The sequence below is a fragment of the Sceloporus undulatus genome, chromosome 2 (genome assembly GCF_019175285.1).
Source record: "Sceloporus undulatus isolate JIND9_A2432 ecotype Alabama chromosome 2, SceUnd_v1.1, whole genome shotgun sequence".
Classification (NCBI taxonomy): domain Eukaryota; kingdom Metazoa; phylum Chordata; class Lepidosauria; order Squamata; family Phrynosomatidae; genus Sceloporus; species Sceloporus undulatus.
In genome coordinates this window covers 190873842-190991615 of record NC_056523.1, presented here as the reverse complement: position 1 = coordinate 190991615, position 117774 = coordinate 190873842, and the positions used below count along the sequence as shown (strand labels likewise).

General features: G+C 43.7%; 3 protein-coding genes and 1 non-coding gene across 12 annotated transcripts in view; 2 read left to right on the top strand and 2 right to left on the bottom strand.

Annotated features, from left to right (window-relative positions):
• Nucleotides 1-27376: 27376 nt before the first annotated feature.
• Nucleotides 27377-33895, top strand: SSR4 (signal sequence receptor subunit 4). The gene is made up of 6 exons (XM_042451928.1): nt 27377-27532; nt 29424-29542; nt 30041-30115; nt 30995-31084; nt 32063-32128; nt 33763-33895. Exons 1-6 carry the CDS (start codon nt 27472-27474, stop codon nt 33865-33867), a joined length of 516 nt encoding a protein of 171 aa, XP_042307862.1. The 5' UTR covers nt 27377-27471; the 3' UTR covers nt 33868-33895.
• LOC121924564 lies at nt 29663-29799 on the top strand. Its single transcript, XR_006102668.1, has one exon. It is a non-coding gene; the product is annotated as a small nucleolar RNA SNORA42/SNORA80 family (small nucleolar RNA).
• A 3632-nt stretch (nt 33896-37527) lies between the features above and the next one.
• Nucleotides 37528-73837, bottom strand: PDZD4 (PDZ domain containing 4). Of its 2 annotated transcripts, none has more exons than XM_042451925.1 (8): nt 73466-73837; nt 54497-54768; nt 51575-51665; nt 49321-49419; nt 44867-44929; nt 44672-44773; nt 42155-42265; nt 37528-39235 (listed from the first exon to the last, which is right to left on the bottom strand). In XM_042451925.1, exons 1-8 carry the CDS (start codon nt 73523-73525, stop codon nt 37901-37903), a joined length of 2133 nt encoding a protein of 710 aa, XP_042307859.1. In that variant the 5' UTR covers nt 73526-73837; the 3' UTR covers nt 37528-37900. The 2 variants fall into 2 exon arrangements, with proteins under 2 accessions (XP_042307859.1, XP_042307860.1); XM_042451926.1 differs by having other exon boundaries at nt 49342-49419.
• Nucleotides 73838-107751: 33914 nt separating this feature from the next.
• Nucleotides 107752-117774, bottom strand: part of L1CAM (L1 cell adhesion molecule) — a 120464-nt gene continuing 110441 nt past the window's right edge. For 5 of the 8 annotated variants that reach the window (XM_042448853.1, XM_042448856.1, XM_042448857.1 and 2 more), the window contains 4 exons: nt 115323-115451; nt 113716-113788; nt 110792-110803; nt 107752-108929 (listed from right to left, as the gene is read on the bottom strand). In XM_042448853.1, the coding sequence (XP_042304787.1) occupies nt 108701-108929; nt 110792-110803; nt 113716-113788; nt 115323-115451 (443 nt within the window). In that variant the 3' untranslated portion in view covers nt 107752-108700. The remainder of the gene's footprint in view (nt 108930-110791; nt 110804-113715; nt 113789-115322; nt 115452-117774) is intronic. The other 3 variants (XM_042448854.1, XM_042448855.1, XM_042448858.1) reach the window with 3 other exon arrangements.

Below are 117774 nucleotides of genomic sequence, written 5' to 3'. Positions count from 1 at the left end.
ATGGCCTGTGGTGCTACTGGCTTCCAACTAAGGCCTTATTTGAACATTGGTAAACCTTACGTGGCATAGTGGTTTGAATATTGGGCTATGACTCTGGAGACCAGATTTCAGTTCTCAGTTCAGCTACGAAACCCAGTGGGTAACCTTGGGCAAGTCACACGCACTTCAGGAAAGGCAATGGCAAACCCCTGAACAAATCTTCCCCCTGCCCAAAAAACCCCACGTAATAGGGTTGCCATAAGTTAGAAAAGACTTGAAGGCACACAATAAACTTCATGAGCAAGGACTAGGCGCCACTCCTCAGTGACAGTTCTTCCACAGGGAAAGGCTGGTAAGCAGTCAACCCCAGAATCCTCCTGCCTTTATCAACCTTATGGGGGAACACCCACAAATAGTTTTGTCAAATAGGTATTTAATTACGTTCTAAGTTAACTGTTCCCCCACCCCTTTCTTTTTCCACCTTGGCCTGAATGTAGTTTGCTTGTGTCAACAGTGGCGTCTAGGTGAAACAACAGTTTCTCCTCTTATCTTTGTAACTTCAGTTCTTGTAGTTACAGCAACACATTGTATCCATTATGTGCAAGTAAGGATAACAGGAAGTGGAGAATAATGTATAAAGATTGCATACTCTGCCTTTGAGCAGAATATGGTAGAAATTATCAGAGGCCAATTGTAGTCCTGAGAAGGAAGTCTTGAATGTATAGTGGGCTGAACAATTAGCTATTAAAATGATATCCTGAAGAGAGAGAGTGAGCATAGTGTAGTGGTTTAAGTGTTGGACTATGACTGGAGACTAGGGTTTGAATCCCATCTCAGCCATGGAAACCCACTGGGTGACTTTGAGCAAGTCACACATTCAGCCTCAGAGGATGGCAACGGCAAACCCCATCTGAAGAAACTTGCCAAGGAAACCCCATGATAGGCTCACTTTAGGGTCGCCATAAGTCGGAAACAATTTGAAGGCACACAACAACACAAGATAAAAAGAGACCTGTCATGATGTTTAGCTACCAAGTTGAGCATGTGGGATGACCAGAACAGGCCCTCAGAAAAGCCTCTGGCATCCATCTAGGTGAGGTTTAAATACACCACTCAAAAGTTTCAATAGATTAAAACCAGGATGTGTGGCCAAGTGACACTGGAGTGTGGTCAAAATGGCAAAAGTGATTAATGAGGAAGGACAGACAAGCTAAGAGAGGATTAATTAGGACTTCCTGCCAAATTGAGAGACTTGGTAGGATGGGTTAAGCTATACTTTATTGGGGGATTCTGTTAGTTGTAATTAAAACATCTTTTCTGGAGAAACCTATGTACAGCTGAATAGGTTTCTTAAGAGCTAGTGAGTTGGGCCATGGTGTTTTACAGTCGCTTCCACAAACAATTGTGAGGCTTAGATTTTGCATGTTTGTGTAATTTATATGGTGCCTCTAATTTGATTCTTAGCACAGAGTTCAGTCCTATCAAAGTGGCAGTCTTCATTCATGTTATATACTCCAGCTGTTCAAGGGGAGTATTATTAAGTGTTACTATATTTTGTGTAAGAAGTAGCAAGAATGCATAACCCTGCTTTATTCATGCATATGTATACACACACACACATACACATATGTAGATGATGCACACAAGGGGATTCTGCAACATAAAACTAAATTTCCAAATGATGTCTCTAGGGAGGCTCCACCTTTGAAGGCCAAGGCTGTTCTCTAGCTCAAGGAACCTGCAAGGTTGCCAACTGACTCATTTGCACAGTTGGAGGGTGTCACTTTCTCAAGCCCTGATGGGTCTTGCAGTCCAAGGAAAGCAATTTCCAGCCCTCAAAAATCAACATTCACTGAATCTTAATAGATAGTGTAGTCCAAGACTGGGGAGAGATTGCCAGCTATTAAGGAACAGGAACATTCAGAGTCATCTGCCCACTAACAAGAGGTCCAAAGCTATCTGCCCACTGACAAAAGGCACAAAATGTAATGGATCTCAATGGCCATGTTGACTAGCTTTTTGCTGTTTCCGTTTAACAAACCCGGAACTACAGTAAGTAGAGGATATGCCTAATACAAAACCTCTGCTTCTGCTACTACAAAGAGGTGCAAGTGGGTTGAGTTCACACCACTGTGAGAACTTGGTTGCTGATTGTTTGCAAGTGGCTAGTGGTGGAGGTGTTGAGTTCCAGCTCCCTGTGGTCCCTTGTGACCAACAGCCCTACTCAGATAGAGCCTGGGGAAACCACCTCCTGCCTAAGTGTGAGCTGGCTGGTTTCTCCTCTTTGTACACTGAGTATTCTCATTTTGACAGCAAGCACGCAGGAAGCAATAAGCAAGACATAAGAAGACTCAGAATAGGAAGAGCAGTACTGAAAGAACTAGACAAGATCCTTAAGAGCAAAGACATGCAACAGAGCCCCAAAGTCAGAATTCTCCAAGCCATAATATTCTCCATCACCATGTATGGATGTGGGAGATAGTGAAAAAAGCCAAACAGGTGAAAAATCAACTCATTTGAGATGTGCTGGAGATGAGTGCTGAGGGTACCCTGGACAGCCAAAAACACACAAACAGGTCCTAGAACAGATCAAACTAGATCTCTCCCTGGAAGCCAAAATGATCAAACTGGTCATACTTTGGCCACATCATGAGAAGATATGACTCATTGGAAAAGGCATTGGAAAAGTGAAGGGATGTAGAAAGAGAGGAATACCATACACCAGATGGATAGACTAAGGGAGGCCACAAGTATGAATCTACAAGACTTAAGTAAAGCAGTGGAGGAGAAGGAGACTTGGAGCAGTCTCATCCATAGGCCAATTCAGGGGCAGTTAACAACAAACTCGGGAAGCAGCCCAGCAACAAATCCCTGGAACCGGCCTCCAGCTATTGGCTAGATTCTTTAAAAGGATGGAGGTTGGTTGGCACCAAATTTACATTAGTTACACCAGGGCTAGGGAACTGTATGACCTTCAAGATATTGTTGGACTGCAGCTCCTATCAACCCTAGCCAGCAAAACAAATGGTGAAGAGCTGGAAGAACTGCAGTCCAACATTTGAAATGCCAGATTTTCCTCAGCTCAGTTGTACAGGTTGACCTGCCACTTCAGAAACCAGTGACACATTCTTTCTGAATGTGTTTCCCTTGCATTTCAGGACAGCCAAAGCAGAAGGAAAATATGGAGCATAAAAGTGCCTTTTTCACCATGGATCTGATCTTCAGGTTAGATGCCCCATGACAGTTGTGTGGCGCCTTGTCACAACACCTCTCTCATACTAAAGCAGCATCTGACCTGTTTCATTCCAAGTGTGCTTGAAATCTAAGAAGAGTTGGCTAGCTTTTGCCAGAATGTAGCCATGGGACATGAGTGTCCTCACCCTTCCTTTTTCACAAAAACCATGGAGAAACAAGTAAACAAACATGATACGGTGGGGTTCTTGGCTCAGACATTTGTGGTTGGGTCTGCTGAGCTAGTCTGTTGTTGCACAAGAATACAAAATATCAGCACTATATTCCTATATATAGGAATGGGCATTTCTCTTGAGGTTTTCAGATATCTTTTGTGCCTGTAAGTTTTGTACAAAGATATTCAGAGTAACCATCTCATGCATGAGGGCTATCCAAACTGTGGCTACATCAGCACTGCAGAATTAATGCCACTTTAACTGCATTTCCTCAGTGCTATGGAATTCTGGGAATTGTAGTGGTACCAGAGCTCTCTTGACAGAGAAGGCTAAAATGTATCACAAAATTACAATTTCCAGAATTCCATAGCATTGCACCATGGCAGTTAAAGCAGTATCAACCTGGTTTATTTCTACAATGGATGTAGCCTGCGTGTTTCCGCAAAAAGCTAAAATCCATACATCGTATTCCAAGAGGCCCTGATTATTCTGACTAGGAGGAATGGGGTCTTTTCATAGAGTAGTCCCTGCCTTTAGCTCTCTAAGTATTTTGGACTTCATCCCCCAGAAGCCCCAGGCAGCATGACCAATTTACAGGGATGCCAGGAGTTGAAGTCCAAAACATTGGGAGAGCCAAAAAAAACCAGAACCACTGTTCTAATGTAAACCCTGGACGTGCATTTAGGTGTGGCAAAAAGGTCATCTGAGGCAAATTGGCTTAGATCAGGGTGGAAAGAAGGTAGATTGGATGATCTGCAATAAATCACCAAGGTATCCTGATTTGCAATTGTTTTGACAACTGTAACAACAAAGATTCTCCCACTGACTGTTGAGATGGAAGAAATTTAAAGGAGGAAACTGGATTTTTGCACGCTTGAATTTCAATTCTGGTCCTGAAAATTAATTTCTGGACTAAGCATGTGTTCAGAGGCACTCTTGTTCCCTAACCCTGAGAGTGTGCTAAGAAACTGTCCTCCGATTTTGAGAAAGAAGCAAAGGTGTAAATCAAGTTGACAATAATAATCTGTACTTAAATGAGCAGGAGTTGCCCATGAACATAACAGTACTGCATGTACACATCTCTTTTATGCAAGAGAATCTGCATGGTGCTCCAGTTTATCCATATGGAGATGTGAAACGCTCTTTTGGGAGAAAGGTGGGATATAAATCCAATAAATAAATGGCTTTAATTCCATTAAAAGCATGGCTTGGGCTGGCTTTGATGATGACGGTGATGGATGTCGAGACAGAAATTCCACTCAACTCAAAACTGCACAATACAGTATTCAGTTGAGCAATCTGAGTACTCCGGTATGCTCACACCCTTTCAGGGGAAAAAAACCCTTAGCTGGAGGCAATGAAAGCAAGAAGTTTACTCTGCCCTAAAATATGGGAAGGAGCACTAGTTTATGTTTCAGTTTCAGGGGCCTATCAGGCATAGAAGACTATGGGGTTCAAATACCTGCTAGGCCATGGAAACCCACTGGTTGACCTTGGGCAAGTCACACACTCTCAACTTCAGTGGAAGGCCATGGGAAACACTTTGAACACACTGTGCCAAAAAAACCCCACATTATAGCCTTACGGTTGCCATAAGACAAAAATGACTTGAAGGCGTAAGCTTTAAATCTTTTCTGTTGTTGCTGAGCCTGTGCGACACCATATTTTCATTTAGGAAACCATGGAGCTTCTTTCATTGGAAGACCAGAATATGCTAACTGCTGCCATTGTTTCCTCTCTCTTTTTCAAAGAGAAATGTTGGTAATTAGCTGTAGCCAGATGTCTGTGAAAACTTGCATTCCCTTTGTTCTGTGGCCTGGGCAAGCCTTAAAGACAGAGGCAAAGATAAAGATGCAGCAAGCCTAACTGAGCTTAAGGGCTTACTGTGTATTGCGCAGCTAGGACATGCACAGTTCAAACTGCTGCTCTGTTGCTTTTGTTTGATTATAAAACCAATCTGCTTGCACAATAAAGGGTTCCTCTTCACTCTTGAATCAATTGTTCTGCTGGGCTGTTCCTGTTTTTAGACTCATGGCAACTGTTTTGTTGTCAGTTTCAAGACATGCAGGGCCCTGTTGGGCAAGAGATTAAAGACACCAGGAAACATGTCAGAAAGTGTGCCCCTGTAGGACCATTTTTGTTGTTGTTCTGTGCCATCAAGTCATTTCTGATTTATGGCAACCCCTTATGGGATTTTCTTGGCAAGGTTTGTTCAGAGGAGGTTTGCCATTACCTCCTTCTGAGGCCGAGAGCATGTGACTTGCCCAAGGTCACCCACAGGGCTTTGTGGACAAGTTGGGGATCAAACCCTGGTCTCCAGAGTTGGTGTTCCAATGCTCAAACCACAACGCCACACTGTGCGCAACATCTATGCTCTTCCCTCAAGCAACAAAATTGGGCTGAGATGCTTGAGACAAGTTGGCCCCTTCCAGTTGGCACAGAGAACCAGCACGGCAAGGCTCCTGCCATCCCCGCCCATGCCCAGCGGAAGCCAAAAGCCACAACAGGACAGGAAGACTGGGAGGAGGTCTCAGCTCAAACCCTTTCCTGGCAGTACTGAGTGCCAAGGAAGCAAAAGAAGAAGAAAGATGGCTGGAGGGAGGTAGCTTTTCCCATGTTCAAAGCTGACCAAGGCTAGTGGATTTTAAAAAAAACACCTTGGCTGGGGACATGGAATCCTTGAGTCCAATATCTCTGGTTGGGGAAGGGATTGTTTTAACAGGGGAGGGGGAAGTCTGGCTCTGGGGACCACTTGCGGCTGTTTTTGCAGCCTTGGACCCTGTCACACTTCTTAGATCATCCTTTTTTCTGACCAAAGCACTACAGGCTGAGTCTGCCTTGAACTGTGAAATCCAAAATACTTCAAAATCCAACATTGGGTGGTTGAGATAGTGATATCTTTGCTTTCTGATGGTACAGTGTACCCAAACTTTGTTTCATGCACAAAATTATTTAAAATATTGTCTATAAAATTACCTTCAGGTTATGTGTATATGATATCTCCAAAACATAAATTAATTTCACATTTAAATTTGAGTTCCATCTACAAGAAATCTTATTATGTAAAGTTGTCCCTCTGTTTTTGTGGGGATCCATTCTGGAACCACCCATCCCTCGGGAAAATGGAGGCTTGCGCTTATTCAAGTCCCATAGGCTTGAATGGAGCAAACTCCCCACTCTGTGTGTGTGGGCCATTGCAAATAGCAGAGGTCGCCCCTCCATGTATTTTCAAGGGCGCAGATCTCATATCTGTAGGGGTGACTGTATATGCAAATATTCTAAAATCCCCCCCAAAAAATCCAAAATCCAAAAGAATTTTTTTTCTAAGCATTTCAGATGAGGGAGATTCAACCTGTATACAGTTATAGATAAGTAATTCCACTTTAATTACTGTGGCTGCATCCTATGGAATCCTGGAATTTGTAATTAACAGAGGAGTATTTAGCATTCCTGGTCAGAGACCTCCTCTGGTGGCTCAGACCAAACTAACAATCCCAGGATTTCATATGATATTTCCATGGCAGATAAGGTAGAATCATAGCAGTATAACTGTGTAATGTAAAAGGCTCTAAGCATCATTTAACCATTTACATAAAGGGGAGGGGGGGATGATCAGGGAGCTGTTTAACATAAAACCTAGCATGAGTTGAGCGTTGGACTATGGATGCATCTGCACTGCGGAATCAATGCACTTTTATACAGTTTCTCATGTTGTGGTGACCCCCAACCATAACATTATTTTCATTGCTACATGCAAATATGTGTTTTCCAATGGTCTTAAGTGACCCCTGTGAAAGGGTCATTCAACCCCCAAAGGGGTCCCGACCCACAGGTTGGGAACCACTGCTCTAAAGGATATTCCTTATGTCAGATGCTGCTTTAGTAAAATAGTGTAACAATGATAGAAGGAAACTCCCATCCTTTTGTGTAGGAAACTCCCCTCTAATTACAGCCTTTACAAACATGTTTTTAAACCACACCAGACTGTATTGTGTTCTTGGAATACTTCTAAGGGAGGCAGAGTCTGCATTTAATCTTTAAGAAGGAAGAATGCCAACAGATATGAAAGGTTCTGCTACCTACCTTGTAAATAAATCCACTTGCTTCTGCTTAAGTGACTTGAGGGGATGGGAACTGCTTAGTGGTGTGGGAAAGGCACTCTGTACATGCCTTTCCTGATCCGGGGAAGGAGATTTCCCAACCCATCATTGATGGGGTCACACTTCCCCTGAAGAATGAAGTTCGCAGTTTGGGAGTACTCCTGGACTCATCTCTACAGTTGACATCTCAAGTGGAGGCAATAGCCAGGAGTACTTAGTGTCAACTTCGGCTGATATGCCAACTGCGTCCCTACCTGGCTCTCGTTTAGATTTAGTCCACTGCTGGTACTGTACTTCATATTAATAAGTGATTCCATTTGTATTTTGCACCTCAGGCCCCAAGTAGTCTGAGAGCAGAGTATAATGATCCATTATTTCATTATAATGGGAAAAAGTGAGGGAGAAGGGGGTCTGGTGGAGTGTGGAAGAATAAAGATTTTGTTGACCTAGCAAGCAGGATAACTAAAAGCAAACAAAAGATTAGCATCGGAATTCCTCACCTAATCCAGATACAGTTTGAATGGGATTCAGGAACGAATCAGAGATTAAAAGCAAACATAACATTTTTACAAAGGTGGGCCAAACTTCAGACTGCCCAGATAGTGTTGAATCCATGACCACTTTTCTTTCTCTAGGGTGATCTCTAGTTATCAACAGAAAAGTTCTGCAAATGTGGTAGACAAAATGTATTGGGTTGCATCCCCACTACAAAAATAATCTGGTTTGACACCACTTTAACTGCCACCGCTCAGTGCTATGGAATTCTGGGAACACTGGTAGCTCTGCTCTGGTGCCACAACATACCACCATTTCCATAGTATTGAGTTGCGGCAGTAAAAGTGGTGTCAAACTGGCTGGCTAATATTCTTGATGAGATACAGTAAATCTCAGAAGGTTGATGCACTTTAAGAAAGTAAAGGGTGGATTGAGGAATATACCACATGTTTTTGTTTGAATGGGAGAGTCTGCTTGAAAGATGGAGTAAGCCTGTTGGAAGAATCAATGTTACATTCTCTCTGCCTCTGTTGAGTGTGTATGTTTTAATTAAATAATTCCAGCCATGTTCCAACTTCTGCACAACAGGTATGTGGCTTCAGAGGCATTAACTGGCCTGCCACAGGACTTATTATTGTTTGGCTTACTAAAGTTGCTGGCCTGTTGGAAACTTCCAGAGACTCAAAGCTTGGAAAGGTAAGTGTTTGAACTTGCTGATTATGCCCTAGCCATGTTATCAGTAGCCATTCTGCTAGGAGAATGCTAGACATTGTACAGTAGAGCCTTGGTATCCGCTGAGGTTCGGTTCCAGGACCCCTGTGGGTACCAAATTCCATAGATGCTCAAGTCCCATTCAGATACATTACCATAGTAAAATGGTACTCCTTATATAAAATAGAAAAATTGAGGTTTGGTTTTTGGAATTTACCATATGTATTTTGGAATATTTTCAAACTGTAGATGTTTGAATCCATGGATGCTTGAATCTGTGGATACAGAGGGCTGACTGTATGGGTGTGGAGATTTTTATATATATATTTATTTATTTCTGTGGATGGTTGAATCTGCGGATAAGGATTCTGTGGTTAGGAAGAGCTGACTGTATACCCTCCCCACCTCAAACAGATTGACCCACACACACTTCCCCACAATCTGCATCGGTTGGCCCTTTTCTGCAAGCCTTTCTTTTGGTACTTTCTGGGCTCTTTCTCTCAAAGGTAGGTCTGACTCAGGGGGCTGATGGCGCCAGTCCCAGATCTCTCATGCTCTGGATTTGGGCAGCCCGCTAATGAAGGCTGCTGAAGCTTAGAAAGGCTAAGGTGAGCTTAGGCCTTCGATCTCCTGGGACGCCTCAGCTGGCCTGGTACGTCTCCAAGTTGGCACGGAAAGGATGTTGGCACGCAGGGTGGCAGCTGAGGAACATCCCAGGGAGCAAAGCCTTCTCTTTGCTCAGACATTCCCATCTTTGGGCATGGCTCCCTCTGGCACGCTGAGGCCCTTGGCTGAGAAACCAGCACCTCTTGCTTGCCTTTCCGGCTGCATTTCACACTGGAAAGAGGCGCATGTTCCACTGCATTTGTGCCCCTCCATTTCTTGTACCCTTCTTCTTGTACCCTTATGCCCCCAGCTGGACAGGGCCTCTTCCCTACATATGTTCTCTGCCTTTTTCTCAAATAAACATATGCAGCTACTGGGTCTTTTCCAGCCTGAACAGCTGAAGCTGTGGCTCTTGGGGAAAGGAAGGAACAAGATATTTCCTCTCAATGGACCGGCAGCAGGAGGCAGCTGTTTGCAGTCTGTTCTCCCACCACCAAGGATATCCCACCTGATGTCACCAAATTAAGTACAAGATGAAGCTCTTTTGTCTTTAACAGCAGCATGGATGAAGGGCACTGAATCTCCTGCGCCTGCTGACATTTATTTAATCTGATATCATCATCATCATCATCATCATCATCTCATCATCACCACAATCATCTTTATTTATTTCCCACTCCCCTCCCCCCAATTGGGACTCAGGGCTTGCAGTTTCAAACAAATACAATATAGCTAAAACATACAAGAGTCAGCATACTGTATAAAATAGAATTTAACTATTCACAAAATTAAGTAATTTAAAACAAACACCTACAAATAATAAAATGCAGTTAACTAATTATTATCTTGCAGAAGTTTTAGTACCAGAGGTAGAAATAAAATGGAAAGAGTAAGGATAAGTTCCAACACCACAAAAAAAAAAAAAAAAAAGAGCCGTTCAATATGTTTTAGCGAACTTTTTATTCAGGACTAAATATATGCACCTGTGAAATGAAACAAGCAAGTCAGGTGGTAGCCCTTGCAGGAGTAAACAGAAACATGTTGTACCTTTAAGTGTCCAATGCATTTTCCAAAATGTATCCAGGGATGATTTTCCTCTCTTGCCACTCTCTACTTTTCTTTTGATTTACATTGTGGTGGCCAGACATATATATCTATCCTTTTTTAATGTGTTATCTGCTTTCCCCTATTTTTCTCTGATTTGTTGTTCACACATGTTCAGTGAGGGATACTGCAGGCAGCTGCTGTTTTACCTTGCCTGTTGTAAGCCAACACATACAGCTACACAGTGAGTCCTTGGTATCCGCTGGGGTATGGTTTCAGGACTCCCATGGATACAAGAACAAAAATCTCATGAAATACAGTGACATAGAAAACAAAAATTGCAACTAGACAAAGGACAAGGAAGAAGGGGCTGGAGAGATAAAAAAAATACTTTGTAAAAAGAAATCTTCTCTGAAGAGGCTAGCGACAGCTGCTGGCGAAACGTCAGGAATAAAATCTTCTAGAACATGGCCGCATAGCCTGAAAAACCCACAAAAAAGCAAGATAAAATAATTTTTTCTTCTCAAATTTGGACTGGATTGGCATGTTTTACCTCCACACCTAAAAAACTGTTTGTTGATGCAAAAACATAGAGACTTTTTGAGGAATCCATTGTCCTCTGCCTAGAAAGAGGCCTGTGGCCTCACAGGAATGGAGACATATTGGATTGCAAAAGAGAAGCCCTTGTTGATATGCAAATGGACTTTAAATTTCCTGGACTTTGAAAATCTCCCAGTGTCACTTGGCCAGAGGAGGAGGGGCCAGCCTGCTAAAGATGCCCTCCCCAAACCATCTTAACTAAGGACAGAAACAACAAGATGCCGGCATCTTACTAACATCTGCAATTTTTTTTCCTTTTTGGTATGTAATCTCTTGCTTGATTATGAAGCCAGTGGAGCTTCAAAAGTTTGCAACAAGTATACTGTGCATTTTGGTTGGCCAATAAAGATATCACTGTTTGGTAGATTTTTGTTTGACCTTCCGTCCCAGGGCGACTTTTATTTCTATGGGGGCAACAGCTGATGCAGTCAGGAAAACATGGATTCATGGGTGTCATGGGGGTTTCTCCCATGGGATGCATGAATCTGAGAGTTTCATGGGAGATCCTGGGATGCACAGATCCATGGGTGTTCGATCCAGTCAGAAACAAACACCACACCTTCCTCATCCCCACTTTCCTAGATCCAAACACAGTCAGATCTGAAATCAAACCAAGTGTGAACATGACTCATATAAACCGGTTTACGCCGATCTGCAAACTGATGTAAATCATAGTGTGAATGAGGCCCTAGTCATCTTCTGATTTCTTGACTGCAATCTCTGTTCTGAAATGGTGTTTGATCCAACACATTTTTGATCCAAGGCATTTTTAAAAATTGTGTGTCTGTGTTTTTAGTGGTGGTGGTGGGGACATAAGAGTTTATCACACAGGAGGAATTTATCTTAATTTCAAATGAAAAGAAAGTGGGGCCAGAACGCATTCACGTAAATTTGCTAGTTCAGTGAATTTACGTGAATTCGAATTGCATTCCAACTGACTTCCCATTGCACGAAAATAGCTTGCCATTGCCCAAAATTGCATGTGGTAGTCTATCACGCAATATCGTGAAACCCCATGATTGCGTTCAGACTGACTTCACTGCCTGAAATTGCATGTGATAGTCTATCATGCAATAACGTTAAACCCCATGATTGTGTTTGGATTGCCATTGCATTATACTTCCAATTTCCCTTGTTTGATAAACCCCATAGGTAGGGAAGAAATGGTTAACCTTCCTTTCTAAGCAATATTTGTGGGCAACCTTCTCTAGTCCCCTGGGATTTGAAGTTTGGTGAGGCTTGCCCCTTCCTTCCAAAACCGCACCTCTTCTCCTCTCTCTTACCCCTTCCTCTGTTCCTTTCCACCACCCACCCAGCCTCCTGAATGCTCCTCTCAACCCATGAACCATAAACCACTTTTATTTCCTTAGAATTTAATTTGCAAAGGAAATTATGATTGATGATTGGCATAATTAAATGAAGGGGAACTGATTAAATTGTGGAGTGGGATCTACGTAGGAAGTGGGAAATTAATCAGGAGCCGATCCCCTGATTTGCCCTTGGCTCGCTTTCTGATTAGTTCTCTATCACATTTTTACGAAACAATTTAGGTGCAAATGGTTTTGGCGTGTGGCTGAAACAAGCCTACAGGACATTCTCCTCCTTTTCTTCTCTGGCATCTTTTGACATCTGTGTAAAGCTGCTGAAAATTAATTTTAACCAAGAAAGAACTGTGTATTTGGGATGACCTGCGGATAGAGTGCAAATTAGGTGAATACTTTACCGTGTTATTTGGGATGATAAGGATGGGAAATTAATTTGTCTTGTGAGATAGTTAAATAAACCCTTGTAATTGTTTCCAAATGTGCACCTACAGACATAAATCAGTTTATGTAAATTTTATGTAGATTTGTCTCTCTGTGCCTGCACCCTGAATCTTTGAAGTATCTAGCGATCAGACTATTGGCCGGATTATCCAGTGTTGTCTGTACTGACTGGGAGCAGGACTAATCTTGTGCAATGGTGTTGCTTTAGCTACATAAGGATCAGTGCTTGGAGAATTAATTCATTATTAGGATATGACAGACCCGCCCAACCTAACACCTTCCAAATGTGTTAAGACCACAGTTTCCACCATTCTCAGCCAGTGTGTTGTAGTGCAATACATTTGGAGGGCAGCAGCAGCTGCAGTCTGAGGAAAAGTAAGGCTGAATCAAGATATTTTGCTGCTTGAGGCAAAGGACAGGATGGAGTTAAAGAATCATAGAATCGTCAAGATCCATCCATTCCAACCCCATTCTGCCATGCAGGAATACACAATCAAATCACCCCTGACAGATGGCTATCCATCCTCTGTTTAAAAATCTCCAAAGAAGGAGACTCCACAAAGGCAGTTTAATCCATTGTCAAACAGCTCTTACCATTAGGAAGTTCTTCCTAATGTTTAGGTGGAATCTCTTTTCCTGTACTTTGAATCCATTACTTGTGTCCGATTTTCTGCAACTGCAGAAAACAAGCTGGCTCCATCCCAATATGATACCCCTCAGAGTGAACCGAGAAACAGACAAGGACAAATGTAACACTGGTGATAAGGCTTCAAAGGGTCGGCTTAGCATAAAAATTCCAGCATTTGCAATACACAGGCCTCTTCCAACTCTATGATTCTATTCTATGGTCTGTGTGCCTTCAAGTCAGCTTAGGGCAACCCCATGAATTTAATAGTTTTCTTAGGCAGAGAATGCTCACAGTTCTTCTAACCTATTAATTGTCTCTGAAGTGTTAAATAACTGGTGTGGTCTCCAAGGCAGTTTTTGTGACCATTCACTAGTCCAGACCCTCTGGATTACCCCCCCTTCCCCCGGGCTAAAAAAATTCATGTGGACTGAGCTTCTAAATTTGTGCAGGAAAAGCAGTTCACTGTTTAGATAGGACTCAAGCCCCTTGACATCCCACTGTTTAAAATAAAAAATACCACTTTTTCAAACTCAGAAGTAGAGTGCTGGGCTCCTACCTGTGTGTCTGGTTAGAACTAATTCCACTGTGCAGCTTGGAAAAGTGTTTCCCACCCCAGTTGTAGAAAGAGATAGTACCTTTACATGAATGATCTCATTTTGCCCCACAAATCCAGAAGTTGGGTTGTTGTGATATCCATAACTACAAGAGGAAAGAAGTCATTACCCCTAAATAAGAATTCCACCCCTCCCATGAAAATTTCCACCAGTCTCCAAATTTCTAGCATTGCAGAGAGTGAGACACTGAAAATCATTCCTACCCGGAACTCTTTTATTTGCTGTGGTTGTGTTCCCTTGGGAACTGTGCCTGCCCCTTTTCTTTGGATGCCTAAACTGTATTTCTAAAACTGTACTTCCCAGCTGACGTTTTAAGTTTAATGCAATGCTAGAAAATTGGGGACTGAAGGAAAGTTTATTTGGGGGAGCAGAATTCTTATTGGGGGGCAATGCCCTCATTTTCCAACTCCCTGTAGCTACAACCCTGGTGATGCCCATGTTACAGAAGAACAGAAGCTTGAAAACAGTGTTTTGGGGTGGTCACTGAAGCACATTCAGTGGCTAAACTGGAAGCTGAGCTCTGGTATCTATTTTATTTACTGTATATACTCGTGTATAAGTCAAGCTCATGTATAAATCGAGGGCAAGTTTGGGGGCCCCTATTAAGGATTTTGATATGATCCATGGATAAGTGGTGGGTAAAACTTAGGGGCATGTAATGAAGGATCTAAAAGATGGAGCAAAGGAAAACGATGCCAAAGAACTTACAAACTTCCAGCAGGCATAATTGTTTGTGCTCACCCTAAAAGCTGAATGGATAAGGAGGCAACTATTATAAATCTTGGCTGTGTGATGTGTAGGGTGGAAGTGACCAAACACACGCAAGGCTGAGAAAACAGACATGTCAAAAAGGATGAAAAGGCAAAACAAAGAAAATGTCCATTACTGTTAGCAGTGATTATAGCCTTTAACTTTAATGTGATAACTTTGCCTGATTTTAATCCAGTAAAGCTGACTGTGTAGCATAGTGGTTTGAGTGTTGGACTATGGATTTTATCACACGGGAGGCTTCCCATGAGTAAATCGCCATGAAATTGTCAGAAATCATGAAAGAATAATGATTGGGTTTAACACACACACACTCGTGTACTTCTCCCATCAGTAATTTTTCATGGAGCCACCATTTGGCAATAACGGAAGATCCTGTTATTACCAAATGGCAGCTTTAAGGATGCTTTATTCATGGAAGAAGCGAGCACCAACACCTTCATGACGATTTACTGACGGGAGAAGCGTGTGGAGGGTGTCAAACCCGATCACACTTCTTTCACAATTTCAGACGATTTCATGGCAATTTACTCACAGGAAGCCTCCTGTGTGGTAAAGTCCTATGACTCTGGAGACCAGGGATTGATTCCCAGCTTGGTCATGAACCCCACTGAGTGCCCTCGGACAAGTCACACTCTCCGAGCCTCAGAGGATAGCAATGGCAACACCCCTCTAAAGAATCTTGCCAAGAAAACGTCATGATAGGTTTGCCTTAGGGTTGCCATAAGTACAAAATGACTCGAAGGCACACAACAACAACACAGCTGACAAATGTAACACAAATGTCTTATTCAAGTTCTTTTTCCACTCCTTTGTGGGGAAGCACCAAAGAGCTGCCATGTCACTGTTTTCCTGCCTAGGTATTCAAAAAGTGGCACAAAGCACTTAAGTAGAGGAGGTCAGTCCTTTTTTTAGCTTCTACTGGGATGGACTAAACTCTCGCTTTTCGCCACTGTACTCTTATTTTTATTTGATTATTTATTTATTTTGGATAAGAGCTAAAGTACAGTAGCTACATTGCCCCATGGATAAGTCGACCTACGTTTTGGTGGTCAATCTTTTAAACTAAAATTTGTAGGCATATACATGCACATGTATTTATTTAACTTATATCCCACCTTTATTCCAGTTTTCTCATTTTTCCTGTACCAGTTTTGTACAGGACACAGGCTCTGGACTCCAACACACATTGTGCTTCTGGATGATACTTTTATCATATGGTTCCTCTGCCTCATTGAGAAAACATTTTGTGTGCCAGGACAGGGGAATCCAGACATTATGGTTCTCCACGTTTTAGCATAACATCTTTAATCTATAAAGAGCGGAGAAACCAGGGTGACCAGATGTTTTCTTTTTCCAGGACATGTCCTCCATTTCAACCTTCTGTCCAGGAGGAATTCCAAAATGTCTCCCATTATGAGCATGACTAAGAAGCATGAATTTATGTTTATCTGAGTGTTTTCAGCTTTTATTTGGTAATACTCTACATTTTTCTTGAATGTCCTACATTTCATGGTGCCTTGTCCTCCTTTGTGGTTAGGAAATCTGGTCATCCTGGGGGGAAGCAGATCAATAGCTCGATGGCACCCAGTTGTTAGCACTGGGAGGCATCTGGAATGAGCAACATGCTCCTCTCCTACCTTGAAAGGATATAACAAAATAGCTGCCTTTCTTTCCTATCAAAGTAGGGAATATCTCCACAGACAAGTAGCACACACACAACTTGCACGCACATTGACATGCATGCACAGATAGCCATAAATAGGTGGTTGTAGTGCAAGTAACAAAGATTCCCATGCAAGTTAAAAATCAGTGGGTGTAGCAAAAAAAAGTAAGATGAACTTCCACAGCAACCTAAAAAAACAAATCCCTCTATCATGCCCTAAGCCCTGGTATAAACTGAAGCATTTTTCTTCAATCTGAGCAAGGATAGACAAAACATGCATGGAAGTTATTGAGTTTTCCCCCTTGCTTTCGGTAGTTTTAAATTCCTAAAAATGAAAAGCCCTCCCCTCGCTTGCCTCACAAGGCTTTTTAAGATAAAAGAGAAATGTGGATGATTGAGAAGAAAAAGAATGATTTTTAACCTACAAAGAAAGCCAGCCAAAACCGCTTCATGCTTCAAATTCTGAAGAAAAGAAAGCATAACCTCACTCCCCAACAGATCCACAGAAACCACATCCCTTCTTGTGCTTCTAACCTCGCCCCTCTTTGCCTTATGGAGGTTCAAAACTGGGGGTGATGGTTTCAAGCCATTGTTCCCCGACTGCAGAAAAGACCCTCCTCGGTGCCACCTTTCTCTTTTTCTCTCTCACCCTTGCAAGGCATGGGTTAATGGCAATCGCGCCTCTCCATCTAAGGGCAGCCGAAATCCGACCCTGTCAAAAGCCATAAAAGTCCATTTTCAAGAGAGAAAACCAGGCCTGTGATTTATTCTTCTCCTCATAAATAACAGTGTTGGATGAATTAAAGGATTAAGGGAAAGGAGAGCTATTTGGGGATGATGGTGACCAAAGGGAGAACAGGACTCGGGGCCTATATTTAAAACAGAGTAGTTGGCATTTAAAGAAAAAAAATTACTTTGGACCACTCTGTTTGTATGATGAAAAGGGTGTCACAATGTTAAATTACTCTCCTGCCCTCTCAACCCTTTAAAAAATTCATAGTTGGAAAGAGTTTTAATCTATATTAGCATCTCTGAGAGGAGAGAACCGGGAGTGGAAATGATTCCATATTAGTTAATGTTCAAGCCTGCATTTGCATCCCTGAAAAAAGGAGAAGATCCAAACAATTCCACCCATTCCCTGCCACACAACACACAAATTTATTTGAACTGCTGCTTCTAGCCAGCAGAAAATCACATTGGGGAGAGGGAAGTCTCCATGTTCTGGTTGCTCCTTCCCGCTTTCATGTTAGTAATTAAGCACTGCAAATAAGTACAAATTCACATACAGCTTGAGTATCCCTTATCCAAAATATCTGGGGCCAAAGGTGTTTTGGATGTCTGAGTTTTGCAGACCCTGGACTACCTGCATACACATAATGAGATACCTTGGATATGGTACCCAAATCTAAACACATAATTCATTTATGTTTCATATACTGTACAACATATAAGAGCCAGTGTCGTGTAGTAGTTTGAGCGGTAGACTATGGCTCTGGAGACCAGGGTTTGAATCCCCACCTGGTCATGGAAACCCACTGGGTGACTTTGGGCAAGTGACACTTTCTCAGCCTCTAAGGATGGCAGTGGCAAACTCCCTCTGAAGAAGCTTGGCAACAAACCTCATGAGATCTTCACCTTAGGATCACCATAAGTTGGAAATGAATTGAAGGCACACAACAACAATAAACACCTGATACACATAGTCTGAAGGTAATTTTACACTCTTATCTTTTTAATAATCTTGTACATGGTTGCTCCTCCGCCCCTATTCCTGAAGCTCAAAGCTACTGTGTGCACATTTACACAGCAGCCCTGTGCTTTGGGAGAAACACAGGGACAACAAGCAATTGCAGCGGCGAACCATCTCCTAAAGCCAGATACTGTGTATGTGCAGACAGACATAGCAGGCAGCTTCAGGAAGGTGTTGCCGGTGTGGTATTGCTGTGAGGAGGAGGAGCAGAATCTCACCCACTTCCACCACATGAATACCTGAGAAACAGAACTGTGGCAGAAGAGACCTATTGCACAAAGGCAGTCGTGGAATAGCAGTGAGACTGAGAGCCTATTGATGGGTTTTGTCTGTCAATAAAAATGTGCACTACAATAACAAATGGAATGCAAGGTAGGACAGACATGAAGGTGTGTGATAGGGACCAACTAAAGACAGTTTCATCCTCTTAAATTTCTGCTTTTCCAGCCTCATGTGATAAAGTCCCAAGTGAGGTGGCTTCTGCAGATGACAGTGTGTGAGTGGTGGGGGCCCACTGACTGTTCCTTTTGACACTTCCCAGCCATTTCTCTTCTGCTGGGGACTAATCTGTATATGCCACAATGCCCCTTCGCTGTCTCATAAGCAACTGGCCTTCTGCTCAAATGCAGCCACAGCAGTGCTGTTCAGAATATCTGATAAGAGGACTGGTGTTTTTTCCTTTAATGTGCAAATGACTGGTATCATTTTTGTGCCCACTGGCTACAACTGTGGTTTTTTTCTTTCCTGGAAATTCTCTGCTGACCAGACATCAATCGCTTACAGGTTGGCACTAGCTCAGGGACCACTACTCTGACTAGAAATGCTGTAAGGGATGCTACCCTGTCATTAGTGGTGCACTGCCACTCCTGTCAGCTTCAGTATGTGAACTGTGGGAGGGGTGTAATCTTGGCAGACCCCTTGGAGCATAGCTCCACAGCACAAACTATTGAAATGAAAAGGAGGTACACAAGTTTTTGCTATTAACTGTCCTCAGGTTAACCCCAATTCATGGTGACCCTGTGGATGAGACATCTCCAAGACCCCATCCTCCCTGCTCTGCTTATGTCCTGCAAATTCAAGACTGTGACCTCCCTGATTGAATCTATCCATGTGGCATTCAATCTTCCTCTTTCTGCTGCGCTCTACCTTTCCTAGCATTATTGTCTTTTCTAGTGATCCATGCCTTCTCATGATGTGGCCAAAGTACAACAGCCTCAGTTTAATCATCTTTGCTTCCAGGGAGATTTCCTGCTTGATCTGTTCTGGGACACATTTGTTGTCATCCACGATATCCTCCTTCTGCAACACCACATCTATAAGCACCACATTTGCAAATCCAACAAAAGTTTTCACACGGAGTCCCACCTCTGAGGTTTGCACATTTGTTTTTAAGTACTGAAATCACTACAGAACCCATCACCTGGCCAGCAGAACAGTAATTATTCCATTAACATCCTCACTGCAGTTTCTGATACTCTGTAATTTGTATATTTCAAAAGAGTTGGCGTATTATCTGCTTTTTTCACTGTCCAGCTCTCACATCTGTACATGATGATGGGGAATAGGATAGCTTGGATGATTCTAATTTTAGTGCTCAGTTGTATATCTTTACTCTTAAGGATCTTTTCTAGCTCTTTCATAGCTGCCCTTCCTAGTCCTAGTCTTCTTCTGATTTCCTCACTGCAGTTGCCATTCTGTTCAGTGTTTGATCCAAGTTATGGAACTCTTTAACTTCTTTGATTTTCTCATTGCCTAGGTTGAATTTATGTGGATCCACCATTGTCATTATTTTAGTTTTCTTTATGTTAAACAGGAAGCTTGCCTTTGCACTTAGGCATGCTCATTTTCCCTTTAATATCTTGGGGCTCAAGATGTCTGGCCCAGCCTATTCTATGGTTCTTTTCTGGTTTGAGAGAGACACTTTGTGGCAATCATTAGGAACTGCACAGGCTGTTTTTTCCTGGGTGCTTCTGGGCTCTTTATGTTGTTGCTGTGAAAGAAATGCAAGGAAAGGATGCATACCAAAAAAAGGCCATGAACAAGCATCATTAGCACATGGTCAGACATGGCAGGAAGTGCCATGTAGAAATCATGGGATGGGCCTATAAGAGGATTCACCCAAGAATATAGGAATGGTGAAGCAGGGAGCCGCATCTACAGTCCATCCTTTGGGTCCATTCTCAGAGGAGATGGACAACTGGCTTCATGAGCCACAGCAGAACAACAGGAGGAAGAGGACAGATTGTATGGATCAAGATTTAAGAGCCCAATTTTGGAAAGAAAGACAATTCTGTCTCCCAAAAGAAGGCATCTGCTGGAACATCTCTTCTCATACTCACCTTTTTCAAGGATAAGAATCATATGGTCCTTCAGCTGTTGTCCAACTGCAAGTGCCACAAGGCCCAGCTAGCTAGCACAGTTGTGGGGAGAACTGCTGGGAGCTGCAGTCCAGCATCATCTGGTGGGCCACAAAAGTCCCAGTCATTCATGGGAGGGAGGCTGACAGAAACCAATTCCTTATATGAGTGCAACAATAGTAGCCAAGGAAAATTCAGCAGAGTGCTGAATTTGAGCAGGTAGGAGTCGGTTGCTCACCTGGAACTGGTTTTAACAAGGATGCGTCACACCACCCACACTCTTCCCCTCCATTTGCACATCTACACTAATCTTACCAGCCAGTTCAGAACGGAAGGATGTATATGCTGAAGAGGCAGGAGTGGGGTTCCCACCAAATTCATTTAGCTCTAGAATTGCGATTCCAATTGTGGCTCTATGCAAACACAAGACCTATTTTGTGTGTGTCACAGAGAAAGAAGAACCAATGAAATACTACAACAGGAGTAACCTCTATGGTGGCTTCCACGTCAGTGGATCAGTAATTTCACGCTTGTTCTTAACATGAAGGGAACTATCCAAAGTATTGAATCCCTTCCCCCAAAATAATTTCAGTACCTTGGAAAATTTAAATTCAGACTAAAGCCCATGATGGATTTACTGGCACAGTGATATAGAAGTCACTAGCTGCCACTGGGTAACTTTCAGCCATTTTCAGGAAGGAAGGGAATTTGAGGAATAAAAGGTCTAACCACATTGCAGAATTAAAGCAGTTTGATACTACTTTAGCTGCTGTGACATATACTACAGAATCTTGAGATTTGTAGTTTGGTGAGGCATCGGAGCACTCTGACAAAACAGGCTGAATACCTCAACAAACTACAAATCACAGGATCCCCTAGGATGGAGCCATGACAGTTAAAGTGGTGTCAAACTGCTTTATTTCTGCAATGTGGAAGAGCCGAAAGCCTGTTAATTTCAGAAGGCATGGTATTGTGGATACCACCTCATTCTACATACCACCTAATAATATGTTTACAATGTGTTTCTGGCCCTTGTGTTATGGTATTATATTGCTCACTGGACATTCTGTAGGGCAGATGTCAATAAAAGGAGCTCTGCCACATTTTTCCTAGCAGAACTAATGTAGCTATAGCAGCTGCTGAATAGGCAGAAATTCAACAGGTGCTGCTCCTCACAGCATTGAAGACCAATAATTACGAAAGGATTTCCCTGTTGTATATTTGCTACTCTAGCAGCAATTGATGTATTTCCTTCCTATTATGGAAATGGAGTAAGGATGGTTCCTGTTTCAGTCTTGCCTCTGTTTAACTGGTTTTGGACTCATTCTCCTCCTGTCATAGTTTGTGGTATGTGTCTTCTGATTTGCATTTCGGTTTGTGGTTACTGACTCAATCAAAATCTAGGTCTGTTGTGGCAATCTTGGAGGCAATCTGTTCTTAACATTAGGGCAAGTGAACCTCAAACTCATTGCAGGGACAACTGGTGCAAACCCATCTGTGGGAATTCTGCATACTCCAACCTGAGAGTGCACATCTTTGCAGGAAACAGGCCAGCAAGGGAGCCTTCTATGCTCTATTTGGTGCATGTAATGAAGTGTGAGCTTTGGTCCAGGCAGGGAAACCTCTATTCATATCTTAGCTCAGATATAAAGCTCAAATGAGAAACATCATCATCATCTCTTAGCCAAACCTACACACAGGGTGGTCATGAATGACAGAATGAAGAAAAACAATCCCCCCCCCCACTTTTTATGCTTTTTCTTTTCTTTATTTTTTTTCTTTACATTTTTATTTCATTTTTCTTATTTCATCCCCCTGCCTTTGACTCCCAACTTTTAACCCCAACAACCCCTTGGCCCTTGGGTTTTTGGAACCCTTAGGCCCTTGCGGATCCTTGGGAACCTTGCGAGGCCTTGTGGGGGGCATTGGGTTTTGGGGGGGTGCTTCTGGGGCCCACCAGGACCTTGGGACCCGTTGGGGTGCTTGGGAGGTATCTGGGGTCTTTGGGAGCTATGAGGGTGGGTCTTGGGGCCCATTTTGGGGCCTTGTGGTCCCTTGGAGCCCTTGGTGGCCTTGGTGCCCCTAGGGGCCCTTGGGGGGGATTTGGAGCCCCTTGGAATCCCTTGTTTATTTTAGGGCCCTACAGGGCCCCTTGTGGCCCTCCTGGGACTTAAGGCCCCTTGCGGAGATTTGGAGCTCCTTGGAAAGTTTTTGGAGGCCCTTGGGACGCCTTTGGATCCTTGTGACCCTTATGGCCCTTCAGGGGTTGAGTTTCCTTTGAGGCTATTGGGGGGCTGTTGGGGGGGGGTCTTTGGAGGCCACTTGAGGGGCTCGAGGGGTTTTGTGGCTCCTCGTGGTACCTTAGGGTAACCTGAGACCCCTTTGGGATGCCTTGGGGCCCTTGGAGCTTTTAGGGCCCCTTGGGGGGTTGGGGCCCTTGAGGGGCTTTGAGGCCTATGGGTGCGGCCTATGGGGTCCTTGGGCTTTTTGCTCCCCTTGGGGGCCTATGGGTCTCTTTGGGGGTCTTGGGGTGTCCTTGGAGGTGTCATGGGGGTCTTAGGGCCCCTTTGGTCCCCCTTGGCTGCCTTGGGGCCCCTTTGGGGTCTTAGGAGGCTCCTTAGGGAAGCCTTGGAGCCTTTGGGGATCTTGGGGCACCCCCACACTCAGCAACCCTTGCACGTGACGAGGCTGCTGAAGCTGTGGCACACCTACCAGATGTGGCACATAATGGTGACGTTGCAGCTGCGCCGCTTCCAAATGGGGCAACGTAACTGCGATGTCACTGCGACGTCTCTGGCACTTTGCGGCATCGCAGCAGCACCACAACAAGGAGCCGCTTCTGGGTGCTCCTTTTTGGCTCCGCAGCAGCATCGCACAATTTGGTTGCTGCGGCACTCCTGCGGAGCAAAGAGAGGCGCCAGGGAGGCGCCTCTATCTGGCAGTGTCTACCCCACCTATACTTCTCCAATGTTTGTATCATTAATCAAGTGTCTTTCCGAATCTGAACCAATGTATCTGCTGTTAATAATATGTCATCCAGATAAGGATACATTTTAATGCCTTGTTTTCTAAGAAATGCTATCAACAGAATTAACACTTTTGTCAATACTCTTGGTGCTGATGCTAAGCCGAACGGTAGAGTTTTGAATCGGTAATGCTTGCTCTGATATGCAAATCTGAGATAGTTTTTGCTTTCTATTGACATTGGAATATGTAAGTAGGCTTCATTCTTGTCTGTTGAAATCGGTAGATCCCTTTCCCTCAAACTTTCCTTGATAGTTTGCAAAATTTCCATTTTGGACCTGAAGCATCTCACATAATTGTTGATACTTTATATTCAAAACTGGACTGTATGTCCCATTGCTTTTGGGCACAACAAAAAATAGTGAGTATATTCCTGTGTATTTCTGATCTTCTGGTACTACCTCTATTGCCTGTGTCTGTATCAAGTGTATTTCATTCTGAATTATTCTGTTGTCTTTTGGTACTCAACAAGAAAGGTATCTTGATCTTGTCTTTTTGTTGAAATTATATCCTGATGTTACTATCTGTAGCACCCGTGTTATTCTTGACCATAGGTGTCCAATACAGTACTGTATTCCTCAACCTTCCTCTTACAGCCAATGTTCTTATGTCAATACTGCATCCTTCCATGCTTCGCATTAGCCTCTTTGGCTCAGTCTGAATGTGAAACTCCCCCCCCCCCCATATTCTGTTACTGGTTGATACCACTTGTTTCTTTGTCCTCTGAACTTCATTGGTCTTGCCATTCCTCATCCACCTCCATGCATGGTATTTCTTGCATCCGTAATACAGCTGCTCTAGAGAACATTGATGCTGCTATTGATGTTCTAACAGTTGATGCTGAGCTTTCATGCACTTTCTGCAGTGCAGGATCTACTTGTCTCTCATCCAACTCCTTTAATGCAGTGTCTCCCTCATGTGGGGATATGGCTTCTGATATTAATGCCACAATTGCTTCATCAATCAATGGGACTTTCAACATTTCCTTATCATTTTTGCCAAAAGAGTATAGTTTTTGACAATATCCCACATATTATTTGGTTTGCAAGGATGAACTCCATTCCATTTCTATTGTAATTCCTTGAAAATCTCTGGTACTGGAATCACGTCGCCTTGCCTTATCTGTTTTTGTATTACTCTTGCAATCTTCCTATCCTTATCCTTGCTGTCCTGTGATTGTATACCTTTTTCCTACTGTAAGCCTAAAGTTTGCAATACTCTTCTAAGCAGATTTGTAAATTTATCTGTAGGAAATAGCCATTGAGCTACTATCTCCTTGTCTTCCTCCACATGAGTGGAATCATAATCTTCCATCTTTTCCTGTACTGATTCATTTGCTAATATTTCTTCTTCTAAATCCCACTGTTTCCATGTGTTTTATTTTCTTTGTACACTTCTTTGCCTGTTGTTCATCTCCATCTACTTCCATAAATCGGCTTGTTCTGAACCAAAGTTGTCTGTTTTCTGCTTGGTTAAATTTTTTAGTTGTTTTAGTATGCATTTGAACGGGTATTAAGCCATGTGTCTGCCCAGATTCTTCACCCCTTTCTTCAACCATTATACAGCCTTTAGAGCCAGGCATCCACCTGGACTCTTTACCTCTTTTATTTTTTATTATTATGTGATCATTTTTACTTTCACTTGAAGACGTAAATATTTTCTTTAATCTGTCTTGAAGATTCTCCCCAGAGACCCACTGAGCAGTGGTCATTTGGGTAGCTTTTGTCATTTTGTGGCTTTCTTTATCTCTTTTACCTTCCGTTTTGCACTTTTCCTTATTATTTCTATCTATCTCTCCTTTACTATCCATTTATACTATTACCTACAACTCATCTTTTGGAGAAGGGGTTGCCTCTGTCTGGTTAGCAGGGCAGGTAAAATAAAACAGAGGGAGAAGGTGAGTTGAGTCCCAATGGAATATAACAGAAAATAATGTGGACTCCTGCCTTGCAGTTAGTGCATGGGGAAGAACCCAGTGAAAGTGGATTGATCACCCCTGCTATCCCGAGAATGTGCTGGTAGCAAGCCTGGAGGCAATGCCTGGAGCTGACCTGACCCTGCAATATATCACCGAGAGGCTGCTTGAAGAGGAACAGAGACCGCTTGATAGATTCCAGTAGAGGAAAAGTTGTACAGCAGGAATCAGCAATGGCAAGTGGAATGGAAATGAGTGTTCCAGACAAGCAACGACCCAAGAAGCAGGCAGTGAAGGGTAGAGAGAGCCTTAGTAGTGAAACGCTGTTACCAGTGTGGATGCACACAGCACTTGCATGGCTCACTTGTGGGACAATGCTGATAGAGCCAAGCAGCATGGTAAAGGAATGTGTTCACAGTTTTTCTCAGTTGTCATGGGTGAATCTGATGGGGTCACTGATTATTAGATTCTGGTTGTAGTCAAAATTTGGCCAACCAGAGAGACATGTTTGCCACTTAGAACACTGCATCCAAGGACAATGTCACTTTGGCTAATGGGACTAGATCTCCAGTGAAAGGGCACCTCCCTTGGTGATCAAGTCTAGCTTTTTCAAGTTTTACAGTCATATTCGTTCAGAAGGAAACCTCATAGCTTTCAATGGGCTCCACTTTTCAGCAAGTGTCTGTTTATGATGGCAGACTTTGGCACTCTTCAGCAAGAGGCACTACAGGCTTATCCAAGTCTCCAATATAAGGATTAGCAACTAGAGGGCAGGGAAACAAACCAGGCACCCTATGCAGTAACAGTTTCTGCCCCTCAAGTGAGAGAGAGACGCATGGGGAAGACTGCCATAAGACTAGAACAAGGAACAATGGATACAAGCTAGAGAAAAAGAGATTCCACCTAAACTTTAGGAGGACCTTCCTGACAGTAGGAGCTGTTTGACAGTGGAACACACTCCTTCCTTGGAGAGTACTGGAGGGTTCTTCCTTGGAAGTCTTTAAAAAGAGGCTGGATGTTTGTCTGTCAGGGGTACTTTGGTTGTCCTTTCCTGCATGGCAGGAGGTTGGACTGAATGGCTTTTGTGGTATCTTCCAACTCTATGATTCTATGGTATTCATTGGCAGTCTCCCATCCAAGTACTAACCAAGGCTGGCCCTACTTAGCTTCCAAGATCAGGCAGGCAATGGTGCTTTTAGGGTATTTTGGCCCTTGGCCCCTTGTTGTTTTGTGTGCCTTCCACGTTTTCTAAGCAAGATTTGTTCAGAGAGTTTGCCATTCCCTTCCTCTAAAGCCAGAGAGAGTGACTTGCCCAAGGCCACCCAGTGGGTTTCCATGGCCAAGCCAGGATTTGAACCCTGGTCTCCAGAGTCACAGTCCAGTGCTCAAACCACTACGCCACACTGACTCTCACAAGACATACTAACATGGCTTTTATTTTTTTAAAGCAGTGGTCCCCAAACTGTGCCCTTTAAGGAATGTTGGACTTCAGCTCCCATAGTCCCGTACTATTTGCCAACACGGCTGAGGCTTCTGGGATCTGAAGTCCAAAATCCATTAAAGGGCACAGTTTGTGGACCACTGTTTTAAAGTACGTAATGGCTTTGAAAAGGCTGAAGGCCAGCAAAGCCAGGTAACCCATTGCGCATGTGCGAGCCATTCCCATTTTTATTGCCCTTTGTCAAGTTGCTAAGTCAGCGCCAAATAAGTCCCAGGCGGCCATGTTTTAGGGCCCTATTTGATGTCCTTATTTCTTTATAATCCCATCTCCGGACTGGAAACGTGTTCCACATCACGCATGCGCAGTGCTGAACACGAGCGCCACAAAAGTCGCGGGCAGCCATTTTAGGACTCTTTCAGCAAAGGCCACGTCTCTTTCTTTCGGAGGCTCCTCCTTGTGTCATGTGACGGAGGACGGCGGACGAACGGCACTGATTGGCTGGTTGTCCAGTTCTTCCCGACATCCTCTGCGCGGGAGGCGGTATGATTGGCTAATACATCTCCAGGTGGGTCCTTTTGGCCGTTCTTTCGCTGCTCGGCCATGGCCGGCTTGGGACCGCTGTGGTTCGTCCCTGCTCTGCTCCTGTTGAGCGGAGTGCGAGGTATGCAGACCCTGCGCAGCTTCCGTAGATTTCCTTACCAAGCAAAACAGGGCTCAGTTGACTCTCCGTGGCTACATCCGCACTGCAGAAATAATTCGGTTTGACCGCGCTTTAACTCCCATGGAATCTTGGGAGCTTTGCTCTGGTGCTATAACAAACTGCAGCTGCTAGGGTTCCATAGCCTTCAGCCATGGCACTTAAAGCGGTATCAAACCGAGTTATCTCTGCAGTGTGGATGCAGCCTTCATGTTCTGCTTTCTAGTTGTTACTGTGATTAAACTCCTGAGAGGGAGGGAGAGAAGCCTCTTCCAAGAAGCTACACTAGTGGTTCCCAAACTGTGGTCCTCTCCCTCTTTTGGAGTTCAGCTCCCAGCATTCCTGGCTGTTGGCCACGCTGGCTGGGGCTGATGGGACTTGAGGTCTAAAATACATGGAAGGCCAAAATAGGGAATCCCTTATCTGCCTTGTAGAAACAGTCCAGGTTGACCCCACTTTTAACAGCCATGAGTCCATTATCCTACAGAATCCTGGGATCTGTAGTTTTGTCAGCACTCTTAGGCAGAGAAGGCTAAAGACCTTGCAAAACTACAAATCCCAGGGTTCCATGGGAGGGAGCTGCGTCACTTAAAGTGATGTCAAACTGCATTGCTTTTGCAGTGTAGATTCACCCTAGATAACAAAATAATAATAATAATAATAATATCTAGTTTGGTGACTGTTGGTGCATAATCCAGAACTGCTGTCCAGCCTTTTAAAAGTACATTCATCCCTTCGTATTTGTGGCTTTGATATTTGCAGCTTTGATTATTCACGGATTTGATTAATATGTCCTCTCTAGGAATATCTAGGTCCTCCTCCAGTGCAACTCTATGGTCAACTTTAACCAAAAGCTGCACTGAAAGACCTAGAGATTATTCCTAGAGAGAAGGCTCTACAAGTGACCTGGAAAAAGAGCTGACCAATGGTTTGGGAGGTGGCAATCCATGTTTTTTATCCCTATACCAGTTTGACATGAAACCTAAGTTCTTGTAACGCAGTATTGTCTCAAACATTATTTGGTTAATAGAAGTAAGTCAGTTTTCATGGGATTTACTTCCAGGTAAACAAGAGTAGTATTGTGTTGAGTGTTTCCTTCTCCATTGTTTTAAGGCAATTAGAAGTTGTGTTTAGTTTTGTGTAAACAGAACTCAAAAGCGTACTCACGTCTTGTTCCCACTGAGTCTGTATGAGGGGCTCAGGGTCTGCTTTAACTGCCCTGGCTCAGTGCTGGGGAATCCTGGGAATTGTAGTTTATTGTGGCCTCAGAGCTCTCTGACAGAGGAGGCTAAACATCTCACAAAACTACAGCTCCCAGCATTCTCTAGCCTTGAGCCAGGGCAGTTAAAGCGGTCTCAAAAATACAGTACATTCCAATAAATAAACATCAATTTTGCCATTTTATGTAAGGGATGCCAATTTACTGTGCCATTGTTTATAATGGGACTTCAGTATCCATATACTGTATTTTGTTATTCTCAGGAGATCCTGGAACTAAACCCCAGTGGATACCAAGGGCCCACTGTAACCATAACACACCAATCATTGTTCATAAATCTGAATGCAGAGCTCTGATCTCTGCATTTATATGGATTGTGTTTTTAAACAGTGGAAATTGTTTTCTTTTCTCCTTGAGGCCTTTTCTCTCTCAGCATCCTTAAAGATTCAGTTCATTAAGCAAGCAGTGTCTGCTCAAGACAGCATTTCTGCTCAAGACAGAAATGCCTCTTGTCCTGTGATATGCTGAGTCCTGGGCTCTGCCATATAGGCTATTCTCTGAATGGCTTCAAATACTGACATGTGCTTTCAAGCTGGAAAGTTTTTGATTCATAAGACAGTTTCTCTTTCCTGTCAGCTGAAACATGCACAGAACCAGTCATCTCACCATCCTACTACACTACCTCAGACGCAGTTATCTCTTCTGAGACGGTCTTTGTTGTTGAGATCTCCCTTACTTGTAAGAACGGAGCTCAAGTGAGTGCCTCTATGGCGGGCTTATTTCACTTTCTTGGGATTGCTGTCAAGGAGTCTTGGTACAGCTCTGGGAGCCGAGGGGAAGTGTTCCAGGTGTGTAATGTGCACATCCCAAATTGAGCATGGCTTTGGATTTATGGTAGGTCCTACTCCATGGACTTCTCATAGTGTACTCCATGCCACAGCAGCTTGTCTCCCTGAACCACTGGCTGGCCTGGCTTGCTGTAGCCCCAGCCACTGAAGTGGGTGATACATGCACGTTTTAGGAAAGGGCAGAAAGCCACATTTGGAGGTCCATCTGAGAATCTTGTTTAACTTCAGACCCATATTTCTGGGTTCTCTCAAATCCAGTTACTCAACAGAATAGAGAAAGTCTGCCTTTCTTGCTGTTTGAGGCCTGTTGAGGCAACATAACACAGATCAGAGCAAGCCTTCAATATTAGCGTGTGCTGTGGATTTCTGTGGTTGTGATGTTTGTCATAATTTCTCTTTTTGTAGAATGTGGCACTCTATGCAGATGTCAATGGCAAACAGTTTCCTGTCACTCGGGGCCAGGATGTTGGTCGCTATCAGGTGAGAACAAGCAGTGACTCCTGGTAGAGGTAGTGGAATGCTAATCCAAGTTACTATTGCTTTTTGTGTTCCTAAAATAACAAAGTAACATTGAATCTATAAAGGGTGCCAATACTGCAGCCTCTCGCCAGTTTTTCTGAAAACATGTTGGAGGGAGAAAATGGGTAATTTCCCCCCCCCCCATGATTTCAAAATTTCAGATCTGATACAATTTGATGTTTTGTTAAAATCTAGCACCCTCACCCTTTCTTTCTTTTTTTGTTTTTCTTGTATTTTTACTTTCATTGTTTAAAAATGTTACAAGAACATTAAAATTACTAAAAAATAAATTAAGTGGAAATAAGCCAAATTCATTGAATTACTACAGCATTTTGGCATCGAGCTCCTTTACCAAAAGCTATGATTCACATCACCGATAGTGAAGAATAATGGTATCGGAACAAGGTTATTGTACAACGTAATCTATCCATTGAGTATATTTTGCCCATAATAATTTTTTTATAGTGATATGAAAACTGTTCAGCTTACCAGTAACTTGCTCTGCCAAATGGTTTATGGTATATATTTGATGTTGCCTTTTTACTCAGCAACATGCTGGTCATAGTTCTGTATGAATTGGGAGGAAAAGAGGCATAAACGCATGGTTCTAGATTTATGGTGGGTCTGACTTCATAGATTCCCCTTAGTGTGTTCCATGCTAAAGCAAGCTGCTACCTCGAACCATTGGCTTGTTTGGCTTGGTGTAGCCCTGGCTACTGAAGCGGGTAGTACATGTGTGCAAGTGTGCCTGTGTATATATGTGTTTGTATCTCTCCCCAGTGGCTTGTGCAGTGCAGCTACAGTCTAGAAGTGGTCCTCCAATATTTATTTTGTTGCTAGGTCTCTTGGAGTATGGAGCACAAGCTGGCCCGCTCTGGAACCTATGAAGTGAAATTCTTCGATGAGGAATCTTACAGTATCTTGCGTAAGGTGAGCCTGCCCCCTGCTGGAGTGAAGGAGATGGCTTACTAAATAAACAAAATACTTTTATTTGTATACTACTACATCGAGTGGGGTGTGTGTGTGATGTCTGCTTGTAGATATAAAGCGGGGGTCCCAAAGATCAAAAGTTTGACTATCACTGACAGAGATTAAAGGGGAACAGATTCCTAGAAAATAATGAAGTGGGGAGGATGTGGATGTTAATTTCATCATTTGGATTTGTAGGCAGTTTTAAAATTGGTGAAATTCTCTAGTTGCATAAAAAATGCTCTAGTTGGTGCTGTTTTGCCTTGCAGTTTAATTCCTTGTGCTCTAACCAGTTAATATAATTGTTGTCACTTTGCCTTCTACCATTGTCTGGTTTTAGAAAAGGAGTAAAGTTATATACTTCTGCATATATAGAGTGCTTGTTCGCTCAACTGCTGCTGTCTGTCTATATAGGGTATAGTTAGCTGGACCAAGTGCATCTCATTATATGTTGTTAGTCTGCCACTTTCAGCAGCCCAAGTCAGCATAACCAATATTTATGAATGTTGGAAGTTGTAATCCAACAGCCTTTGAAGGGCTACACTTTGCCCACTCCTGAGCCAAAAGTGAGACTTCATTCCATGGCAAATTGCAAGGATCCCTTAAAGATCAGAGCTTCAGTGATTAAACATTGCTCCTACCTCTCTTGATACTGTTCTGAAAATATGCTCCCAGTACTTTCTTAGACTTTCAGATCTCATAGCTCATCAACTTCATCTCATAGCTCAAGTTGCATCAAGTTTACGCAGTAAATCTGTGTAAACCTGATGCTGTTGTGTAACCTTTGGCTATCTTCTTCCTCTGCTGTATTCACCGTTGTACTTAATTCACTGTAGGGGAATAGTCATGGTACCACATTTGCTTCCCAACATTATACAATGGAGAGCTTGGTATAATTACCTAATTTGTGTGTCAACCAATTCTTTTCATTTGTCCTAGGCTCAACGCAACAACGAGGACGTCTCTGATATCAAGCCCTTGTTTACAGTCAGTGTGGATCATCGAGTGAGTAAAGGGGTAGGGGGAGTCTACTGCTCAGTAGAAAAGGGTAGTTAGCATTCAAGATAACATTGGGTGGATCATCAGGAGTTCCAAGAGTTAATCAAAGTGGGTTAACTATGTTGTTTATAGAATTCGAAAGCATAACCATGTTAGTCTGGAAAATCAGTATGCAAAAGCTTCTTGTAGCACCACTGAGGCTAACTGAAAGAAAGAGGATGGTATCATTGGCTTTTGTAGATTGAGCCTACTTCCTCAGATACATGTTTACAGTAGATTATCATTTCTAAGTTGCCAGATACACCAAACACTTAAGATGTTTGCCCCACTGGAATTGCTAATCTCCAGTTGCCAGTCTGTGAGGACAAGGAGAATATTTTTATACTCTTCCAGGATTGATTTAGGTATTGGATGAACTCATGTGCATGTGAATTTTGGTGCAGGAGAGCATGGAACTTGGCATCAGGCATAACAGGATGACCCCACGTACATCTTAGGGATAGGATAGTAACAGTTTACACCTGAGGCTGTGTATAATCTGGCCTTCATCTATCCAGAAATCCACCCTCCATAGTCAAATAAATTGGAATTTATTTATTTATTTATTTATTCTGCAGTCTTTATTCAGATACAGAAATTCATAAAAGATGGCAATGAGGGAAAGCCAGGAAGAATAAGGTAGCATCATTTGTAGTATCTTGAAATAGCAAAGGGATGGAGGAGTAAAGATCTGTGGTGAGCACTGAAACCTCAAACATTGGAAAACCCTGGCTCCTAAAGTTTGCTGATGTTTCCCTTCCCACATGGGCTAAAACATTGCTTTAAAAAGAAAATGAGTCAAGAGAAATCGGTTTTCTGTGACACTGTGATGAATACTAAATTGTACCCTTCTGCAGCCATCTCTGCTCACTATCATTCCCTTTATTGTCCCATATACTAAATTGAGGTGTTAGGGATTAGGCAGTAATTTGGAGTTGGCCTAGGCTGATGACTCCCCCAGGCTGGATGAATTGCTACCCCCATGAGGCACTGTTATCCAGCACTTCTAGAATCACAGAAACGGTCTCTAATTGGACATTATGGGTTGCAAACATCTTCCCAGGGATCATCCTGATCCCTGATTTACTACTTGACTGCTAAGATGATTCCAACAACATCTGAGCTTCGGCTAAACATTAATGCAATTTTCTGCCTTCTTTTGAAACCATCTGCTCACACAGCTAATCATTTTTAGTTTCTCGGTACAGTATTGCCTCCGTATCTACGAGTCCCGTATGCTTCCGCCAGATGTTGACTGTAGAGTTGTCCTGGAGGACCTAAAGATTCCTAGTTCTCTCTAGGCATTTCTAGTTCCTCAGCAAAATTCTATAGTATGCTTCCATTAAAAGTCATTAATTTCAGTTGGGTTTGCTAGTATCCATCATTTTGCGTCCAGGAATATACCCCCCATGGATATGTGGGTCATGCTGTACACCTCATCTTTGTAGGTGCTGTAGTGTGTTCTTCCTTTGGAATTTAGAGAAGAGTCAAAAGTAGAGTAATGTTGGTAATTCAGCTACATAGCATTTTGTACCTCTCTTTAAACATACAAAGTTCTATGACCAACCTGTTTCTGTTCTTTCTTTCTTCTCCCATTTCAGGGTGCCTGGAGCGGACCATGGGTTTCCACTGAGGTGCTGGCAGCCTTCATTGGTCTCCTAGTATATTACATGGCCTTCACTGCCAAGAGCAACATCCAAGCATAAGTCATTTCAGTAAACCCTTCATGCCAACCTTGCTGTTTTCTCTGTCTGTTCTTTCAGTGGTAGGGTAAAGGTTTTTTTGCTACACTGGGTCCATACCAGCTATTCCTGCTGTATCACTTCAGAAATGTAGCTGGCTGGCAAGTCTTGAAGGTCCACCATGCATTATTTTAGTAGGGAACAGAGCAATGAAAAAGTACAGGAATGTGTATGAAAACTGGTGTCACTGCTCAGAACAGCCTGTTAGAATTCAGGTAGGAAGTATTTGTTCAGTACCTTAAAGTATATGCCTCCAAGTGGGCTGTTGACTTCAGGTGACACCATGAATTTCGTAGGGTTTTCTTGGGCAAGGAATATTGAGCGATGGTTTGCCACTGCCTTCTTCTGAATGTAGTCTACAGCAATTATGTTCCTTGGCGTTTTCCCATCCAAGTACTAATCAGGCTTGACTCTGCTTAATTTCTAAAATCAGACAGGATCTAGTGCCTTTAGAGTTTTTAGGTAACTCCATCTTGCTTGTCTATAAAATGAACTTTTTGAGGATGTCAGGGAGTTTAAATGCCTGTTATAAAATGATAGTGGATTCCTGGACTGAACCAGAGCATTCTGTACTTGAGTTTCCTGCGCTAAAGGAAGAAGCTCTACAGTGTCTTCAGAGGCCAGCTTAGTGGTAGGGATAAGGCTATGATGGCAGCCACTTTCCCACTTCTGAGCTTTGGGCCCATTTTCCTTTGCCTTAATCCTGTTAAGCAGCCTGTCTCTGGGTACAGCAATATCCTTATCCCCCTAATGACAGAGGCTCCTGGTGTGAGCCAGAGCAGTGGGGGTGAGATTACACCATTGCTCTAAAGTCACACTAATGCGGGATTAAATGGAGAGGGGGAGCCAGCCACAAAAGGCTGTGGAGAAAGCATCTCTGACTTGAATACAACACTCACTGTGATCCTGAGACGCCATAGAATCAGTTAGGGATGGCTTCCTGTTTACACTTCGCTAAAGCAAAGGAGCCAGAGCTATCTCATTGGTGCTGTTTCTCTGCTTGAAGAGAGCTTGACCTTCCCTAACACCCAGAATAGTTTTATGCATGACCTGCTCAACATGATGGAGTTAGCATTGCTCAGCTGCTCTGTTCACCATTCATCTTTGCTTTCCCCTAGATGTGTGAGATTTCTGGGACATGGGTGGCTTCTAATGTTGCTTTGTCCTGCCTCATCTAGGAGAAATAAGTTGAGTCCTGCCTTTATTACAATTTGGTAGGGTTTCTGGGCCTCTGCAGTTTCTACAAGGGAGTACTGAACCTCATCATTGAAGTCTAATTTAGATTTACTTCACAGGGCTGTTGAGGTGATAAAGCAGGGAGGAAAAGAGACACCATGAGCTTGTTAGAGTAAAGATGAGGTCAAGCAAACAAGCAAGCAAATAGTGAGTGTGTGGTACTAAAAAGGAAGCACATTTTCATTCTCCTTGTGAGCAGTGGGCCTTTTAAAAAGTGTGCCAAAATAGCCTGCAATCATGTCTGCTGGTTGCAGTGAGAACAAGCCATCAGCCGTGTGTATTGCACTATATGATGTCAGATTTGACATACATTTCTGATTGCTGCTGTAGCCAATGGAAGGGACATTCATTCCCACTTATGTGCTACCAAGCCTTGAAAGTAAATAGCAAATTCATACCGTGGCCCCTTGCTTTGCCCTATGATACCATTGGTTGTGGTACCAGGGATGAGGGGGGAGTTATTTTCTTTTCCTGTAGGCTATTGCATGGATTCTTTCCAAGAAAGCTTGGAGATTTCAGAAAGCTACGAATGCAAGAGTCTTCCCCCTTCATGCTTGTAGAGTTTATGGGAAGGGTGAGGATAATTAAACTGATTGATGTATTATAGAGCTGTAGCAAGGATAAATGATGCCTATACATAATCTCTCCAAAACAGGAATGGAACCATATTTTTTGTTATATGTTAATAGATCATCATACAAAATAAGACTGAATCATTTGGCTGGTTCTTGCTGCAGTGGAATAACAGACCACGATGTTCATGGTGTTTGTATTATAACTTTCAGATTTGTGAAAATTGTGATGTACACTAGCTGCTTTTAAAAATGACATTGAAGTTCTAATTTCAACTGCCTTAAAACACTGAGCTGTAAACCTTTGTTTCATCTACACCAGTGGTTCCCCAAACTGCTCTTTAAGGGATTTTGGACTTCAGCTCCCAGAATCCCAGGCTATTGGCCAACATGGCTGAGGTTTCTGGGAGATGAAGTCCAAAGTCTCTTAACGGGCACAGTTTGGGGACCACTGATCTAGGCTATGACTGATTAGTGCATGTAAAACAACTGGGGAGAGTGGGTTGCATGGAGGTAGCCAAACCCATTTTTTATGTCTCCCACCAACCCCTGAAAATTATTTGCAGAAAATGTCTTTTGCATCCGCTAGGGGCCAAAAGAGTACAGTATATACTCACCTATAAGTCAACCTCATGTATAAGTCGAGGGCAGGTTTTGGAGCCAAAATTATGGATTTTGCCATGACCCATGGATAAGTCGAGGGTAAAATATGGAGGCTCTTTCAGTCTGTGTGTGTGTGTGTCCACGCAGCAAGAGAGACTATCTTCCACTGCATGGAGAAATCTGAAAGAGCTGCTATCACATTATCATACTGACCTATAAATAAGTCAACCTGGGATTTTGGGGCCAATTTTTGGGCACAAATTTTTAGACTAGGGGCATTACCAGCCCCTGAGTTTCCACAGAGGTCTGATGGAGTCCCTCAACCTCTGGAACTAGTCTGCTCTTGCTGTCAACCGTACCGTTAGGTATTATGGGTTCTTCCTTATGTGGAAGTTGAGAAAACAGTGCAAATGCACTTATTTATTAGCTGATACTTCTGAAATCCTGAGGTCATGCTGCTAGACCTCATGAAGGTGACTTGCTCAGTGTATGGTTATGAAGTGCAACTAATCTTGTTTCTTCAGCTGTCGTTGTGTGTCTATCTTCCCAAAGGAATATTGTTTGTTAAATTTACCCTCAGCGTGTTATTGACTCAAGGTGTGTGTTTATAGCAGGGCTAAGTTATGCCAATGGGCTGTTATTCTCAGATGCCCAGCACTGTTCCACCTGAGAAATAAAGCCCCGTGAAACTGATTTTTATGAGGATGTTTTGCAATGACTAAAAAGAACGATTTTCTTTTTATTTTAACAATGCAAGTTCAGCCTTGGGATACAGGTTTTAACACAAGCTATCTGCTCCTTAGTCTAAGCTAATGTTCCTCCCCCTGAAGTCAGGGCAGGAGCAATCAGATGGTAGAAAATGCAGGAAGGGAACAGTCACTTGTGAGATGAGCCTCCAGGGCCCAGACTTCCAGCTTCAAATAGAGAAATGAAACGAAATTGAGAGCCACAACCACAAAAGAGAAAGGAGAAGGAGAAAAAGAGAGAAAGAAAAAGAGGAAAGAAAGAGGTCACAACATCTCAACTTGGGTTGGATGGGAGGGGAGAGATCTTCACAAGTCTTCTTGACCTGTACGGGATGAACCTCCTCTTTGCTTTCCTTGTGCTCTGCACATTCTTATGTAGACCACAGCTGGTTCCTTGTGCTTCAGAATGTGGTTGGCAGGGGTGAAGCCAGCAAAAGCTTTTTCCAGAAGCAACAGGTGGGCTTAGATGCCTTGCGCAGTCACCTCTCAAACAGATTATTTGACCATCAGGAGGAACAGACCTTGTCCCACAGCAAGCTCCTGAGGGTTGCAAGCTTGGGGGAAGGGATCCCTCTACTTATCCCCCAATTCTTAAGGCAGGAAGGGATGCTGGGCTTACTGTTCCACTCTAAATTTTTGGTTCAGAGAGGTGGGCCCTTCTGAGCCCCACAGTGCTCAGGTGGTAGTAATACGATGTTTCCCTGGTGTGTTTAAAAAAATAAGAATAACCATCCTGGTAATGGAAGAATGGTTTATCCTGTCTTGGTTTTCATTCGCCAGCACACACCATGGGGTGTGGGAGAAAACCCCACTGTGGTTCTCTGTTCCCTTCCTGTGCACTCAAACAGTGGTGACAGACAGTAATGGGTTGTAAACCCTGCGTCCATCAGCCGAGCGGGTGCCGTGGGCCAGCATCTCTTGGATGGTAATCCAGTTGTCCAGGATGCGCCGACTCCGTTTCTTCATGGTTTTGCGGTGACTCAAGGCTAAGATGTTGACCTCGCTAGACACCCCCCGGGCTTCGCTGCCTTCCCGTTCCCTCAAACAGTCCAGCCGGCTCTGCATCATGAACTCGCGGCGCTTCCGTTGCTCCCGGGCCCGGATCAAGTGCTGCTTCCGTTCCTCTTTGCTCCAGTAGCGCCCCATCTTCATCTCACTGACAGCATCATCATCTGTGGTCATGCCACTGCGTTCTTCCCGGATCTTCATGGCCCTGGCTTTGAGCAGCCGGTCCCTCACTGGTCTTTTGGCCACGTAGCGAGTGCCATCACTGCGCACCTTCACTTTCCACTCCATGCGGGGCTCTGCTTTGCCCCCGAGAGAGTCTTTACATATGCTGGCTAGGCTCATGGGGCTGATGGGAGCTGGTGGTTCTTCCCGCTGCCTCCGGCTCAGATAGGGGCTGCCTTCCCCGGCTGCCTTGGGGCTGCGCCGTACCCGCTCTTCCCGACGGAATTTGGGCTGTGGTGGAGAAGGAGGAGCAGTCCGGTTGAGGTTAGGGGGCTCAGCCAAGCGACGCAAGGGGCTCTCCAGCAAAGGGGTGCTTCGGCAACTCTCCCCAGTGTTGTAGGCACTGGTGCTGTCCTTGTCGGAGCGTTCTGGCAGCTCAGTGATGTCAGACAGCTCATGTTTCTTGGGTTCCCCTTCCAAGGTGTACAATCCTTCCTCTTCAAGCAGCCAGGCCTTCATGCAGCGCTCCCGGAGCTGCTGCATCTTCTGGGCCCGCAGGATGTTCCGGCACTTAAACTCCAGGTGGCGGAGCTCTTCCTCTAGCAGAGCCACCTCGTTGCGGTTGACGTCCAGTGCTGCGCTCACCAGGCCTGGGTCATTGCCATTCTCCAGGTGGCACTTCAGCTCTAGCAGCTCTCGGTAGCGTTCGTACTCTTCGTCAGTGAGCCCTGGCATCATGTCTGTAGCCATGGCGCTCGGGGGCTCCCCTGCCAGCAGTGAGTCCATACTGTAATGGAACTCACGGGGCTGTAGGCTGGGCCCAAACTTGCGCAGGGTCCCCGGTGTGTTGGCAGCACTGGGTGCTTCATCTCCTAGGAGGTCATGCTCTGAGCTCTCCTCGTTGCGTGTGCTTTCGTCCGTGCGGCCGACACCACTATCCAACTCCTGGCTGTTGGTCAAAGGAGTGGCAGGATCCATAGTAGGCTTTTCCTGTTGAGGCTCATTCTAGGAAGAGGAAGAAGAAGGCAGCTTTCAGAGAAAAGAATACCATCTTCTGCCTAGGCTTTTGGCCCAGAATTTCCTACTTGCACCTTGGTTCCCAACCTTAAGACTCGTGCTTGGCAACTGAACCTTTACAGGGAACCGATTTGGAACTGGGTGAGGCTGAATGACCAGTGGCCACTGGCTCCACTCCATGACTGATTTGAGCCAAAAAAATTTAGCTCCCACTTCTAAGATGTGAACAGCTACAGAAGCTTAGTCAGAGTTTTTCTCTGATTAGGCATTCCTCTCCCAAGAATCCTCTAACCAAGCCTCCACTGCTTCCCATTACTGCAGAAATCATGGTATCATTCTTCCAGTTCTTACTTTATTATGGCTTTAAGGGGGCTTTATTTTTATGTTTGTCTTTCAGGCCTCTGAGGCACAACAATGTTGTAGCACCTTACAGAGTTGCTACAGATTCAGTGTCAAGAAAATGAAGGGATGTATGCATTCCAGAAAGCCCCCAGTTGCACATACACACCCATGCTAGAAAGTTCGTCATCCCTGTTGTAGCCCCTTGTGTTGTGTGAACAGAAAAACTGAAGAGATTTTTTCTTGAATGTGTCAGTTACTGGCTAAGTGCAGATGCAGGCAGGCCTTAAGCTTACCGGATCTATGTTTTGTTTTTTGCTAGTGCAAAATAATGGCTGAGCCAGTTCCCTGTGATTTCCATACACTAGGCTGACTCAAAACATACCAATCTATACCTGACTATATAATCTAACCAACCTGTTATTGAGGTGGGGTGGATGGGGGCTTGGAGTTCTTTGTACATTTGTTAGATATCGGGGGTTCAGAAATCTTTGCAAATCTACTGCTAATGATCTAGCAATCTTTTTTTGTAGCATGTAAGGTAAGACATGCAAGTGAGCAGCTTAGATGCATAAGAAGAGGGATTTGTCAGCCTCACTTGCTCACAGAAGATTATTACCAAATTTGGAGTGAACTGATCAGCAGCTTGCTTTCACCCCAAGTGCAAGCCAAGGATCAGTATCCCACTCTAAGCTTTTGAAATGCAAGTCAGAAGCAAATTTTAGCACTACCATGAACACAGTAATCCACATTAAAATGCTAGAATGGTTGGATCCATTCTGGTCTGCAGTAGAAATGACTGTAACTCAGTGCAGAGTGCAGTCCCTGAAATCCCCAGGTAAGGCTGTAAAAAACCTATCTGAAATTGTGGAGAGCTGCTGCCAGGTAATTGGAGCTCCAAGCTTCCTTGGAGCAGTGCACACATTTGGATCCCATGATGGGAGTAAAGTGGTAAATACAGTTGGCCCTTCTTATCCATGGAATCAACCATCCATAGCTTAAAAATATTTAAAAATATATATACATGCCAAAAAGCAAACCTTTATTGTGCTATGGCTGTTTCCTCTGTTCTTATCCGTTTGATACAATCATAATGCCTAACATACTTGGAGGGTACTGTGGTGTCATGGATTTGTATATTAAAATGTTGCTTGATTTATTGTGCGAGTATGAGGGATGTAGCAGTTGATTGCAGGGAGAGAATGGAGTGTTGAAGTGGATGCTGGTTGGAGGAATGTTTAAGGAGACTTGCATGGGACAGTTCATGAATGGCAGAGTTTGAGTGGAGTCTGCTGTGGTTTGAGATGAAACATATTTGAGAGGGGTTAGTGTGAGGAGTTTGAGCTGAGTGACTGGTAAAGGTCTGATTTAGCTTGAGAATAGGGAGTGTGGTATTTCAAATTTTATATATAAATAGAATCATAAGAGACCCCAAGGGCCAACCAGTCCACCCCATTCTGCCATGCAGGAATTCACAATCAAAGCACCCCCAGCAGATGGCCATCCAGCCTCTGTTTTAAAGATCTCTGAAGGAGACTCTACCACACTCAGAGGGAACATCTTCCACTGTCAAACAGCTTTTACCATCAGGAAGTTCTTCCTAGTGTTTTAAGTAGAATCTCTTTTCCTGTCGTTTGAATCCATTGTTGTGTGTCCTACTCTCTGGAGCAGCAGAAAACAAGCTTGCTCATTCCGCAATGTGACATCTCTTCAAATATTTAAACAGGGCTATCATATCACCTCTTAATCTTCTCTTCTCCAGGCTAACATTCCCAGCTCCCAAAGTCACTACTCAAAGGCATGATTTCCACACCTTCCACCATTTTGGTCACCCTCCTCTGGACACGGTCCAGTTGTCAACATCCTTTTTGAACTGTAGTGCTTAGAACTGGGTGCAAAGTTCTGTAAATGAAGTTTTGTATTAGTTTTTATACAGTTTTGGCCTCCAGAATCACTATCAATCTGAAAAGTGGGTTTGGGACAAAGTGTCTGCATTGAATGTAGAAGGGTGGTGTACTGTGGAGGATAAAAGTAGTATAAATCCTCATATGAATCTTGAGGACATGTAGATTTCCCCTGTAGTTGGTGTCACATAAGGATGACATGAAGAAGGCCTTCCATGTGGCAGAGGTGAGGATCAGGGAAAGTCGTCCCACTGAGTGTTGGAATGAACCCTGGAAGTCTTCATGTTTGATGGGTTATGGGTAAAGACCCCCCACATTTGGCCACAGTGATGGAATTATCTGAGAGGAATCCTCACCACTGATAGCACTACTGTAATTATCTTAAGAGTATCCCCATACTTCTTGTATACAGTGGTGGGATAAAGGGTGGAAACCCTACATTTGGTGTAAGCAGCAGTGGTATATAAACTGAGATCCCCACATTTGGTGGCAGAGATGGTGGCAGAGACACTCAATTTGGTGGCAGGTGCTTGAGAGATCCTCACAGCTACCCAGGTGTGTGAGGCTGCTCTATGCCCTATGCCGTTACATGGTTGCACCATAAATCAATCCTGTCGGGTAACAGTACCACTGACTCCCCACTTTTCTCCTCTACACCACATACCTGCTGACTTGGTGGTGAAAGAAGCCGCCGGGGTTTTGTTCCAGCTTCATGGTCTGAGCCAAAGTCATCTAGAAGATCATCACGGTCACTATCCTTCCAGCGCTTGGACAACTGGAAGAGTGAAGAGAGTTGGCAAGGGCCAAGGATGTTACTGCCTAAAAGCTAGAATTTCTTCATGTTTACATCCAGATAACCTCAGTCTCCACAAATCCTGGTATTCCCCACACTACCCTGAACTGATTGATAGCTGCTTGAAGTCATAGAAGAACCTGGAAAAGGTTATTTTTGCCCTAAAGCACCCATTATCCCCTAGCCAGCATGGTCACTGCTGGATGGACAATTGCGTGAGCTGCAGAAAACCCAAAAATGTCCAAACACAAATGATGAAAATTACTCAAGTAGGCCAAAGCACTTTGACCCATTTTATTCCAGCTGGATAGCTATCGATTTTACACTATAGCGCAAATTGTTTTCTTTCTTTAAAAAAAGGGCATTTTCAATTTTCACCACGGGTTACTTTGTTGAGCTGGAACTTTTCATTCTTATCTTCTACCCATCTGGCCATCTATTAATCAACGTGCATTAATTAAATCAGTGGATTCCAGATCACAGAGATCTTACTCATATTTAAAATTGGTGTACCTCTGTGATGGAATATACATGTAACCTCCCAGGAGATTACCACACTGCAGTGTTAACCTGAGGATAACCTGTGGTTCATTTGTTATAGAGGATCATGGAAGCATTCTGATATAGCACTGCATAATTTTGCACTTAATTCACAATTTTGTAAAATCAACATTTCAAAAACAACAACTGGAATTGCACCCACCTGAACAACAAAAGATGAAAAACTGAGAAATAGAGATTGAATGAATCACAATCACAGGAGTACTATTGTACTATTGCTACTCTGGAAACAAGGGGAGTCTTCTGTATTTTATTGAGTACCACTGTGGCTCAAGCACTTTTTTTTTAAATTGGAACATAGAAGAAAGTTTCCCTATAATTTATTTATTTTTTTAACCACAGAAGATGTAGTAAGGAGTGAGAGAGACCAAATAGTTACTCCATGTCTATTGCTAAGGGGCCTGCAATTAGAAGTACCCATAGCCAGATTATTCATTAGGAATGGCCTCAGAAACAGGTTTGGGGTGGGTTTCTGTAAAGCCTCCAGTTACAGTTTCTGCTCCCATTATCAAGCTCAATACTGTTCACACCACAGGATGGCCAACTTGTGGCCCTTGAGATGCTGTTAGACAGCAACCTCCAACATCTTTAGCTAATGGTAAAGGATAATAAAAGTTTAGGGGTTGTTAGATCTCAGGGCCTGGCCCTGAGTCTTTGTTGTTAATGGCTCGTCTTCAGGTGAGAGACAAGGGTGCCAGTTCTCCAATTTTGCTGGGGTCTGTTTTTGTCAAGAGGATAGGACTGTGTGCAAATCTCCAGTTTAGCATGTAGAGGGGCAGCTTGCAGCAATTGGCAAGGCTTCATTTATTGCTGCACAATCACCCCTCCTTTTTCATAGGGGATTCATTCTGGACCCCCTTGTAAAAGCAGAGTTTCGCCTACATTCAAGCTCCGTTGGCTTGAATATAGGAGCGGGCACATGCAGGTGTGTACCCCATTCATTCTCCCTCAGTTGTCCCTCGCGCATAAGCAAGGGACGTAAGTCTGAAGACCATGAGAACAGAGGGAGGACTGTAGATTCCTGTTTGATTTGTAACATCTTCCCTGATGAAGAAGCCCAGGGAGTTTTGAAAGCTTGCAACAAGTATATTGTGCATTTCAATTGGCCAATAAAGGTATCACTGATGGATTTTTTAATGTATTTAGTTAGTTAGCTTGCTGCTTCCCTCCCAGGGGTAGCAGGGCTCACACTTCACTCTGCTTTGTATCCATCATCTGACTAGAAGCAAGTAGCCTAGGTTAAATGTTACTTATTCTGTCTTAAATCAATGAGAAGGTGTAATCCCCTTATTTCACCTTGATTTGGATGCAGCCCCTTTAGATAAGATTTCTCTCTTAATTTACAAATAGGAAAATATGTTCTGCTTGTGTGTTTGAGTGACTAGTTGTGAACAACTGTGGTTGATACTTAATGCGTAATGATTAATGACGTCACCAGGGCACATCCCTAGGTCACAGGTTTTGGGCTGGAAATCTCAGAGCCTGGAATGATTCTGAACAGGCAACCCTAGGAAATGTTACAGGGCAGCAACATTTTGGAGGGTCACAGGTTTCCCACACTGTCCAGCAGCAGCTCTCTGGGGTGTCTGACAAGAGACTTTGGCCCCTAAGGACTGGATCGCAGCTTTGGTGCAGCTTCTGGCCTCTTAAGATGCATGTGTCATTTAAATGGCATACCTCTAAAGTGATCTGAAGCAGCTTTATTTTGGCCTGTCTGACTGAGTCCTTTGTTAGACATAACTGGAGAGACCATAAACCATGTTACTGCTGAGCATCAGCCCTTCCCTGTTCTTCTTCACATGTATGGTGTATCTAAATGCCTCTCACCTCAGTTTCAGGTCTAGCCAGCAGCAGAGAAATGTTTGTCCTCTCCTCCTGTGTGAGAATTGCTACAGCCTCCTCCCGGTTTTGTACCTCCATGCCATTAATCTAGAAATGGGGGAAATATTAAATTCATGGTAAACAACATCCTCCCTCCCTCAACTTGCCCTGCAACCACTGCCGCGACCACCCATCATTTACCTGGACAATGCGATCTCCTTCCCTGATCCGACCATCCTTGGCAGCAATACTGTTAGGGTTAACCTGGGGTAAGAAAAGTCAAATTAGCGTCAGGAGAACAGCCTAAGAATTTTGCTTTGCAGTTTTTCTTGTTACGGTTAGAATCTCCTAACCTTTGAATGATGGGCAAGGTGCCAACACACACCTTACTGGGTGGCTGCGTGTCCTTTTCTAAAGAGAACAATCCTATGTTTCAAGGACTATCCAAAGTTTACTTTAAAGAATGAAGGCCTGTAAAATATAAGAGCAGGAACCTTGAAGGTTCTCATCAACAAAATCTAGACTGGATCTACACTACAGTATATATATCAATTTGATACCACCATAATTGCTGTGGATCCATCCAAGGGACCCTTGGGATTTGTTTGGTTAGAAAAAGCCCATCTCAGGCGCTTTACAGACCGCCCAAAAGGGCGGTCTGAAAAGTACCATAATTTGCAGTGCGGAGGAGCCTCAGAGGCCAAACCGCACGACTCCTCCGTGCCGCAAAAAAGAAGCTGCAAAATGCAGCTTCTTGCGGTGCGCTAAAGATGTCACAAGGCGCCAATGGCTCACTCATGACATCATTAGCGCCGCGCGACGTGCGGACGCTAAGTGGCCGCTACGTCAAGATGGCGCCGCTCGTGTAGAACGGACGCCACCATTTTGTATGCGACGAGCGCGTACTAGGGTTAAGGGCATTCGGAAAGGACGCCCCTTTCTAATCCTAGTACATGCTCGGCACGTACTTTTGGCGCATCTGTAATGTGCCTCAGTTATCAAAACCTCTGACAGTGAAGCTCCTTTTTACAAAGTCTTTTTTTGCCCATCCAGCCTCTTTTCTTCCTCATCCTTTATATTTGCCATTGCATTTCTCAAATTGTTTCTGTTTTATGGCAACCCTAAGCCAACCCTATCACAGGGTTTTCTATGGCTGAGAGGGTGTGACATAAGGCCACTCAGCATGTTTCCATGGCAAATTGAATCCTAATCTCCAGAATCCTAGTCCTACACTCAAACCACTACACCACACTGGCTCTCTATCTATAAACTGGGAAATATTTCAGCAGCAATGAAAGCAATAAAAGTTGAGCTTGGAAAGTGGGTTTCTACTCTAGTTTACTGCTTCTAAGGATGTGAGGGACTAGCAATTAATTTATCCTCAGCATGCCAGGGACTGGCACTATATTTGTGCCCATTGGCTCTTTCTTATGGTTCAGGGACCAGCTCCAGGGACCACCAATTTGAATAGCACTACTCTGGCTGATCCTACTGTGATGTGTGTGCCTGTGCAAAGAGCAGTTATCTCCAGAATCCCTTACAGAGCATGCATGAACAACAAAACACAGAGAAAAGGTGAGAGCGGATAAGTCTGCCTTGCCAGCATGTGAAAAAAAAAGCATAGCTCTAGAAGTTTGATCACCAAAATGGAAATCATAAGAAAAGTAACGTCTGCTGAAAAAAAATGTCATCCATGGATGCATTCTGGAAGAGTCCTTTGTGTGATCTTTGGAAGATTCAAAATGTTTTTGATTACTTGTGCAAGGCTTATCGGACCTGCTTGCTGCAGTTCACTGGTGTATATGGTTCGTGTTGAGTAATATTTCTGCTGAAACATGTTAAGACTGCTCTTCTTTTCTGTCATGCAGAAAAGTCTCAATTCTTTCCATGTTACACTTCTGTCTGGTGAATCTTCTGTTAAAGGCGTAATACTCAGGAACCCATTTACTTCATTAACTGAGCTGTATCTGCACTGAGAGTCCCTGTGTGGAGAATTGTAGTCCTGCCTTCCTACACTTGAGTCCTCTAGCAGAGAATTCAAAGCACCTCACCAAACTACAACACTAGAATGCCACAGCATGGAGTGACAGCAGTTACCGGTAAGCTGGCATCAAAGTGCTATAACGGTGTAGTGTAGGCACATTCTAGATACTAACTAGTGTGGCACACACCAGAACCTAACTCTACATCAGTTCAAGGCAAGCTGGGCTCTGCTCTGCACACTATGTGCTAAGATCTAGATGATCAGTGGCTCTCAACCTTCCTAATGCCATGACCCTTTAATACAGTTCCTCATGTTGTGGTGACCCCCAACCATAAAATTATTTCCGTCTTGGTTCCTAAGACCATTGGAAACATGTGTTTTCCAATGGTCCTAGGTGACCCCTGTGAAAGGGTCCGACCCCCCCAAAGGGGTCATGACCCACAGGTTGAGAACCACTGATCTAGATGAATGATGTGAAGACCTTCTTTGTTATGTGTCTCCTGCTCTGTAGTACTAGATCTCATCTGGTGTGATTAGGGTCACACCAGATGAGATCTGAAACTGTAGGGGAAACCTCTTTTTTCCCCTTGTCACTGGGGTTTTCTCCCTAATACGTAGTTGGTAGATATTCTGACGGTGGCTTTCAGTGTCATTTGGTGTAATGGTTTCTGTACCAGGCTAGGGAGACCTGGGTCCAAGAAGATTATCACACGAGGCTTCTACAGTACAACAATTGTGTTTCTGAAGCACACAGAAGCATATTGAAGCAATTGTTATCACACCTTTGCTTCAACACCACATGTGCACCAGTATTAGGGTGTGCAGTCAGTCTGGCAAGGCAGGGGAAGAGAGATTGAGCAGTGGAGGATGAGTGGGAAGAGGAGATGGGATGGTAGATGGGGGGTGGGAAAGGAGAGATCGGTGGTGGATGACAGCAAAAGAGAAATGAAAGGCATTGCTCAGTCTGCTTGGGAATAGCGAGGGGAAGTGCAAAGAGAGGGGAAGAGAAGGAGAAGGCAGCCCCTCATGCCATGTGACTGTTGTCTCTTCTGTTTCTGAAGTGGAAGAGATTATCATATGTGGGGGACTAGCTGGATAGGAGTGCTCTTGGGAGTCATTGACAAGTTTTCCCCATCAGTGTGTCAAAAATGACTGAAGTGCCCACCAGCAATGGGATGAAGACAATGTCATGCGGTGAGTACCGCCCGATAATGCTACTGTTTTGCTCTAGTCTCATAATAGAAGCCTTGTGTGATAATGTCCCAAATCCCCACTCAACAGCCATGATGCTCAGTGGATGTTCTTTGGCGAATCACTCTTTGTCACTGTAAACAACCTTGAATGGTTACTGTAATTATAAAATGGTGAATTCCTGCTCCTGGAGGAAGCATTGGATTAAAATGTGATAAAAGAGCATGTCTTGCAAATCCTGAAGATGAGGTCTTTGCAAATCCCATGCCTGCTTTGAAAACTCACTGGAGTTGCACCACCAGAAAAACAATTCCATCAGTTACAAAAGAGCTCCTTCCCAAATTGCACTGAATAGTCTGGGGAAGCATCATAATTGGCCAAACAGTTCTAAATTAATATCTTCAGGCAGGCACAGAGCCCTCTAGGTTTCATAGGCTGCCTCTGTTTTCTGGGCTGATGACCTGGTGCTTTGTGCATGAATTCCCTGCTTCCTACTTTTTCCCTCAATAACTATAAATTCCAGAATGCTAGGAGGCTTGGTACACAAGAGATGCCACTGCAATGTTTCCGAAGACATTTGAAACATGCTTTATATTCATTTTAAGCTCATCACACTGGAATTATGAGTGTAGCTCCTGGAGTTATATTCAAAGGCAATACTTATGGAACCCTGGTTTGCTCTTAAGCTAAAAGTGATGTTAATTATGTGACTGCAATTAATTTTTACATTTTGAAAATGTAAACAGCATCTCTCTAGTGGAGACTGAGGAGGATTCTGACTATTAAGGATGGTGAGAGTAGGAATTTAATATAACCTCTCTTTCCCTAACTCATTTCGGTCCCTAAGGAAATCCTTCCTCTCACCAGAATCTGCTGTTTTTATGGCTAGAGAAACCTCCATTTCTGTCTTCCTCTGTCTAGATGCTTCTCTCAAGTCTTACTTCCCCAGTTTAAGAAAGCACCAGAACACACTTCCTTCTTCTTGACATTTTCTGAGGTTCCCCAGCCTCTGCAGTACAGTTGGCCCTTGGTATCCACTGGGGTTTGGTTTTGGGGCTCCCTGCAGATACCAAAATCTGTGGACACTCAAGTCCCATCAAATACAGTGGCATATATATAATCTGTGGATAAAGTATCCGTGGATATGGAGGGCTGGCTGTAATATCTATCCAGCCATTCCCTTTGAGAAAATGGAAAATTACTTTTTAGTAATCCCACACCCAGAATCTCAGAAGTCTCCTCTGCTCACTCTTTAGCTTGGCCAGAATATCCCAGGAACATGTGCAAATGAAGCTGGTATGTAACTCACTATCCCCCACCCAAAAGCAACAGAAGAACAAGGGAGTGGGTTCTCCCTGGCATGTAAAGCTTGAGTCCCAACATGCAGCTTCCCCTTTCCAAACCCACTGCCCCACTTGCCTACCTTGGCCTCTCCAGGCCACACATATTGCACCCCACCAAGAGCTGCCCCCTCCCCCACCTCTCCAACGTAGATGCCTACATCGTCCTCATCATCAGTTCGGTAACAAACCATCAGGCCCAGCTTGTCCCGGTGACTGGATTTGTACAGCTCCACCTCCTGTGGGACAGAGAAAGCACCAGACAAAGGTCACACTTACTGTCACCATGACCCATCACCAACCCTCCCTTTGTTGCTGTATGCCTTCAAGTCATTTCTAACTTATGGGGACCCTAAGGCGACCCATGGGGTTTTCTTGGGAAGATTTGCTCAGAGGAATTTTGGCATTGCCATCCAGAGGCTGAGTGATTTGATTGAGGCTACCCAGTGGGTTTCCATGGCCAAGCGAGGATTTGAACCCTGATCTCATCATCATCCTACACTCAAACCACTATGCCACGCTGGCCCTCACCCCTCCCTTTGGAGCCTGTACCTTTTTGGACTATAACCCATGGGAATCTGGAAGGAGGGATTTCTCCCTAAGTTATGCCTTAGATATGGTGGAAGTTTTAACAGCTTTTACCATGTCACCCCAGATGAGAAATTCACAACTAAAACATTTTCCTGGTTGCTTTAGACCACTGTTTCCCAACCTTTAGTCCTCCATTTGTTTTAGACTTCCAGAAGCCCCAGTCAATTTGGCTAACAGGGAGGAATTATGGGAGCTGAAGTCCAAAACATCTAGAAGACCAAAGGTTGGGAACCTCTGCTTTATTTTTGAGCCAAGGCAATAAAAGCAGTGTCAAGCTGGATTATTTCTGCAGTGTGATTTGGACAAGAAAGAATAGCATGGAATGGAACATCAACATAGTAAGGTATTATTAAAAGGAAACAAATATCCATAGAGATAGCAGCAAATGTTAATGCAGAATCTCTTGTTTGTTTGTTTAGCTGCAACAGACTAATATAACTACCCTTCTGGAAACGGTTGCAATGGATGACCAAAATCTGAGCTTGGAATGTTATTGTGCAAAAGTTATTTGTTCTGATACTCCTTGGCTTATCACTCTTTAGGATGTATGCTGTTTAAATGACGCATGCATCTTAGGAGGCCAGAAGCTGCACCAAAACTGCACTCCAGTCTTTAGGACTGGAGTGTGGCTTAGGCACACCTTCCGGCCTCCTAGGATGCATGCCTCATTTAAACAGCATACCTCCAAAGTGACCCAAAGCAGCTTTATTTTGGCCTGTCTGTTTGGGTTATTAACTTACGACTTATTGGTGGTGGGTGGGCAAGTGTAAACACTTTCATACCCTCCAACATTTCACAGATAAAAACTGGGACACATGTGGCTAAGCAACATCTGACTGTAGTCAAGATGGCAAAACCCACCAATGAGGAAAAACACACAAGCTAGGAGAGGCTGTAGCAATTTGCTTTTTGCCTGAAACTATTGGGAAGGATTCCTCCCCATCTTCTCTCCCTGTTGGAGTACAAACTACTTTTGCCCTCTAAACTCTGTTTGCAGGAACTGCAAGGAGGAGAGAAAAACTGGGATATTTTAGGGGCAACTGAAAAAGTGAGACAAGAGAGGATTGATTGGGACTGTCCCTATCAAACTGAGACATTTGGATGGTATGCACTTTATGTTGTTTGTTAAAAACCTACTGCATTAGCTGTTGCTTTGCAAGGCTACCTGAGTCATTTCCAGACATTTGGCCAACGTTGTTGTTGTGTGCCTTCAAGTCATCGCCAACTTATGGTGCCCCTAAGGCAAGCCTTTCACTGGGTTTTCTTGGTAAGATTTGTTCAGAGGGGATATGTCTTTGCCTTCCTCTGAGAGGATGGGACTTGCCCATAGCTGATCAGGAATCAGAATCATGGTCTCCAGAGGCATTGTCCAATACTCAAACCACTACATCACACTTGCTCTCTTTTTAGCCAACTACATGCTGTGGATTTTGAGAACCTTGGGACAAAGTATGCTTAGCGGAAAGTGTGCTAATTGGACCTTCTTTTATGTGGCTTCTGACCTGTTTGGTTGCTCTGTGCAAAACAAAATGTCATCAGAGCAGTGGGCTCGTTGCCAGCTTTGGTATCCTGACCAGTGCCTGACCTTTCAGCTCTCTGCACCTCAGTCCTGATAGCTTAATGTGTGGCAAAAGCACAATATTATTAAATAACTGAGCCATATTCTGCCCATTCATGGCACCCAGAATTTTATCACGCTATATTGTCTTCTTTCTTTTACCTAATAGTAGGGCTTAGCCCAGTTCCCTGGCCTCTGGATAGCAAAATGGTAAAGGTTTGGATCCAGCTCCATCACATTCTCACCTCATACTCCAGCTCTTCTGCTCGTTCAGTCTCTGGAGCACCTCCTTCCATGAATTCCACAGGGTCATAATATTCATGTCCAATTGGGGGGCTGGGCACAACAGAAGACACAAGATTATTAGGTGAAGCATGCTTTTGCTACCAATCAGCCCTTAAGAGACACTCAGGGCTCTGTCTTCATGAATTCACTAAGACACTAGTGTAATAGTGAAAGCACACATCTGCAGCTTAAGCAATTGGTCTGTCATGGAACTCAGGGGGGTGAAAGATGTTTATCTGACACAACCTCACCCTCTCTAGTCTAGTCTAGGAAAATCAAATTCAATGAAGCAATAGCAATTAGTATTTATCTGGCATGATACTCAGGAAAGTGACTCAAGCTGCATCTGCACTACAGAAATAATTTGGTTTGAAAGCAGTTTAACTGCCTGGGCTCAGTGCTATGGAATCCTGGGATTTGTAGAAAGCTCTGGTGCCACAACCATCTGTAGATCTCAGAATTTTATCGCATTGAGCCAGAGCAGTTAAAGTGGAGTCAAACTGGATTGTTTCTGCAGTGCAAACGAGGCACTAGCATAGACATTTGGGAGTACACAGGGGCTGGAATCCTTTTGGAGCTTTACTCTGCCACAGCTGGGGTAAAGTAGTTTTTGCAGCAGTGTATGGTGGCGGCGGGAGGGATGGCAGAAAAAACCATCTCTGTTGTCAAGGGAAAGTGCCATGAGAGATCTTGAGCAGCTTTCACATTTGGCAGAGTCTCCTGGCTAAGGCAGTTTTTGCTGCTGCTTCCTTGTTGTTGCAGTGTCTGGAGTCATTTTGCCTACTCAGCCCCTGCCATGTATCCCAGTGCAGAATAAAACAGCCAGTCCGGGGGGGGGGGGGATCACCATTTAGCATAAATCACTAATTTGTGCTAAATATTGGGAAAACAATGAGACTCCGAATATCTCAGAATGGCTGGGGAAAGTGATGGACTTCACTGAATTAGCGAAATAGGCTAATCTTGTTGAAGGTAATGGCAAAAATGATTTCTTAGGAATTTGGAAACCTTTATGGATTATGCTAAAGGTTTAGGACAGGGGTAGGCAACCTTTTTGAGCTGGGGGCCAGGTTGCTGTCCCTCAGACAACTGGGGGGGGGGGGGCCGAAGGCAAAAAATAAATTATTAAAATTAAAAAAATAATTAAATAATAAACCGGGACAAATGTTGGACAAAATTTTCACATGGAGAACACTTTTTATAAAAAATGGAGGACACACAAAAAAATTGCTGATTTTTAAAAAAATGTTAATATAACTGCATGTTTTGGAGGCTTCTATAGACAATTGCCCCCCTTGCCTGCCGCTTGCCTCCCCTTGCCCACCTCCTCCTAATAGGCCAAAGGCCCCATGCCCTCACGCAAGAGGCCAAAGGCTCCGGCGGCAATCGGCGGCAGGACCGGGCTGGGGCTGGTCCCAAGGCCTTGCCGGGCCGCATCCGGCCCGTGGCCCGCAGGTTGCCTACCCCTGGTTTAGGAGAAGGCATAGTAATATCAAATTTTAGTTTGCAAATATTATTCATATTTTTAGAAGAAAAAAAGTAATAGAATGGATAGGATAATTATTTTTTAAGAAGAGTAATATGATATGTTTATAAGAACTGCAATACAGATGAATGGGACGTCTTATAATACACTTGGGAGGTGAGGTATGGGTTGTTAATAAGTATTGAATTGTTTATACTGTACTTCTTTATTTTCCTTTTCTTCCTTTTTTCTGTTTCCCTTTTTTCTTTATTTCTTTTCCTTTTTCCCTTCTTGTTTCTCTATTTCCCCCTTTCCATCCTCTTGTTTTATTATTTGCATTTTTGTCACTATGTATAATTATATTGTATATTTTTATGTATATTGTGTATATCTTATGTATATTTTTCCTTTTTATTTAACTGTTGTTTCTACATCATTATTTGAAAATATATTTTTAATTTAAAAAAGAAAAAAATATATATCACTGCAGGCTCCTTAGAGGACCATTGTCAAATGCACCGCTATAATGACAAATCAAGACTGAACTCCCACTGCAAGCCAGGATGACTTAAACTGAGGCTGTCATACTTTGGACATATCACAAGACAATATGATTCATATAATCATGGAATTCAAGTAGTTTATTGCACCAAGGATAAAACCTTCCCCGATGCATTACAATGAGCATGCGCGGGGATGCGCACGGAGCGTGATGGAAACTCGATGGGGCCCAGAATGCTAGTTTACCATACAGGGAACGCTGCTGCTGCCGCCAAGCATTCCCATCGCATTCCCATTGGGCTCCAGGGGACGCCATTTCTGGGGATGCTTTGAAACAGTTCCCAGAAATAGCGTCCCCTGGAGCCCGATGGGAACGCTCGGCGGTGGCAGCGTCCCCTGTGTGGTAAACTAGCGTTCTGGGCCCCATTGGGTTCCTATCATGCTCCGTGTGTGCCCCCGCGCGTGCTCATTGTAACGCATCAGGGAACGTTTTATCCCCGGTGCGATAAACTTCCAAGAGTTGGAACAGATCACAAGGGCCATCCAGTCCAACCCCCTGCCATGTAGGAACTCTCAATCAAAGCATATCCTCAATCAAAGCAGATTCATTGAGAAAAGACAATAATATTTGGTAAAATGGAAGGCAGCAGGAAAAGAGGAAGGCCACATTACATGTGTTTAGAGTCAATCAAGGAAGCCATGGCCCTGAGTTTTCAAAACCAAAGCAGACCTCTTGGAGGCCTCTCATTCATAGGAAAACCATAGGTTGAAGTCCACTTGATGGCAAATTACAACAATAATGGCTAGTTGGCAAATCTAAGAGTATAGAGTATTAGAATGTGGGCTATAGGGACAGAATTAAAGGACACCAGGAGCAAAGGACAGAGGAGAAATTGGTCCCCAAGGGAATACTCACAGATCTGACAGCCCATAGGGTTCCAATGTCACAGCTGGAGGACTTGGTGGCCGCATCCTTCCTAGGCCCAGTAGATGTTCAAAGGTGATGTCTGTCTGTGTTCCACTGTCCACCAGAGTGGTGGGATCCCCTTGTGGGATAGGTCCTTCACCACCACCACCCCGGCTGCGGGGACTGCGGCGTAGCACCTGGATGACCAGAGGCTCCTTAGAACATCTCAGGGCTTCAAGGGTCTGCTCCTGTGAGAGACGGGACAGCTCCCGACCATTCACCTGTAGATGGCCATGGATGGCAGGTGAAGGGAAACAGAACAAGAGAAAGAGAAGAAGAAGATTTCTTATAAATTCACAGTCCTCTACTTTTTTTCTTTCACTTAATCTACTGAGAGTGACCAAACCCTCCTCAGATATTGTCACACTTGAGCTGAGGCAAGCTACATAATTTCCACCTTAAATCCTCAAATTATGAGGTAGCTCCTAATTTTACAAAATGATGAATTTAAAGTTTTACAGAATAAACATTTCTGACAATGCTGTATAAGGCCTCTTAAGGTTGACACACCGTGGCTTCTGATTTCTCTGTATGGCTGTGAAAGCTGAGAGGAAGAAAATCAGCTCCTCTGAAAGGCAGTGCTGGAGAAGTCTATACCATGGACTGCTAAAAAGACAAATGAATGGTTCCTTAAATAAATCAGGCCTGAACTCTCACTAGAAGCTAAAATTACTAAATAGAGGCTGTTGTACTTTGGACATATCAGACATGACTTGTTGGAAAGGATAACACTTGACAAAATGGAAGGCAGTAGAAAAAGAGGGAGACCATGCTACAGGCAGATTGATTCAGCCATGACCCCAAGTTTGCAAGACCTGAGCAGGGCAGATGATAGCCAAGGTTTCTGTAGGTCTTTCATTCATAGGGTCACCATAAATCAAAGTCAACTTGATGCCAAATAAGAACAACAAAGTTAGGCCCTTAGTGTGTCTTAATCTAGCCCTGAGTGGTTCCCTGATCTCTGTAGAGACAAGTGTCTGCAGCCTGTGAGCTGTATGTGTTTCTTTAGTGGTCCCTTGAGACCCCCAATTTCCCATTACAGTTGCCAGCACCACCCACACTCAATTTTTCAAAATTCTTCCTCAAATCACTTTTGGGACTCGAAAGTACAACCCCTGCATCCATGGGAGGATATGTTCCTGGGCTTACTATGGAAACATGAAACCATGGATAATAGCATACTCTAATGAAATGAATGACCTCCCATGGATGTTGATCATAGAGTTGTGCTGGATAACGTAGAGATTCCTGGAGAGAGAACACCTCTTGACATTTTTAGTTCCTCCAGCACAGCTCTATAGTCAACTTCCACTAGAACAGTGGTTCCCAACCTTTCTAATGCTGTGACCCTTTAATACAATTCCTCATGTTGTGGCGACCCCCAACCATACAATTATTTTCATTGCTGCATGCAGATATGTGTTTTCCAATGGTCTTAGGCGACCCCTGTGAAAGGGTCGTTCGACCCCCAAAGGGGTCCCAACCCACAGGTTGGGAACCACTGCACTAGAAGCATACCATAGAATTGTGCTGGAAGACCTAGACAATGCTTAGAGTACTTATTGTTACACACATGTATCACTGAACCACAGATATAAGTCCCACAGATACAGGGACCATACTGTGCAGTACCTTCTGCTCCATTTAAAATGCTATTTTGCCCACCCCCGTATGAAACACGCAGATCCCACCTTCATCCTAGAGGTCATAGAAGCAACTGGGAGTGATGCAACTTTACTTCCAGTCACTTCAAATGATATGCACATCATCACAGTGAACCCCTCAGAGTTCTCAAGAGAGCCCAAAAGGTGTGTGTGTGTGCATGTGCACGCACGTCTGCTCTGGAGTGTACCCATCCTTGCCATAGGGAGATAGAGAAAGTATGGACATATTTTTGGGAATATGGGATATGATAATAGATCTCTCAGAGTAACTAATGTGCTAGGCAGAAGCTGAATAGTTCACTAAGCCCACTCCACCACCCACACAAAATCTAGCAGAAAAAGATACTAAACTTAGTCTTCTTTATAAGATATATAAAAGCAGTTTTATTAATAGGTCTGTGTATATGCCTTCAAGTTGCCTTCGTGCTGAAACCATGCATTTCACAGTGCTTTCTTAGGCAAGGAATATTCAGAGGTGACTTTGCCAGTTCCTTCCTCTGAAATATACTCTACAGCACCTGGTACTCATTGACAGTCTCCCATTCAAATACTAACCAGATCTGACCCTGTTTAACTTCCAAGATCAGATGGGATCTGGTGCATTTAGGTTATTTAGGTGTTTACTCATAGATACTTGTGCGTAGTCCACACATGTTCATTGTCTTCAAGAAAGATAAGAAAAGAAAGAGTACTACATGGTATCAAGAGAGTTAGAGCATCTTATATAGAGAGGCTCTTATCACACATGCTTCATGGAAGACAGGCAGGGAAGGAAAGGATGATACAAAGAGATGTGAGGGCAGATGAGACCCCAGAGAACAAAGGGAGACTACTACTTCCTATGCAGGAAAAGAGTGGATTTGAACAAGCACACACAGACACACACGAAGTTATCATAAACATGCTGTGCCTAAACTTCTAGAGAGTGACATGCACTCTGCTAGTGAGTATAAGCATGCAAAGGTTGATAACACCAATATATACTGGGTTCTGCCCCTTCAACAGCTCTTGTTTCCCTACTTCAACTTCAGTCATTATGAGCAAAAAACCTGTGCAATCAAAAAGCAACCTCACACTCATCCTTTTTAACAGCTCCCCCTGTCTTCAAGTGCTACTTTGGGGCTGGATCCTATTGTTTAGTCCCAGCTAAAGGACATCCACTGAATGTACTATCTGTACTGCAGAAAGGTGAATCAACACATTGGCAAATCCCACCGATTCTATGGTTTTTCTCTAGTTAGAACTAATGCTAAAGTCAAGGTCTATAACAGATAAATATGTGTGTCTTGAAAAAGGAGCGAATTGTTATGTGTTGTTGCTATTTTACAACTACGGTTGGCCCTCCGTATACAGTACATGGATTCTGCATCCATGGATGCCACTATGCACAGCTTGAAAATATTGCCCTCCTCCCAAATAAAAAAATTCCAAAAAGCAAACCTGGATTTTCCCATTTAATATAAAGGACACCATTATAGTATTTAACAGGACTTGAGCATCTACGGATTTTGGTATCCACAGGGTGGTGGTGGTCCTGGAATCAAATCCCAATGTATACTAAGGGCCCACTGTACCAAGGAAAGGTTTCTGTTGGATTTTCTATCTCATGGGCCAAAATACTGTAACTTGGCCAGCATGGGACATTAGTGTGCCTGGGAAGGGGTGATGCAGTGGAACTGCCGTTTGGTGTTCTGCCTCAGGCAAAAAAAAAAGTGTTGGTCCAATGCTGAATGCAACTCCTCAAACAACCTCGACTGAAGTCAAAGCATCCCAGTCATACTTCATCCCTTTCCACAGGGACGTAGCTAGGATTTTAGGAAGGGGGGGGTCCAGACTAAGTGCCACCATTATAATGGGGCTTGGGTGCGGCGGTGCAGCAGCACACACCATTCATTTTTCTAATGGAAGGGGGGTTCCAGACCCCAAGAACCCCCCCCCCTTCGCTACGTCCCTGCTTTCCAGCAACTTTTGCTTCCAGCTAGTGATGATGGGACTTCAGTACAGCATTCCATCTATGTAGTCTTTACAGTTTGTGCAAATCTGATGAACAGCCAATCCAAGCTTATCAGGAGGCCTGCCCCCACTCAGCTTCTCTTTAAAATGGCAAATTATGAATGGTCCAGCTATTCGCTGCTTCAGTGAGGCTAAACAGATAGGATGTCATGGGGCTTACTGTAAATGCACTGAGACGAAAGGGATAGTAACAACAGTGTCTTAATTATTTTACTTTCAGGGGGAGGAAGAAGTGCCTTGTGGCTTTATTGTCTCCCCTCCAATGTCACTTTTTATACTGAGCATTAACTCGAGTTCCTGGAAAGGTCATCAGAAATTCCAGTTTGGGATTCCCCCCCCCCCCCCAAAAAAGTTACTTTCCTCATTTAGGCTTATGCACTATTTTGGCTTGAGCCCAGAGAAATTTACCTGTCTGGCAAAATTACATGAAAGTGCTCTCTAGCTTATGGCAATATAAGAATGGACCAACCTCCCGAAAATGTATATTGCATGCACACATGATACAATGTTTCTGTAAGCTATTGTGGCTTGCTTTCAGAATCTGAACATATAAGGTTACCCTCTGCAGAAGGACCTTTCCTTTCCAAAATGCATTGCATAGCAAAATTTTTCATATTGGTACTCTTGGGAAATAATTTCTCTTTTTCACATTCTTTGACATTTTGGTGTCACTCTCCTGGTTTTGTCATTTCCTCGCTCTATGTCTGTATGCATGCATTTCATTTATATCCCATCTTTCTCCAAGAACTGAAACTTAGCAAAGACAAAAATATGACATGCATATTGGGAATGTCCGCTTAATCTGGACAGAACTCATAAAATGTGAACAGACCATAAATGTTATGAACCGATCACTAGGACAGATCTCATAAAATGTGGACAGTCCATAAATGTTATGAACCAAATGACTAGCTGAAATATAAACATTTTAATCTCCTCACCACCACCACCATCACCACCACCAACAACAAGAAGAAGCATGGCATTGTATCTGCAGAATCATCCAATTTTATCATCACAACAAAGCTCAGTTCTTAGTGAAGGGGTAAGCCTTTATTCTGCAGTGGGGTGTCGTCCGGTTTAATACCCTTTAACTCAAAAACTGAAAGAAACTCTTTATATGTCAACAAGATGGCTGTACTATTGCTCTATAAATGATACAAACCATGCACTCCAATTCTACAATTAACCCTGGGCACAGCTGATTTATAACAGGCACAACTGTTTTCTTTCCCTATTGTATGGTTGGGTCTATTATTCAGGCTACTCTATTTCTGTGCCAAACAATGGTCAGTTTTAAGCTTGATGGATTTTTGCCTATCATGCAGTTGTTAAAGGCACAGGAGCCCTGCCAGAAATTATGACAGCCCTACCGCTCATGCCTAGGGCTGCCAGTATTTCCTCTGGCAAAGATCCTGTGTCTAATTTAAGATCTGATATCAGCATTGCCATTTTAGGAATGAAATTATTCCAGTTTGCTGGACCTGAACACAGAAATAACCTCTTTAAATGTGTAATGGAATAGTCACACTAAACTGTTGCAGTAAAAACCACAGCAATGTGTCACTTTAATGAACAGTAGAGTTTTATTTGGTGTAAACTTTCATGGATTGCCTGCTTAATAAATCAGATTGCTATTTTAATTTTTGGACATAATTTCTTCTTGATTATCTTGGGTTATGTTTGTCCTGTTTGTCTATTCTATTAGCAGGTCAATCCTAGGACTGCTGGGGTTGGGTATGAGCCTACCACCAACATTTCACAGAGTGTTGGCAAAATGGCAAAGTTATTAATGAGGAAGTTTTTAATGAGTAAGCTAGGAAAGGCTGCATCTGTTTGCTTTTGCCTGAGTCTACTGTGAGGGCAAGACTGCCTGCTCCTTGATGAGTTCATTGAATGCAAACTACTTTCACAGTTTGGACCCAGCTTGCAGCAACTGAAGTAAGAAAAAGAAAAGGGGGGGAAGTGGAAGGAGAGAGAAACCAGGACGTTTTAAAAGCAGCTAAAAAGGTGGGATGGCAGAAGAGTAATTGGACTGTCCCTGTGAAATTGAGTATGCCCAAGTCCATTTGCCCCTGGATCAACCAATTTAGCATTGACTCCCACAAAACAAGGATATTATTGCCTTACTTTTTTCTGCAACTTTAGACTGGAGGCAGGAAAAGTGTGGAACTAGGCCACATGCACCTTCCAAAGCTGCCTTTGCATGCATCCCTTCGCCCCTCTAGACTCCTTTCACTGCCCAGTTCTGCTTATTCTATTTATTAAAATGTTTCTGCCCCATCCTATATCCAAGAATCTTGGGGTGGCATAGAATAAGATAAATTTAGAACAGTTTAAAACAGTAAGAGTAATTTTAAAAGGCTAAACCATGTAATTCTTAAAACAGTTTAAAATAATGCATTGAAGTGCATCTCCTGTACATTCCTAGAGCAGCCAAAATTGGTTTCAGTGTCTCCCCCAGTGCTTAAACTTCAAAACAACTTCAAAACAATTCTTAAAACAGTTTAAAATAATGCACCACCTCCATTTTTCATAACTAGTAGTAAATTTCTGGCCATTTCTGTTTCAGTGGACATTTGGTGCAGAGCACTAATAGTGCTCCCATGGCCAGTGCCCACAGAGCCTCTGCAGTTATGGACTCTTGCTTTAGCCCCTGTTCTGGCCCTGTTCCATTGCTCACCACAGTCCCCTACATACCTGGATGAAGAGAGGGGACAGAATCAGGATCTTCAATGTCACATCCTAACTGTCCTGCTTTGGCAGGGATGGACTCTGAAAAAATCTTGCCAAGCAAACCCAGTGATAGGTTCACTTTAGCGTCACAATAAGTTGGAAATGACTTGAAGGCATACAACAATGACCACACTTTCCCATCATAGTCTCCCCCCCCCCCCCCAGCTGAAATAGCTCCCCACACTTCCAGGAAACACTTGATCAATGCACCTTTCTCCTACCCCCCCCCCCCTTTTCTGAGTCACTGGATGTTGACCTCCCTGCTCAAGTCAACCACAAAGCTGTATATGGCCTAGTAGCCATATTTCAAGTTCTAGTTATACCTCCACTGCCACCAAATGTTAAGACTTTCAGTAATCTCACCCACTGCCACCAAATTTAAGGGCTTTCTCTTATCCCCATCTCTGCCACCAATTGTAAGGACATTCTCCTGTCCCACTACCATGACCATCAACTGGGGGGGGCCTCTCAGATGCCCTCAGGGTTCCTGTGTGAGATAGGATTCATCTACTATTCCCACCAGACTCCACCTCTCTTTATTAGCTACTGCCACCATAGATACCATGTGTGAACCTAAGTTTTCTAATATATAAGAATTCCCGAAGGCTAAAAACAAGAATATAAAAATAATACTTATTATTAAGTTTGAACTTAACACAACAAATTACTTATTTAATACATTTAAATACATTTCTCCTTCTCTCACACCTTTATCTCCTAGCTTATTCAAACCATTTCTAACTCTCCTAACCACTCAAACACTTAAACCTCACTTGCTAAGGGCCCATACAGACAGGCCAAAATAAAGCTGCTTTGGTCACTTTGAAGATATGTGGTTTAAATGACACCCACATCTTAAGAGGCCAGAAGCTGTGCTCCAGTCCTTAGGACTGGAGCATGGCTTTGGTGCAGCTTCTGGCCTCAAAAGACACATGCATCATTTAAACACCATACGCCCAAAGTGACCCAAAGCAGCTTTATTCTGACTTGTTTGTACAGGCTCTCAGTCTGACACACTACACACTCTACACACATAGCCCATTAATAAAACATACAGATTTAACTGCTACTGGAAATGCAGAAGACAAGCAAGGAAGAAGGACTTAATATTTGAATGGTCACAATACATGGGCTGTGAATTTCATTTGGTTTAATGACTCATAAGAACAGAGGAAGCAGCTGGCAGCAGCTGCCATGCTTGCTGGGCACTGAGGCTACTCCAGCTGCTAGTCTGACTTTAAAGGAGTTATCCAAGGTGTTGAACCTTTGGGATAGTGCCTTCACAATTCCTACAAAAACCCAGAAACTGAAACCCGTAGCAGAGTCAATGCTTCACCAACATGGAAGCCAGCAGTGGCTGACTCAGATAATTTGTCTACAGAGGTTAGTATTGTCTGTACAACTGCCAATGTTTCTCCAAGACTTCAGATAGCAGTCTTTTCCAGTCTTGCCTGTAGATATCAGGGAGTGAAACTGGGCCTTTTGCATTTAGCATGTGTTCTAGGCTTGCTTTTTCCTTTCCCTGCTTGCAATATGCCATTTCAAGTGAGAGTTGGGTGTCCATTAGTAGTGTCCTCTCAGCTCATGTGGGGAACAGCAGTTACTAGCGTGGTGTCCAGAACACTCTGATTGGATACATCCAGCACAGGTGGGCAACTTGTGGCTTTCCAGATGTTCTTGGACTCCAGCTCCCATCATCCCTGACCTCTGGCCATGCTGCCTGTGCTTATGGGAGCTGGGTGTGCAACAACATCTGGAGAACCACTGGTTACCCACCTCTGAAATGATCCAGAAGCTTTCTGATTGTTCATGGTTTATATCAGCGGTTGGCAAAATCCAGCATTGGTTCTGCATGCGTCTCCCCAAAGCTATTTTTGGGATCTTTGGCCAGTCCAAACTCTCTGGACCACTTTTTTTCCCTGACTGTAAGAACAAATGAATTGTCTCTTTTGGAAATTTCCAAGAGCAGCACTGCTCCTTTGAATAGCTTGCTGCCCACTCCTTGCATTGTTTAATTTGGCCATCTCTGTTTACATGATAGATAAATCAGGACGAGCTTCTCGCTGGTTTTTAAAAACATAACCCCAGTATTCCAGAATGAAAAAGCCAAGAGCCATAAGGCTCTGATCTTGCGGAGATCAGTAGCTTCTTAGCACCACTTCACTTCAAATTTGAGTCACCTCATGACCATGTAAACCAGTCCAGGGCCTGTGGGAAGCTCCAGAGAGATTGTTCCAGGATAACTGATCATGTTTTTAAAACATCCATGACAACAGAGAAGGTAAATTAGATGAGGAGCTTGTTTATACAGGGATGGCATCAGAAGTTATCGCAAGGTTATTATTATCCCCCAAGGCAGCAATCTCCATTACTAAGCAGGCAGAGAAGGCCAGGGTGCTTCAGTGGATTTATATCCTCTCTCTCTCTCAGATCAGTTGTGTCTGTCTGTACTGCCCCTATAGCTTCTCTAGCCATTGTTTGGATTATCACCGGAAAGAGGTAGTCTAGAGAGCCCTTGGTTTTATTCAGCAGTTTGATCCTTGCCTTTAACCTCGCTGGAGCAGCCAATTCACCCCACTGAACACTTAAGGAAATTAGAAACCAGAGAGAGTAAAGGATTATCCTTTCAGGAAAACTGATTATGTGGCCCAGGTTCTTTCAGCTCATGAATATCTGTGGCCTGAATTGGAGAAATTCCAAGTGTGATCAAGTATGTTTGTAGGTACCATATCTGTTGCCGATTTTTAAACTTTTCCTGGGGGGTGGATTCCTGTGCCTTTAACAGAAGTGAGACAGGAAGAAATTCAGCAGGTCCAGCAATTTTGTTCAGGGTTAATTGAAACTTAGGTTGCATTTCTATCTGTCACACAGTCAATCACACAATAAAATACCAGGGTGGGGTGGGATACACCAAATGTCAACTCTGTTAGTGCCATTCACCTTTGCTTGTGCCAGTGTCTCAGCGTGCCCAGTTCATAAAGTCTGTGAAATATGCCTTTTCCTCCTCATTCAAAAATGCATTTCATCCCTGTTTTATAGTGCCCCCTTTGCAAATGGGAGCCTCTTTGGGAAGTGGATGGGGCAGGGTGACCAGGTCTCTTTCTTTTCCAGGACACGGCCTATATGTCAGCTTTCTCTCTGGGAGGAACTCCAAAATGTCCTCCAATTTGAGTATGGCTAAGAAGCATGAATTTATATTGTTATGAGTATTTTAGCTTTTATTTAGTAATGTCCTAAATTTTGCTTACATTTTGCAGCGCCTTGTCCTCCTTTGTGGTTATGACATCAGGTCATCCTGGGAGGATTTAAAGTGACTCAGGATGCTCAAGGGCTAGCCAGTATCTGAAATGGCCTTCTCTTCTCTGTCTCTCCTGTACCATCATCCAAGCCATGACAGCTTTCCTAAATGCTGGAGTGGGGCCCATTCTGTCTTGCAGAGAGCCCACGATGGCACACCCCTCATTATGCACGCCATCGCTGTGTTGCGCCACACATTCTCTCTCACACACGTACACACATGTAAAGTTAGTGAAGGAACAACACACCAAGCCGTTCTTGGTATGCGTCATGGGTTGACGCACCTGTGGGTGCGTCATTGTGCTGAGCACCTCTGTATCCTGCACAGAGTGAGTCTGTGCATTGCATTGCCTTTTTGCTGATCAGCCTTCTGTGTGTCTTGTGTGTGTATATGTGTGTGTGTCTCTCTCTTCCCCCCCCATCATTGCAGCTGCAGTTACCATGGAAACTAGAGTGATTGATACAGGCATCTGCAGCTGGGCAAGAGGGAAATATGGGGAATGGGGATCAAAAGCAGAACAAACCTCCTCCCCACTTCCTCTCCTCCAAGTCTGGGTATCATTCATTTGTTCCTATTCCCCTTTCCATTTTGAAGGGGAACAACCAGCGGATGGGCTGCCCATTTGAACTGAGAGCAGGATCACTAAGCTGGAAATCCACCCGAGGTGGAATGGGAAGAGCTCTGGGATGGAAAATAAAATCAAATAGATTAGGGGCAGGGTATTTGTGGGTAGGTGAATGGCTGGGGGGTTATCAGAAGAGCTAAAGAACAGAGAAATGAGGCTGCCTATTGCAAAAGCTGGCAGGTAGCCCCCTCAACTGGTGCTTGGGGGTGGGTATGGGGAGGATGTTCTCTGCCTTGCGAAGGCCCTGTAGGAATTTATAACAAATGCTAATCACATTCCTGCAGGCAGGTCTGGAATGAGAGCCAGCCTCAGGCCTTCAGCAGATGGTTCCCCACAGCTTTCCTTTGTGCTTCTTTTCTTCTTCATCTTTCCCAAGCAACTCTCCAGGCCCCCCTCCCCTCCCACTACATCCCTATTCAATAAACCTCCCCGAGATCCTTTTCTCCTGCATATAATTCACCCAAACCTCTGCCTCCCTCCCATTTCTATAAGAATCTCTGTCCAGAAACTGGTGTTAGAATGCACGGCCCAGTCCCACTGCAGCAGAGAGAATGGCGGGGGGGGGGGGTAGTGCAGGGTCTGTGCATGTGTGTCCAAGTGGCCTGTCGATTGGACTTCATAAATTTCATTAGGTTTTCTTAGGCAAGTTTTTGCTAGTTCCTTCCTCTCAAATATAGCCAATTGTCCCTGTATTCCTTGGTGGTTCCCAGTCCAAGTACTAACTAGGGCTGATCCTGCTTAATTTCAAAGATCAGGTGGGATCTGGCGCATTTAGGATATGTGCGCAGACATTTATTTATGTGTTAACTGTGCATGTGGCTGATATGTAGAGCTATACCCTTGGACACAAATAAGACCTGTGAAATGTTGCTAGCTGTAGAAGCTCTGACTTTGTAGACATGCTGTTGTCTGGACCAATAGTATGTCCAAAAAATGTCTGAAATATTGTGTCAGTATATCAGCAAACGTTATTACAGTGTGCCCACATCATAAGCAGGTGTGCCATATACAGCTTTCAGCTTATGCTGAAACCCCGTGCCGGAAGAGGTAATGGCATGTGTGCCGCATGCACAAGCCCCATTGTTTTCAATGGTGCTTGAGCATACATGGTATTTCCCTTACGCGTGGTGTGTGTGTGTGTCCAGAATGGTTCCCCGCATAAGGGAAGGGCCAACTATATGGTGTGAGCCATATCTAACTATCTATGTTTGTGTGATACAAAAAAGGGGTTATTCTATAACCGGTCAGTCTGTCATTGTGTCTAGCATTGATAAGATACATAACTTCTTATACTGAATGGTTGTGTCTGGCTTGTGTGTGCAGTTGCTCTTCATTGCAAATTTTGGTGTGAGGTATGCATCCAGCTGTACCTTTTAGAGAACCAAGTATCAGACACTTTCTCTATCATTATCTCCTTTGCAAAAACCTTGAAGAGCCACTCTGTAACATTCTCAATCAAACACTCTAAATACAGCGCTCATGATATGTTAAGTTATGAGTATTCCCACACACATCCTCCTTGGAAAATAAACCACCCCAGCCATCTAGTTGCAAATTTAAACGACACATACACTTCTTCCTCAAAGGTACTCCGAATGTGTCCAAGTGAACTTTTTGAAATCAGGGCAGAACTTGTGATGAACTGATCTGAGCCTTCATTATACTACTGCAGAAACCCATCAAGAAATATTAAAAACTGTTTTGCGGATCAGACCAAAAGTGCATCAAGTCCGACATTCTGCTTCAAACAGCAGCTGGTTGTTATACCTTTGGGAAACTCATGCAAGTATGAAGGGACCATCCTTGACCTGTGTCCCCAATTTCTATCATACATAAATATGTCCATGTGTATCATGCTAAGCCGTTTATGTTAGCTGTGGTTTGTTATTTTACTCATGAATTGTTCTACAGGTAATCAAATAAACCACTATTGGGTTTTCCCAGGTTTTGCTCTCTTTCTGATGGAGCCCATTTTGTCAGGTGCTGTTTCAGGTTGGACAGCTGGGAAAACATCCTGGGGATGAGCCACAGTTCTAGATTTCGACACAGTTACTAGTCATGATTTAAACATGTCAGAGTATGTAAGCCAAAAACCCAACAGGAGTTAGAATCATCCAGATGTTGTTGGACTGCAAGTCCCAGCATTTCTCACCATTGGCTGTCTTGGCTAGGCCTTGTGGGTGTTGTGGTACAACAACATCTGGAGGACCACACAATTCTCACCCCTGGGTTACTGGAACAAGTTTGGACACAACAAACCACAACCTGACATATTATTTTGTTTGAACTCAGCCACTGATCTGTACAACCATTTGCTAATGACAAGACAAATTTACTTAATTTTCAGAATTAAGTAAAGGTTTTGCCTGCCAACGCCAACAACAAAATTTGGAGTTCGTTACTATGAGTGCTTAAATAAATAAAGTGTACCTCAAAAATTAACCCACTATTTGGCATAGGCTTTTGTGGACTGCAACCCATTTTAGCACACTCAATTGGGTTGCCTTTCACAAAACCTTATGCCCAATAAAACTTGTTAGTATTCAAGGTGTCATAAGATTCTGAGGTTTTTTTAATGCTACAGGATAGAATGGACTCTTGAAAATTTAAGTAAATTGGTAAAACATAATGCCCTTTCACATTGTACAAATATAGCATTTTAGTGCCACTTTAACGGCTATGGTTGCATCCTACAGAATCCTGGAATTTGTAGTTTGGTGAGTTACCAATCTCTCCATTCCATAGGACAAAGTTGGGGCAATTAAAGTGGTATCAAAGTACTAAAACTGTATAGTGTGAACGAGGCCTAGATCTAGGGGCAGGAGATGTGAAAAGACTGTCTTGTTTCAGTATGGTTTAAAGATTCCCAAGGTATATATCAGGCAGTCTTTGGACTAAAGCAGTGGTTCCTACTAATGGTCTGGAATTATGAGAGATGGAGTCTAAAACATGTGGAGACCAAGGGTTAGAAACCACTGGACTAAAACGTGCCACAACAATGGCATTTAGTTAGTCAACCAACAGCAAATTCAAACACATTACATATGAACAGTTGCACATGTGGGGCTATGCTAACCAGGATATTGTCCCAATTGGGAAGCAACAAGAGATCAAAATTCTATTCCTTGACTCCTTTAATGCAAATATAAAAGCAGAGGCCATTCACAAAATGATTTTTGTAAAAAGAAGGGGGGGGGGGGAGGCCATTTTTCCATCCCTTGATTTTTCATCATTTCCTTACTCAGTGCTTGATGATTTCACTGGCTGAATATATGAACCGACTTCATCCAAAAAGTCATGAATGCTCAGTCTGTAGCATTCGGTCTATAATTGGTCAGCCATACCTGTCAGATCCCCACTTGGTGATGTGAGAAACACGTAAAGGTGAGTCAATCCAGGAAGAAGCGTAAATACCTCCCTTAGCAACTAGCCCCATGTCTATTTTACACTTCAAAAGTAAGCAAGCTATAAACTTTGCAGGAACCATTCCCAGTTCCCAGGCTGGGAAATAAGAAGGTGGTAGAGCTAGCATAGCGTAGTGGTTTGAGTGTTGGATTGTGACCCCGGAGACCAAGGTTCAATTCTGAGTTTGGCCACAACACCCACTGGGTGACTGCCAAATTTTGCCAAGAAAACCCCATAGCAGGTTTGTCTTAGGGTCGCCATAAATTGGAAACAACTTATTGAAGGCCTGCAACAACAACAACAACAACAGGCCTCCCCTCAGATGCCTAAATACCCTAAAGGGACCAGATGTGGCTGATGTTACAAGTTAACAAGGGCCAACCATAGTGGGATAGGAGACTGCCAAGGAATACCAGGTGCTGTAGGCTATACTAGGAACGAACTGGCAAAACCATCTCCTGAGTATTCTTTGCCTAAGAAAACCCTCCGAAATGCATGTGATCGCCATAAATCAACAGGCAAATTGAAGCACATACACACAATTTCTCCTTAGAACAGAGCATATGAATTTTGCGTATAAACCTGAAAGACCTCTGTTTCAGATTCATCTGAATAAGTCACTCACAACCTTTCCATCTGTCTTTCATCTGTAAAACAGACACTTTGCTCACAAGGCAAACATAATGACTCTTAAGCATTTGTGTGTTTTATATACACAATATAAACTACAATATATTGTTAACATTGCCTAGTCACACACTGAGAGGAGAAGGTAGTGCAAACTGATCCATGCCACCTCAAATTATAATTTCCTCATAACACAAATGTTTCACAGCTGAGTTCTTGGGTCTATCCTTGACTATGTTAATTGGTGATCATCCAGTGGTTCTTAATGTGTGCGTGATAAATAATATGTCTGTGAGAAACTGTGCCATCCAGTATGACATCTGCTACTACAGGCAGAATGGAACCATTAAAATAATAATGAGAGAAAACAGCCCTTAAGATCAGACTATTATTAATTCACAATTTAATACCAATATTGTATCTCAGAACTTGTTACTTGGATTTTAATTAAACGTGTTATTTGTTGTCTCTGGACATTTGTCGGGGCCAGGAGGGAAAACAAAGATGTCTTCTTCAACTTTCTATGATGTGCTTGTTTAATGAAGTAGAAATGTGTCCACTCAGCACATTTCTGCATTTGTCTCTTGGTTTCCTGTGTTTTCAAAAGCGTGGGCAAACTATAGGAAATGAAGCCAAGTGGAAATCAAAGTTTTACTCAGTCTGCACATGTAAGCATGTACCCATCCATAGAGTTTGGTTGTTCTGATAATCTTTTTGTTTTTGACCAATACATAAGCATATTAAATATGAAAGATATAATGAAACCACAGACACTGCCTATAAATGTTTGTGATTGTAGATTGAAATTGGTTCAGTTAAACCACTTTACTAACTAGTAAGCCTAAACTTGTGTAAATCCTACTGACTCAGCCAATCTACTCTGGGTGGGAACTAGTAAATGGATTTAGGACTATGTTTAGCTTGGAAGAAATGAAATGTACACAGATTGATCTCCCTTATCCGGAATTCCAAAATCCAAAATGTTCCAAAACCCAAAACTTTTTATCATGAGTGGCTGAGTTAGCAACGCCTTTGCTTTCCGATGGTTCAATGTATGCAAACTTCGTTTCATGCACAAAAATACTGAAATTATTGCATAAAATTACCTTCAGGTTATGTGTATAAACTATATACATACAAAAGAAAAATTACTTATTAAACTTGGGTCCCTTCTCCAAGATATCTCATTATGATGTATACACAAACCAGATATTCCAATTTTTTTAAAAACCCAAAATCCAAAACACCTCAGGTCCCAAACAGTTCAGATAAGGGAGACTCAACCATACTATTAACATATTTCCAAACCCATTTAAAAAGAGCATACATATATTTGAGAGCCAGTGTGGTATAGTGGTATAAGTCTCAGGGAACAAGGTTTGAATCCCAGTTTGGGTATGGAAACCCACTGGGTGACCCTGGGCAAGCCACACTCACCCAGCCTCAGAAGAGCGCAATGACAGAAACCTCTGAACCAATCTTGTGAAGAAAAGCCCAAGCTATGTGACCCTTACGGTCACCATATGTTGGAAATGACTTGCAGGCACCCAACAAGAACCATGTTTATACAAGCCTAGCAATCCTGGTCACTTCATATTTATCAAAATCTTGTCATCTTAGAATCATAGAATTGTAGAGTTGGAAGAGACTACAAGGCCCATCCAGTCCAACCCCATTCTGCCATGCAGGAAATCCAAATCAAAGCATCCCAGACAGATGGGCATCCAGCCTCTGCTTAAAGACCTCCAAGAAAGGAGACTCCACTACACTCCAAGGAAGAAGTATGTTCCACTGTCAAACAGCCCTTACCGTCAAGAAGTTCCTCCTGATCTTGGTCCCTTTCTAGTGTAACCAAGAGATAGGATGGGGCAAGGCAAAGCAAGACAACAGGGATAGACATGGTTCTTCATGCCTTCTCAACCCACACATGGTGGGAGTGCATGGTGGGTGGGTGGGGGAGGAGGTGACAACTGTTTGACAGGTAGGGTTTCTGCTTGTGGAGGGAAAAATGGATTAAAGCAAAATCCCCTTTGCTCATCTCACCTGGCTGTTTACAGGCCTTCCAATTTATGATAGTGACAGACAGAGACACTAGTGATACAGTTTGTCTTCTGTATCCATGGGTTCATTATCCATGGATGAACCATCCACGGCTTGAAAATATTCAAGCAAATATACATTTCCAAAAGCAAACCTTGACTTGGCCATTTTATATAAGGGATACCCTTGTACTACCCAATCGTATATAATGGGATTTGAGCATTCAAAGATTTTAGTATCTATAGGAGGTCCTGGAACCAAACCCCAGCGGATCCAAAGGGCCCACTGTAGTTAGAAAGAAACAAAGGCGGAAAGGACCCAGAGGTATCTGAGTTGGACAATAAGTACCTTTCAGAGCTACGTTCGTCACACCCAGTTACTAGACACTTCTCTTGGCCTCGTCTGTAAAATAATCCATTTATAATGAAACAATTGGCAGAACAAAATAATGGCTTTATTAGCAGGAAAGCTGGTTTCCACTAATAGCAATTGGAAGGGAGCTTACAAAAGGCGCCCCTCAAGGCAGCTTCTTGTAAATACCCCAGCTAAATCTAAAAAGAGTGGCTGAAGAGAAAGAAGGCAGTTCTCTGACATGGCACAAAAGAAGGAGAAAGTTGGAAGGCCAACTGAAGAAGAGGCACTTCCAAATTCATGGTCAATGCAACAAGCTCCTCTGTGCTAAATCCCTGGTCACAAGAGTTCAAGCAAAGGAGACATTAGTATGCAAATACCATCAGTTGCATGAGTGTGTACATGTGTGTGTGAGAGAGAGTGAGTTTAATGTTTGGGGAGAAGGGTGCATTCATGTGTGGAACTATTATGATCATCTCTAGAGCATACTGACAGAGGCATATCCCCAGAAATGAAGGACGATTCTGATGTTACGGGGCAGGCTTCTTTGCCATCCAGACTGTACCTATACATATATATGAAGTAGAGCCATTCAGAGATTTCAAAAGCAAAACAAAAGAAAAAGGGACAGCCCCTTTATTGCACCAACAAGACTGTGGAAGGCTACACAAGCAGGCGGCTGAGTAAGCCGCGCAATGTACACACAGACAAAAAAAATCCCCCAGACTAGTGCCTCTGTGTGTATATAATCACACAGCCACATAAAGCACCTTTGACAGCTCCCAGAAATATATCCTATTGCAGAGTCAGCCCTATACACACACACACACACACACTCCCTGTGCACATCTGAAGCACATTTCCACATCTGTGCGCCATGGAAAGCCAATTGTTGTACCTGATCCCCCTCTAAGCCCTCTGCCCAGCATCATTATTTCAAACCCCTGAGCTCTTCTCCCTTTTATTTCAGTCCCTGGCTGTTTTTGCCTGGTTTTGCTAGGAAGGATAGGTGTGCCTTTGTACCTGTGATCTGAGAGAAAAGGGTAGAAAGAGACCTAGAACAGAAAATAGAAGAGAGGGAGGGAGAGCAAAGCAAGAATGAATGAGCCCTGGATGGATGGATTGATGGAGATCTAGACAAAAAGGGCCACCTAAATAGGCAGGGAAGAAGGGAGATGAATGAAATGAGGGGAAAAGCATCTGAATGAGGTTGGATGTGTGGAAGGAAAGGGAAGACTATTCACCTGTCTAATGTGAGGGTCAGACCCACCAGGTACCTCTGCCTCCATCCCATCTTATCCCCAATTGGGCTGCTCATTCCTCTTTCTCCAAAACTATATTTCCCCCCTTTTCCATAAGCCCCCTCCCCTTCATTTCAGGCTATTACTATGGGGAAAAGAGGGGGGAGTCCAGTTGCTAGGCAACCTCCCCCCCCCCACCCCCTGCCCCCCCCCCCCATTGCAGCCTCCCCCCCCCCCAGGGCCCACCCCCCCCCCCACACACACACACACCTCTTTGCTCTAGGAAGACACAAAGCAAATGGTGTGCCCCCTCATTGTATCATGGCCCCCCCCCCCATCTTCTAGCCTTCCTTGCACCCCACATATCCTTTTGCAGGTGCCAGAGAGATCCACTTCACTCCCAGTCATCCCAGTTCAGGGACTGGGACCTTTTAACCCCTTCCTTGTCCCGAAGTGACCCCCCCTTAAAAAAAACACAGCCTGACACCTCTCTGCTCCAGGAAGACACAAAGCAAACGGTGTTTCTTTAGTGACTTGGAATGAAGTAGATCCTTGGCACCTGCAAAAGGATATTTGGGGTGCAAAACAGGCTCGAAGATGGGGGGCTGTTGGGGAAGAATGGGGGGATCAGGGATTGTTGGAGGGGGGTCACGATTGCCCTTTCCTTCCTCTACAGCCCCCCAACTCCTAGCCTGCCTTTGCACCCCAACTATCCTTTTGCAGGTCCCAGGGAGATCCAGTTCACTCCCAGTCACCCCAATTAAAGGACTGGGATTCTATAAACCCTCCCTTGTCCCCAAGTGACCCCATTGCACCCTATCCCACCCCCTTTCATCCCCACAACCTCCCTGAACAGCCCCCAACCCAGATTCCTCTCGGGGTCCCCCTCCCCATAGATCCCCCCCCTCGCTCCCTTACCTGCAGCATGACCCGGTATTGCTCTTCGGGTTTCTCCACCACACACATGTTACATCCCATGGCGAGGGGTCTGTCTGGGGGGCTCTGTTGGGGAAGAAGGCTCAACTCATGGGGATCGGGCAGGTGGGGGGGCGGGTCGATGCCAGCCCTCCCGGCCCCCCCCACCCCCCTGGCATAGGGCCCCTGCTGGGCAGGGAGGGTGGCGGTGCCCTCCGGTCGCTGGCCCCCATTCAGCCCCCGGGGGGCATGGTAGGGGGTAGAGAGGTCTCCCCTGGCCTTTGGGGGATCAAGGTTGGGGTCCCCCTCTTTTCAAGGGGGAAGGAGGGACAGGGCGGCCGGCTGCGGAGAAAGGCTCACTCGTCTGCCGTCTGGTCTGGCTCACTCCCTCCTTCTTCTCGCCAAAAGGAGGGAGGGAAGGAGGAGAGGAGAGGAGGGGGCTTGGTGCTTGATCAATATGGATGACTTCGGGAAGGGGGCTCTGGGTGCCATGAGTCCCTGTATTGGGAGAAAGGCGGGAGAGAAGTAAATAAAACCACCACCAGCACCACCACCACCACCATCATCATCATCAACAACAACACCATCATCAGCATCACCATCACCATCATCATGATCACCACCATCATCAGCATCCACATCACCACCACCATCACCAACACCACCATCATTATCATCATCATCAACAACAACAACACCATGACCACGACCATCAGCAGCATCACCACCACCACCATCCCCACTACCATCATCAACATCAACATCACCACCATCCCCATCATCATCATCATCATCATCATCATCATCATCATCATCATCATCATCATCATCATCATCATCATCTATGCTTCCCCCCCCACACACACACCCCATCAGCAGATCCAGAGGAGGGTGACCAAAATGTGGAGGGTGTGGTAACCATGCCCTCTGAGGAGAGACTTAGGGAGCTGGGTATGTTTAGCTTGGAGAAGAGGAGGTCAAGGGGCGATATGATAACCCTGTTTAAATCTTTGAAGGGACATCATATTAAAGATAAAGTAAGCTTGTTTTCTGAAGCTCCAGAGATTAGGACCCAGAGCAATAGATGCAAACTACAGGAAAAGAGATTCCACTTCAACTTTAGGAGGAACTTCCTGATAGTAGGAGCTGTTTGACAGTTGTAGACACTGCCTTTGTGGAGTCTCCTTCTTTGGAGGTTTTTAAGTAGAGGCTGGATGGCCATCTGTCAGGAGTGCTTTGATTGTGTCTTCCTGCATGGCAGAATGGGGTTGGAATGGATGGCCCCTGGAGTCTCTTCCATGATTCTAGGACTGGCTTGGTTTCCCTTGGAGGGATCAGCCCCTGGGTCTGGTTTTCTTTCTGACCACCACCAGGTGAAGGACACTGGCCCACCTTAGACCACCTTAGACATCTGTGTGTGTGTGTCTTCTCCCTTGAACCCATATTTCCTTCCAGTGCCCACCCACATTCCAGGACATGGCTTCCTGGGGAGTCTGTCTGTGTTCAGCTAGAGACATCGTGGTTCCTCCAAGCCACCCATCTTGTTGATGTTGTGTGCTCCAAGTCGAACCGATCATGGAGTTTTCTTAGCAAGTTTCTTCAGATGGGGTTGGCCATTGCCATCTGCTGAGGCTGAGAGAGTGTGACGTGCCCAAGGTCACCCAGTAGTCATGTCAAGATAGCTCTCATTATTTCACACAATCAATGAACATTGTTGTTGTCATTTGTGACTTATGGTGACCCTTGTTGTTGTTGTTGTTGTTGTTGCTGTGTGCCTTCAAGTCATTTCCAACATATGATGGTACTAAGGCATTGTGTTGACAAGGTTTGTTCAAAGGAGGTTTGCCATTCCCTTTCCCTGAGGCTGAGACAATGTGATTTGCCCAAAGGTTTCCATATGGGTTTGGGTTTGAACCCTGGTCTCCAGAGTCTTCCTCAAACCACTGTGCCATGCTGCAACCCTAGGGCAGGAGTTTCTTCACTGGAGTTTTTTGCAGTTCCCTCTACAGCTGAGAGAATCACCCACCATCATCATCACCATCATTAAATCATCATGGCTCAGTGGGGATTTGAACCTGGTCTCCCAGTGTGCCAGTCCAACACTCAAACCACTACACCATGCTAGTTCTCATTAGATGGACATGAGACAGACAGAAATGAAGAACTGGGGAGTAACAAGTAGGCATGGACAGGTAGGTTAGGGCTGAGCATCAATCGTTGTCACCTGGGTTCTATCTTCTGTCTCCTCCCTTCATCCACTCAGCCCATGCCTTGATACTCCCTGGGTAGCAGGCCATACTAGTTTGATGTAGCTTTTTAAAACAGAAATATGTATTTGCTGTGGCTAAGCACACCTTTTCAACTCCTGCTTCTGCTAGTAATAAGTACATGTTTTATCTCTCCGTAGCATTAGTCTTGGTAAGGTAGAAGGTAAGAGAGCCAGTGTGGTGTAGGGGTTTGAGTATTGGACTAAGACTCTAGAGACCAGGGTTTGAACCCCAGCTCAGCAATGAAACCAACTGGGTAACATTGGGTAAGTCGCATTCTCTCAGCCTCAGAGGATGGTCATGGAAAACCTGCTTTGAAGAAACTTGCCCAGAAAACCCTGCTTTAGAGTCGCCATAAGTTGGAAATAACTTCAAGGCACATAACAAGGTAGAAGGCAGTAGGAAAAGAGCAAAACTGCCTTACATATGGATAGACTCAAACAAAGAAGCCATGGCCCTGGGTTTGCAAGACCCGAGCAAGGCTGTTGATAACTTGGGGGGGGGGGTCTCTCGATAGTCCAAGTTGACTTGATAGTTCTTAACAACCAAACATACAAATAGTAATGTACTAACCCTGTTACTACTGCTATAACTTCAGCTGAGATCTAGCTGTAGACTGAAGCATAAATCTCTGCCAAGGTACTTAGCCTGGAGCTCTGGGAGGGTGACAAATTCCTGGTGCACCCCCTAAAGTCACTGAACAGCTATTTTGCTCAGGGGGCCAAAGCTGAGCCTGGGTGTCCTTCTGCTGCCATTGCACAAGGAGGTACTGGACAATGGCAGTTGATGGTTACCACATCAGTGCAACAACAAATCCATTCTCTGGTTTTACAACCAGGCTTTCATGGAGCCTAGTCCTATATAGATTCAGAACCTTGGATAGCTCATCTAAAATCTGATTCATTGCCCCATTGCCCTGAGAGCTGCCATCCACCACTGGTGCTGAGATCTCCCAGTGTAAAACACACCAGAGGATTCTGGGTGTTGACTGCTACCAGCCTACTATCGGAAAAGAGTCAGTCAGCTTCAGTAGTATTCCAGATGCTGTAGAAAGCACGAAAGTGGCATGTTTTATATCCAGAGGTCTAGATCAAGGGAAGGAATACTACCATTTTATTCTACTTCGGTGGGACCTCACTTAGAATATTGTGTCCAGTTCTTGTCGCCACAGTTCAAGAAGGATGTTGATATTCTGGAGCATATCCAGTGGAGGGCAATCAAAATGGTAAAAGCGCTGGGAACTATGCCCTATGAGGAGTAACTTGGGGAGCTGGGTATGTTCAGCCTGTGGAAGAGAAGGTCAAGAGGTAATATAATAGCCATGTTTAACTATTTGACAGGATGTCATATTGAGGAGGGAGCAAGCTTGTTTGCTGCTCCAGAGACTAGGACACGGAGCAATGGATTCCAACTACGTTAGGAAGAACTTCCTGCCAGTAAGAGCTGTTCGACAGTGATGCATGCTGCCTCAGAGAGTGGTGGATCTCCCTCTTTGGATATCTTTAAACAGAGGCTGGATGGCCATCTGTCAGGTATGCTTTGATTGTGTCTTCCTGCATGTCAGGGCATTGGACTGGATGGCCCTTGGGGTCTCTTCCAACTCTATGATTCTGTGAGTAGTGGAATATGGGAAGGAAGCTGAGAGATTAACAAGAACCAGTGAAAAGAGAGCAGGAGAAAACAAGTAGTCAGAGAGGTCCACTGCTTACCAATCACTCTTTGCTTTATTCCTCTTCTGTCACTGCCTTCTCTCGTCCATCAATATTTACTCATTTCTCCCTTGATTCAGGAGTGATTTTTCTTCACTCAGTCCTTTCAAAGAACCTGCCACAAAGTTAAATTACTTCCTCATAATTCATTAAACACTAGCTTGAGTATGGGCAGCCCAATATATTTTGCTGCCTGAGGGAAAGGACAAAATGATATGAGTGGTGTGTGTGCGCGCACGCGCACGCACACACACACACACACATCATGCACAAAAGCAAATTTGACTGGTACTTCAGTTTTACTTCAGTGCCAGTGATGGAATAATTTCCTTTACTGTACCCAAGGGCATCTGGCAAACTTAGGAAGCAGTGGAAGAAAGGAGGTCTCTGCCATCCCCCCTAGCATCCTCCGCTGAAGCAGAATCTACATTCTGCTTCACAGTAGAGATGGGCATATATGCAGGGATAGCTGTGTTGGTCATGTAGCAATGTACAGTAACATCCAAAATCCACAAAAGAGTGATACCTTCAATCGACCAACTAAAATGCACAAAAAACCTGTTGCAAACTTTCTAAGCTCCACTGGCTTTTTCATCAGGAAAAGATGTTAAGAATTATGCAGAAGAAGAAAAAAATATAAAATGACGATGTAAGTCATAGGCCTCCATTTTCTTAGGTGGTTTTGGTGTTCCTTGGAGATGTATTTATGCAAGCCGGTACCACCTTCTCCTGGCTATGTGGCACTGGGAACAAAGCCTTCCAAAGTCCATGAGATAAAATTTGAATTCCATTCAAATACAAAATTGGTACTTCTTCTGAGATCTCATAGGTCTTCACCCTTTGTGAGATGGAAGCAAGTCTTCATAGTTTTTTCTGGGTTTTTCAGGCTATGTAGCCATGTTGTAGAAGAGTTTATTTTTGATGTTTTGCCAGCATCTGTGGCTGGCATCTTCAGAGAATGAAGATGCCAACCACAGATGCTGGCAAAACATCAGGAATAAACTCTTCTGCAACATGACCACATAGTCTGAAAAACCCAGAAAAAACTAAGGATGCCAGCCATGAAAACCTTTGACTTCACATAAGTGTTCATGTTTGCAACTGTTAGGGACAGGCAACCTCATAGGTAAAACACCTAGTAACTAAATAGTTTTCCCATATAGAAGCGTCACATGTAGAAGCATCTTCTATTGCAAAGAAGAGATGGTCAAATAACAAGGGTGGTGATAGTGATCATCTCATCTTGCTTTTGAGCTGCCTCTCACCTGACTGACCACTGTTAAAGCAGAGCAGTGGATGAGTTCAGACAGACTATTTGTGTGATCCAGTGCTCCAGTGGGTCAAAGACAGGCTCTGGGATTCTTCTCCCCACCCCACCAGAGACACACTCCACCCATCCCACATTCCCAGTTCTGGGATTAGAGGGTATAAGTGAAGAGAAAGGGGGGCCATTTGTTACGGCGGTCCTTGCCTCAGGGTCCCCACGACATCTCATAAATGATTCCAGGCATGGAGAGAGTCGGGAGGTAAATTGATTCTTTGATTCATTATGACAGGCCAAGGTTGATGAACAGCAGGAGAAAGAGCAGCCAGTCTAGGGAAGTAATGGGGTTATGAAACACGCAGCTGTTTGTGTGGGAATTCCTTTTCCCAGCGCTTTCACCTCAGTGTGAATATTTTTGTCTCCCTAGACACATTCCCAGTGCTGAATCCAGATATCTCTGAAGGAGAACTTGTTGATGACAGCAAGCATCTGCCTCATATTGTGGGTATGTTGACAAGAGCTCTTGGGTGCAAGACAGTTATGGGGGATGGCTGTCATGAAAATGTGACAGCAATTTGTGGCTTCCAGGTGTGTTTGTGTGGGGACTCAGCCTCCTCTGTTTGAAATGTAGCAGAACCATCAATGTGCTGGGTCTATTTGTGGGAGAAGGTTCCCCACCTTAGATAGATCCTTTAAGTTTGGACTGAAACCCAAAGTGTATTCACCACCCTACTGACATCAGCCTCCACTGCTGCTCTCAAAATGGGATGGGAACCATTTCTATGTGTGGGCTCCTTGTGCAAGACAGGGCCCAGAAAAAGTGTAACACACACACCCTTTGAGCCCTTCAGTGTGTATGTTATCTATGCACAGGTTGCCTGTCATTGGTCCTTGGTGAGCATTTAATATACTGTAATGTAGTCCAGAAAGTCAGCGTGGTATGATGGTTTGAATGTTGGATGCACTTTGACTTCTATGGCTCCATTCTACAGAATCCTGGGATTTGTATTTTTGTGAGACACCAGCACTCTTTTCTTGCAGTGAAGATGAAAAACCTTATAAAACTATAAACCCCAGGATTTAATAGGTCGGAGCCACAACACTTAAACTGGTGTCAAACTGCATTATTTCTACGGTGTAAATGCATTAACGAGACTCCCATCAGGATGCATCAGTTAGATTTAATGTGTATATGCAAAACAGCATTCCTTGCACAGACTTGCATGCAGAATTTCTGTTCCTCAAGACAGAGATGTAGCTGAACATGAAATACAGATGTTGTCTTCATGTTGTTTTTTTAATGATTCCTTTGTCTTAAAAATCTCTTTCTAAACAGTGAGTGGTAATGCTTAGGGAGGTTGTTTGTTTTGAACTGCTTTTAAGATGTAATGCTTTCCCAATTTTGGCTCCGTAATCTCTTGCAGAGGAGGGAAAGGAGTTAGCTTTGAAAACAACCTGGGAAGTCAGATCTGATCTGTCTGGGCTGCTTTGCACATTATAAGAATACTCTGAGCACCCATTAGTATCCCACATAAAGTTGCAGCTTTCTCCTTAACAAAATCCTGTTTCGAATACACCTGAATCTTTGCTTTATGTTAAGTGTTTATAACGAAGTGGAAATGTCACATTTCCACATCCTTTAAAGACTCTTCTGCTGACACATCTCAATATGTAAATGATACAGGCTGAAACCACTTAATTCATTGGCTAAAGACCAGACAGATCTTTAATCAACTGACGTGCATGCTTTAAAAATGTGAAATGGTTTGGGGCTGGACTATAGTCTGGCAAAAAGCTGAAAATATTTGTGTCAATAAATCACTTTGTCCTTTCTCTTCCCGAGGATTGGCAGCCTTTCCATTCTGTCTGGAGAAGAGCTCTGTGTAACTTTAAAGTCTACACAACATACACCAACAGACACTGATCCAGCCAAAAATCTCTCTGTTTTGTTACAGCTCTGATGGATTTCATTAAATCCATTCAAGTTCTTCCTTCTACGTGGCTTCACAACTCCTACCCCGTTGGAATGGGAGGAAAAGAAGAGAAAGGAGGAAAGTTTTTGTTCCAGCCATATCAAAACAATCTCCTCTGATTGCTATTGCTAGGATAGTTTTTCCCCTCCTGCTTGGTGGGTATAACATGCTGGTTTGTGCATGTGTGCGGAGCATGTTCAATCCTAGGTCAAGAGATCAGAGATGGAAAAACAGACTCCATGCTGTTACTGCAGACATTTTGCCTGCCAGGAGAACAAAGCTAATCTCTCTCTCTCTCTCTCTCTCTCTCACACACACACACACACACACACACCTACCTTCCTTCCCTGCTGAGCTATTCACTGTGAACTTCTGGAGAGACAGCCAGGGAAGACTCTTTAACCCAGAGATAAATGTCCTCCAGGTCCTGACCATCTGTGCAAGACTCATGACCATATCCTTGCAATGCTTCAAAAAGAGAAGCATTACTCCTTTAGACTGCACTTTCCAGAGTCCCCCAGTGACCTGGGGAATTCAGAAGCTGTAGTCTGGAGGAGAAGGGAGGGTACAGTCCTATGCTCTGTTGACAAGGCAACCAGGTTTACTCACTTGATTTGTAGTAGGTGTGGGGAACGTGTGGCCTATTGGGTATTGTTGGGCTGTAATTGCCAGACGTCTTAGCCAGTGCTGATGATAGGAGCTGTAGTCCAACGTCACTGGGAGAACTGCATGTTCCCATCCATGGAACACCTGGTGACAGCAGACTTGTGTCTTTTAATGAAGATCTGCCCCATCAGTGCTGTGTAAAATGGGTGTTGGTGGTAGGGCTGTAAGTAGACCATGAAGTAGTTGTCCCAAAGGGCAGTGCTAGAGGGGAGGCAGGAGAAGAATATCACCTTCCTCATTATTCTTGTTGAATCCAGTGATCTTCCAGTGCCTTGGAAGATCAGCTGCCTTCAGTGAAGGTTCCAGTCTCATGGCCACCTTTCATGTAATATCCAGCCTAGCCAGATTATGCACATGGGATGCAGGAGGCACCACCTTCTTCACCTGTGCTTCAAGCAGAGGAAATGTTTTTGGCTGGCCATGGATGAGAGTGGGTGGCTGTATCAGGGGTAGCAGTGTACCCTCTCTGGCTTTAAAAGGTAAAGGTAGTCCCTTGACATGAATGTCTAGTTGTAACCGACTGCAGAGGGTGGTGCTCATCTCCCTTTTTAAGCCGAAGAGCCAGCATTGTCCAAGGACTGCTCTGATTGCCATGTAGTCAGCATGACTTCACCGAATGCTGTTACCTTCCCACTGAGAAGTGGTACCTATTTATCTATTTGCATTTGCATGCTTTAGAACTGCTAGGTTGGCAGAAGCTGGGGCTAGTGATGGAAACTCACCCCATCATGAAGCATCCAGGCTTCAAACTGCTGACCTGCCGATCTTTCAATCAGCAGAGTCAGCATCTGAGTCACTGCATCCTCAGCTTAAAGAAGGTACCCATGGTGCTGAAATCTACTCCTAAAACAGGGCCTTTAAAGTTCACATCAAAGCCCTGAGCAGATTCACCTCCCCAAGGACATGAGAGCCACCAGCCACAACCAGCTGGCATTTAAACCATCAAGGGTGGTTGAATAGGTGAGAAATGCATAGGTGAGTGAAACTCATGCATCCCTATATGTGCATACATACATACATATACCAGGGATTTCCCACTCCCCTTGCAGTCTGTTCAGTGAAGTACAGTGTGCCCTCCATACCCACAGATTCTGCATCCATGGATTCAACCATTATTATTTTTTAAATTCCAAAAAGCAAAGCTTGATTTTGCCATTTTATATAAGAGACCCCATTTTGCTTTGCTGCTGTTGCTGTTGTTATTGTTGTTGTTGTTGTTGTTAACAGCCCTTGAGTTGGCCCCAACCCATGATGACCCTGTGGATGAGACAACACCAAGTCTCCTGTCCTCCGCTGCTCTACTTAAATCTTGTAGATTCATATTCATGACCTCCCTAATTGAATCTAACTGTCTGGTGTGTGGTCTTCCTCTTTTTCTACTCCTTTCAGCCTTTCTTAACATTATCGTCTTTCCAGTGATTCATGCCTTCTTATGATCTGGCCAAAGTGTGACAGGCTCAGTTTCTTCATCTTGGCTTCCAGGGACAGTTCTGGTTTGATTTGTTCAAGGACCCATTTGTTTGTCTTTTTGGCTGTCCACAGTATCCTCAGCACTCTTCTCCATCTCAAATGAATTGATTTTTTTTCTTATCTGATTTTTTGTGTTTTGTGTGTGGGGGGGGAGGGTTTACTGTCCCGGTCTCTTATCCATACATGATGAATATAATGGCTTCTGCAATTCTGACTTTGGTGCTCAGTTGTATGTCTTTACTCTTTAGGATCTTATTTAGTTCTTTCATTGCTCCCCTTCCCATTCCTAGTCTTCTTTTGATCTCTTGACTGCAGTCACCATTCTGATCAATGTTTGTTCCTACTGTATATAACGGGACTTGAGCATCCATGGATTTTGGTATCCTCAGAGGATCCTCGAGCCAAATCACAGCAGATACCAAGGGCCCAATGTACTTCTTCCTCTCTCAGATTCTGCTACAGATCAGGCCCAACCTTATAAGAAGCTGGTTGCACATAATCAGTTTCTTGTTCCTTCCTAGAAATTCAATAAACGTACGATAAAATGGGTGGAATTATTTTCCTCCCAGAAACAAAAGTGTAACAAGATAGCATTAATGTGTCAAGAAAAACATCACCTCTTGCACTCCCACAAGAAAAAAAAATGCTGTTGTGCTGCATTTATTTGGTGAGTGAATTACAAATAACTATAAATTGTTGGTTAATTGAAATGCACTAATTTTGTTTAAATTTTCATCCCACGTTTGCCTTGAATTATTGAGAGGATGTCTCTTGCCATCTCTCTATTATATTATCCCCAGTGATAAACAAGTAGCAGCCAATGAATTTCCAATTAAAATTATCTATCAATTGATTCCCTTGTCTTGTGCAGATGTATTATGTCAGGTTAATTATGTTAGAAACTTCCCACAAATGTTTTATGGTCCTATTTTAACAAAAGGGCCAGTGACAGTTTGCCAATATCAGGCTATTGCCGTTTTTGCAACCATAACAGAATTTAATGATAAAACTCAATATCTGTCCACTCAGAAGTAAGTTTCCCTAAATACAGTAGTACTTACTCACAGGTAAGTGCATATAGATTGTATCGCCATGATAATTCTGTTGAGATGGCTATGTTTAAGTGATTTCCATGACGTCAATGACTGAGTGGTTTCTCTGTAGATATGATTTGCTCCATAAACTTCATGGTTCCTTCTTTACAGTCTTGAACTGGAAATATCCATCATATATGTAGAAAAGTGCCAGCCTTCACTTTTTCTCTAATACCATGAAAACAAAACTGCCTGTTAGATAATTTTACTGGTGATAGGTACTACACACACATTAGTTTAATAAATGTTCACCCAAGAACCATTTTTCCTGGTATCTTCACTTGTGTTAAAAAAATATCCATGTCCATTTCTCAAAGATGTGTGTATATATCCCTGAGGCTCTTAAGTATACAGTATCTAATACCAGAAATATTTATTGACTATCGCAATTGTTCCTTTGGTTGTCATTTTTATTGAACACATACAGCATTTCTACAGCATGAAGATGAATACACTGTTAGAGAAAACATTTTTTAATATTTGGCTGTACAAATGCACTTTTCATCATAGGTACAGTAACGGGGAAACCAACCATTTATATAGTACATGAGGAAAAGCCAATACTAGATACTCCATGTTGATATTGTAAAATACACAGCTAAGACTTGGATTCTGCTAACTATTCTTGACTACTGCCTCCCCATCAACTGTTGAATGGCGAGTCAACATGTAAGTAAACTCCATTGATTCCATGAGGTCTACTCTAGTTGGGGACTAAGGTTGCTGCCACATTGCAGAATTAATGCAGTTTGACACTGCTTTAACTGTCACAGCTCCATCTTATGACATTCTGGGATTTGTAGTTTGTTTTGGCACCAGAGCTCTCTGACAGAGAAGGCTAAATAGCTCACTAGGCTACACACCTCAGAATTCTTTCTTGGAGACCCATTTTCTTGGGCAGGGCTAATGCATAGGTTGCAATCCTGGAGACAGCACAGACCAAACACACAAACAGTTTCCACCAGACCTAAACCCCATGCACTGGGGTCTTCTAAGCAGTCTTTCAATTTTAAAACTTAGAAAGATCTTTGTGGGTTTCCTATGCTATATGTGTGTTGACCGTAGCAAAGAAACCATGAACTGAGATTGTAATCCTAAACACATTGACCTTGGAGGGGATGGCATCAGTGGAACTTACTTCTGAGTAAGTGTGGTGTAAATCTTAATAGGGAATTTATCACACAAAGGAGGTCGGGAGTTTATCCCGTGAATATCCTGGAAAAATCACGTAATTATGCAAAACAATTTCACACAACTTCACACAAAACCCGCCATTAAAGTGGTGACAAAGAAGCATTAACACACATCTTTTTACTTTTGGGATTTCAGCAACAATGCATTTCTGATATCACTTTATTTGCACAATTGCGTGTGATAGCCATTTGAGCAATTACTCGCCATTTTCGCTTTATTTGCATGATGCTTTAAATGCACTTTAATCTCTCTTTAAGGCTGAAATTAGCCCCAGTGTCATAGCATCATAGGGTTGCAGGTGGCCCTGTGGGCTTTCTAGTTCTTTTGCTTGATGTGAGAAATATGGAGCTAGAGAGTGGTTCTCAAATTTTTACTTGTGACCCCCTTTACATCTAATGTGGACGTTGCACATGCACCCTGCCAAATGTAGTATATGAATAAAAATATGATGTTTAGTGTGCATATTTTTATTTGCACATTCATGTATATTCATATTTTAACTTTTTATAGGGAAATGTCATTCAAATTAGAACAGTTTAACTTAAATAAATTCTATAACTAACTCAATAAACGTGTAAAGTTTACAGATATTGTCTCATACGCAGGCACACTCCCATACACCAACGCTCACCAATATGTACACAGTCATGCTTTTTCATTCTTTCTTTCACTGTCACATATTCTCATTTATCTCACACACAAAGTCACACAGAAACAGCCATTCTCTTTTATATATGTAAATAAGAGATGAAGTGTTGTGTGTGTGTGTGTGAGAGAGAGAGAGAGAGAGAGAGAGAGAAAGACAGAATTTGTATGCGAGATGGTGTGTGAATTTATGTATCTGAGGCAGAATGAGAAAACTGCTTTGCCTTTGTCTTCTCCAGGACAGAAAAAGTTTGGGAAGAGGAGGAGGGAAGGATCTCCAAATCTCCTGTCCCCCTTGAGCGACTGCCATACCCCACAGTTTCTGAACCACTTATCCAGAGTATCATCCAAGAGATGGCTATACAGTCTTGGCTTGAAAAGATCATCACCAACCCATTTAAATTATTTGTTCCAGGATTTACCTAGGAGAGTAAGCAGGAAAGACTGCAGGCCAAAGTCAGTGTTTTAAAACTTGAAAGTCTGCTTAAAAGTCCTGGTGCATGGAGATTGAATCTGGTAGAAATTGTTAGCTTGTTTTGTTTATGCTATTTTCAACCTATGGCTACTTATGCATCACACACACCAACATAGCCAAGAAAATGCACCATCAGAAAAGAGAAAATGTTTACACATTTTGAGAGGAGGCAAGGAAGGACCATGTGGGCAAGGTGACTAGCAACACATTTCCTTTGGATTGCTTTGGGAGATGTGGTGCAGCAGGCTCAGGGTTATCCTAAGAAATTCAAATTATGCCCTGCTGTGGATCTGAGTCCTAAAAATTGCTTAGTAGCATCTGTGTTCTGTTGTTTTGTGTTGGTGTTGTTGTTTTTTAAAACAAGTTTTGAAACTGAAAAAATATGCTGTTGGAAGCAGATCCGGATAATGATGAGCAAATCGCTGAAGCAGCGATTTCGAGCATCTCTGGGCTGTCAACTTCTGCTATGCTGCTGTTTAGCCCCGGAGCTGTGTAAGGAAAGAGATGGGGCTTGCACTTGGCTTGAATGTTGTTTGTTTTTGTTTGGGTTTTAAAGACTTTAATTCTCATATTAGTTGAATCTCTTCTACAATAGCCTTAGAGGTTGACTCCATCCCTCTCCATGCATGGCTTCTGAATATTCCGGGCAGCCTTCCCCAACCTGCTTGTTGTCCAAATGTGCTGAATTGGAGTTGAAGAGGACCAGGCTGATGCCAACCCAGGGTCATTTCACACTATACAAACATGACCCATCATTCGATCTTGTTAACTGTCCTTGAGTCAACCCCAACTCATGGTGACCCTGTGAGTGAGACATCTCCAAGCCCTCCCTGTCCTTCACCTCTCTCTTAGGTCCTGCAAATTTAGGCTTGCGACCTCCCTGATTGAGTCCATCCATCTGATGTGTGGTCTTCCTATTTTTCTACAACCCTCTGCATTTCATAGCATTACTCTTTTTTTTCTAATTACTCATTTTTCCTCATGATGTAGTCAATGTACAACAGCTTCAATTTAGTCATCTTGGCTTCCAGGGAGAATTCATGTTTGATTTGCTGTAGAACCCATTTGTTTGTCTTCTTTACCATCCCCAGTATCCTCAGCACTCTTCTCAAGCATCACCTCTCAAATAAGTTGATTTTCCTTCTATTGTGCAGCTCTCACATCTGTACATGTGATGGGAATTACAATGGCTTGGATGATTCTAACTTTAGTGCTCAGTTGTATATCTTTGCACTTTAGCATCTTTTCTAGTTCTTCCATGGTTGCCTTTCCCATTCCTAGTCTTCTTCTGATTTCTTGACATCAGTATCTGTTTTGATCAGTGTTTAATCCAAGATATGGGAAAGCCTTGACTATTTCAATTTCCTCGTTGTCTAGGTTGAATTTATATAGATCCATGGTTTTCATTTTTGTTTTCTTTACATTCAGCAGTAACCCTTCCTGTGCACTTTTTTCTTTGACATTCCTTATTAGTTGTTCCAAGTCTGTGGTGTTTTCCACTAGTATTACGGTGTCATCTGCATATCTTATTGTTGACGTTCCTCCCTCCTATCTTCATTCTTCTGAGATTAAACCTGGTATTTTTACAATGTTTTCTGCATTTACAATTTTAATTGTAGGGTAATAGAATGCATATTCCACGTTAACTGTTCATCCTCTGGAGTCCTGGAACTTGTAGTTGGGTCAGAAGCACTAGAGGAGCTTCCTGGCTGAGAATTGTAAAGGACTCTCCCTAAACTCCAAATCCCAGGATTCCAAAGTATGGAACCCTGGTAGTTAAAGTGCAACTATAGTATTTTAACCCTGTAATGTGGATGGACACACAGTCTTCCCAGCAACTATTGAGAGTATTGATTCATACAGATAGCAACTGATATCTAGATGGGTCCTAGACACTTTGCTGCCCTAAACACCGTACTGAAATTGGTTGATAGTTATTTTACACAGACATTGAAAGAATTCAAGTTCAAGTAAGTAAACTGAGTAAGGCTGCTGCCACACTGCAGAATTAATGCAGTTTGACATTGCTTTAACAGCCATGGCTCCACCCTATGGAATCCTAGGATTTGGAGTTTGTTGTGATACCAAAGCTCTCGGACAGAAAATGCTGAATATGTCACAAAACTACAGTTCTCAGAATTCCATAGCATTGAGCCATGGCAGTTAAAGTGGTGTAAAACTGCATTAATTCTGCAGAGTAGGTGTAGCCTAAGAAACAGAAGGTTTTTTTGTGGGTTTTTCGGGCTATGCGTCCGTGTTCTAGAAGAGTTTATTCCTGACGTTTCACCAGCATCTGTGGCTGGCATCTTCAGAGAATGCTGGAATGGAAGAGAGTGGGGTGTATATACCGTTGGTTGAGAGGAGGTGATTTGCATGTCGTGTATTGTTCTGTTCTTGAATGGCAAGGCCTATAGAGTGTCCATGTAAGTAAGAAACTGAATATGCACATGCACAACAAAATAAACTTTGGAGTACCCCATATCACTGTTGGCAAATGTGGAAGATAATGCTGGATGTTCCATTTAGAATTTTAGAGTAACCATTTGGCAAAATAGAAGCTGAACAACAACCAGTCTCACGCCCACACATCCACATACAGGGTATAACACAGAAAAGAAAAGAAAAATCTCAATTTTCTATTTAAAATATATAATGTAGCTTTTCTTATAATTGTTACAAGTACAAATACATGGACAAGAAAGAGAAAGAAGAGAAAATGTCTGCAGGCTAGAATGATTCAGGAAAGGAGTGAGTATGTAAAAACAAACAAACAGGAAGTCACCAAACATTCAAACTAGCAATTACTATAGGCCTGCAATGTCTGCTAACTCTAACAGTCCCCTGCCTCTCTTACTTATTCTCACATAGTACAGATCTGGACCCTGAGGTATTTTATCTATAATCCAGTCCATAGTTTCCCTATAGAGTTTGATTTTTGCTGCATGCTTTCATGAAACCTATCATGGGGTTTTCTTGGCAAGATTTGTTCAGAGGAGAATTGCAATACCTAAAAGACTAAGTGCACATTTATGAGCCTGTCTGAGATCAGAGCTTCCATGGATATACCTCACAGAATTCCCCATCTAGCATGGTGGGACATTCTGTTGCAATCCAAAAATGCAATTTTTCAATTATCTGTTAGAAAATGGTGCCTGGGAGGCCTGCTGTCAATAATAATAATAATAATAATAATAATACTTTGTATTTGTATTTTCCTGCCTCTCCCTTAGGGTTGCCATAATGGAGGATCTAATTCAGTAGTAGGCAGTCAGTGGCCACTCAGAGGTATTAATGTAGGACCAGGTTTGAAAATGTAGGACTTTTTTTTAATTTCCTGGCTAGGAAATTAAAAAAAAAGTCCTACATTTTCAAACCCTGTCCTCCTCCTCCTCCTCCCGGCTTCGGAGGACGCCTAGGCCGGCTCCCAAGCCGGGAGGAGGAACGGGGGCCGCTTGGAATCGCGGCGTTTGCCGCGGTGCCAAGCAGCCTCCCCCTCCTCCCGGCCTGGGAGGAAGCCTAGGCCGGCTTTCAGGCCGGGAAGGGCACGGGGAAGCTTGGCATCGCGGCGATCGCCACGGTGCCGGGCTTCCTCCCCCTCCTCCCGGCCTGAGAGGGAGCCTAGGCCGGCTCTCAGGCCGGGAAGGGCGCGGGGAAGCTTGGCATCGCGGCGATCGCCGCGGTGCCGGGCTTCCTCCCCCTCCTCCCGGCCTGAGAGGGAGGCTAGGCCGGCTCCCAGGCCGGGAAAGAGGCGGAGGCTGTTCCTCATCGCGACGATCGCCGCGGTGGGAAGCGGCCTCCTCCTCCTCCCGGCCTGAGGAGAAGCCTCGGCCGGAGCCGCCGCGGGGCCCGCGGGGGCCGCGGTGGGCGGGGCCATCCCGGTTTGGGCGCCAAACCGGACCGGGACCGGGACGGCACCGCCCAAACCGGGATTGTCCCGCCCCCTGCAGAGTCTCCCTGCAGATCGAGGCGGGATTACATCAACAAATTAACACAGTACAAATATAAAATACAATCAATAAAACACTGACATTATCATTAATTCAATAAAATAGCTAAAACATCTGAACATCTAGAAAATATACATCAGAACCAGAAGTGAAGCATCTTGATTAAGACATGTCAGATTGGTGAGTATCAGGAGAACATTCTTAGCAGTAGAATCCTTATTTGTGGGATTCACACAAACACACACATATGGAGTTCATACAGAGATATAACGAGCCATTAAAAATACTTAGGGGACTTCCAAAATGTTGATTTTCATTTTATGATTTGCTTTTCTGAAGTCTTGCTAGTAATATTCCTTGTGGAGGTCTTTGTGGATACGTGTTTTCTGTTTGCTCTTCCCCTTGTGTGAGTTTTAAGTCTTTGAAGGTGGTTTAGAAATCTGCAAATAAATGAATAGAGTGCCATCCCTACCACCACACTCTGGGTAAGTAGCAGGATTGCCTTCATCTCTACAAAACAAAGCAGATGTGCTTAGGTAGATCAAAAAGAGGCCAGTTTAGTCTCTGACTGGTGATTTTTTTGTTCTTGGAGTCCTTCGCTGTGCTCTGTTATTAAGCTCTGTAAGGTAAGGGGTTGTTATAGTAATTCTCATTCCCTCGTGAGCTGAAAATGCCCATTCCCTTTTCCGGTGAGCCTCAGAATACAAGAAGAAGATGGGCAATTCCTGTTTCTTTGTTTTGCATTTTTGGCCACTATGGCTGCTGCCACCCTGCAGAAATAAAGCAGTTTTGACACCACTTTAGCTACCATGATTCAGTGCTATGGAATTCTGAGATCTGTAGTTTTGTGGGATACAGTTGGCCCTACATATCCACTGAATTTTTAACCAAAGATTCAAACAGCCACAGCTTGGATTTTTTTTTTTAAATTCCAATAAGCAAACTTTGATTTTGCCGTTTTATATAAGGGACAACTTTGGCCTAGGCCTTGTTTTTTAAGGGGACTTGAGCATCCACAAATTTTGCTATCCACGTGGGGGGGGGGGGGTGTCTTGGAAGCAAACCCCAGCAGATAGCAAGGGCTCACTGTATTTAGCCTTCCCTGCCAGAGACTTCATGGCTTTATTTTTGCAGTGTGGCAGCAGCCTTAGTTAAAGGAAAGATAATCATACAGAGAGCAGCAACAAAGGGCAGAAGGGTAGTCTCTACAAACTTCAATGTCTAATTCAGTAGTAGGCAGTCAGTGGCCACTCAGAGGTATTAATAATTTCCTGTTTTTTTAATCATGGCATCTCAGACAGTGCACAATAAAAGCAATTTAACCCCATTTTAAATGGTGTCTGTTGCTGACGAACTGCTGTTCCTAGCTGGCTGGGGCAGATGGGAACTGGAGTCCAAGAGCACAAGGAGAGCCACTCTTTCCCCTGTCTTGATATAAGGGGTGTGGGAATAATGGCTCTATGTTGAATGCTTGGGAGTGAAATAGCTTACAGGCATGTCTTTTAGGCACCTGCTGGCTAAGGATGCTGGCTAACCAGCTTACAGAAATCCAGAGAATGGAAAAATTATGAACTGTTTTGAAACAGTTCACCAAACAATATGGGCACTGAGTGGTTCTCTATGCCAGCGTAGTTGGCCTAATGCTGAGTCTGCACTGCAGAAATAATGCCATTTGGCACCACTTTAACTGCCCTGGCTCAATGCTATGGAATTCTAGGATTTGTAGTTTTGTGAGATATGTAACCTTGTCTGTCAGAGAGCTATGATGCCACAACAAACTACAAATCCCAGAATTCCATAGCATGGGGCCATGGCAGATAAAGCGGTGCCAAACTGCATTGTTTCTGTGATGCAGTTCAGCCAAGGACTCTGGGAGATCAGGGTTTAGATCCCTGCTCTACCATGGAAGCCCACTGGTTGAGTCAGATTCTCTTGGCCTCAGAGGAAGGCAATGGAAAACCTCCTCTGAAGAAGTTGTGACAAGAGAACCCTATGATAGGGCTGCTGTAAGTTGAGTCAACTTGAAGGCACATAACAACCAAAAACAAGACAAGACAAGACAAGCTTTTCCAGCCTTTGCTGACAACCTTTCTCTTCCTGATACTGCAAAAGACAGTGGTGTTCACTTCTTGGACTGCATTTGGGTGCATTCCAATGCTTTTAAAAGGACTGCCATGGCTTGCTGTATTGGGAAGCATTCTGGAAAATGAGAGGTGCTTTCTCCATGCCCTAGACTGCACCCCATAACACATAGCATGTTCACTGTGCAAAGCCAGACAGATGGATTGGCCAGCTAACACTAGGCTCTTGCCAGTCCCAGGCAAATCACATAGACCAAGGACAGTGTGATATCAACAGGAGACAGAGCACGTTGGGTGCCAGGGGGTGTATGCACTAAGCCAGCATCCTTTGTCCATGAGGATATCAGACCCATCTGTTGTTTCACCTTATGATGGGCCACAGTTGAGATTATCACACCGGGTAAGAAGGGATCACTCCCATCCTTACCCAGTCCTTATTGTGTATGCGCTCATCCTATCCTTCTCCTGTCAGTGGCATATGTTATTGTATTAACAGGAGTTTCCATTAATACAAAGTCATAGGGCCATGCCACTTCAGTGACGGGATAAGCGTGATGTCACTTGATAATCTTATCACGTGATAAGAACGACTGAAAGATGGGGATAAGGACAGACGTCATCTGATAATCTTCATGCGATCGTGCCAATAGGACAAGGTAAGGATGGGAGCGTTCTGTCCCTGTGTGATAATCTCCAGGGGTAGTGCCATTTGTACCTGAGGAATGAACCACGAGGTCTTTTGTGCAGTAGAGACCAGGACTGGCTCTACTGTTGGGCAGAGACCTTTAGGAGAAGTGGGGCAGGAGAAGGCAGAGCAAAAGTGATCCCCTGGCTGATTGCCTTGGACATTATGTCTATTTCCCTCTGCTGGCAAACACATGCCATGCCTCTGCCTGAAAGAACAAAGAGTTTTGTGGCCCTGTAAAAATTAGCACATTTTGTTTGGCATAAGCTTTAATGGACTTTAATAGTCCCTTTGTCAAACACATTGAATACTAGCTGGCAGATGAGTGTATTCATGATTGTGGGTTTTTTTTTTTGGGGGGGGGGGTTAATGGGTGGAGAATGTAATAATTGAGTTGGAGAGAATTAAAATGCCAAAAGTACAAATAGCATTCCCTACTTTAAGTGGTTGTTGACAATTAGTGTCTTAGCACAATTTAGAAATAACAAACATCATTATATTGAACGTACGTAAGGTGAGATAAAAGGTCTTTGGCCTTATTGAAAGCACACTGTAGTAGTGCCAATGTGGAACCAAGATTGAACTGCCAGTCCAGCTCACTTCTGAATGTGGAAGGGACTCCATCTTGTCCTTTACTTCAAGCAGCAAAATGTTATGGGTTAGCCCTTCTGAGAGAATGAATGAACCTGAAGGAAGCTGCAGACATTCTGGAAAGTTAGCCCTTTCACATGCTTGGTTGTTTTGCTCAGGCTGAGTTGTGTGCAGGATGGATGATGGACCGCCACACTAGATAAAAGCAGGCCTTTGTTTTCAAGGGGGTGCTTTGTATTTTCAAATGGAGGAGCAAAGCTTTATTGCCTTTGTATTACTATCTTTGTCTCTCACATCTCATGGCTATTGAAGGAGAGGCCTAATGTAACAATCTTTTAGGAGTGTGGCCTGATTTTATTGGCATATGTCCCCATCTCTTGCTTTGCAGTGGTTAACTGCCCTTGAGTCAACCTTGACACATGGCAGCCCTGTGGATGAGACATCTCCAAGACCTCCCTCAGGTCTTCCAGGCTCAGGCTTGTGGCCTCTTTGACTGAGTCTAACCATTTGGTATGTGGTCTTCTACTCATTCTATTGGCATCATTGTTTTTTATAATGATTCATGCCTTCTCATGATGTGACCAAGGTACAACAGCCTCAGTTTAGTCATCCTGTCTTCCAGGGAAAGTTCAGGCTTGATCTGCTCTAGAACCCAATAATTTGTCTATTTGGCCGTCTATGGTATCCTCAGCCCTCTTCTCTAGTGCTACATTTCAGATGAGTTGATTTTCTTTCTATTAGCTTTCTTCACTGTCCACCTATCACGTGATGGGGAAATACAATGACCTAGGTAGGATCTTGTCCAGTTCTTTCATAGTTGCCCTTCCCAATCCTAGTCTTATAATTTATTGACTACAGTCATTATCCTGGTCAATATTTTATCTTGGATATAGGAATTCTTTGAATATTTCATTTTTCTCGTTATCCAGGATGAGTTCTTGTAAATCATCTATAGTTTTCTTCATACTCAATGGTAAGCCTACCATGGAACTTTCCTCCTTTATCTTCTTCAGTGGCAGCTCCAGGTCTTTGTTGGTTTCTGCTAGTATTTTTGTGTCATCTGTGTATCTTAGGTTGTTGATGTTCCTCTAATCTTCGGGCTTCCTGCCTCTGCGTTTAAGCCTGCTCTCCATCTGATATTTTCTGCATTGTGATTGAATAAACAGGGTGATTGTATGCAGTCTTGCCTGACCCCTTTTTCAATGGGGAACCAATTCCTGATAACCCAAGTTAAATAAAGACCTAAGAAGTAATCACTCTAATACTTTTGTATATACAAAGCAATAGCTCTGTGCATACATTGTTCTGGTATGCTTTTAGGTCATTTTTAACTTGTGCCATTCCTCTGGGGATGGCGGGGGGGGGGGTTATTGGCAAGATTTGTTCAGAAGAGGTTGCCCATTACATTCCCTGCCACTGAAAGAGTCTGACTTGCCCAAGGTCACCCAGTAGGTTTCCATGATTGAGCAGGGATTTTAACCCTGGTCTTGCATGCCTATGCTACAACATCTTTTGCTCAGTTAGTCTCAAAGGTGCTAGAAGATCCCATTGCATACTGACATTTCAGAGTAACACGGCTGTGTCTCTGAGCCCTAGTCTCCAGAGTTGTAGTCCAACTCTCAAACCGCTGCATCACACTGGCTCTGAGCACCTACAGGCCATCTTTCCCCCATCAGTGAGTAACTGCAACCTACCAAAATCTTCGGGGTCATTCACACTCACTTTTTTGTTACAGTTTCCACACCAGGTTATTTCATAGTGTGAATAACCCCTTCAAAAGATTATGTTTTGGACGTTGTTGTTTGTGTGTGCTGTAAGGAGAACATATCACAGGGTTTTTTTGGCATGTTTCTTCAGAGGGAGGTTGCCATTGCCATCCTCTGAAGCTGAGAGTGTGTGACTACAGCTCCCAGAATCCCAAGCCAGTGCTAACTAGAAGATTCACACAGAGAACTTGGGATGAAATATGGGCAACTTTATTTAAACTGTTACCTATTTAAACCTGTTTCTTGAAAAATGCAACTGAAGTGGGGGAGCAACCTAATGCAAGACCACCTGAGGAAGTTGGTCTCTCCTAGACCTCCTCCACAGCTTCCCATGGGCAAAACATCTGAGTCCTGATCAGAATCCAAAAGCTGGCTTGCTCCCTAGCTGACCAACTGCTGGAAAACCTGCCAGTGGATCCAGCCTCCAAGTCACACAACTTCTGTGGTGGGCAAGATCCTATGGCCAGCCCCAAGGACAGCACCCTTATTCACTTCCCTGGGTGCCTGACCTGCATGGACAGTTCCAGGTGCTTATCCTTCACCAGAAGAGTGCCATTGGTGATCACCATACTCCTCCTTTCTCCCCCCCCTTCCCCCCACTATCTCCCATGGATAAGGGGCAAGCATCTGCTTAGTCCTATCCCAAACCAGGCTGGCTAAAACAGTCCTCTCTCTCACACACACACCCACACAACCAATTGCATATCTCTAAGAAACAACTGGTTCCTCAATTTGGACAGATGAACACTGCCATCTGCTTTGGATATCCAAGCAAAACATAGGTAGGCTATAAAATGAATTACCACAGTAGCTTCTAGAACTGGACCAGGTAATTTCACATGGTAGACTTGACTGATCTCAAGTCTGCAGCATCTCAGCAAGAGGCTTTGGTACCAGGCAGAAGGCTGGAGTAACAGCGCAGTACCCAACTGCCCCCTGCAGGCCATCCATAGAACTACTTAACTCTTTCAACTCTCCCTTCAACGTCTATTGTCTCTGTTTCAAAGGCCAGAGCTCTAGGGAGGAAATGCTACTAAGGGTCAGCCATTTCAGCATCAAATGTCATGACCAGTGCATGGCCCTGCCAGTGAATCTGCTGGTGCAAAGAGCACTACTGTGTCTGGAGACACCAAAATAATATGTCATCTCTCTTTCTCTCCTTCTCCCCCCCCCCCTCTCTTTTTCTTTTCTTTTTTTTAACACAGACACACACATGGATTTAATGATTTACTATATATCTCAGATAGGCCCAGGATATTCAGTTCACACAAGAATATGCACCCAGCCCTTGCCAATCCAGCCAAGGGCATCACTAGGATGGTGCAGGGGGTGCAGACTGCACTGGGTGAGAGGGGGTGGTTAACACTCGGTGGGGTGATTGGTCCTTTCCATCCATCCAAAGACATACTTGACCATCCCCCTCTGCCAGCCAAGGTGTCTTTGTCATCCATTGGCTATGGGCATTGGTGGGAGTAGGGTGCTGATGTGTCTTGGCAGCTCCTTCCAGGCAGTGGCATCCACACACCAGGTGTCACCAGATGTGAGGGGCAGGATTTCCGGGGTGGCGTACGCTCCCTCCCCTTTGCAGCCCCATCCTTTTCCTAGTGGCTACTGGTGGGAAGGGGCTGTCTTCCTTGTCCAGTGGGTCTGCTGGCTTGGCAGGAAAGTGAATCACCTAGTAATGAGAGGAGGAGGGATATTAAAAAGTGATCTGCACCGGGTATTAAATATACTAAGTATGCTACTGAACTCGGCACTTTCCTCATGTTTTTGACTATGCCATCATCCTTGTTCATCAGTGTACTGGCTGAGGCTGATGACAGTTGTAGTCAAAGACACCTGGAGGTAAATAGATGATAAATGTAGCAGACAATTCAACCAGTATGGTGCAGGGTCTCTCGAGTCCCAAGGCATTAAGGGGATTTCTGGGTGCAGCATTTGGATCACAGGTAGTCACATATGATAGCAGTGCATTGTAAGAGTGCATTGCAAGAGATCTGGAGATAGGGGGGATAGTGTGTGAGAGATAGAACCTGTCAGATCATTCAACTGTTACAATGGCATCCTCACTAGTCCAAGCAACTATCTAAGTTGCTTGTGCATTTAGGGTGCCCTTGTTTCAAATTGGGGTATCCAAGAAGGAAAGGTCTTTTCCTTAAATCTCCCTCGGGTGCAACACAATTATAGAAAGGAAGGAAGCCACGACAGCTGTAGTGAAAATGTGATTTCCCTGCAGGGTTTTCATAACCAACTCTGATGGAGGAGCTGTCAAAGTTTCCCATTATTTCATAGGTCATGGATTCATCATTTTTGAATAGGGGTTCACCAAAAACATGACATTTTCTGATAGAAAGGAGCTCAAAATTGCAGTTGCAAATTGCAGAGTTTGCAGTATGGCAAAGCAAATATATCAGGAAAGTCTAGAAACTTTTTTAGAAGTGCTAGATAGGGAAAGGAAAACTCTAAGCAAGTTGGTAAGGTTCTTTAGTCTTCTTCCACTGGTTGCCATCCAGATGTGCTGGACTACAGTGTGACAAATGGAGATGATGGGAACTGTAGTCCAACACATCTGAAAGTGCTAGTTTAAAGACGGTCAGGCTGCTCACCTGTAACTGTGATGATTATACATTAAAACTCTCTCATTGGATTGGTGTACAGTAATTCAAAACTGCACTAATATTTTTGGTTCCTGGCCTTGTGTTGCAGCTGTAAGTTATTGTATCCCTTCTGACCCAGCTGGAGTCTTGACAGATTTATACTAAAGATCTCAGGTTTAAAAATATTCAGATCATGAACAGACAACGCAGGCAAAAGAAGCAGCTTTATTTTGGCCTGTTTGTTCAGGCCGTACTTATGCTGAAGAGGAATTTAAACAAATAGCATGAAACCTTATTTAGGAGAACCTTCCCCTGGATCAGGTGATGCCAAGGTTCTGTCTACAACCCTTGATGTTACTGTTCCCTGGGTAATCTACTTGCTACATATGGTCTTCGCCTACATAAACTCCTCTGGTTATTCTGACCTACTATCCCATCAGCCTAGCATGGCTAATGGTCAGGATGATAAGAGTTTTGTTCAAATAAGGTACAGAGTGTTTCATGTTGGCGAAGGCTGTTGAACTATGAAAAGCTTCTAAAATCACCAAGTTAAGTTGTTCTCTTCTCTCCCTGTTTTTTAAAGTCTGTAAATCTAACCCATTGCTTTGTGAATTTTCAGTTGTGCTTTGTGAAGGTATTGGGCATATTTGTGATAGTAGGCTACATATTTAGATGTGTCCTCTGATTCCTATGACATTTTGCTGTCTTCACCAGCATTATGTACTTTAATTTTACTCTTTGAATCTCCTTTTCCCTCCCAGATTTGTTTATGGATGTCACTCAACCAGAACCTTACAGATCTGGTCCATATATGCTCTTGGGCTTATTTAAGAGTTGGAACTGGAAGGTGCAAAGCTGGAGTGGTGGGAACCCTGGCTGAGCCATCTTCCCTGCTTGTGTTAGGTGTGACAACTACCACAGGTAAGTTATCTACAGACTACTGCAGTGAGGTTCTGTACAAAAAGCTTATGCTATAATAGATCTCTTGGTGTATTAGATGACACAATTTCTATATTGTTCTCCATGGTGGCATCAGCACTGAAGAATTAATACAGTTTGACATACTTTGATGTTATGGAATTCCGGGATTTGTAGTTTTATGAGATATTTAGCCTGCTGTGTCAGAGAGCTCTGGTGCCACGACAAACTATAAGTTCCAGGATTCCATAGTATGGAGCCATGGCAGTTAAATCAGTGTCAAATTGCATTAATTCTGCCATGTGGCAGCAGCCTCTGTCCCACCACACTCACAGGTACATTTGGTGGGAACATGAGAGAGGGCCTTCTTGGTGGTTGCTCTTAGGCTCTGGAACTCCATTCCTAGAGAGGCTAGACTCACTCTCCTTGCTATCCTTGTCTCTGAAATGGGAAGGACGCAGGATATAAATAAATATAATAATAATGTCACCCAAAATCTTCTCTCATGTTGCACATTACATAATTTTATATATACAGTGTTGTGTAGTGGTGTGAGTATTGGACTATGACTCTGGAGACCAGGGTTCAATTCCCAGCTTGGCCATGAAACCCACTGGGCATCTCACATGCTCTCAGCCTCAGAGGAAGGCAGTGACACATCTCTTCTGAACAAATCTTGCCAAGAAAAACATTATAGGATTGCCATAATAACTCAAAGGCACACAACACACGCATCCCTGGCCTGCACCAAGTGGATGTGTATCCTAGGATGGCCAGAGTGAAGACTAGAGAGGGCACCTGTCCTTTTAATGGTTGTGTAAAATAAGCAATTTTGGGAGGTGTTACTTGTTACTTGGGCTACATCTACACCGCAGAATTAATGCAGTATAACACTGCTTTAACTGCCATGGCTCAGTACAATGCAATTATGGGTTTGGTAGTTTTGTGAGCTATTTAGCCTTCTCTGTCAGAGAGCTCTGGTGCCATATCAAACTCCAAATCCCAAGATTCCAGAGAATGGAGTCATGGCAATTAAAGCTGTGTCAAACTGCATTCATTCTGCAGTGTAGCAGAAGCCCTGGTGGCATGACAAGCAATGCCAGTTGAAATTCCTTCTTTGGCACAGCCATTAAAGGAAGAGCCGCATGTGGGTTTTCAGTCCAACAATACTATCTAATATCTAATCACAATACGGAATGACATACAGAAGCTGTGTGTGTGTGGTTGTGTGTTCCATGCCTTCAAATTATTTCCAAATTATGGGAACCTAAGGCAAACCTATAATGAGGTTTTCTTGGCAAGATTTATTCAGAAGAGGTTTGCCATTGCCTTCCCCTGAGGCTAAGAGGCCCAAGGTTACCCAGTGAGTTTCATGGCTGTGCTGGGATTCGAACCCTGGTGTCCAGAGTCATGGTCCAACCCTCAAACCACTAAACCACACTGGCTGTAATACTAAAACTCCAGGGTGGTTAATTCAACGTGGCAGGGTTTCTCCATAGATGGAAAAGCTGGAAAATTTTGCATTAAACAGGCCACAAACACTACTTGGGAGTCCCTTGAGGGGACAATGTTTTGCATACAGCTCTGGCTGTCAACAATTATTTTTGTTCACTAAACTGTCATTTAAAGAAAAAAAGAATTAGGAGTTACATTTAAATCAATTTGCCTCTTCCCAGACTTCCCTCCAGGGGCCTTTTCCTTAATACCAAAGGAAGAGCATTAAATATTGTAGACACAGATAGCAGATAAAAGCAATTACTTGTCGTCAGATACTGAGTGTAAATATTTTAAATTTTTAAATAATATAAATATACTCTTCTCCCAATGTTATATACACCCTTAATCTGTCAACAATGTGTACCTCCACACAGACCAAGCAGACAAATGGTAACACCAAATTAAAAATGCACACAGATCTAAAATCAGGAATGGCAGTATTAAAAAGCCAGTGGGAGAATATTTCATCCTCCCAGGACACTCCTACGACTGAGTTTAAAGGAGTAGTTGAGATACAAAGAAACTTCAAAGAGAGATTATAGCAAAGAGATTGCTGCCTGACTTACAATTCAGCTGGAAGCATCACTATATCACCAGAGATTTGAATCAGAATCATGGTTTCTTATCACGTTATGTGTTAATTGGCTTATCTCGTTTTTTGCCTTACTGGGAACAGTTGGGTGAATGGTCAATGTTAACAATTTCTGAATGGGAACCTGGGCACCCATGTCTTCTCATTGTAGTAAACAAGAAAGGGGGAAAATAATCATCATCATGTGGCGTCTTAACATTATGTCAGTTATGGGCAGATGAATAAATAGATAATGGTTCCTGTATGGTCTGTAATCCTCAAAAGAGAGACAGTGTGGTGTAGTGGTTTGAGTCTTGGACTATGACTAGAGACCAGGGTTCGAATCCAGGCTTGGCCATGTAAACCCACTGGGTGACCCTAGGCATGTCATGCTCTTTTAGCCTCAGAGGATGGCACTGGCAAAAACCCCTCTGAACAAAACTTGTGAAGAAAATCCCTTGATAGGTTCGCATTAGGGTTGCCATAAATCGGAAACAACTTGAAGGAATACAACAACAATCCACAAAAGCTAGTGCTTGAATAAATTGCTTAGCTGTTGTTGTTGTTGTTGTTGTTGTGTGCCTTCAAGTTGTTCCTGACTTATGGAGACTCTAAGGTGAAGCTATCACAGGGTCACCCATTGGGTTTACATGGCCAAGCCAGGATTCAAACCCTGGTCTTCAAAGTCCTAGTCCAGCTCTCACACTTCTATGCCACACTTGCTCCTATTGTTGGTTGTTCAGTGTTTTTGATTTTGCTGCCACAGATTAACACAGTTACCCCTTTGGAAACATACAATAACATCCAAAATCCACAAAACAGGGATGCCTTTATTGGCCAGCCAAAATGCACAAAATACATGTTGCAAGCATTCGAAACACCACTGGCTTCTTCATCAAGAAAAGATGTTAAAAATCATACAAGAGGAAAAAAGGAAAAGAAAAAAAAATCTGATGATGCTAGTCACAAGCCTATATTTTGAAGGTATTTCTGTTCTCTGACACAGAGAGGTCCAAATCTCATGAGCACAGTGGGAGATCTGAATGTGGCCAAATGTACTGACAATGGCTGCATCTGCACTACAGAAATAATCCAGTTCAACACCACTTTAATTGCCGTGGTTCAACACTACAAAATTCTGGGGTTTGTAGTTTTGTGAGACATTTAGCCTTCTCTGTCAGAGAGCTCTGTTGCCACAACAAACTACCAATCCTAGAATTCTGTAGCATTGAGCCATGGCAATTAACGTGGGGCCAAACTGGATTATTTCTGCAGTGCAGCTGCAACCAATTTCTTTTCTTTCTTCAGCTGAGTCTCAATACCTCATTGGTTCCTTGTGCTGTAATAATGTCATCCTGAAAGGCAAATGTATCTGCTGGTGTTGGGTGCAAACTGGAATCAAAAGCCACCTTTTAAGTACTGTTTCCATCGAATCTGGCACAAGGGGGAGGCAGACGGTTGCCTTTGTACAGCCTCCATTCAGAGGAGAGTGCCCTTCAGATTCAGTCCTGCCACTTAATCAAGGGCAAACATTAATCTGTGATTAACGCTTCACTTGATTACTCTGCCAATTACATTGAATAAAGATTGCCCCTCTTGTCCCCTTTCCCTTAATGTGCAGAAGCAGTGATCAAAGTGGGAGGCTGGCCTTCCCAAGGAGATACTAAAGGTTGCTAGGAGAGGGAAAAAGCACCTCCCACTCATTTTGCGTGTTCCTCTTGATTGGACCGAGATGGCAGATTGACAGCATGCTCAGCCCTGGCCAGTTTCCCAGGAGGGCATTGACTAGAGATTTAAGGCTGCATCCGCACTGCAGAAATAATCCAGTTTGATACCACTTTAATTGCCATGGCTCAATGCTATGAATTGTAGAAATTGTAGTTTGCTGTGGCGCCAGAGCTCTCTGACAGCAAAGGCTAAATGTTTCACAAAATGACAGCTCCTAGAATTCCATAGCATTGAGCCATGGCACTTAAAGTGGTGTCAGATTGGATTATTTCTGCAGTGTGGATGTAACCATTATCACACTAGGCTTGTAAAACATCACAGTCCCACCAGTGATTCCCAAACTTTGGTCCTGCAAGTGCTTTGGACTTTAACCTCCAGATGCCCCGGCCAGCATGGCCAACAGCCAGGAATTCTGGGAGCTGAAATCCAAAACATCTGGAGGGCCAAAGTTTGGGAACTACTCGCAGGTCTAATTTGCACTGCAGAAATAATGCAGTTTGACACTGCTTTAACTGCCATGGTTCAATGCTATCGAATTCTGGGCTTTGTAGTTTTGTGAGATACAGTGGGCCCTTGTTAGCTACTGGGGTTTGGTTCCAGGATCCCCCAAGGATACCAAAATCCGTGAATGTTCAAATCTCATTAAATACAATGGCATAGTAAAATGGTGTCCCTTATATAAAAGGGCAAAATCAAGGTTTGCTTTGTGGAATTTATATATATTATTTTAAAGCAGTGGATGCTTGAATCAGTGGATAAAAAAATCCATGGATATGTAGGGCTGACTATATTTAGCCTTTTTGGTCAGAGAGCTCTGGTGCCACAACAAACTCCAAATTCTAGGATTCCATAAAATGGAGCCATGACAGTTAAAGCAACATGAAACTGCATTAATTCTGCAGTGCAGATTAGACCTAGGAAATGCAAATATACCAGGTTGGGGACAGTCATTATTGAACAGCTCTTCCAAATTGCCGTGGTTCTACAATATGACCACATATTGGAACTGCTTCAGGAATCAGGAGGAACATATTGCACCTGGAAGAATGGGAAAGTAGCATGATTGAGAGGCCTTGTCAGGTTTTGCCTTTAAATGAAAAAAGTGCTCCAGCAATGAATGGACTACAGACAAGCTGCCTGCAGTCTGAAGGGGAGAGCCCTGAAATAGATTGGTGATCTCTAAGGGACCTGGTCCTGAGATACTGTGGATCCAGGACTGGCTTAGAGGAAAAGCTTAGTATCATTCTAAACTCTATGTGGCAGTGAGTTGTTGTTGTTATTTGCTGTTGAGTTGGCTTTGACTTATGACGATCCTGTAAATGAGACACCACCTCCCAGACAGCTAGTTATTAATAGCCCAGGTCATGCAAACTCGGGGTTGTGGCTTCCTTGATTGTGTCAGTCCACCTATAGTGCAGTCTCTACCAAGCAGGCAGGAGATTTACATTCGCCTAAATGCCATTTTAATAGAATCATAGAGTTGGAAGAGACCTCAAGGGCCATCAAGTTCAATCCCCTGCTATTCAGGAATACACAATCCACAGCACAAGCTTCTGCATTTTCTGGGTGGTTGTAGTTGTACAGAGGTGATATAATATGTAGCCCTCTGACCCTGACATCAACTGCAGTCCCAGGTGCACTGTTTTGGAGCTTCCCTAAATATGGCTAGCAGTGGGTAGGGAGTTGGATTGATTTCTGCATAATGGAAGAGTACACGGCTGTACTGCCTGTTTTGTGACTGGTTCCACAAGAGTACAATCCAGTACTGCAGTCTCATTACACTTGTGTAGTTTTCTGCAACTAGTGAACTGGATCTTAGTTGTTATCTCCACATTGGTCAGCTCAAAGAGGTCTGATATAAGTGTAACTGGTAAATAAGGTGGGAGATTTCAGGATGCCACTGAGACTGTTCCTAGAAAGTGCTCAGCAAGGCAGTCCATCACTATGCCATGGGAACAGTGGAAACCCCTTGAACAGCAGGGGTAGGAATATCGGTATGCAAAGGGATCATGTAGCACCTTTGAAACTAAATGAGGCCAGGTCGGGGCCATGGCAACCACATGCTACAGCCTCAATCTGGCCTTTCCAGGACGCAAAAGCCATGGCTTTAAGGTGCTCTTTTGAGGCTGCGTTATGTAAACGCAGCGCCAGAGGAGCACATGATGCTGCGCACCATGTGGAGTGGTGTGCAGAGTCACACTGCCATGGTGCAGAGTCAGGGTGTGCATTGTATGGATGCCATATCCTGACTCTGGCCACACGCCGGCCTTAATAGCTGGTCTGCATAGCTCCTGAACAAAATACAGTATGTTGTAGCATAAGCTTTTGTAGACTTCCCCAGATGCATGGAATTATGTTCCTCTTTGGAGGAGCAGGTTGTTGTTGCTGTTGTTGTTGTGTGTGTTTTAAAGTTATTTCCAGCTTATGCCAACCCTAAGAATAACCTGTCATGGGGTTTGATTGGCAAGATTTGTTCAGAAGGGGGTTGGCATTGCCATCCTCTGAGGTTGATAGGGTGTGTCTTGCCTAAGGTCACTCAGCCAGTTTCATGGCGAAGCTGAGATTCAAACCCTGGTATCCAGAGTTATAGTCCAATGCTCAAACCACCACACCATGCTGGCTCTGGTTCTCTCCTCTAGACAGTTTGGATGCATTAGGGATAGGGGCTCAAATCTCCTCCCCCACACTATCTGGCCCTTCCCCAGGCCCATTTCAAGTTTTTCTATCCAAAGAGACAGGGAGTTCCATGCTTCCCCTCTACAAAGAGAAGTTCCTTTAATGTGCACCTTGTCATTTAACTGGGTTGCAGAGAGTGCATTACCAAATATGAGTATCCCTCTCCATCTACCTTGCTCATCTCCCAGTCCAGGAGGAGGATGTCCCTCCTATGGACCCCTTTATAGGCTGAACTGAAGTAATTTGTAATCCAGATGAGGCCCACACGATGGATATTCCTTTCATGTCCCTTTGAACATTGCCCCAAGAATGCCTGGAAGTTTTTGAGCAATGACATCATTCCAGAGTCACATGCAAAGGAGCAAGAGGTTCCAGGAAATTACAGTGGGCCCTTAGTATATGCTGGGGTGTGGTTCAAGGACCCTCTGTGGATACCAGAATCCATGGATACTCAAGTCTCATTAAATAGAATGGCATAGTAAAATGGTGAAATCAAGGGTTGCTTTTTGGAATTTATATACTTTTAAAATGTTTTGAAGCTGTGGATGCTTGAATCTGTGCATAAAAAAATCCATGGATATGGCAGGCTGACTAAAAACAGCCATCCTGGAAAACTGTCTTATATAAACTCAAACTGTTTGCTTATGTATCCCACTATTGTCTAATATGATTGGAAGCAGCAGCATTCCAGGGTCTCATGAAGAGTGTTTTTATAAAATAATACCAATGTCCCCATTATGTCAACTACCTGATCCTTAACAAAAATGGAGCCTTCTGCATGCAAAGTATGTGCTCCGTTACCAAGCAGCCTCTGTAAATGAGTCCAGAGGAACTGCCCAGAAGAAAATTGATTTTGTTTTGACAGCAGTTGGTAACTTCCCATGTTGTTGTGTGTCTTCCAGTTATTTCACAACTATGTCGACTCTAGGTCAACCCTGTCGTGGGTTTACTTGGCAAGTTTTGTTAAGAGGTGGTTTGCCTTTGCTTTTCTCTGAGGCTGAGAGCATGTGACTTGTCCAAGGTCACCCAGTGCATTTTCATGGCTGAGTCGGGATTCAAACCATGGTCTCCAGAGTCGTAGTTCAATGCTTAAACCACTGTACCACGCTGGCTGTCAACTTCCCATAGATGATGGCTATGATAAATATTCTCACCAGACCTATTTCGCCCCATCATTACACCATGCAAGCTCCAATTTCAGCATTTATTTACCATTTTATAATTCTGTTTATATATACATATATATATATAAAAAAGCCATCAAGAGAGAAAGGTAGATAGTAACAGACCTGACAAAAGAGAAGAATACACAGGGCAGGAAGGCTTGGGGAAGGGAGATGGCATTACATGTCAGGAGAAAAAAGACCTTTTTAAAGTGTGTGTGTTTTTTTTCCTTATTTTTTTTCCTGTTTTTGTTTTTAATTCCAAGCCACCTAAATAGACCAACTAGAAGACTTCAAAACACCAGTCCTAAGACACCTAAAACAAACTCGAGCACAAGGGTTTGAAATATTTACAGACCAGGGAAAAGACAGGGTTTCTTTCATGTAGGATTGCTCAAAACATTGGAGTACTTTGATCATTATCATTGTTATTTTTCTTATTATTTTTAAAAACCTTTTTATGCAAAAAAAGCGAGGATTGATTTCATCCCCGACAAGCAAAAGGAAGGGGAAAAAAGAGGTTACATCGGATGGAAGTGGAGATGGGGGCACGGGTTGATTCGGTGAAAGAGAGGCCACTTTTGAAAGACAGAACGTGTCGCAAGGCAGCTGCGTGAGATGCATTCAAGAAGCAGGGGGATCTTGGGGTGTTTTTGTCTCTGTTGTTTGGGGAAGGCTAAGAGGGGACAGGGAAAGAGAGGTGTGTGTGTGTGTGTGTGTGTGTGTGTGTGTGTGTGTGTGTGTGTGTGAAATGGTGTAGATCTGACCTAGCAGAAGAAACTATGGATTTTGGTCATCAGAAAAATGAGGGATATGAATTGACGTGGCACCCAAGACAGAGAAAGCGAAGGGGGTATTCAGCACCAGAAAGCATCAGAGCTCTGACAGTGGTTTTCAGACAGTATTTCAGGGCTCCCTAGCCTATCTCAGAAGCTTATCAGGTCATCTTCAATCAGTGATGGTGGGGACAAGCTTTTCTTACGTATCCATTTGCGTACCACTACTGGTTTCCCTCTGTAGCTTTTCGCTACAGGGGATTGTTCCTAGTGTACAGATGGCATTCATATAGGGCAACAAAAACAAAGCCCAACAGAACTGGCTTGTGCTCTATGAGGAACTGAGGTGGCCCTGGAATACATCCCAGCGTCCTCTGCAACGCAAAGGGTCCCGTGGCAGGCATGCAAGAGGAGCGCTTCAGCAGACAGGTTGAAGCCTGAGGGCAGGGAACCGTCTGACTAAAAAAATTGATGTACAGCGCTGTGTAAACTTACAGCACTTTATAAATAAAGGTTAATAATAATAATAATAAGCCAGAAAGGTTTCTCAAGGTAAAAAGTTGCAAGGCTGCTGTTCTAAAGGAATTTCTACCTGGGCAGGGCATGGTTTGGCAAATGGGGGCCAAAAAATGGGGAAGAAGGCTGGACAGAACAATGGAATGGAGTCCAGGAGTTCCAGTGGAGCACACTGCAGTCATAAAAATGTGAGGATGCTGTCAGTTGGAACCGGATGGTGGTAGAATGAATCAAAAGACTCAGTTCTTTTTGACTCTGTAGTCCACTGATGTGCAATCTTTTCTCAGCACACCAGATTGGAATCCCCCTAGGCTTCTCACTTCCCCCGCTAGCCACCCTTCCTCTTTCAATGGCCAGGAAAAGACCCCCACGCTTTCCAGCCCTTTCTCTCCCACCAATGCTTCCGTCTCTTTCCCCTTCCTAGGATGAGGACCGGACTTGGTAGCAGCACCAACTAACATCACCCTCCCCTAGACACACATACAAATAAGAAATATTTCTGGGCAGGGAGTGGTTACACAGATCTTTTGGCAATTTTGAACCCTGATCCCCCACCTGTTAAGAAGCTCTGTTTGCTTCTCGGTGAGGCGCCCACCCCTTGGATCTTGTCATCACCCTTCATTCCCTGCCACACAAATATACACACATAATTTGGCTGAGGGACAACTGTGTTTTTTTTTTTTGGGGGGGAGGGGAGGGTATGGAAATGAGAGGCTGACTTTGCTCAGGGTTGGGTGAATAATTTTGGGAATCCCCTGATTTTGTAACCCTCCTTGATCTGTCGAGGAGGGTCAGCAAGTAAACGAAGGGGGTGAATTTCCCCAATCACCATTTTCCATTCGAGAGAAAATTATTTCTTTGTTTCCTTCCCTTGATGAGGAGGGGGATTGTCCCTATGTCCTCCCCCCAATAATCCACAGGGAAATCCTCTCCCCCCAGGGGTTCATTTCTTGGGGAAAAGCCCCTTTTTTACTCCAGGGCAGTGACCACATTGGTGGGGCTGGTTGCCCCCGAGCTGTCATTGCCACCTCCTTCTTTGCCCTTTTGCCCGCTGTACTGGCCAATGAAGGAGCCGTCCTCATTGAACTGGACATCCACGCTCCCACCATAGTCTGCCAAGCTGTCGTCGCTTCCCAAGGCCTTGATATCACCATTCAGGGAAGGCTGGCTGCTTGTGAAGGGTTTCTCCTCATTGTCACTGCAGGAAGCAAGGACATGGGGAGAGAAGAATAGTGAGAAGGAGGTAAAGTAAAGTTGTCAAGCAAGTCCAGTTCACAAGAAGAGAATCCTCAAGGAGAAGTGTGTCAATGCTATGGTGTTGCATGCAAAGGAGCATATTGTGCACATGACTGTGTGGGTCCATGTGAACATCATGCATGCAAATGTGTGCTAAAGTCAGAGAGCTGATCACCACAATACAACAGGGCTTTGCATCCTCTGGAAATGACAACATGGAAAGCTGCATCTCTGTGATGGGTTAGACTAGAGGCTGCTCTCGGGAAGAGCTTCACCCTGCACAGTGCTTGGGCAGTTAACATTTAAGAAGTAAACAGTTACCGTTCTAGTTCCAAGCCGCCAAACAAATACTTTGTTATCATTATAATTAAACTTTTAAAACAATCAATACATTGCTTTCCTGAAGAACAACTAAAATAGTTACAGTACTCGACTTTAAAAATTTAAATGCAACATGCTACAGTGGACTCTTGAAATCTGCTGGGATTTGGTTCCAGGACCTCCTGGGGATACCAAAATCCATGGCTGCTCAAGTGCCATTGAATACAGTGGCATAGTTAAATAGTGTCCCTTATATAAAAGGTTTGCTTTTTGGAATTTATATATTTTTAAAATATTTTCATTCTGTGAATGCTTGAATCCATAGTTTCAAAATCCACGGAAATGAAGGACTGACTGTATTAGCCCCTGGTCCAATACACACTCTTCCTCCCATTCTTAGTTATACCATCTAGAACACTGACAACAGAATATGGGGCTGCAGTACAAAGTGTAGCATCAGCCACCACTTAAAACATGTGATATTTCTCCCCAACCATTTAGTGAGGCCACAGAACCTGAACTTTAAAAGTAACTAAATGTCTAGTCATACCTTTACCACAAAAGGAATGAAGTTAGTCTTCCTTACATGACAATTATAATGTTCATTTATACCTTGGCTATTGGAAAGATGAATTGATTACAATAAACTTGGTGTTTCCTGGTTACAATTAAACTTGGATTAAGAAGCTGGAAAAATAAATTAATTATAATGAATATCTTACTTCCAAGTTCTGATCCTGTAATCAGCTTGCCTCAAAAACATAATTTTATAGGAGGGAATGTAGAGATACAGATTGAATCTCCTTTATCTGGAATGTGAAAATCTGAAATACTCCAAAAACCAAAACTTCTTTCATGGGTGGCTGAGATAGTGACACCTTTGCTTTCTAATGGTTCACTGTGCACAAACTTTGTTTCATGCGCAAAATCATCAAAAATATTGTATATAACACTAACTTCAGGTGTATATGAAACATAAGAATTTTGCGTTTAGACTTGGTCCTATCTAAAAGTTAGCTTAGTACATATGTGTGTATAAATTTCAAGGGATGCCTGTCCCCAAATTAAAAACAAAAACAAAATATTTTCACAAGCTGGGAAGAGCGCTTCAAATAAGTAGCAGTAGTTGTTGTGGTTGTCGTCATCTGGGAGGCACCACTCATCACAATTGTTAAGGCATGTTGGAAAGAGTTTTAAAATTAGCCTAAATTCATTCATTCATTCATTCTGTCCGTCCGTCCGTCCGTCCGTCCATCCATCTATCCATCCATTTCACTTATTGAATTTATGCCCTACCATTCCCCTGGGATGGAATCATTAACACATCTTTTTCATTCAATTTTTAAAAAATATTTGAGGCTTGCTTGTGAAAATGTCCTCACTTTGCAATCGAGACAGTGAACAAAAGTGAGTAAGAGAGAGAAGTGTGAGCATACTTGACACATCCAGCTCTACCCTCCACAGGCAACATGCTGCCCCAGCATAACCCCCTTTCCCTCTTACCTCTCCAGGGACCTGCAGTAGCAAAGCAAGATGTTGGGGTGGGGGAGAGAAGAAACAAAGAAAGAACTAGTGTCAGATTTTTAGGGGGAGAGTCAGCAGGGGATAAAGGGCAGAAATGTATGCATGAAGAGGAGTAAGTCAATTAAGTATTAGAACCACTATACAGGGCCCCTCATTTCTATTCACTTGTCACCTCTTTGCTTTACCCCAGGGACCAACCTTCAGCCAATCCTATCATGTGCCATCCTTGCTTTGCTTACTCCTTTACTGGCTTGTTTGTTTATGGGTTCCTCTAGCCCTTCCTCTTGTCCTTCTGTTGTAGATTTGTGTGGGGTCTGTGCCTGCCAGTCATTCTGACGTATGGCGACCCTAAGGTGAACCAATCATCAAGCTTTCGTGGCAAAATTTGATCAGAGGAGATTTGCCTGAGGCCGAGAGCATGTGATTTGCCCAAGAGTACAGGTTTCATGGCATTAGCTGAGAATTGAACATGGTCTCTAGCATCGTAGTACACTAAAACCACTATGCCCCGCTGGCTGTACATTTATGAGTACTATAACTGCATAAAGGGTCTAAATATCCTACAGGCACCAGATCCTGTCTGATCTTGGAAGCTAAGCAGAGTTAGCTCTGGCTAGTACTGAGATGAGTGAGTGCCAATGAATCCCAGGTGCTATTAGCTATATTTCAGAGGAAGGAACTGGCAAAACACCTTTGAGAAAATCAGAGGTGCCTTTCCAGAGAAATTCAGGAGCTGCTATAAGTCAAGAGGCGACTTGAAGGGACACACAGGTATAGCTGTGTAATGCTGGCAATGTACTCAGGCCCTTGCACTCTGTTGCTGCTGTGTAATTGCTAGTACTTGGTGAAGCCAAGCTCAAAAGCTCCTGAGGCTGCCCTGAGGCTGTAGTGCTGTCAACAGGTCGACACCTGTTAGAGTCTCAGGAATGCAACACACTTTGTTTTCCAGCATCAACTAGCTGTTGACAGATGAGTTAGTTAATCTGAGGAACTGATAAAGATGAAAATTTTGTGGATGATCTCCACTCTTTTCTCATCTCTATCAAGCTGGCTGTTTTGTCTGGCTCTGGTTCTGCTACTTTACACACTCAGCCTTACCAGTGGATTGAGTATTAGATGCTAGTACTCAAGAATATGTGTACAATGAACCAAACAAACATGTACTGAATTAATCCAAATTCCATGCCAAGAAACTCTGAACATCCTACGCAGTAACACTTGAGCAAATTTGCAACAATGTTCATTTTTACAATGTAGGCTGCTGCCACACTGCAGAATTAATGCAGTTTGTCACTGTTTTAATTGTCGTGACTCCATCCTGTGTAATCCTAGAATTTATAGTTTGCTGTTGCACCAGAGCTTGCTGATGAAGAAGGCTAAATATCTCACAAAATTACAAATCCCAGAAATCCATAACATTGAGCCATGGCAGTTAAAGTGGTGTCAAACTGGATTATTTCTGCAGTGCAGATGCAGCCTCAGTATTTTTTTTTACCAGTCATGGGAGAAACAGTAAAAGGAGGAATTCTCATTCTATTAAAAAAATAACCCAAGAAAGCAAGTTGAGACTCTTGAAAAGCAAACATTCTGTGGAATCCTGGATGGTGTAGTCAACAGATGCGAAGGGCCATCAGAGGTAGGCCCTCAATGTCATAGAATCATAGAGTTGGAAGAGACTGCAAGGGCCATCCAGTCCATCCCCCTGCCATGCAGGAAATCCAGATCAAAGCATCCCCGACAGATGGCCATCCAGCCTCCGTTTGAAGACCTCCAAGGAGGGAGACTCCACTACACTCCGAGGAAGTGTGTTCCACTGTCGAACAGCCCTTACTGTCAGGAAATTCCTCCTAATGTTGAGGTGGAATCTCTTTTCCTGCAACTTGCATCCATTGCTCCGGGTCCCAGTCTCTGGAGCAGCAGAAAACAAGCTTGCTCCCTCCTCAATATGACATCCCTTCAAATTTTTAAATAGGGCTATCATATCACCTCTACCCTCAGTAGGTTCATTTACAATAAGCATAGCATTGTGTTGAGAATGGGTCATGCACCTATCCAAATAACCATGTGAATTGGCACTTGTTCACATCTCAGAACTGGACCCTGAATTCAAGTCCCTGGTTTATGGTGTGTGTGTGTGTCTGTGTCTGTCTGTCTGTCTGTGTCTGTGTCTGTCTGTGTTTGTCTCTCTGACTGACTGACTGTCTGTTGTCTGTCTAGCCCAGGGGTAGGCAACCTGCGGCCTGCGGGCCGGATGCGGCCCAGAGAGGCCTTGGGACCGGCCCCAGCCCAGTCCTGCCGCCGATTGCCGCCGGGGCCTTTGGGGGGCAATTGTCTATAGAAGCCTCAGAAACATGCATTTATATTAACATTTTTTTAAAAATCAGCAAAATTTTTTGCATGTCCTCCATTTTTTTAAAAAAAGTGTCTTCCATTTGAAAATTTTGTCCTACATTTGTCCTGGTTTATTTATATATTTAATTTTTTTAAAAATTATTTAATTATTTATTTTTTGGCTTCGGCCCCCCAGTTGTCTGAGGGACAGCAACCCGGCCCCCGGCTCAAAAAGATTGCCTACCCCTGGTCTAGCCCATAGGTGGGAAATGTGCAGCTCTCCAAACATTTGCTGGACTATAGCTTCCATCATCCCCTTAGCTAGCATAGTCAATTGTGAGGAATGCTAGGGGCAGCAGTCTAGCAACATCTGGAGGGCTGTGGAGTTCTCACAGCTGGGTGAGACAGGCATGCACCTCTCACTTGGAAAAGTTACATTGATAGAAGAGGGGTCTGGGTCATCCTGTTCTTGGGAAAGGGAATCTATTCCATCCTTCCCTACCCAGCCCAGCCCAGGTCTATTTACTCTCTGCCAATGAGAGAGGCACCACCACTTCTCTGTCTTATTGTACCTGTACTCTCCAAAGGTCTCATCCTTCATGGGCCTGGCCTCCGAATCAACCTGGGTGTCTTCTTTGTCTTTTACTAGAGTAGAAGAGAACACACATAAAATGAGATGAAAGCATTGGTGGGCAGAGACCATCCAAAGCAGGGGTTTGGAACTGGGAGTGGTCAAAGCCTATGGGAAAAACAGAGAAGAGTTGTACAGTCTCTCATCTTGAAGGGCTATACATCTTCTCTGCCTCGCTGACGTGACAGAGGTGTTTGAGGGAAGGCCCCACAATTCCTGGGGTACAAAGGGCTGTGTGTCAGGCAAGACCAGAGTGTTCACAATGGACAGCAGTTTTTCAGAGAGCTAGAGATAGCATGACAGAGACAGATATTGCCAAGGGATTACAGCAGGGATGGGGACCTTGTGCCTCCTTTGAATTCTGTTAGACTATAACTCCCATGCTCCCTCTCCTATCCTATGTTGGCTAGAGCTGATGGGAGTTGCAGCCCCAACAATACCTGGATGGTCACAAGTTCCCCACTCCACTCATTTCTTTTGCTCCATCCCTAGACAAACTGGGTTTTTGTAATTTTTTATCGGCATATTTATTTATTTATTTAAAATCTGCAAATTCTCTTTAATTCGAGACTATGGTGGGACCAACTGGCTCCATCATGCTATTTTCAGGTGCTTGGGAAAACATAATTCTCCATTCTGGAGCTCTAGGTGCTCTCAGGACAGAAAGTCAAGTCCTAAGAGCAAAGCTTGGCATCATCATTGAAAAAGCTAATACATTAGTGTCAGAAATGACAAGCATTTCATTGCCTTTAGCTGTTACTCACTGGCAAATATTACCGTAGTAATACATTCCTTCACATTTTACTTTCAATTTTTTTTTTAACATTTTAAATGGCCAAAAAAATTCCTTTATATGACCTCCCAACATTAAGTCTTCAAAGAAGGGTCTGTTACTCATTATGCCCCAAACCTTAATATTTACCCAGTTCTGCAATGATTCAAAAGTAAAATGGCTGTTCATTCTTACTGCCCACCCAAACAAAAACGTAAGGAGGAATGACATCACTTTAACATATTACTTCCAAGCGGAAAATAAGAGCATTTCACCAACACGAAAAAAGCAAGCCAGGTTTTAGCTGTCTTGGCTTCTCTGCAAGGATCCCTGAGAGCTGTAGTTTTTGGAGCTCACTGAGAATCCAACAGAGTAGCTCTTACTACTGGCACTGGCCAGTCATCCTTGAAGGAAGTGATGATGGCCAAACCCATTTAAGCTGGTGGCACAGTCATGTCCTAACCTCAGCCAAGCCGGTCTCCCCAGCATTTAGAGTCATTCATCCCGACCCAGCTGGTCCAGTGTTGGACCTGAGCTTGGGGCATGTGGGTCTCTGCTAGGTGAACTTCACCAGCTCCCCTCCCCATCTCTCAGGTTCAGCTTTCTCCTCCGGTAAAATGGGAACGATAACAACCTACCTCACAGGACTGGTGTGAGGACGCACGGCACCAGGCACACACTAAAAGCGCTATATAACTGCTAAGTGATAATAGCCTGGGGGGAGGCCCACGTGGGGTCTGCTGCGAGGTGCTAGGGTGGGGCTGGGGGCACCTCACCCGAGTACTTGCCGCCCTTGCTGCGCTTGATGAAGCAGAGGAGCACCAGAACCAGGATGAGGAGGACGATGGCGCTGACAAAGCCCACGAACCAACCTTGCGCAGCAAAGCTCCGGTAACTCTCTCGAACTGGGAGGAAAGAAAACAAAGGAAATTAAGAATGACAAAAGCTACTAAAGGGGTGGGGAAAAGGTGGCCCTGGGACCATAAATCCTCTCTCACTCTTGACTTCTCCACCCTTGTTGTTGTTGTGTGCCTTCAAGTCATCTCCAACTTATGGCAACCCTAAGGTGACCCTACCATGGGGTTTCCTCAGCAAGAGTAACTCAGAGAAGGTTTGTCATTGCCTTCCTCTGGGGCTGAGAGAGTGTGATTCACCTGAGGTCACCCAATGGGTTTTCTTGGGTGAGAAGGGACTCAAATTTTGAGGTCCAGGAGTCGTAATTCAGTAAGGAGCCCTGGTGGTGCAGTGGTTAAAATGCCTGTACTGCAGCCACAAGGTTGTGAGTTCGATCCTACAGAGCTCCAAGGTCCACTCAGCCTTCCAAAGGTCAGTAAAATGAGTACCCAGCTTGTGGGGGGCAATTGGCTTACAAATCGTAAACTGCTTAGGGAGTGCTAGTTCACCGAGAAGTGGTATAGAAATGTACTTGCTATTGCGATTCCTACTCAAGCTGTTATGCTGGCTCTTTGTTATTACCTCTCTTCAAATTGTCTCTGACATATGGCAGCCCTCTGCTAGGACTTTCTTTGCAAGATTTGTTCAGAAGAGGTTTGCCTTTGCTTTTCTCTGAGGCTGAGAAAGTATCACTTGCCTGAGGGCATCCAGTAGGTTTTCATGGCTGAGCAAGTGATTTAAACCTTCATCTATGGGAATCCTAGTCCATGAGGCAAACCACTACACCACAATAGTTCTCACTCTTTTTGTAGGCCAATAGGGAAAAAGATGTATTGTCTCTCACCCTAGAAGTCTTCAGGAGCAACCACTAACCATTTTAGGATTTTTTTTTTTTAAGTTGTGTTAGGTCAATATGCACAACATTTTATTGATTCTTACACAGAAGACACTAGGGGGGATGACTGATCCATGGTCTAAGCAGGTTTCCATACTCACAGATTTCCTGGTGTGTAACCACACCACAGGAGGGCTTTACTGCTCCAGTGGCAAATGTGGCAATCCCACCCCCCCAAAAAAAAAAAAAAAAAAAAAACACCACAAAATGAGCACTACTAGTTTAAAACTAGGTAGGTTGAGAGTGCTTGTATATATTAAGTTGCCTAACAATGTATGGTGACCCCATCAATTTCATAGTGGTTTCTTAAACAAAAGGTAGTTTGGCCAGTTCCTCCTCTGAAATAGCCTACAGCACTTAATATTCATTGGCAATCTCCAATTCCTAACCAGGGCAGACCCTGCTTCTCTTCCAAGATCAGACAGGATCTGGTGCCTTCAGGGTAGTTAAGAGTCTGAGAGTATGCACTCTGTTTTGAAGCCAGTTAGTGCTTCCTCGTTTTAATTAGTGCTTCCATGTTTTAAAGCCAAAATGCTGTTTTAACTTGCTTTGTTTTGTCTTGTTACTCTCATGCTGCTTCTGAGAGTGTGGTGTAATTGCTTGGACATTAGATGACTCTGGAGACCAGAGTTTGAATCCCTGCTCCACCATAGAAACCGCTGGGTGCCACTGGACAAGTGACACTCATTGCCTCAGCTGAAGGCAATGGCAAACCTCCTCTGCACAAATCTTGCCAAGAAAACCCTGTGATAGATTCTCCGTAAGGTTGCCATAAGTCAGAAGCAACTTGAAGGCACAGAACAACAACATGCTGCTAAGTTCCAATGGCAATGGGGAAGAGAGCAGCATCTCCTAGTGATTTAGAGGAGTCACAATGCAGCCCCCTTGACCCTGGAAATGTGCCCACCCCAGAACTGCTATGACTGACCATGGTCCTCCAGGGATTTGGGCAGTTTTTCACAATTGTTCCATGGAGGTGTGAGATTGAACCTGCAACCTTCTTTGTGTAAAGCAGGTCTTCTACCACTGAGCTACAGCCATTTCCTTACATCTATAGCTTTGTTGTCGTGTGCCTTCAAGTTGTTTCTGGCTTACGGTGACCCTAAAACAAACCAATCATAGAGTTTTCTTGGCAGGATTTCTTCAGAGTGGGGTTGCCATTGCCATCCTCTGAGGGTGGGGGAGTGTAATTTGCCCAAGCTCACCCAGTGGGGTTCCATAGCCAAACCAGGACTCGAACCCTGGTCACCAGAGCCATAGTCCAACACTCAAACCACTGCGCTTAGTCACCAGTTAATTCTTCTTTGCCTTTACAAAGCAAAAACTATACATCTGTATAGACCATCAAGAAGTGGAATATATCAGAAAAGAGAGAAGAAATGGGGGGATTCCTTTCTCCTTGAAAGATGCCATAGACATAAATGCTTGCACACCAGGTA

Bases quoted from the DNA above. Each gene is read 5' to 3' on its own strand.
- PDZD4 (XM_042451925.1), bottom strand. From the start codon at position 73,525: ATGGGATGTAACATGTGTGTGGTGGAGAAACCCGAAGAGCAATACCGG. The intron at 51,666-54,496 runs GTGAGTATTCCC...TGTTGTGCCCAG, and splicing joins CCCTATGGGCTGTCAGATCT to CCCCCCAATTGGACATGAAT. The intron at 42,266-44,671 runs GTGAGAGGCATT...TCACTCTTCCAG, and splicing joins TGGCTAGACCTGAAACTGAG to TTGTCCAAGCGCTGGAAGGA.
- SSR4 (XM_042451928.1), top strand. From the start codon at position 27,472: ATGGCCGGCTTGGGACCGCTGTGGTTCGTCCCTGCTCTGCTCCTGTTG. The intron at 27,533-29,423 runs GTATGCAGACCC...CTTTCCTGTCAG, and splicing joins CCTGTTGAGCGGAGTGCGAG to CTGAAACATGCACAGAACCA. The intron at 32,129-33,762 runs GTGAGTAAAGGG...CTCCCATTTCAG, and splicing joins CAGTCAGTGTGGATCATCGA to GGTGCCTGGAGCGGACCATG.